Raw genomic sequence first — 144,179 nt, 5'->3', positions numbered from 1 at the left:
CATACCCTGAAAAGTAATTCTAAGCGTATTTACCAGTAACTTGTATTTCCTTCCATAGGAATACATTGTGTGGTTTTCACCAGAAAATTTTCTGTGTCCATTTTGTAAACGTACAAATATTCCTCTAAAATCAGCCGAACTACGAATTCCGATTTACTCACCTGTTATCAGAAGAGAACACAGGGCTGCATCTTTTAGCCCAGTACTGACCCTGAAAAGTAATTCTAAGCGTACTTACCAGTAACTTGTATCTCCTTTCATAGGCATCCATTGTGTGGTTTTCACCAGAAAAGTTTCTACGTGTCCATTTTTGAAACGTTCAAATATTCCACTAAAATCAGCCAAACTACGAATTCCGATTTACTCAGCTGTAATCAGGAGAGAACCCAGTGCTGCATCTTTTAGCTCAGCACAGACCCTGAAAAGTAATTCTAAGCGTACTTACCAGTAACTGGTATTTCCTTCCATAGGAATACATTGTGTGGTTTTCACCAGACAATTTAAGTGTCCATTTTTGAAATGTACAAATATTCCTCTAAAATCAGCTGAACTACGAATTCCGATTTACTCACCTGTAATTAGGAGAGAACTCAGTGCTGCATCTTTTAGCCCAGCTCAGACCCTGAAAAGTAATTCTAAGCGCACCTACAAGTAACTTTTATTTCCTGCCATAGGAATCCATTGTGTGGTTTTCACCAGAAAATTTTCTGTGTCCATTTTTGAAACGTACAAATATTCCTCTAAAATCAGCCGAACTACGAATTCCGATTTACTCACCTGTTATGAGGAGAGAACTCTGGGCTGCATCTTTTAGCCCAGCACTGACTCTGAAAAGTAATTTTAAGCGTACTTACCAGTAACTTGTATTTCCTTCCTTAGGAATCCATTGTGTGGTTTTCACCAGAAAATGTTCTAAGTGTCTAGTTTTGAAACGTACAAATATTCCTCTAAAATCAGCCAAACTACAAATTCTGATTTACTCACCTGTAATCAGGAGAGAACCAAGTGCTACATCTTTTAGCCCAGCACAGACCCTGAAAAGTAATTCTAAGCATACTTACCAGTAACTTGTATTTCCTTCTATAGGAATCCATTGTGTGGTTTTCACCAGAAAAGTTTCTATGTGTCCATTTTTGAAACGTACAAATATTCCTCTAAAATCAGCCGAACTACGAATTCGGATTTACACACCTTTTATCAGGAGAGAACCCAGGGCTGCATCTTTTAGCCCAGCACTGACCCTGAAAAGTAATTCTAAGCGTACTTACCAGTAACTTGTATTTCCTTCCATAGGAATCCATTGTGTGGTTTTCACCAGAAAATTTTCTGTGTTCATTTTTGAAACGTACAAATATTCCTCTAAAATCAGCCGAACTACGAATTCCGATTTACTAACCTGTTATCAAGAATGAACCCAGGGCTGCATTTTTTAGCCCAGCACTGACCCTGAAAAGTAATTCTAAGTGTACTTACCAGTAACTTGTATTTCCTTCCATAGGAATCCATTGTGTTGTTTTCACCAGAAAAGTTTCTACGTGTCCATTTTTGAACCGCACAAATATTCCTCTAAAATCAGCCGAACTACGAAATCTGATTTACTCACCTGTAATCAGGTGAGAACCCAGAGCTGCATCTTTTAGCCCAGCACAGACCCTGAAAAGTAATTCTAAGCGTACTTACCAGTAACTTGTATTTCCTTCCATAGGAATCCATTGTGTGGTTTTCACCAGAAAATTTTCTGTGTCCATTTTTGAAACGTACAAATATTCCTCTAAAATCAGCCGAACTACGAATTCCGATTTACTCACCTGTTATCAGGAGAGAACCCAGGGCTGCATCTTTTAGCCCAGCACTGACCCTGAAAAGTAATTCTAAGCGTACTTACCAGTAACTTGTATTTCCTTCCGTAGGAATCCATTGTGTGGTTTTCACCAGACTATTTTCTAAGTGTCCATTTTTGAAACGTACAAATATTCCTCTAAAGTCAGCCAAACTACGAATTCCGATTAACTCACCTGTAATTAGGAGAGAACCCAGTGCTGCATCTTTTAGCCCAGCACATACCCTGAAAAGTAATTCTAAGCGTATTTACCAGTAACTTGTATTTCCTTCCATAGGAATACATTGTGTGGTTTTCACCAGAAAATTTTCGGTGTCCATTTTGTAAATGTACAAATATTCCTCTAAAATCAGCCGAACTACGAATTCCGATTTACTCACCTGTTATCAGAAGAGAACACAGGGCTGCATCTTTTAGCCCAGTACTGACCCTGAAAAGTAATTCTAAGCGTACTTACCAGTAACTTGTATCTCCTTCCATAGGCATCCATTGTGTGGTTTTCACCAGAAAAGTTTCTACGTGTCCATTTTTGAAACGTTCAAATATTCCACTAAAATCAGCCAAACTACGAATTCCGATTTACTCAGCTGTAATCAGGAGAGAACCCAGTGCTGCATCTTTTAGCTCAGCACAGACCCTGAAAAGTAATTCTAAGCGTACTTACCAGTAACTGGTATTTCCTTCCATAGGAATACATTGTGTGGTTTTCACCAGACAATTTAAGTGTCCATTTTTGAAACGTACAAATATTCCTCTAAAATCAGCCGAACTACGAATTCCGATTTACTCACCTGTAATCAGGAGAGAACCCAGTGCTGCATCTTTTAGCCAAGCACAGACCCTGAAAAGTAATTCTAAGCGTACTTACCAGTAACTTGTATTTCCTTCCATAGGAATCCATTGTGTGGTTTTCACCATACAATTTTCTAAGTGTCCATTTTTGAAACGTACAAATATTCCTCTAAAATCAGCCAAACTACGAATCCCGATTTACTCACCTCTTATCAGGAGAGAACCCAGTGCTGCATCTTTTAGCCCAGCACAGACCCTGAAAAATAATTCTAAGCGTACTTACCAGTAACTTGTATTTCCTTCCATAGGAATCCATTGTGTTGTTTTCACCAGAAAATGTTCTACGTGTCCATTTTTGAAACGTACAAATATTCCTCTAAAATCAGCCGAACTACGAATTCCGATTAATTGACCTGTAATCAGGAGAGAACCCAGAGCTGCATCTTTTAGCCCAGCACAGACCCTGAAAAGTAATTCTAAGCGTACTTACCAGTAACTTGTATTTCCTTCCATAGGAATCCATTGTGTGGTTTTCACCAGAAAATTTTCTGTGTCCATTTTTGAAACGTACACATATTCCTCTAAGATCAGTCAAACTACGAATTCCGATTTACTCACCTGTTATCAGGAGAGAACCCAGGGCTGCATCTTTTAGCCCAGCACAGACCCTGAAAAGTAATTCTAAGCGTACTTACCAGTAACTTGGATTTCCTTCCATAGGAATACATTGTGTGGTTTTCACCAGACAATTTTCTAAGTGTCCATTTTTGAAACTTACAAATATTCCTCTAAAATCAGCTGAACTACGAATTCCGATTTACTCACCTGTAATTAGGAGAGAACACAGTGCTGCATCTTTTAGCCCAGCACAGACCCTGAAAAGTAATTCTAAGTGTACCTACCAGTAACTTGTATTTCCTTCCATAGGAATCCATTGTGTGGTTTTCACAGAACATTTTCTGTGTCCATTTTTGAAACGTACAAATATTCCTCTAAAATCAGCCGAACTACGAATTCCGATTTACTCACCTGTCATCAGGAGAGAACTCAGGGCTGCATCTTTTAGCCCAGCACAGACCCTGAAAAGTAATTCTAAGCGTACTTACCAGTAACTGGTATTTTCTTCTATAGGAATACATTGTGTGGTTTTCACCAGACAATTTAAGTGTCCAATTTTGAAACGTACAAATAATCCTCTAAAATCAGCCGAACTACGAATTCCGATTTACTCACCTGTAACCAGGAGAGAACCCAGTGCTGCATCTTTTAGCCAAGCACAGACCATGAAAAGTAATTCTAAGCGTACTTACCAGTAACTTGTATTTCCTTCCATAGGAATCCATTGTGTGGTTTTCACCATACAATTTTCTAAGTGTCTATTTTTGAAACGTACAAATATTCCTCTAAAATCAGCCGAACTACGAATTCCGATTTACTCACCTGTTATCAGGAGAGAACTCTGGGCTGCATCTTTTAGCCCAGCACTGACCCTGAAAAGTAATTTTAAGCGTACTTACCAGTAACTTGTATTTCCTTCCTTAGGAATCCATTGTGTGGTTTTCACCAGAAAAGTTTCTATGTGTCCATTTTTGAAACGTACAAATATTCCTCTAAAATCAGCCGAACTACGAATTCGGATTTACACACCTTTTATCAGGAGAGAACCCAGGGCTGCATCTTTTAGCCCAGCACTGACCCTGAAAAGTAATTCTAAGCGTACTTACCAGTAAATTGTATTTCCTTCCATAGGAATCCATTGTGTGGTTTTCACCAGAAAATTTTCTGTGTTCATTTTTGAAACGTACAAATATTCCTCTAAAATCAGCCGAACTACGAATTCCGATTTACTCACCTGTTATCAAGAATGAACCCAGGGCTGCATTTTTTAGCCCAGCACTGACCCTGAAAAGTAATTCTAAGTGTACTTACCAGTAACTTGAATTTCCTTCCATAGGAATCCATTGTGTTGTTTTCACCAGAAAAGTTTCTACGTGTCCATTTTTGAACCGCACTAATATTCCTCTAAAATCAGCCGAACTACGAAATCTGATTTACTCACCTGTAATCAGGTGGGAACCCAGAGCTGCATCTTTTAGCCCAGCACAGACCCTGAAAAGTAATTCTATGCGTACTTACCAGTAACTTGTATTTCCTTCCATAGGAATCCATTGTGTGGTTTTCACCAGAACATTTTCTGTGTCCATTTTTGAAACGTACAAATAGTCCTCTAAAATCAGCCGAACTACGAATTCCGATTTACTCACTTGTAATCAGGAGAGAACCTAGGGCTGCATCTTTTAGCCCAGCACTGACCCTGAAAAGTAATTCTAAGCGTACTTACCAGTAACTTGTATTTCCTTCCGTAGGAATCCATTGTGTGGTTTTCACCAGACAATTTTCTAAGTGTCCATTTTTGAAACGTACAAATATTCCTCTAAAATCAGCCAAACTACGAATTCCGATTAACTCACCTGTAATTAGGAGAGAACCCAGTGCTGCATCTTTTAGCCCAGCACATACCCTGAAAAGTAATTCTAAGCGTATTTACCAGTAACTTGTATTTCCTTCCATAGGAATACATTGTGTGGTTTTCACCAGAACATTTTCTGTGTCCATTTTGTAAACATACAAATATTCCTCTAAAATCAGCCGAACTACGAATTCCGATTTACTCACCTGTTATCAGAAGAGAACACAGGGCTGCATCTTTTAGCCCAGTACTGACCCTGAAAAGTAATTCTAAGCGTACTTACCAGTAACTTGTATTTCCTTCCATAGGCATCCATTGTGTGGTTTTCACCAGAAAAGTTTCTACGTGTCCATTTTTGAAACGTTCAAATATTCCACTAAAATCAGCCAAACTACGAATTCTGATTTACTCAGCTGTAATCAGGAGAGAACCCAGTGCTGCATCTTTTAGCTCAGCACAGACCCTGAAAAGTAATTCTAAGCGTACTTACCAGTAACTGGTATTTCCTTCCATAGGAATACATTGTGTGGTTTTCACCAGACAATTTAAGTGTCCATTTTTGAAACGTACAAATAATCCTCTAAAATCAGCCGAACTACGAATTCCGATTTACTCACCTGTAATCAGGAGAGAACCCAGTGCTGCATCTTTTAGCCAAGCACAGACCCTGAAAAGTAATTCTAAGCGTACTTACCAGTAACTTGTATTTCCTTCCATAGGAATCCATTGTGTGGTTTTCACCATACAATTTTCTAAGTGTCCATTTTTGAAACGTACAAATATTCCTCTAAAATCAGCCAAACTACGAATTCCGATTTACTCACCTCTTATCAGGAGAGAACCCAGTGCTGCATCTTTTAGCCCAGCACAGACCCTGAAAAATAATTCTAAGCGTACTTACCAGTAAATTGTATTTCCTTCCATAGGAATCCATTGTGTGGTTTTCACCAGAAAATTTTCTGTGTTCATTTTTGAAACGTACAAATATTCCTCTAAAATCAGCCGAACTACGAATTCCAATTTACTCACCTGTTATCAAGAATGAACCCAGGGCTGCATTTTTTAGCCCAGCACTGACCCTGAAAAGTAATTCTAAGTGTACTTACCAGTAACTTGTATTTCCTTCCATAGGAATCCATTGTGTTGTTTTCACCAGAAAAGTTTCTACGTGTCCATTTTTGAACCGCACTAATATTCCTCTAAAATCAGCCGAACTACGAAATCTGATTTACTCACCTGTAATCAGGTGAGAACCCAGAGCTGCATCTTTTAGCCCAGCACAGACCCTGAAAAGTAATTCTAAGCGTACTTACCAGTAACTTGTATTTCCTTCCATAGGAATCCATTGTGTGGTTTTCACCAGAACATTTTCTGTGTCCATTTTTGAAATGTACAAATAGTCCTCTAAAATCAGCCGAACTACGAATTCCGATTTACTCACCTGTAATCAGGAGAGAACCTAGGGCTGCATCTTTTAGCCCAGCACTGACCCTGAAAAGTAATTCTAAGCGTACTTACCAGTAACTTGTATTTCCTTCCGTAGGAATCCATTGTGTGGTTTTCACCAGACAATTTTCTAAGTGTCCATTTTTGAAACGTACAAATATTCCTCTAAAATCAGCCAAACTACGAATTCCGATTAACTCACCTGTAATTAGGAGAGAACCCAGTGCTGCATCTTTTAGCCCAGCACATACCCTGAAAAGTAATTCTAAGCGTATTTACCAGTAACTTGTATTTCCTTCCATAGGAATACATTGTGTGGTTTTCACCAGAACATTTTCTGTGTCCATTTTGTAAACGTACAAATATTCCTCTAAAATCAGCCGAACTACGAATTCCGATTTACTCACCTGTTATCAGAAGAGAACACAGGGCTGCATCTTTTAGCCCAGTACTGACCCTGAAAAGTAATTCTAAGCGTACTTACCAGTAACTTGTATTTCCTTCCATAGGCATCCATTGTGTGGTTTTCACCAGAAAAGTTTCTACGTGTCCATTTTTGAAACGTTCAAATATTCCACTAAAATCAGCCAAACTACGAATTCCGATTTACTCAGCTGTAATCAGGAGAGAACCCAGTGCTGCATCTTTTAGCTCAGCACAGACCCTGAAAAGTAATTCTAAGCGTACTTACCAGTAACTGGTATTTCCTTCCATAGGAATACATTGTGTGGTTTTCACCAGACAATTTAAGTGTCCATTTTTGAAACGTACAAATAATCCTCTAAAATCAGCCGAACTACGAATTCCGATTTACTCACCTGTAATCAGGAGAGAACCCAGTGCTGCATCTTTTAGCCAAGCACAGACCCTGAAAAGTAATTCTAAGCGTACTTACCAGTAACTTGTATTTCCTTCCATAGGAATCCATTGTGTGGTTTTCACCATACAATTTTCTAAGTGTCCATTTTTGAAACGTACAAATATTCCTCTAAAATCAGCCAAACTACGAATTCCGATTTACTCACCTCTTATCAGGAGAGAACCCAGTGCTGCATCTTTTAGCCCAGCACAGACCCTGAAAAATAATTCTAAGCGTACTTACCAGTAACTTGTATTTCCTTCCATAGGAATCCATTGTGTTGTTTTCACCAGAAAAGTTTCTACGTGTCCATTTTTGAAACGTTCAAATATTCCACTAAAATCAGCCAAACTACGAATTCCGATTTACTCAGCTGTAATCAGGAGAGAACCCAGTGCTGCATCTTTTAGCTCAGCACAGACCCTGAAAAGTAATTCTAAGCGTACTTACCAGTAACTGGTATTTCCTTCCATAGGAATACATTGTGTGGTTTTCACCAGACAATTTAAGTGTCCATTTTTGAAACGTACAAATATTCCTCTAAAATCAGCCGAACTACGAATTCCGATTTACTCACCTGTAATCAGGAGAGAACCCAGTGCTGCATCTTTTAGCCAAGCACAGACCCTGAAAAGTAATTCTAAGCGTACTTACCAGTAACTTGTATTTCCTTCCATAGGAATCCATTGTGTGGTTTTCACCATACAATTTTCTAAGTGTCCATTTTTGAAACGTACAAATATTCCTCTAAAATCAGCCAAACTACGAATCCCGATTTACTCACCTCTTATCAGGAGAGAACCCAGTGCTGCATCTTTTAGCCCAGCACAGACCCTGAAAAATAATTCTAAGCGTACTTACCAGTAACTTGTATTTCCTTCCATAGGAATCCATTGTGTTGTTTTCACCAGAAAATGTTCTACGTGTCCATTTTTGAAACGTACAAATATTCCTCTAAAATCAGCCGAACTACGAATTCCGATTAATTGACCTGTAATCAGGAGAGAACCCAGAGCTGCATCTTTTAGCCCAGCACAGACCCTGAAAAGTAATTCTAAGCGTACTTACCAGTAACTTGTATTTCCTTCCATAGGAATCCATTGTGTGGTTTTCACCAGAAAATTTTCTGTGTCCATTTTTGAAACGTACACATATTCCTCTAAGATCAGTCAAACTACGAATTCCGATTTACTCACCTGTTATCAGGAGAGAACCCAGGGCTGCATCTTTTAGCCCAGCACAGACCCTGAAAAGTAATTCTAAGCGTACTTACCAGTAACTTGGATTTCCTTCCATAGGAATACATTGTGTGGTTTTCACCAGACAATTTTCTAAGTGTCCATTTTTGAAACTTACAAATATTCCTCTAAAATCAGCTGAACTACGAATTCCGATTTACTCACCTGTAATTAGGAGAGAACACAGTGCTGCATCTTTTAGCCCAGCACAGACCCTGAAAAGTAATTCTAAGTGTACCTACCAGTAACTTGTATTTCCTTCCATAGGAATCCATTGTGTGGTTTTCACAGAACATTTTCTGTGTCCATTTTTGAAACGTACAAATATTCCTCTAAAATCAGCCGAACTACGAATTCCGATTTACTCACCTGTCATCAGGAGAGAACTCAGGGCTGCATCTTTTAGCCCAGCACAGACCCTGAAAAGTAATTCTAAGCGTACTTACCAGTAACTGGTATTTTCTTCTATAGGAATACATTGTGTGGTTTTCACCAGACAATTTAAGTGTCCAATTTTGAAACGTACAAATAATCCTCTAAAATCAGCCGAACTACGAATTCCGATTTACTCACCTGTAACCAGGAGAGAACCCAGTGCTGCATCTTTTAGCCAAGCACAGACCATGAAAAGTAATTCTAAGCGTACTTACCAGTAACTTGTATTTCCTTCCATAGGAATCCATTGTGTGGTTTTCACCATACAATTTTCTAAGTGTCTATTTTTGAAACGTACAAATATTCCTCTAAAATCAGCCGAACTACGAATTCCGATTTACTCACCTGTTATCAGGAGAGAACTCTGGGCTGCATCTTTTAGCCCAGCACTGACCCTGAAAAGTAATTTTAAGCGTACTTACCAGTAACTTGTATTTCCTTCCTTAGGAATCCATTGTGTGGTTTTCACCAGAAAAGTTTCTATGTGTCCATTTTTGAAACGTACAAATATTCCTCTAAAATCAGCCGAACTACGAATTCGGATTTACACACCTTTTATCAGGAGAGAACCCAGGGCTGCATCTTTTAGCCCAGCACTGACCCTGAAAAGTAATTCTAAGCGTACTTACCAGTAAATTGTATTTCCTTCCATAGGAATCCATTGTGTGGTTTTCACCAGAAAATTTTCTGTGTTCATTTTTGAAACGTACAAATATTCCTCTAAAATCAGCCGAACTACGAATTCCGATTTACTCACCTGTTATCAAGAATGAACCCAGGGCTGCATTTTTTAGCCCAGCACTGACCCTGAAAAGTAATTCTAAGTGTACTTACCAGTAACTTGAATTTCCTTCCATAGGAATCCATTGTGTTGTTTTCACCAGAAAAGTTTCTACGTGTCCATTTTTGAACCGCACTAATATTCCTCTAAAATCAGCCGAACTACGAAATCTGATTTACTCACCTGTAATCAGGTGGGAACCCAGAGCTGCATCTTTTAGCCCAGCACAGACCCTGAAAAGTAATTCTATGCGTACTTACCAGTAACTTGTATTTCCTTCCATAGGAATCCATTGTGTGGTTTTCACCAGAACATTTTCTGTGTCCATTTTTGAAACGTACAAATAGTCCTCTAAAATCAGCCGAACTACGAATTCCGATTTACTCACTTGTAATCAGGAGAGAACCTAGGGCTGCATCTTTTAGCCCAGCACTGACCCTGAAAAGTAATTCTAAGCGTACTTACCAGTAACTTGTATTTCCTTCCGTAGGAATCCATTGTGTGGTTTTCACCAGACAATTTTCTAAGTGTCCATTTTTGAAACGTACAAATATTCCTCTAAAATCAGCCAAACTACGAATTCCGATTAACTCACCTGTAATTAGGAGAGAACCCAGTGCTGCATCTTTTAGCCCAGCACATACCCTGAAAAGTAATTCTAAGCGTATTTACCAGTAACTTGTATTTCCTTCCATAGGAATACATTGTGTGGTTTTCACCAGAACATTTTCTGTGTCCATTTTGTAAACATACAAATATTCCTCTAAAATCAGCCGAACTACGAATTCCGATTTACTCACCTGTTATCAGAAGAGAACACAGGGCTGCATCTTTTAGCCCAGTACTGACCCTGAAAAGTAATTCTAAGCGTACTTACCAGTAACTTGTATTTCCTTCCATAGGCATCCATTGTGTGGTTTTCACCAGAAAAGTTTCTACGTGTCCATTTTTGAAACGTTCAAATATTCCACTAAAATCAGCCAAACTACGAATTCTGATTTACTCAGCTGTAATCAGGAGAGAACCCAGTGCTGCATCTTTTAGCTCAGCACAGACCCTGAAAAGTAATTCTAAGCGTACTTACCAGTAACTGGTATTTCCTTCCATAGGAATACATTGTGTGGTTTTCACCAGACAATTTAAGTGTCCATTTTTGAAACGTACAAATAATCCTCTAAAATCAGCCGAACTACGAATTCCGATTTACTCACCTGTAATCAGGAGAGAACCCAGTGCTGCATCTTTTAGCCAAGCACAGACCCTGAAAAGTAATTCTAAGCGTACTTACCAGTAACTTGTATTTCCTTCCATAGGAATCCATTGTGTGGTTTTCACCATACAATTTTCTAAGTGTCCATTTTTGAAACGTACAAATATTCCTCTAAAATCAGCCAAACTACGAATTCCGATTTACTCACCTCTTATCAGGAGAGAACCCAGTGCTGCATCTTTTAGCCCAGCACAGACCCTGAAAAATAATTCTAAGCGTACTTACCAGTAAATTGTATTTCCTTCCATAGGAATCCATTGTGTGGTTTTCACCAGAAAATTTTCTGTGTTCATTTTTGAAACGTACAAATATTCCTCTAAAATCAGCCGAACTACGAATTCCAATTTACTCACCTGTTATCAAGAATGAACCCAGGGCTGCATTTTTTAGCCCAGCACTGACCCTGAAAAGTAATTCTAAGTGTACTTACCAGTAACTTGTATTTCCTTCCATAGGAATCCATTGTGTTGTTTTCACCAGAAAAGTTTCTACGTGTCCATTTTTGAACCGCACTAATATTCCTCTAAAATCAGCCGAACTACGAAATCTGATTTACTCACCTGTAATCAGGTGAGAACCCAGAGCTGCATCTTTTAGCCCAGCACAGACCCTGAAAAGTAATTCTAAGCGTACTTACCAGTAACTTGTATTTCCTTCCATAGGAATCCATTGTGTGGTTTTCACCAGAACATTTTCTGTGTCCATTTTTGAAATGTACAAATAGTCCTCTAAAATCAGCCGAACTACGAATTCCGATTTACTCACCTGTAATCAGGAGAGAACCTAGGGCTGCATCTTTTAGCCCAGCACTGACCCTGAAAAGTAATTCTAAGCGTACTTACCAGTAACTTGTATTTCCTTCCGTAGGAATCCATTGTGTGGTTTTCACCAGACAATTTTCTAAGTGTCCATTTTTGAAACGTACAAATATTCCTCTAAAATCAGCCAAACTACGAATTCCGATTAACTCACCTGTAATTAGGAGAGAACCCAGTGCTGCATCTTTTAGCCCAGCACATACCCTGAAAAGTAATTCTAAGCGTATTTACCAGTAACTTGTATTTCCTTCCATAGGAATACATTGTGTGGTTTTCACCAGAACATTTTCTGTGTCCATTTTGTAAACGTACAAATATTCCTCTAAAATCAGCCGAACTACGAATTCCGATTTACTCACCTGTTATCAGAAGAGAACACAGGGCTGCATCTTTTAGCCCAGTACTGACCCTGAAAAGTAATTCTAAGCGTACTTACCAGTAACTTGTATTTCCTTCCATAGGCATCCATTGTGTGGTTTTCACCAGAAAAGTTTCTACGTGTCCATTTTTGAAACGTTCAAATATTCCACTAAAATCAGCCAAACTACGAATTCCGATTTACTCAGCTGTAATCAGGAGAGAACCCAGTGCTGCATCTTTTAGCTCAGCACAGACCCTGAAAAGTAATTCTAAGCGTACTTACCAGTAACTGGTATTTCCTTCCATAGGAATACATTGTGTGGTTTTCACCAGACAATTTAAGTGTCCATTTTTGAAACGTACAAATAATCCTCTAAAATCAGCCGAACTACGAATTCCGATTTACTCACCTGTAATCAGGAGAGAACCCAGTGCTGCATCTTTTAGCCAAGCACAGACCCTGAAAAGTAATTCTAAGCGTACTTACCAGTAACTTGTATTTCCTTCCATAGGAATCCATTGTGTGGTTTTCACCATACAATTTTCTAAGTGTCCATTTTTGAAACGTACAAATATTCCTCTAAAATCAGCCAAACTACGAATTCCGATTTACTCACCTCTTATCAGGAGAGAACCCAGTGCTGCATCTTTTAGCCCAGCACAGACCCTGAAAAATAATTCTAAGCGTACTTACCAGTAACTTGTATTTCCTTCCATAGGAATCCATTGTGTTGTTTTCACCAGAAAATGTTCTACGTGTCCATTTTTGAAACGTACAAATATTCCTCTAAAATCAGCCGAACTACGAATTCCGATTTACTGACCTGTAATCAGGAGAGAACCCAGAGCTGCATCTTTTAGCCCAGCACAGACCCTGAAAAGTAATTCTAAGCGTACTTACCAGTAACTTGTATTTCCTTCCATAGGAATCCACTGTGTGGTTTTCACCAGAAAATTTTCTGTGTCCATTTTTGAAACGTACAAATATTCCTCTAAGATCAGCCGAACTACGAATTCCGATTTACTCACCTGTTATCAGGAGAGAACCCAGGGCTGCATCTTTTAGCCCAGCACAGACCCTGAAAAGTAATTCTAAGCGTACTTACCAGTAACTTGGATTTCCTTCCATAGGAATACATTGTGTGGTTTTCACCAGACAATTTTCTAAGTGTCCATTTTTGAAACTTACAAATATTCCTCTAAAATCAGCTGAACTACGAATTCCGATTTACTCACCTCTTATCAGGAGAGAACCCAGTGCTGCATCTTTTAGCCCAGCACAGACCCTGAAAAATAATTCTAAGCGTACTTACCAGTAACTTGTATTTCCTTCCATAGGAATCCATTGTGTTGTTTTCACCAGAAAATGTTCTACGTGTCCATTTTTGAAACGTACAAATATTCCTCTAAAATCAGCCGAACTACGAATTCCGATTTACTGACCTGTAATCAGGAGAGAACCCAGAGCTGCATCTTTTAGCCCAGCACAGACCCTGAAAAGTAATTCTAAGCGTACTTACCAGTAACTTGTATTTCCTTCCATAGGAATCCACTGTGTGGTTTTCACCAGAAAATTGTCTGTGTCCATTTTTGAAACATACAAATATTCCTCTAAGATCAGCCGAACTACGAATTCCGATTTACTCACCTGTTATCAGGAGAGAACCCAGGGCTGCATCTTTTAGCCCAGCACAGACCCTGAAAAGTAATTCTAAGCGTACTTACCAGTAACTTGTATTTCCTTCCATAGGAATCCATTGTGTGGTTTTCACCAGACAATTTTCTAAGTGTCCATTTTTGAAACGTACATATATTCCTCTAAAATCAGCCGAACTACGAATTCCGATTTACTCACCTGTCATCAGGAGAGAACTCAGGGCTGCATCTTTTAGCCCAGCACAGACCCTGAAAAGTAATTCTAAGCGTACTTACCAGTAACTTGGATTTCCTTCCATAGGAATACATTGTGTGGTTTTCACCAGACAATTTTGTAAGTGTCCATTTTTGAAATGTACAAATATTCCTCTAAAATCAGCTGAACTACGAATTCCGATTTACTCACCTGTAATTAGGAGAGAACTCAGTGCTGCATCTTTTAGCCCAGCACAGACCCTGAAAAGTAATTCTAAGCGCACCTACAAGTAACTTTTATTTCTTGCCATAGGAATCCATTGTGTGGTTTTCACCAGAAAATTTTCTGTGTCCATTTTTGAAACATACAAATATTCCTCTAAAATCAGCCGAACTACGAATTCCGATTTACTCACCTGTTATCAGGAGAGAACTCTGGGCTGCATCTTTTAGCCCAGCACTGACCCTGAAAAGTAATTTTAAGCGTACTTACCAGTAACTTGTATTTCCTTCCTTAGGAATCCATTGTGTGGTTTTCACCAGAAAAGTTTCTATGTGTCCATTTTTGAAACGTACAAATATTCCTCTAAAATCAGCCGAACTACGAATTCGGATTTACACACCTTTTATCAGGAGAGAACCCAGGGCTGCATCTTTTAGCCCAGCACTGACCCTGAAAAGTAATTCTAAGCGTACTTACCAGTAACTTGTATTTCCTTCCATAGGAATCCATTGTGTGGTTTTCACCAGAAAATTTTCTGTGTTCATTTTTGAAACGTACAAATATTCCTCTAAAATCAGCCGAACTACGAATTCCGATTTACTCACCTGTAATCAGGAGAGAACCCAGTGCTGCATCTTTTAGCCCAGCACAGACCCTGAAAAGTAATTCTAAGCGTACTGACCAGTAACTTGTAATTCCTTCCATAGGAATCCATTGTGTGGTTTTCACCAGACAATTTTCTAAGTGTCCATTTTTAAAACGTACAAATATTCCTCTAAAATCAGCTGAACTACGAATTCCGGTTTACTCACCTGTAATCAGGAGAGAACCCAGTGTTGCATCTTTTAGCCCAGCACAGACACTGAAAAGTAATTCTAAGGGTACTTACCAGTAACTTGTATTTCCTTCCATAGGAATCCATTGTGTGGTTTTCACCATACAATTTTCTAAGTGTCCATTTTTGAAACTTACAAATATTCCTCTGAAGTCAGCTGAACTACGAATTCCGATTTACTCACCTGTAATTAGGAGAGAACCCAGTGCTGCATATTTTAGCCCAGCACAGACCCTGAAAAGTATTTCTAAGCGTCCTTACCAGTAACTTGTATTTCCTTCCATAAGAATCCATTGTGTTGTTTTCACCAGAAAAATTTCTGTGTCCATTTTTGAAACGTACAAATATTCCTCTAAAATCAGCCGAACTTCGAATTCCAATTTACTCACTTGTAATCAGGAGAGAACCCAGTGCTGCATCTTTTAGCCCAGCACAGACCCTGAAAAGTAATTCTAAGCGTACTTACCAGTAACTTGTATTTCCTTCCATAGGAATACATTTTGTGGTTTTCACCAGACAATTTTCTAAGGGTCCATTTTTGAAAAGAACAAATATTCCTCTAAAATCAGCAGAACTACGAATTCCGGTTTACTCACCTGTAATCAGGAGAGAACCCAGTGCTGCATCTTTTAGCTCAGCACAGACCCTGAAAAGTAATTCTAAGCGTACTTACCAGTAACTGGTATTTCCTTCCATAGGAATACATTGTGTGGTTTTCACCAGACAATTTAAGTGTCCATTTTTGAAATGTACAAATAATCCTCTAAAATCAGCCGAACTACGAATTCCGATTTACTCACCTGTAATCAGGAGAGAACCCAGTGCTGCATCTTTTAGCCAAGCACAGACCCTGAAAAGTAATTCTAAGCGTACTTACCAGTAACTTGTATTTCCTTCCATAGGAATCCATTGTGTGGTTTTCACCATACAATTTTCTAAGTGTCCATTTTTGAAACGTACAAATATTCCTCTAAAATCAGCCAAACTACGAATTCCGATTTACTCACCTCTTATCAGGAGAGAACCCAGTGCTGCATCTTTTAGCCCAGCACAGACCCTGAAAAATAATTCTAAGCGTACTTACCAGTAACTTGTATTTCCTTCCATAGGAATCCATTGTGTTGTTTTCACCAGAAAATGTTCTACATGTCCATTTTTGAAACGTACAAATATTCCTCTAAAATCAGCCGAACTACGAATTCCGATTTACTGACCTGTAATCAGGAGAGAACCCAGAGCTGCATCTTTTAGCCCAGCACAGACCCTGAAAAGTAATTCTAAGCGTACTTACCAGTAACTTGTATTTCCTTCCATAGGAATCCACTGTGTGGTTTTCACCAGAAAATTGTCTGTGTCCATTTTTGAAACGTACAAATATTCCTCTAAGATCAGCCGAACTACGAATTCCGATTTACTCACCTGTTATCAGGAGAGAACCCAGGGCTGCATCTTTTAGCCCAGCACAGACCCTGAAAAGTAATTCTAAGCATACTTACCAGTAACTTGTATTTCCTTCCATAGGAATCCATTGTGTGGTTTTCACCAGACAATTTTCTAAGTGTCCATTTTTGAAACGTACATATATTCCTCTAAAATCAGCCGAACTACGAATTCCGATTTACTCACCTGTCATCAGGAGAGAACTCAGGGCTGCATCTTTTAGCCCAGCAGACCCTGAAAAGTAATTCTAAGCGTACTTACCAGTAACTTGGATTTCCTTCCATAGGAATACATTGTGTGGTTTTCACCAGACAATTTTGTAAGTGTCCATTTTTGAAATGTACAAATATTCCTCTAAAATCAGCTGAACTACGAATTCCGATTTACTCACCTGTAATTAGGAGAGAACTCAGTGCTGCATCTTTTAGCCCAGCACAGACCCTGAAAAGTAATTCTAAGCGCACCTACAAGTAACTTTTATTTCTTGCCATAGGAATCCATTGTGTGGTTTTCACCAGAAAATTTTCTGTGTCCATTTTTGAAACATACAAATATTCCTCTAAAATCAGCCGAACTACGAATTCCGATTTACTCACCTGTTATCAGGAGAGAACTCTGGGCTGCATCTTTTAGCCCAGCACTGACCCTGAAAAGTAATTTTAAGCGTACTTACCAGTAACTTGTATTTCCTTCCTTAGGAATCCATTGTGTGGTTTTCACCAGAAAAGTTTCTATGTGTCCATTTTTGAAACGTACAAATATTCCTCTAAAATCAGCCGAACTACGAATTCGGATTTACACACCTTTTATCAGGAGAGAACCCAGGGCTGCATCTTTTAGCCCAGCACTGACCCTGAAAAGTAATTCTAAGCGTACTTACCAGTAACTTGTATTTCCTTCCATAGGAATCCATTGTGTGGTTTTCACCAGAAAATTTTCTGTGTTCATTTTTGAAACGTACAAATATTCCTCTAAAATCAGCCGAACTACGAATTCCGATTTACTCACCTGTAATCAGGAGAGAACCCAGTGCTGCATCTTTTAGCCCAGCACAGACCCTGAAAAGTAATTCTAAGCGTACTGACCAGTAACTTGTAATTCCTTCCATAGGAATCCATTGTGTGGTTTTCACCAGACAATTTTCTAAGTGTCCATTTTTAAAACGTACAAATATTCCTCTAAAATCAGCTGAACTACGAATTCCGGTTTACTCACCTGTAATCAGGAGAGAACCCAGTGTTGCATCTTTTAGCCCAGCACAGACACTGAAAAGTAATTCTAAGGGTACTTACCAGTAACTTGTATTTCCTTCCATAGGAATCCATTGTGTGGTTTTCACCATACAATTTTCTAAGTGTCCATTTTTGAAACTTACAAATATTCCTCTGAAGTCAGCTGAACTACGAATTCCGATTTACTCACCTGTAATTAGGAGAGAACCCAGTGCTGCATATTTTAGCCCAGCACAGACCCTGAAAAGTATTTCTAAGCGTCCTTACCAGTAACTTGTATTTCCTTCCATAAGAATCCATTGTGTTGTTTTCACCAGAAAAATTTCTGTGTCCATTTTTGAAACGTACAAATATTCCTCTAAAATCAGCCGAACTTCGAATTCCAATTTACTCACTTGTAATCAGGAGAGAACCCAGTGCTGCATCTTTTAGCCCAGCACAGACCCTGAAAAGTAATTCTAAGCGTACTTACCAGTAACTTGTATTTCCTTCCATAGGAATACATTTTGTGGTTTTCACCAGACAATTTTCTAAGGGTCCATTTTTGAAAAGAACAAATATTCCTCTAAAATCAGCAGAACTACGAATTCCGGTTTACTCACCTGTAATCAGGAGAGAACCCAGTGCTGCATCTTTTAGCTCAGCACAGACCCTGAAAAGTAATTCTAAGCGTACTTACCAGTAACTGGTATTTCCTTCCATAGGAATACATTGTGTGGTTTTCACCAGACAATTTAAGTGTCCATTTTTGAAACGTACAAATAATCCTCTAAAATCAGCCGAACTACGAATTCCGATTTACTCACCTGTAATCAGGAGAGAACCCAGTGCTGCATCTTTTAGCCAAGCACAGACCCTGAAAAGTAATTCTAAGCGTACTTACCAGTAACTTGTATTTCCTTCCATAGGAATCCATTGTGTGGTTTTCACCATACAATTTTCTAAGTGTCCATTTTTGAAACGTACAAATATTCCTCTAAAATCAGCCAAACTACGAATTCCGATTTACTCACCTCTTATCAGGAGAGAACCCAGTGCTGCATCTTTTAGCCCAGCACAGACCCTGAAAAATAATTCTAAGCGTACTTACCAGTAACTTGTATTTCCTTCCATAGGAATCCATTGTGTTGTTTTCACCAGAAAATGTTCTACGTGTCCATTTTTGAAACGTACAAATATTCCTCTAAAATCAGCCGAGCTACGAATTCCGATTTACTGACCTGTAATCAGGAGAGAACCCAGAGCTGCATCTTTTAGCCCAGCACAGACCCTGAAAAGTAATTCTAAGCGTACTTACCAGTAACTTGTATTTCCTTCCATAGGAATACATTGTGTGGTTTTCACCAGACAATTTTATAAGTGTCCATTTTTGAAACTTACAAATATTCCTCTAAAATCAGCTGAACTACGAATTCCGATTTACTCACCTGTAATTAGGAGAGAACCCAGTGCTGCATCTTTTAGCCCAGCACAGACCCTGAAAAGTAATTCTAAGTGTACCTACCAGTAACTTGTATTTCCTTCCATAGGAATCCATTGTGTGGTTTTCACCAGAACATTTTCTGTGTCCATTTTTGAAACGTACAAATATTCCTCTAAAATCAGCCGAACTACGAATTCCGATTTACTCACCTGTTATCAGGAGAGAACCCAGGGCTGCATCTTTTAGCCCAGCACTGACCCTGAAAAGTAATTCTAAGCGTACTTACCAGTAACTTGTATTTCCTTCCATAGGAATCCATTGTGTGGTTTTCACCAGAAAATTTTCTAAGTGTCCATTTTTGAAACGTACAAATATTCCTCTAAAATCAGCCAAACTACGAATTCCGATTTACTCACCTCTTATTAGGAGAGAACCCAGGGCTGCATCTTTTAGCCCAGCACTGACCCTGAAAAGTAATTCTAAGCGTACTTACCAGTAACTTGTATTTCCTTCCATAGGAATCCATTGTGTGGTTTTCACCAGACAATTTTCTAAGTGTCCATTTTTGAAACGTACATAAATTCCTCTAAAATCAGCCGAACTACGAATTCCGATTTACTCACCTGTCATCAGGAGAGAACTCAGGGCTGCATCTTTTAGCCCAGCACAGACCCTGAAAAGTAATTCTAAGCGTACTTACCAGTAACTTGGATTTCCTTCCATAGGAATACATTGTGTGGTTTTCACCAGACAATTTTGTAAGTGTCCATTTTTGAAATGTACAAATATTCCTCTAAAATCAGCTGAACTACGAATTCCGATTTACTCACCTGTAATTAGGAGAGAACTCAGTGCTGCATCTTTTAGCCCAGCACAGACCCTGAAAAGTAATTCTAAGCGCACCTACAAGTAACTTTTATTTCCTGCCATAGGAATCCATTGTGTGGTTTTCACCAGAAAATTTTCTGTGTCCATTTTTGAAACGTACAAATATTCCTCTAAAATCAGCCGAACTACGAATTCCGATTTACTCACCTGTTATCAGGAGAGAACTCTGGGCTGCATCTTTTAGCCCAGCACTGACCCTGAAAAGTAATTTTAAGCGTACTTACCAGTAACTTGTATTTCCTTCCTTAGGAAAACATTGTGTGGTTTTCACCAGAAAAGTTTCTATGTGTCCATTTTTGAAACGTACAAATATTCCTCTAAAATCAGCCGAACTACGAATTCGGATTTACACACCTTTTATCAGGAGAGAACCCAGGGTTGCATCTTTTAGCCCAGCACTGACCCTGAAAAGTAATTCTAAGCGTACTTACCAGTAACTTGTATTTCCTTCCATAGGAATCCATTGTGTGGTTTTCACCAGAAAATTTTCTGTGTTCATTTTTGAAACGTACAAATATTCCTCTAAAATCAGCCGAACTACGAATTCCGATTTACTCACCTGTAATCAGGAGAGAACCCAGTGCTGCATCTTTTAGCCCAGCACAGACCCTGAAAAGTAATTCTAAGCGTACTGACCAGTAACTTGTAATTCCTTCCATAGGAATCCATTGTGTGGTTTTCACCAGACAATTTTCTAAGTGTCCATTTTTAAAACGTACAAATATTCCTCTAAAATCAGCTGAACTACGAATTCCGGTTTACTCACCTGTAATCAGGAGAGAACCCAGTGCTGCATCTTTTAGCCCAGCACAGACCCTGAAAAGTAATTCTAAGCGTACTTACCAGTAACTTGTATTTCCTTCCATAGGAATCCATTGTGTGGTTTTCACCATACAATTTTCTAAGTGTCCATTTTTGAAACTTACAAATATTCCTCTGAAGTCAGCTGAACTACGAATTCCGAATTACTCACCTGTAATTAGGAGAGAACCCAGTGCTGCATCTTTTAGCCCAGCACAGACCCTGAAAAGTATTTCTAAGCGTCCTTACCAGTAACTTGTATTTCCTTCCATAAGAATCCATTGTGTTGTTTTCACCAGAAAAATTTCTGTGTCCATTTTTGAAACGTACAAATATTCCTCTAAAATCAGCCGAACTTCGAATTCCAATTTACTCACTTGTAATCAGGAGAGAACCCAGTGCTGCATCTTTTAGCCCAGCACAGACCCTGAAAAGTAATTCTAAGCGTACTTACCAGTAACTTGTATTTCCTTCCATAGGAATACATTTTGTGGTTTTCACCAGACAATTTTCTAAGGGTCCATTTTTGAAAAGAACAAATATTCCTCTAAAATCAGCCGAACTACGAATTCCGGTTTACTCACCTGTAATCAGGAGAGAACCCAGTGCTGCATCTTTGAGCCCAGCACAGACCCTGAAAAGTAATTCTAAGCGTACTTACCAGTAACTTGTATTTCCTTCCATAGGAATCCATTGTGTGGTTTTCACCAGAAAATGTTCTACGTGTTCATTTTTGAAACGTACAAATATTCCTCTAAAATCAGCCGATCTACGAATTCCGATTTACTCACTTGTAATCAGGAGAGAACCCAGTGCTGCATTTTTTAACCCAGCACAGACCCTGAAAAGTAATTCTAAGCGTACTTACCAGTAACTTGTATTTCCTTCTATAGGAATACATTGTGTGGTTTTCACCAGACAATTTTGTAAGTGTCCATTTTTGAAATGTACAAATATTCCTTTAAAATCAGCCGAACTACGAATTCCGATTTACTCACATGTAATTAGGAGAGAACCCAGTGCTGCATCTTTTAGCCCAGCACTGACCCTGAAAAGTAATTCTAAGCGCACTTACCAGTAACTTCTACTTCCTTCCATAGGAATCCATTGTGTGGTTTTCACCAGAAAAGTTTCTACGTGTCCATTTTTGAAACGTACAAATATTCCTCTAAAATCAGCCGAACTACGAATTCCGATTTACTCACCTGTAATCAGGAGAGAAATCAGAGCTGCATCTTTTAGCCCAGCACAGACCCTGAAAAGTAATTCTAAGCGTACTTACCAGTAACTTATATTTCCTTCTATAGGAATCCATTGTGTGATTTTCACCAGAAAATTTTCTGTGTCCATTTTTGAAATGTACAAATATTCCTCCAAAATCAGCCGAACTATGAATTCCAATTTACTCACCTGTTATCAGGAGAGAACCCAGGGCTGCATCTTTTAGCCCAGCACTGACCCTGAAAAGTAATTCTAAGTGTACTTACCAGTAACTTCTACTTCCTTCCATAGGAATCCATTGTGTGGTTTTCACCAGAAAAGTTTCTACGTGTCCATTTTTGAAACGTACAAATATTCCTCTAAAATCAGCCGAACTACGAATTCCGATTTACTCACCTGTTATCAAGAGAGAACCCAGGGCTGCATCTTTTAGCCCAGCACTGACCCTGAAAAGTAATTCTAAGCGTACTTACCAGTAACTTGTATTTCCTTCCATAGGAATCCATTGTGTGGTTTTCACCAGAAAAGTTTCGACGTGTCAATTATTGAAACGCACAAATATTCCTCTAAAATCAGCCGAACTACGAATTCCGATTTACTCACCTGTTATCAAGAATGAACCCAGGGCTGCATTTTTTAGCCCAGCACTGACCCTGAAAAGTAATTCTAAGTGTACTTACCAGTAACTTGTATTTCCTTCCATAGGAATCCATTGTGTGGTTTTCACCAGAACATTTTCTGTGTCCATTTTTGAAACGTACAAATATTCCTCTAAAATCAGCCGAACTACGAATTCCGATTTACTCACCTGTTATCAGGAGAGAACCCAGGGCTGCATCTTTTAGCCCAGCACTGACCCTGAAAAGTAATTCTAAGCGTACTTACCAGTAACTTGTATTTCCTTCCATAGGAATCCATTGTGTGGGTTTTCACCAGAAAAGTTTCTACGTGTCCATTTTTGAAACGTACATATATTCCTCTAAAATCAGCCGAACTACGAATTCCGATTTACTCACCTGTCATCAGGAGAGAACTCACGGCTGCATCTTTTAGTCCAGCATTGACCCTAAAAAGTAATTCTAAGCGTACTTACCAGTAACTTGGATTTCCTTCCATAGGAATACATTGTGTGGTTTTCACCAGACAATTTTCTAAGTGTCCATTTTTGAAACGTACAAATATTCCTCTAAAATCAGCCGAACTACGAATTCCGATTTACTCACCTGTAATTAGGAGAGAACCCAGTGCTGCATCTTTTAGCCCAGCACAGACCCTGAAAAGTAATTCTAAGTGTATTTACCAGTAACTTGTAATACCTTCCATAGGAATACATTGTGTGGTTTTCACCAGAAAATTTTCTGTGTCCATTTTTTAAACGTACAAATATTCCTCTAAAATCAGCTGAACTACGAATTCCGATTTACTCACCTGTTATCAGGAGAGAAACCAGAGCTGCATCTTTTAGCCAAGCACTGACCCTGAAAAGTAATTCTAAGCGTACTTACCAGTAACTTGTATTTCCTTCCATAGGAATCCATTGTGTGGTTTTCACCAGAAAAGTTTCTACGTGTCTATTTTTGAAACGCACAAATATTCCTCTAAAATCAGCCGAACTACGAATTCCGATTTACTCACCTGTTATCAAGAATGAATCCAGGGCTACATTTTTTCGCCCAGCACTGACCCTGAAAAGTAATTCTAAGTGTACTTACCAGTAACTTGTATTCCCTTCCATAGGAATCCATTGTGTGGATTTCACCAGAAAATTTTCTGTGTCCATTTTTGAAACGTACAAATATTCCTCTAAAATCAGCCGAACTACTAATTCCGATTTACTCACCTGTTATCAGGAGAGAACCCAGGGCTGCATCTTTTAGCCCAGCACTGACCCTGAAAAGTAATTCTAAGCGTACTTACCAGTAACTTGTATTTCCTTCCATAGGAATCCATTGTGTGGGTTTTCACCAGAAAAGTTTCTACGTGTCCATTTTTGAAACGCACAAATATTCCTCTAAAATCAGCCGAATAACGAATTCCTATTTACTCACCTGTAATCAGGAGAGAACCCAGAGCTGCATCTTTTTGCCCAGCACAGACCCTGAAAAGTAATTCTAAGCGTACTTACCAGTAACTTGTATTTCCTTCCATAGGAATCCATTGTGTGGTTTTCCCAGAAAAGTTTCTACGTGTCCATTTTTGAAACGTACAAATATTCCTCTAAAATCAGCCGAACTACGAATTCCGATTTACTCACCTGTAATCAGGAGAGAAATCAGAGCTGCATCTTTTAGCCCAGCACAGACCCTGAAAAGTTATTCTAAGCGTACTTACCAGTAACTTGTATTTCCTTCTATAGGAATCCATTGTGTGGTTTTCACCAGAAAATTTTCTGTGTCCATTTTTGAAACGTACAAATATTCCTCCAAAATCAGCCGAACTACGAATTCCAATTTACTCACCTGTTATCAGGAGAGAACCCAGGGCTGCATCTTTTAGCCCAGCACTGACCCTGAAAAGTAATTCTAAGCGTACTTACCAGTAACTTGTATTTCCTTCCATAGGAATCCATTGTGTGGTTTTCACCAGAAAATTTTCTGTGTCCATTTTTGAAACGTACAAATATTCCTCTAAAATCAGCCGAACTACGAATTCCGATTTACTCACCTGTTATCAGGAGAGAGCCCAGGGCTGCATCTTTTAGCCCAGCACTGACCCTGAAAAGTAATTCTAAGAGTACTTACCAGTAACTTGTATTTCCTTCTTTGGAATCCATTGTGTGGTTTTCACCAGAAAATTTTCTAAGTGTCCATTTTTGAAACGTACAAATATTCCTCTAAAATCAGCCGAACTACGACTTCCGATTAACTCACCTGTAATCAGGAGAGAACCCAGGGCTGCATCTTTTGGCCCAGCACTGACCCTGAAAAGTAATTCTAAGCGTACTTACCAGTAACTTGTATTTCCTTCCATAGGAATCCATTGTGTGGTTTTCACCAGTAAATTTTCTGTGTCCATTTTTGAAACGTACAAATGTTCCTCTAAAATCAGCCGAACTACGAATTCCGATTTACTCACCTGTTATCAAGAGAGAACCCAGTGCTGCATCTTTTAGCCCAGCACAGACCCTGAAAAGTAATTCTAAGCGTATTTACCAGTAACTTGTATTTCCTTCCATAGGAATACATTGTGTGGTTTTCACCAGAAAATTTTCTGTGTCCATTTTTTAAACGTACAAATATTCCTCTAAAATCAGCCGAACTACGGATTCCGATTTACTCACCTGTTATCAGGAGAGAACACAGGGCTGCATCTTTTAGCCCAGTACTGACCCTGAAAAGTTATTCTAAGAGTACTTACCAGTAACTTGTATTTCCTTCCATAGGAATCCATTGTGTGGTTTTCACCAGAAAAGTTTCTACGTGTCCATTTTTGAAACGTACAAATATTCCTCTAAAATCAGCCGAACTACGAATTCCGATTTACTCACCTTTTATCAGGAGAGAACCCAGGGCTGCATCTTTTAGCCCAGCACTGACCCTGAAAAGTAATTCTAAGCGTACTTACCAGTAACTTGTATTTCCTTCCATAGGAATCCATTGTGTGGTTTTCACCAGAAAATTTTCTGTGTTCATTTTTGTAACGTACAAATATTCCTCTAAAATCAGCCGAACTACGAATTCCGATTTACTCACCTGTTATCAAGAATGAACCCAGGGCTGCATTTTTTAGCCCAGCACTGACCCTGAAAAGTAATTCTAAGTGTACTTACCAGTAACTTGTATTTCCTTCCGTAGGAATCCATTGTGTGGTTTTCACCAGAAAAGTTTCTACGTGTCATTTTTGAAACCTACAAATATTCCTCTAAAATCAGCCGAACTACGAATTCCGATTTACTCACCTGTAATCAGGAGAGAACCCAGTGCTGCATCTTTTAGCCCAGCACAGACCCTGAAAAGTTATTCTAAGCGTACTTACCAGTAACTTGTAATTCCTTCCATAGGAATCCATTGTGTGGTTTTCAGCAGACAGTTTTCTAAGTGTCCATTTTTGAAACGCACAAATATTCCTCTAAAATCAGCTGAACTACGAATTCCGATTTACTCGCCTGTAATCAGGAGAGAACCCAGAGCTGCATCTTTTAGCCCAGCACAGACCCTGAAAATTAATTCTAAGCGTACTTACCAGTAACTTGTATTTCCTTCCATAGGATTCCATTGTGTGGTTTTCACCAGACAATTTTCTAAGTGTCCATTTTTGAAACGTACAAATATTACTCTAAAATCAGCCGAACTACGAATTCTGATTTACTCACCTGTCATCAGGAGAGAACTCACGGCTGCATCTTTTAGCCCAGCACAGACCCTAAAAAGTAATTCTAAGCGTACTTACCAGTAACTTGGATTTCCTTCTATAGGAATACATTGTGTGGTTTTCACCAGACAATTTTCTAAGTGTCCATTTTTGAAACGTACAAATATTCCTCTAAAATCAGCCGAACTACGAATTCCGATTTACTCACCTGTTATCAAGAATGAACCCAGGGCTGCATTTTTTAGCCCAGCACTGACCCTGAAAAGTAATTCTAAGTGTACTTACCAGTAACTTGTATTTCCTTCCGTAGGAATCCATTGTGTGGTTTTCACCAGAAAAGTTTCTACGTGTCATTTTTTAAACCTACAAATATTCCTCTAAAATCAGCCGAACTACGAATTCCGATTTACTCACCTGTAATCAGGAGAGAACCCAGTGCTGCATCTTTTAGCCCAGCACAGACCCTGAAAAGTTATTCTAAGCGTACTTACCAGTAACTTGTAATTCCTTCCATAGGAATCCATTGTGTGGTTTTCAGCAGACAGTTTTCTAAGTGTCCATTTTTGAAACGCACAAATATTCCTCTAAAATCAGCTGAACTACGAATTCCGATTTACTCGCCTGTAATCAGGAGAGAACCCAGAGCTGCATCTTTTAGCCCAGCACAGACCCTGAAAATTAATTCTAAGCGTACTTACCAGTAACTTGTATTTCCTTCCATAGGATTCCATTGTGTGGTTTTCACCAGACAATTTTCTAAGTGTCCATTTTTGAAACGTACAAATATTACTCTAAAATCAGCCGAACTACGAATTCTGATTTACTCACCTGTCATCAGGAGAGAACTCACGGCTGCATCTTTTAGCCCAGCACAGACCCTAAAAAGTAATTCTAAGCGTACTTACCAGTAACTTGGATTTCCTTCTATAGGAATACATTGTGTGGTTTTCACCAGACAATTTTCTAAGTGTCCATTTTTGAAACGTACAAATATTCCTCTAAAATCAGCCGAACTACGAATTCCGATTTACTCACCTGTAATTAGGAGAGAACCCAGTGCTGCATCTTTTAGCCCAGCACAGACCCTGAAAAGTAATTCTAAGTGTATTTACCAGTAACTTGTAATACCTTCCATAGGAATACATTGTGTGGTTTTCACCAGAAAATTTTCTGTGTCCATTTTTTAAACATACAAATATTCCTCTAAAATCAGCCGAACTACGAATTCCGATTTACTCACCTGTAATCAGGAGAGAACCCAGAGCTGCATCTTTTAGCCCAGCACAGACCCTGAAAAGTAATTCTAAGCGTACTTACCAGTAACTTGTATTTCCTTCCGTAGGAATCCATTGTGTGGTTTTCACCAGACAATTTTCTAAGTGTCCATTTTTGAAACGTACAAATATTCCTCTAAAATCGGAAAAACTACGAATTCCAATTTACTCACCTGTTATCAGGAGAGAACCCAGGGCTGCATCTTTTTGCCCAGCACTGACCCTGAAAAGTAATTCTAAGCGTACTTACCAGTAACTTGTATTTCCTTCCATAGGAATCCATTGTGTGGTTTTCACCAGAACATTTTCTGTGTCCATTTTTGAAATGTACAAATATTCCTCTAAAATCAGCCGAACTACGAATTCCGATTTACTCACCTGTAATCAGGAGAGAACCCAGGGCTGCATCTTTTAGCCAAGCACTGACCCTGAAAAGTAATTCTAAGCGTACTTACCAGTAACTTGTATTTCTTTCCATAGGAATCCATTGTGTGGTTTTCACCAGAAAAGTTTCTACGTGTCCATTTTTGAAACGCACAAATATTCCTCTAAAATCAGCCGAACTACGAATTCCGATTTACTCACCTGTTATCAAGAATGAATCCAGGGCTGCATTTTTTAGCCCAGCACTGACCCTGAAAAGTAATTCTAAGTGTACTTACCAGTAACTTGTATTCCCTTCCATAGGAATCCATTGTGTGGTTTTCACCAGAAAATTTTCTGTGTCCATTTTTGAAACGTACAAATATTCCTCTAAAATCAGCCGAACTACTAATTCCGATTTACTCACCTGTTATCAGGAGAGAACCCAGGGCTGCATCTTTTAGCCCAGCACTGACCCTGAAAAGTAATTCTAAGCGTACTTACCAGTAACTTGTATTTCCTTCCATAGGAATCCATTGTGTGGGTTTTCACCAGAAAAGTTTCTACGTGTCCATTTTTGAAACGCACAAATATTCCTCTAAAATCAGCCGAATAACGAATTCCTATTTACTCACCTGTAATCAGGAGAGAACCCAGAGCTGCATCTTTTAGCCCAGCACAGACCCTGAAAAGTAATTCTAAGCGTACTTACCAGTAACTTGTATTTCCTTCCATAGGAATCCATTGTGTGGTTTTCACCAGAAAAGTTTCTACGTGTCCATTTTTGAAACGTACAAATATTCCTCTAAAATCAGCCGAACTACGAATTCCGATTTACTCACCTGTAATCAGGAGAGAAATCAGAGCTGCATCTTTTAGCCCAGCACAGACCCTGAAAAGTAATTCTAAGCGTACTTACCAGTAACTTGTATTTCCTTCTATAGGAATCCATTGTGTGGTTTTCACCAGAAAATTTTCTGTGTCCATTTTTGAAACGTACAAATATTCCTCCAAAATCAGCCGAACTACGAATTCCAATTTACTCACCTGTTATCAGGAGAGAACCCAGGGCTGCATCTTTTAGCCCAGCACTGACCCTGAAAAGTAATTCTAAGCGTACTTACCAGTAACTTGTATTTCCTTCCATAGGAATCCATTGTGTGGTTTTCACCAGAAAATTTTCTGTGTCCATTTTTGAAACGTACAAATATTCCTCTAAAATCAGCCGAACTACGAATTCCGATTTACTCACCTGTTATCAGGAGAGAACCCAGGGCTGCATCTTTTAGCCCAGCACTGACCCTGAAAAGTAATTCTAAGCGTACTTACCAGTAACTTGTATTTCCTTCTTTGGAATCCATTGTGTGGTTTTCACCAGAACATTTTCTAAGTGTCCATTTTTGAAACGTACAAATATTCCTCTAAAATCAGCCGAACTACGACTTCCGATTAACTCACCTGTAATCAGGAGAGAACCCAGGGCTGCATCTTTTGGCCCAGCACTGACCCTGAAAAGTAATTCTAAGCGTACTTACCAGTAACTTGTATTTCCTTCCATAGGAATCCATTGTGTGGTTTTCACCAGAAAATTTTCTGTGTCCATTTTTGAAACGTACAAATATTCCTCTAAAATCAGCCGAACTACGAATTCCGATTTACTCACCTGTTATCAAGAATGAATCCAGGGCTGCATTTTTTAGCCCAGCACTGACCCTGAAAAGTAATTCTAAGTGTACTTACCAGTAACTTGTATTCCCTTCCATAGGAATCCATTGTGTGGTTTTCACCAGAAAATTTTCTGTGTCCATTTTTGAAACGTACAAATATTCCTCTAAAATCAGCCGAACTACTAATTCCAATTTACTCACCTGTTATCAGGAGAGAACCCAGGGCTGCATCTTTTAGCCCAGCACTGACCCTGAAAAGTAATTCTAAGCGTACTTACCAGTAACTTGTATTTCCTTCCATAGGAATCCATTGTGTGGGTTTTCACCAGAAAAGTTTCTACGTGTCCATTTTTGAAACGCACAAATATTCCTCTAAAATCAGCCGAATAACGAATTCCTATTTACTCACCTGTAATCAGGAGAGAACCCAGAGCTGCATCTTTTAGCCCAGCACAGACCCTGAAAAGTAATTCTAAGCGTACTTACCAGTAACTTGTATTTCCTTCCATAGGAATCCATTGTGTGGTTTTCACCAGAAAAGTTTCTATGTGTCCATTTTTGAAACGTACAAATATTCCTCTAAAATCAGCCGAACTACGAATTCCGATTTACTCACCTGTAATCAGGAGAGAAATCAGAGCTGCATCTTTTAGCCCAGCACAGACCCTGAAAAGTAATTCTAAGCGTACTTACCAGTAACTTGTATTTCCTTCTATAGGAATCCATTGTGTGGTTTTCACCAGAAAATTTTCTGTGTCCATTTTTGAAACGTACAAATATTCCTCCAAAATCAGCCGAACTACGAATTCCAATTTACTCACCTGTTATCAGGAGAGAACCCAGGGCTGCATCTTTTAGCCCAGCACTGACCCTGAAAAGTAATTCTAAGCGTACTTACCAATAACTTGGATTTCCTTCCATAGGAATACATTGTGTGGTTTTCACCAGACAATTTTCTAAGTGTCCATTTTTGAAACGTACAAATATTCCTCTAAAATCAGCTGAATTACGAATTCTGATTGACTCACCTGTAATTAGGAGAGAACGCAGTGCTGCATCTTTTTGCCCAGCACAGACAATGAAAAGTAATTCTAAGCGTACCTACCAGTAACTTTTATTTCCTGCCATAGGAATCCATTGTGTGGTTTTCACCAGAAAATGTTCTGTGTCCATATTTGAAACGTACAAATATTCCTCTAAAATCAGCCGAACTACGAATTCTGATTTACTCACCTGTTATCAGGAGAGAACCCAGGGCTGCATCTTTTAGCCCAGCACTGACCCTGAAAAGTAATTCTAAGCGTACTTACCAGTAACTTGTATTTCCTTCCATAGGAATCCATTGTGTGGTTTTCACCAGAAAAGTTTCTACGTGTCCATTTTTGAAATGCACAAATATTCCTCTAAAATCAGCCGAACTACGAATTCCGATTTACTCACCTGTTATCAAGAATGAACCCAGGGCTGCATTTTTTAGCCCAGCACTGACCCTGAAAAGTAATTCTAAGTGTACTTACCAGTAACTTGTATTTCCTTCCATAGGAATCCATTGTGTGGTTTTCACCAGAAAATTTTCAGTGTCCATTTTTGAAACGTACAAATATTCCTCTAAAATCAGCCGAACTACGAATTCCGATTTACTCACCTGTTATCAGGAGAGAACCCAGGGCTGCATCTTTTAGCCCAGCACTGACCCTGAAAAGTAATTCTAAGCGTACTTACCAGTAACTTGTATTTCCTTCCATAGGAATCCATTGTGTGGGTTTTCACCAGAAAAGTTTCTACGTGTCCATTTTTGAAACGTACATATATTCCTCTAAAATCAGCCGAACTACGAATTCCGATTTACTCACCTGTCATCAGGAGAGAACTCAGGGCTGCATCTTTTAGCCCAGCACAGACCCTGAAAAGTAATTCTAAGCGTACTTACCAGTAACTTGGATTTCCTTCCATAGGAATACATTGTGTGGTTTTCACCAGACAATTTTCTAAGTGTCCATTTTTGAAACGTACAAATCTTCCTCTAAAATCAGCTGAACTATGAATTCCGATTTACTCACCTGTAATTAGGAGAGAACCCAGTGCTGCATCTTTTAGCCCAGCACAGACCCTGAAAAGTAATTCTAAGCGTACCTTCCAGTAACTTTTATTTCCTGCCATAGGAATCCATTGTGTGGTTTTCACCAGAAAATTTTCTGTGTCCATTTTTGAAACGTACAAATATTCCTCTAAAATCAGCCGAACTACGAATTCTGATTTACTCACCTGTAATCAGGAGAGAACCCAGTGCTGCATCTTTTAGCCCAGCACAGACCCTGAAAAGTTATTCTAAGCGTACTTACCAGTAACTTGTAATTCCTTCCATAGGAATCCATTGTGTGGTTTTCAGCAGACAATTTTCTAAGTGTCCATTTTTGAAACGTACAAATATTCCTCTAAAATCGGCCAAACTACGAATTCCAATTTACTCACCTGTTATCAGGAGAGAATCCAGGGCTGCATCTTTTTGCCCAGCACTGACCCTGAAAACTAATTCTAAGCGTACTTACCAGTAACTTGTATTTCCTTCCATAGGAATCCATTGTGTGGTTTTCACCAGAAAATTTTCTGTGTCCATTTTTGAAATGTACAAATATTCCTCTAAAATCAGCTGAACTACGAATTCCGATTTACTCACCTGTAATCAGGAGAGAACCCAGGGCTGCATCTTTTAGCCAAGCACTGACCCTGAAAAGTAATTCTAAGCGTACTTACCAGTAACTTGTATTTCTTTCCATAGGAATCCATTGTGTGGTTTTCACCAGAAAAGTTTCTACGTGTCCATTTTTGAAACGCACAAATATTCCTCTAAAATCAGCCGAACTACGAATTCCGATTTACTCACCTGTTATCAAGAATGAATCCAGGGCTGCATTTTTTAGCCCAGCACTGACCCTGAAAAGTAATTCTAAGTGTACTTACCAGTAACTTGTATTCCCTTCCATAGGAATCCATTGTGTGGTTTTCACCAGAAAATTTTCTGTGTCCATTTTTGAAACGTACAAATATTCCTCTAAAATCAGCCGAACTACTAATTCCGATTTACTCACCTGTTATCAGGAGAGAACCCAGGGCTGCATCTTTTAGCCCAGCACTGACCCTGAAAAGTAATTCTAAGCGTACTTACCAGTAACTTGTATTTCCTTCCATAGGAATCCATTGTGTGGGTTTTCACCAGAAAAGTTTCTACGTGTCCATTTTTGAAACGCACAAATATTCCTCTAAAATCAGCCGAATAACGAATTCCTATTTACTCACCTGTAATCAGGAGAGAACCCAGAGCTGCATCTTTTAGCCCAGCACAGACCCTGAAAAGTAATTCTAAGCGTACTTACCAGTAACTTGTATTTCCTTCCATAGGAATCCATTGTGTGGTTTTCACCAGAAAAGTTTCTACGTGTCCATTTTTGAAACGTACAAATATTCCTCTAAAATCAGCCGAACTACGAATTCCGATTTACTCACCTGTAATCAGGAGAGAAATCAGAGCTGCATCTTTTAGCCCAGCACAGACCCTGAAAAGTAATTCTAAGCGTACTTACCAGTAACTTGTATTTCCTTCTATAGGAATCCATTGTGTGGTTTTCACCAGAAAATTTTCTGTGTCCATTTTTGAAACGTACAAATATTCCTCCAAAATCAGCCGAACTACGAATTCCAATTTACTCACCTGTTATCAGGAGAGAACCCAGGGCTGCATCTTTTAGCCCAGCACTGACCCTGAAAAGTAATTCTAAGCGTACTTACCAGTAACTTGTATTTCCTTCCATAGGAATCCATTGTGTGGTTTTCACCAGAAAATTTTCTGTGTCCATTTTTGAAACGTACAAATATTCCTCTAAAATCAGCCGAACTACGAATTCCGATTTACTCACCTGTTATCAGGAGAGAACCCAGGGCTGCATCTTTTAGCCCAGCACTGACCCTGAAAAGTAATTCTAAGCGTACTTACCAGTAACTTGTATTTCCTTCTTTGGAATCCATTGTGTGGTTTTCACCAGAAAATTTTCTAAGTGTCCATTTTTGAAACGTACAAATATTCCTCTAAAATCAGCCGAACTACGACTTCCGATTAACTCTCCTGTAATCAGGAGAGAACCCAGGGCTGCATCTTTTGGCCCAGCACTGACCCTGAAAAGTAATTCTAAGCGTACTTACCAGTAACTTGTATTTCCTTCCATAGGAATCCATTGTGTGGTTTTCACCAGAAAATTTTCTGTGTCCATTTTTGAAACGTACAAATATTCCTCTAAAATCAGCCGAACTACGAATTCCGATTTACTCACCTGTTATCAAGAATGAATCCAGGGCTGCATTTTTTAGCCCAGCACTGACCCTGAAAAGTAATTCTAAGTGTACTTACCAGTAACTTGTATTCCCTTCCATAGGAATCCATTGTGTGGTTTTCACCAGAAAATTTTCTGTGTCCATTTTTGAAACGTACAAATATTCCTCTAAAATCAGCCGAACTACTAATTCCAATTTACTCACCTGTTATCAGGAGAGAACCCAGGGCTGCATCTTTTAGCCCAGCACTGACCCTGAAAAGTAATTCTAAGCGTACTTACCAGTAACTTGTATTTCCTTCCATAGGAATCCATTGTGTGGGTTTTCACCAGAAAAGTTTCTACGTGTCCATTTTTGAAACGCACAAATATTCCTCTAAAATCAGCCGAATAACGAATTCCTATTTACTCACCTGTAATCAGGAGAGAACCCAGAGCTGCATCTTTTAGCCCAGCACAGACCCTGAAAAGTAATTCTAAGCGTACTTACCAGTAACTTGTATTTCCTTCCATAGGAATCCATTGTGTGGTTTTCACCAGAAAAGTTTCTATGTGTCCATTTTTGAAACGTACAAATATTCCTCTAAAATCAGCCGAACTACGAATTCCGATTTACTCACCTGTAATCAGGAGAGAAATCAGAGCTGCATCTTTTAGCCCAGCACAGACCCTGAAAAGTAATTCTAAGCGTACTTACCAGTAACTTGTATTTCCTTCTATAGGAATCCATTATGTGGTTTTCACCAGAAAATTTTCTGTGTCCATTTTTGAAACGTACAAATATTCCTCCAAAATCAGCCGAACTACGAATTCCAATTTACTCACCTGTTATCAGGAGAGAACCCAGGGCTGCATCTTTTAGCCCAGCACTGACCCTGAAAAGTAATTCTAAGCGTACTTACCAATAACTTGGATTTCCTTCCATAGGAATACATTGTGTGGTTTTCACCAGACAATTTTCTAAGTGTCCATTTTTGAAACGTACAAATATTCCTCTAAAATCAGCTGAATTACGAATTCTGATTGACTCACCTGTAATTAGGAGAGAACGCAGTGCTGCATCTTTTTGCCCAGCACAGACAATGAAAAGTAATTCTAAGCGTACCTACCAGTAACTTTTATTTCCTGCCATAGGAATCCATTGTGTGGTTTTCACCAGAAAATGTTCTGTGTCCATATTTGAAACGTACAAATATTCCTCTAAAATCAGCCGAACTACGAATTCTGATTTACTCACCTGTTATCAGGAGAGAACCCAGGGCTGCATCTTTTAGCCCAGCACTGACCCTGAAAAGTAATTCTAAGCGTACTTACCAGTAACTTGTATTTCCTTCCATAGGAATCCATTGTGTGGTTTTCACCAGAAAAGTTTCTACGTGTCCATTTTTGAAATGCACAAATATTCCTCTAAAATCAGCCGAACTACGAATTCCGATTTACTCACCTGTTATCAAGAATGAACCCAGGGCTGCATTTTTTAGCCCAGCACTGACCCTGAAAAGTAATTCTAAGTGTACTTACCAGTAACTTGTATTTCCTTCCATAGGAATCCATTGTGTGGTTTTCACCAGAAAATTTTCTGTGTCCATTTTTGAAACGTACAAATATTCCTCTAAAATCAGCCGAACTACGAATTCCGATTTACTCACCTGTTATCAGGAGAGAACCCAGGGCTGCATCTTTTAGCCCAGCACTGACCCTGAAAAGTAATTCTAAGCGTACTTACCAGTAACTTGTATTTCCTTCCATAGGAATCCATTGTGTGGGTTTTCACCAGAAAAGTTTCTACGTGTCCATTTTTGAAACGTACATATATTCCTCTAAAATCAGCCGAACTACGAATTCCGATTTACTCACCTGTCATCAGGAGAGAACTCAGGGCTGCATCTTTTAGCCCAGCACAGACCCTGAAAAGTAATTCTAAGCGTACTTACCAGTAACTTGGATTTCCTTCCATAGGAATACATTGTGTGGTTTTCACCAGACAATTTTCTAAGTGTCCATTTTTGAAACGTACAAATCTTCCTCTAAAATCAGCTGAACTATGAATTCCGATTTACTCACCTGTAATTAGGAGAGAACCCAGTGCTGCATCTTTTAGCCCAGCACAGACCCTGAAAAGTAATTCTAAGCGTACCTTCCAGTAACTTTTATTTCCTGCCATAGGAATCCATTGTGTGGTTTTCACCAGAAAATTTTCTGTGTCCATTTTTGAAACGTACAAATATTCCTCTAAAATCAGCCGAACTACGAATTACGATTTACTCACCTGTTATCAGGAGAGAACCCAGTGCTGCATCTTTTAGCCCAGCACAGACCCTGAAAAGTAATTCTAAGCGTATTCACCAGTAACTTGTATTTCCTTCCATAGGAATACATTGTGTGGTTTTCACCAGAAAATTTTCTGTGTCCATTTTTTAAACGTACAAATATTCCTCTAAAATCAGCCGAACTGCGAATTCCGATTTACTCACCTGTTATCAGGAGAGAACACAGGGCTGCATCTTTTAGCCCAGTACTGACCCTGAAAAGTAATTCTAAGCGTACTTACCAGTAACTTGTATTACCTTCCATAGGAATCCATTGTGTGGTTTTCACCAGACAATTTTCTAAGTGTCTATTTTTGAAACGTACAAATATTCCTCTAAAATCAGCCAAACTACAAATTCTGATTTACTCACCTGTAATCAGGAGAGAACCAAGTGCTGCATCTTTTAGCCCAGCACTGACCCTGAAAAGTAATTCTAAGCGTACTTACCAGTAACTTGTATTTCCTTCCATAGGAATCCATTGTGTGGTTTTCACCAGAAAATTTTCTGTGTTCATTTTTGTAACGTACAAATATTCCTCTAAAATCAGCCGAACTACGAATTCTGATTTACTCACCTGTTATCAAGAATGAACCCAGGGATGCATTTGTTAGCCCAGCACTGACCCTGAAAAGTAATTCTAAGTGTACTTACCAGTAACTTGTATTTCCTTCCGTAGGAATCCATTGTGTGGTTTTCACCAGAAAAGTTTCTACGTGTCATTTTTGAAACGTACAAATATTCCTCTAAAATCAGCCGAACTACGAATTCTGATTTACTCACCTGTAATCAGGAGAGAACCCAGTGCTGCATCTTTTAGCCCAGCACAGACCCTGAAAAGTTATTCTAAGCGTACTTACCAGTAACTTGTAATTCCTTCCATAGGAATCCATTGTGTGGTTTTCAGCAGACAATTTTCTAAGTGTCCATTTTTGAAACGTACAAATATTCCTCTAAAATCGGCCAAACTACGAATTCCAAATTACTCACCTGTTATCAGGAGAGAATCCAGGGCTGCATCTTTTTGCCCAGCACTGACCCTGAAAACTAATTCTAAGCGTACTTACCAGTAACTTGTATTTCCTTCCATAGGAATCCATTGTGTGGTTTTCACCAGAAAATTTTCTGTGTCCATTTTTGAAATGTACAAATATTCCTCTAAAATCAGCTGAACTACGAATTCCGATTTACTCACCTGTAATCAGGAGAGAACCCAGGGCTGCATCTTTTAGCCAAGCACTGACCCTGAAAAGTAATTATAAGCGTACTTACCAGTAACTTGTATTTCCTTCCATAGGAATCCATTGTGTGGTTTTCACCAGAAAAGTTTCTACGTGTCCATTTTTGAAACGCACAAATATTCCTCTAAAATCAGCCGAACTACGAATTCCGATTTACTCACCTGTTATCAAGAATGAATCCAGGGCTGCATTTTTTAGCCCAGCACTGACCCTGAAAAGTAATTCTAAGTGTACTTACCAATAACTTGTATTCCCTTCCATAGGAATCCATTGTGTGGTTTTCACCAGAAAATTTTCTGTGTCCATTTTTGAAACGTACAAATATTCCTCTAAAATCAGCAGAACTACTAATTCCGATTTACTCACGTGTTATCAGGAGAGAACCCAGGGCTGCATCTTTTAGCCCAGCACTGACCCTGAAAAGTAATTCTAAGCGTACTTACCAGTAACTTGTATTTCCTTCCATAGGAATCCATTGTGTGGTTTTCACCAGAAAATTTTCTGTGTCTATTTTTGAAACGTACAAATATTCCTCCAAAATCAGCCGAACTACGAATTCCAATTTACTCACCTGTTATCAGGAGAGAACCCAGGGCTGCATCTTTTAGCCCAGCACTGACCCTGAAAAGTAATTCTAAGCGTACTTACCAGTAACTTGTATTTCCTTCCATAGGAATCCATTGTGTGGTTTTCACCAGAAAATTTTCTGTGTCCATTTTTGAAACGTACAAATATTCCTCTAAAACCAGCCGAACTACGAATTCCGATTTACTCACCTGTTATCAGGAGAGAACCCAGGGTTGCATCTTTTAGCCCAGCACTGACCCTGAAAAGTAATTCTAAGCGTACTTACCAGTAACTTGTATTTCCTTCTTTGGAATCCATTGTGTGGTTTTCACCAGAAAATTTTCTAAGTGTCCATTTTTGAAACGTACAAATATTCCTCTAAAATCAGCCGAACTACGACTTCCGATTAACTCACCTGTAATCAGGAGAGAACCCAGGGCTGCATCTTTTGGCCCAGCACTGACCCTGAAAAGTAATTCTAAGCGTACTTACCAGTAACTTGTATTCACTTCCATAGGAATCCATTGTGTGGTTTTCACCAGAAAATTTTCTGTGTCCATTTTTGAAACGTACAAATATTCCTCTAAAATCAGCCGAACTACGAATTCCGATTTACTCACCTGTTATCAAGAGAGAACCCAGGGCTGCATCTTTTAGCCCAGCACTGACCCTGAAAAGTAATTCTAAGCGTACTTACCAGTAACTTGTATTTCCTTCCATAGGAATCCATTGTGTGGTTTTCACCAGAAAAGTTTCTACGTGTCCATTTTTGAAACGCACAAATATTCCTCTAAAATCAGCCGAACTACGAATTCCGATTTACTCACCTGTTATCAAGAATGAACCCAGGGCTGCATTTTTTAGCCCAGCACTGACCCTGAAAAGTAATTCTAAGTGTACTTACCAGTAACTTGTATTTCCTTCCATAGGAATCTATTGTGTGGTTTTCACCAGAAAATGTTCTGTTTCCATTTTTGAAACGTACAAATATTCCTCTAAAATCAGCCGAACTACGAATTCCGATTTACTCACCTGTTATCAGGAGAGAACCCAGGGCTGCATCTTTTAGCCCAGCACTGACCCTGAAAAGTAATTCTAAGCGTACTTACCAGTAACTTGTATTTCCTTCCATAGGAATCCATTGTGTGGGTTTTCACCAGAAAAGTTTCTACGTGTCCATTTTTGAAACGTACATATATTCCTCTAAAATCAGCCGAACTACGAATTCTGATTTACTCACCTGTCATCAGGAGAGAACTCAGGGCTGCATCTTTTAGCCCAGCACAGACCCTGAAAAGTAATTCTAAGCGTACTTACCAGTAACTTGGATTTCCTTCCATAGGAATACATTGTGTGGTTTTCACCAGACAATTTTCTAAGTGTCCATTTTTGAAACGTACAAATATTCCTCTAAAATCAGCTGAACTACGAATTCCGATTTACTCACCTGTAATTAGGAGAGAGCCCAGTGCTGCATCTTTTAGCCCAGCACAGACCCTGAAAAGTAATTCTAAGCGTACCTTCCAGTAACTTTTATTTCCTGCCATAGGAATCCATTGTGTGGTTTTCACCAGAAAATTTTCTGTGTCCATTTTTGAAACGTACAAATATTCCTCTACAATCAGCCGAACTACGAATTACGATTTACTCACCTGTTATCAGGAGAGAACCCAGTGCTGCATCTTTTAGCCCAGCACAGACCCTGAAAAGTAATTCTAAGCGTATTCACCAGTAACTTGTATTTCCTTCCATAGGAATACATTGTGTGGTTTTCACCAGAAAATTTTCTGTCCATTTTTTAAACGTACAAATATTCCTCTAAAATTAGCCGAACTGCGAATTCCGATTTACTCACCTGTTATCAGGAGAGAACACAGGGCTGCATCTTTTAGCCCAGTACTGACCCTGAAAAGTAATTCTAAGCGTACTTACCAGTAACTTGTATTTCCTTCCATAGGAATCCATTGTGTGGTTTTCACCAGACAATTTTCTAAGTGTCTATTTTTGAAACGTACAAATATTCCTCTAAAATCAGCCAAACTACAAATTCTGATTTACTCACCTGTAATCAGGAGAGAACCAAGTGCTGCATCTTTTAGCCCAGCACAGACCCTGAAAAGTAATTCTAAGCATACTTACCAGTAACTTGTATTTCCTTCTATAGGAATCCATTGTGTGGTTTTCACCAGAAAAGTTTCTACGTGTCTATTTTTGAAACGTACAAATATTCCTCTAAAATCAGCCGAACTACGAATTATGATTTACTCACCTTTTATCAGGAGAGAACCCAGGGCTGCATCTTTTAGCCCAGCACTGACCCTGAAAAGTAATTCTAAGCGTACTTACCAGTAACTTGTATTTCCTTCCATAGGAATCCATTGTGTGGTTTTCACCAGAAAATTTTCTGTGTTCATTATTGTAACGTACGAATATTCCTCTAAAATCAGCCGAACTACGAATTCTGATTTACTTACCTGTTATCAAGAATGAACCCAGGGATGCATTTTTTAGCCCAGCACTGACCCTGAAAAGTAATTCTAAGTGTACTTACCAGTAACTTGTATTTCCTTCCGTAGGAATCCATTGTGTGGTTTTCACCAGAAAAGTTTCTACGTGTCCATTTTTGAAACGTACAAATATTCCTCTAAAATCAGCCGAACTACGAATTCTGATTTACTCACCTGTAATCAGGAGAGAACCCAGTGCTGCATCTTTTAGCCCAGCACAGACCCTGAAAAGGTATTCTAAGCGTACTTACCAGTAACTTGTAATTCCTTCCATAGGAATCCATTGTGTGGTTTTCAGCAGACAGTTTTCTAAGTGTCCATTTTTGAAACGCACAAATATTCCTCTAAAATCAGCTGAACTACGAATTCCGATTTACTCACCTGTAATCAGGAGAGAACCCAGAGCTGCATCTTTTAGCCCAGCACAGACCCTAAAAATTAATTCTAAGCGTACCATCCAGTAACTTGTATTTCCTTCCATAGGAATCCATTGTGTGGTTTTCACCAGACAATTTTCTAAGTGTCCATTTTTGAAACGTACAAATATTCCTCTAAAATCAGCCGAACTACGAATTCTGATTTACTCACCTGTCAACAGGAGAGAACTCACGGCTACATCTTTTAGCCCAGCACAGACCCTAAAAAGTAATTCTAAGCGTACTTAGCAGTAACTTTTATTTCCTGCCATAGGAATCCATTGTGTGGTTTTCACCAGAAAATTTTCTGTGTCCATTTTTGAAACGTACAAATATTCCTCTACAATCAGCCGAACTACGAATTACGATTTACTCACCTGTTATCAGGAGAGAACCCAGTGCTGCATCTTTTAGCCCAGCACAGACCCTGAAAAGTAATTCTAAGCGTATTCACCAGTAACTTGTATTTCCTTCCATAGGAATACATTGTGTGGTTTTCACCAGAAAATTTTCTGTCCATTTTTTAAACGTACAAATATTCCTCTAAAATCAGCCGAACTGCGAATTCCGATTTACTCACCTGTTATCAGGAGAGAACACAGGGCTGCATCTTTTAGCCCAGTACTGACCCTGAAAAGTAATTCTAAGCGTACTTACCAGTAACTTGTATTTCCTTCCATAGGAATCCATTGTGTGGTTTTCACCAGACAATTTTCTAAGTGTCTATTTTTGAAACGTACAAATATTCCTCTAAAATCAGCCAAACTACAAATTCTGATTTACTCACCTGTAATCAGGAGAGAACCAAGTGCTGCATCTTTTAGCCCAGCACAGACCCTGAAAAGTAATTCTAAGCATACTTACCAGTAACTTGTATTTCCTTCTATAGGAATCCATTGTGTGGTTTTCACCAGAAAAGTTTCTACGTGTCCATTTTTGAAACGTACAAATATTCCTCTAAAATCAGCCGAACTACGAATTACGATTTACTCACCTTTTATCAGGAGAGAACCCAGGGCTGCATCTTTTAGCCCAGCACTGACCCTGAAAAGTAATTCTAAGCGTACTTACCAGTAACTTGTATTTCCTTCCATAGGAATCCATTGTGTGGTTTTCACCAGAAAATTTTCTGTGTTCATTTTTGTAACGTACGAATATTCCTCTAAAATCAGCCGAACTACGAATTCTGATTTACTTACCTGTTATCAAGAATGAACCCAGGGATACATTTTTTAGCCCAGCACTGACCCTGAAAAGTAATTCTAAGTGTACTTACCAGTAACTTGTATTTCCTTCCGTAGGAATCCATTGTGTGGTTTTCACCAGAAAAGTTTCTACGTGTCCATTTTTGAAACGTACAAATATTCCTCTAAAATCAGCCGAACTACGAATTCTGATTTACTCACCTGTAATCAGGAGAGAACCCAGTGCTGCATCTTTTAGCCCAGCACAGACCCTGAAAAGGTATTCTAAGAGTACTTACCAGTAACTTGTAATTCCTTCCATAGGAATCCATTGTGTGGTTTTCAGCAGACAGTTTTCTAAGTGTCCATTTTTGAAACGCACAAATATTCCTCTAAAATCAGCTGAACTACGAATTCCGATGTACTCACCTGTAATCAGGAGAGAACCCAGAGCTGCATCTTTTAGCCCAGCACAGACCCTAAAAATTAATTCTAAGCGTACCATCCAGTAACTTGTATTTCCTTCCATAGGAATCCATTGTGTGGTTTTCACAAGACAATTTTCTAAGTGTCCATTTTTGAAACGTACAAATATTCCTCTAAAATCAGCCGAACTACGAATTCTGATTTACTCACCTGTCAACAGGAGAGAACTCACGGCTGCATCTTTTAGCCCAGCACAGACCCTAAAAAGTAATTCTAAGCGTACTTAGCAGTAACTTGGATTTCCTTCCATAGGAATACATTGTGTGGTTTTCACCAGACAATTTTCTAAGTGTCCATTTTTGAAACGTACAAATATTCCTCTAAAATCAGCCGAACTACGAATTCCGATTTACTCACCTGTAATTAGGAGAGAACCCAGTGCTGCATCTTTTAGCCCAGCACAGACCCTGAAAAGTAATTCTAAGCGTACTTACCAGTAACTTGTATTTCCTTCCATAGGAATCCATTGTGTGGTTTTCACCAGACAATTTTCTAAGTGTCCAGTTTTGAAACGTACAAATATTCCTCTAAAATCGGCCAAACTACGAATTCCAATTTACTCACCTGTTATCAGGAGAGAACCCAGGGCTGCATCTTTTAGCCAAGCACTGACCCTGAAAAGTAATTCTAAGCGTACTTACCAGTAACTTGTATTTCCTTCCATAGGAATCCATTGTGTGGTTTTCACCAGAAAAGTTTCTACGTGTCCATTTTTGAAACGCACATATATTCCTCTAAAATCAGCCGAACTACGAATTCCGATTTACTCACCTGTTATCAAGAATGAACCCAGGGCTGCATTTTTTAGCCCAGCACTGACCCTGAAAAGTAATTCTAAGTGTACTTACCAGTAACTTGTATTTCCTTCCATAGGAATCCATTGTGTGGTTTTCACCAGGAAATTTTCTGTGTCCATTTTTGAAACGTACAAATATTCCTCTAAAATCAGCTGAACTACGAATTACGATTTACTCACCTGTTATCAGGAGAGAACCCAGTGCTGCATCTTTTAGCACAGCACAGACCCTGAAAAGTAATTCTAAGCGTATTCACCAGTAACTTGTATTTCCTTCCATAGGAATACATTGTGTGGTTTTCACCAGAACATTTTCTGTGTCCATTTTTTAAACGTACAAATATTCCTCTAAAATCAGCCGAACTGCGAATTCCGATTTACTCACCTGTTATCAGGAGAGAACACAGGGCTGCATCTTTTAGCCCAGTACTGACCCTGAAAAGTAATTCTAAGCGTACTTACCAGTAACTTGTATTTCCTTCCATAGGAATCCATTGTGTGGTTTTCACCAGACAATTTTCTAAGTGTCTATTTTTGAAACGTACAAATATTCCTCTAAAATCAGCCAAACTACAAATTCTGATTTACTCACCTGTAATCAGGAGAGAACCAAGTGCTGCATCTTTTAGCCCAGCACAGACCCTGAAAAGTAATTCTAAGCATACTTACCAGTAATTTGTATTTCCTTCTATAGGAATCCATTGTGTGGTTTTCACCAGAAAAGTTTCTACGTGTCCATTTTTGAAATGTACAAATATTCCTCTAAAATCAGCCGAACTACAAATTCCGATTTACTCACCTTTTATCAGGAGAGAACCCAGGGCTGCATCTTTTAGCCCAGCACTGACCCTGAAAAGTAATTCTAAGCGTACTTACCAGTAACTTGTATTTCCTTCCATAGGAATCCATTGTGTGGTTTTCACCAGAAAATTTTCTGTGTTCATTTTTGTAACGTACAAATATTCCTCTAAAATCAGCCGAACTACGAATTCGGATTTACTCACCTGTTATCAAGAATGAACCCAGGGCTGCATTTTTTAGCCCAGCACTGACCCTGAAAAGTAATTCTAAGTGTACTTACCAGTAACTTGTATTTCCTTCCGTAGGAATCCATTGTGTGGTTTTCACCAGAAAAGTTTCTACGTGTCCATTTTTGAAACGTACAAATATTCCTCTAAAATCAGCCGAACTACGAATTCTGATTTACTCACCTGTAATCAGGAGAGAACCCAGTGCTGCATCTTTTAGCCCAGCATAGACCCTGAAAAGTTATTCTAAGCGTACTTACCAGTAACTTGTAATTCCTTCCATAGGAATCCATAGTGTGGTTTTCAGCAGACAGTTTTCTAAGTGTCCATTTTTGAAACGCACAAATATTCCTCTAAAATCAGCTGAACTACGAATTCCGATTTACTCACCTGTAATCAGGAGAGAACCCAGAGCTGCATCTTTTAGCCCAGCACAGACCCTGAAAATTAATTCTAAGCGTACCATCCAGTAACTTGTATTTCCTTCCATAGGAATCCATTGTGTGGTTTTCACCAGACAATTTTCTAAGTGTCAATTTTTGAAACGTACAAATATTCCTCTAAAATCAGCCAAACTACGAATTCTGATTTACTCACCTGTCATCAGGAGAGAACTCACGGCTGCATCTTTTAGCCCAGCACAGACCCTAAAAAGTAATTCTAAGCGTACTTAGCAGTAACTTGGATTTCCTTCCATAGGAATACATTGTGTGGTTTTCACCAGACAATTTTCTAAGTGTCCATTTTTGAAACGTACAAATATTCCTCTAAAATCAGCCGAACTACGAATTCCGATTTACTCACCTGTAATTAGGAGAGAACCCAGTGCTGCATCTTTTAGCCCAGCACAGACCCTGAAAAGTAATTCTAAGCGTATTTACCAGTAACTTGTAATACCTTCCATAGGAATACATTGTGTGGTTTTTACCAGAAAATTTTCTGTGTCCATTTTTTAAACGTACAAATATTCCTCTAAAATCAGCCGAACTACGAATTCCGATTTACTCACCTGTAATCAGGAGAGAACCCAGAGCTGCATCTTTTAGCCCAGCACAGACCCTGAAAAGTAATTCTAAGCGTACTTACCAGTAACTTGTATTTCCTTCCATAGGAATCCATTGTGTGGTTTTTACCAGAAAATTTTCTGTGTCCATTTTTGAAATGTACAAATATTCCTCTAAAATCAGCCGAACTACGAATTCCGATTTACTCACCTGTTATCAGGAGAGAACCCAGGGCTGCATCTTTTAGCCAAGCACTGACCCTGAAAAGTAATTCTAAGCGTACTTACCAGTAACTTGTATTTCCTTCCATAGGAATCCATTGTGTTGTTTTCACCAGAAAAGTTTCTACGTGTCCATTTTTGAAACGCAGATATATTCCTCTAAAATCAGCCGAACTACGAATTCCGATTTACTCACCTGTTATCAAGAATGAACCCAGGGCTGCATTTTTTAGATAAGCACAGACCCTAAAAAGTAATTCTAAGCGTACTTACCAGTAACTTGTATTTCCTTCCATAGGAATCCATTGTGTGGTTTTCACCAGACAATTTTCTAAGTGTCCATTTTTGAAACGTACAAATATTCCTCTAAAATCAGCCGAACTACGAATTCTGATTTACTCACCTGTCAACAGGAGAGAACTCACGGCTACATCTTTTAGCCCAGCACAGACCCTAAAAAGTAATTCTAAGCGTACTTAGCAGTAACTTGGATTTCCTTCCATAGGAATACATTGTGTGGTTTTCACCAGACAATTTTCTAAGTGTCCATTTTTGAAACGTACAAATATTCCTCTAAAATCAGCCGAACTACAAATTCCGATGTACTCACCTGTAATTAGGAGAGAACCCAATGCTGCATCTTTTAGCCCAGCACAGACCCTGAAAAGTAATTCTAAGCGTATTTACCAGTAACTTGTAATACCTTCCATAGGAATACATTGTGTGGTTTTCCCCAGAAAATTTTCTGTGTCCATTTTTTAAACGTACAAATATTCCTCTAAAATCAGCCGAACTACGAATTCCGATTTACTCACCTGTAATCAGGATAGAACCCAGAGCTGCATCTTTTAGCCCAGCACAGACCCTGAAAAGTAATTCTAAGCGTACTTACCAGTAACTTGTATTTCCTTCCATAGGAATCCATTGTGTGATTTTCACCAGACAATTTTCTAAGTGTCCAGTTTTGAAACGTACAAATATTCCTCTAAAATCGGCCAAACTACGAATTCCAATTTACTCACCTGTTATCAGGAGAGAACCCAGGGCTGCATCTTTTTGCCCAGCACTGACCCTGAAAAGTAATTCTAAGCGTACTTACCAGTAACTTGTATTTCCTTCCATAGGAATCCATTGTGTGGTTTTCACCAGAAAATTTTCTGTGTCCATTTTTGAAATGTACAAATATTCCTCTAAAATCAGCCGAACTACGAATTCCGATTTACTCACCTGTTATCAGGAGAGAACCCAGGGCTGCATCTTTTAGCCAAGCACTGACCCTGAAAAGTAATTCTAAGCGTACTTACCAGTAACTTGTATTTCCTTCCATAGGAATCCATTGTGTCGTTTTCACCAGAAAAGTTTCTACGTGTCCATTTTTGAAACGCACATATATTCCTCTAAAATCAGCCGAACTACGAATTCCGATTTACTCACCTGTTATCAAGAATGAACCCAGGGCTGCATTTTTTAGCCCAGCACTGACCCTGAAAAGTAATTCTAAGTGTACTTACCAGTAACTTGTATTTCCTTCCATAGGAATCCAATGTGTGGTTTTCACCAGAAAATTTTCTGTGTCCATTTTTGAAACGTACAAATATTCCTCTAAAATCAGCCGAACTACGAATTACGATTTACTCACCTGTTATCAGGAGAGAACCCAGTGCTGCATCTTTTAGCCCAGCACAGACCCTGAAAAGTAATTCTAAGCGTATTCACCAGTAACTTGTATTTCCTTCCATAGGAATACATTGTGTGGTTTTCACCAGAAAATTTTCTGTGTCCATTTTTTAAACGTACAAATATTCCTCTAAAATCAGCCGAACTGCGAATTCCGATTTACTCACCTGTTATCAGGAGAGAACACAGGGCTGCATCTTTTAGCCCAGTACTGACCCTGAAAAGTAATTCTAAGCGTACTTACCAGTAACTTGTATTTCCTTCCATAGGAATCCATTGTGTGGTTTTCACCAGACAATTTTCTAAGTGTCTATTTTTGAAACGTACAAATATTCCTCTAAAATCAGCCAAACTACAAATTCTGATTTACTCACCTGTAATCAGGAGAGAACCAAGTGCTGCATCTTTTAGCCCAGCACAGACCCTGAAAAGTAATTCTAAGCATACTTACCAGTAATTTGTATTTCCTTCTATAGGAATCCATTGTGTGGTTTTCACCAGAAAAGTTTCTACGTGTCCATTTTTGAAACGTACAAATATTCCTCTAAAATCAGCCGAACTACAAATTCCGATTTACTCACCTTTTATCAGGAGAGAACCCAGGGCTGCATCTTTTAGCCCAGCACTGACCCTGAAAAGTAATTCTAAGCGTACTTACCAGTAACTTGTATTTCCTTCCATAGGAATCCATTGTGTGGTTTTCACCAGAAAATTTTCTGTGTTCATTTTTGTAACGTACAAATATTCCTCTAAAATCAGCCGAACTACGAATTCGGATTTACTCACCTGTTATCAAGAATGAACCCAGGGCTGCATTTTTTAGCCCAGCACTGACCCTGAAAAGTAATTCTAAGTGTACTTACCAGTAACTTGTATTTCCTTCCGTAGGAATCCATTGTGTGGTTTTCACCAGAAAATTTTCTGTGTCCATTTTTGAAATGTACAAATATTCCTCTAAAATCAGCCGAACTACGAATTCCGATTTACTCACCTGTAATCAGGAGAGAACCCTGGGCTGCATCTTTTAGCCAAGCACTGACCCTGAAAAGTAATTCTAAGCGTACTTACCAGTAACTTGTATTTCCTTCCATAGGAATCCATTGTGTGGTTTTCACCAGAAAAGTTTCTACGTGTCCATTTTTGAAACGCACAAATATTCCTCTAAAATCAGCCGAACTACGAATTCTGATTTACTCACCTGTTATCAAGAATGAATCCAGGGCTGCATTTTTTAGCCCAGCACTGACCCTGAAAAGTAATTCTAAGTGTACTTACCAATAACTTGTATTCCCTTCCATAGGAATCCATTGTGTGGTTTTCACCAGAAAATTTTCTGTGTCCATTTTTGAAACGTACAAATATTCCTCTAAAATCAGCCGAACTACTAATTCCGATTTACTCACCTGTTATCAGGAGAGAACCCAGGGCTGCATCTTTTAGCCCAGCACTGACCCTGAAAAGTAATTCTAAGCGTACTTACCAGTAACTTGTATTTCCTTCCATAGGAATCCATTGTGTGGTTTTCACCAGAAAATTTTCTGTGTCTATTTTTGAAACGTACAAATATTCCTCCAAAATCAGCCGAACTACGAATTCCAATTTACTCACCTGTTATCAGGAGAGAACCCAGGGCTGCATCTTTTAGCCCAGCACTGACCCTGAAAAGTAATTCTAAGCGTACTTACCAGTAACTTGTATTTCCTTCCATAGGAATCCATTGTGTGGTTTTCACCAGAAAATTTTCTGTGTCCATTTTTGAAACGTACAAATATTCCTCTAAAATCAGCCGAACTACGAATTCCGATTTACTCACCTGTTATCAGGAGAGAACCCAGGGCTGCATCTTTTAGCCCAGCACTGACCCTGAAAAGTAATTCTAAGCGTACTTACCAGTAACTTGTATTTCCTTCTTTGGAATCCATTGTGTGGTTTTCACCAGAAAATTTTCTAAGTGTCCATTTTTGAAACGTACAAATATTCCTCTAAAATCAGCCGAACTACGACTTCCGATTAACTCACCTGTAATCAGGAGAGAACCCAGGGCTGCATCTTTTGGCACAGCACTGACCCTGAAAAGTAATTCTAAGCGTACTTACCAGTAACTTGTATTTCCTTCCATAGGAATCCATTGTGTGGTTTTCACCAGAAAATTTTCTGTGTCCATTTTTGAAACGTACAAATATTCCTCTAAAATCAGCCGAACTACGAATTCCGATTTACTCACCTGTTATCAAGAGAGAACACAGGGCTGCATCTTTTAGCCCAGCACTGACCCTGAAAAGTAATTCTAAGCGTACTTACCAGTAACTTGTATTTCCTTCCATAGGAATCCATTGTGTGGTTTTCACCAGAAAAGTTTCTACGTGTCCATTTTTGAAACGCACAAATATTCCTCTAAAATCAGCCGAACTACGAATTCCGATTTACTCACCTGTTATCAAGAATGAACCCAGGGCTGCATTTTTTAGCCCAGCACTGACCCTGAAAAGTAATTCTAAGTGTACTTACCAGTAACTTGTATTTCCTTCCATAGGACTCCATTGTGTGGTTTTCACCAGAAAATTTTCTGTGTCCATTTTTGAAACGTACAAATATTCCTCTAAAATCAGCCGAACTACGAATTCCGATTTACTCACCTGTTATCAGGAGAGAACCCAGGGCTGCATCTTTTAGCCCAGCACTGACCCTGAAAAGTAATTCTAAGCGTACTTACCAGTAACTTGTATTTCCTTCCATAGGAATCCATTGTGTGGGTTTTCACCAGAAAAGTTTCTACGTGTCCATTTTTGAAACGTACATATATTCCTCTAAAATCAGCCGAACTACGAATTCCGATTTACTCACCTGTCATCAGGAGAGAACTCAGGGCTGCATCTTTTAGCCTAGCACAGACCCTGAAAAGTAATTCTAAGCGTACTTACCAGTAACTTGGATTTCCTTCCATAGGAATACATTGTGTGGTTTTCACCAGACAATTTTCTAAGTGTCCATTTTTGAAACGTACAAATATTCCTCTAAAATCAGCTGAACTACGAATTCCGATTTACTCACCTGTAATTAGGAGAGAACCCAGTGCTGCATCTTTTAGCCCAGCACAGACCCTGAAAAGTAATTCTAAGCGTATTCACCAGTAACTTGTATTTCCTTCCATAGGAATACATTGTGTGGTTTTCACCAGAAAATGTTCTGTCTATTTTTTAAACGTACAAATATTCCTCTAAAATCAGCCGAACTGCGAATTCCGATTTACTCACCTGTTATCAGGAGAGAACACAGGGCTGCATCTTTTAGACCAGTACTGACCATGAAAAGTAATTCTAAGCGTACTTACCAGTAACTTGTATTTCCTTCTATAGGAATCCATTGTGTGGTTTTCACCAGAAAAGTTTCTACGTGTCCATTTTTGAAACGTACAAATATTCCTCTAAAATCAGCCGAACTACGAATTCCGATTTACTCACCTTTTATCAGGAGAGAACCCAGGGCTGCATCTTTTAGCCCAGCACTGACCCTGAAAAGTAATTCTAAGCGTACTTACCAGTAACTTGTATTTCCTTCCATAGGAATCCATTGTGTGGTTTTCACCAGAAAATTTTCTGTGTTCATTTTTGTAACGTACAAATATTCCTCTAAAATCAGCCGAACTGCGAATTCTGATTTACTCACCTGTTATCAAGAATGGACCCAGGGATGCATTTTTTAGCCCAGCACTGACCCTGAAAAGTAATTCTAAGTGTACTTACCAGTAACTTGTATTTCCTTCCGTAGGAATCCATTGTGTGGTTTTCACCAGAAAAGTTTCTACGTGTCCATTTTTGAAACGTACAAATATTCCTCTAAAATCAGCCGAACTACGAATTCTGATTTACTCACCTGTTATCAGGAGAGAACCCAGGGCTGCATCTTTTAGCCCAGCACTGACCCTGAAAAGTAATTCTAAGCGTACTTACCAGTAACTTGTATTTCCTTCCATAGGAATCTATTGTGTGGTTTTCACCAGAAAACTTTCTGTGTCTATTTTTGAAACGTACAAATATTCCTCCAAAATCAGCCGAACTACGAATTCCAATTTACTCACCTGTTATCAGGAGAGAACCCAGGGCTGCATCTTTTAGCCCAGCACTGACCCTGAAAAGTAATTCTAAGCGTACTTACCAGTAACTTGTATTTCCTTCCATAGGAATCCATTGTGTGGTTTTCACCAGAAAATTTTCTGTGTCCATTTTTGAAACGTACAAATATTCCTCTAAAATCAGCCGAACTACGAATTCCGATTTACTCACCTGTTATCAGGAGAGAACCCAGGGCTGCATCTTTTAGCCCAGCACTGACCCTGAAAAGTAATTCTAAGCGTACTTACCAGTAACTTGTATTTCCTTCTTTGGAATCCATTGTGTGGTTTTCACCAGAAAATTTTCTAAGTGTCCATTTTTGAAACGTACAAATATTCCTCTAAAATCAGCCGAACTACGACTTCCGATTAACTCACCTGTAATCAGGAGAGAACCCAGGGCTGCATCTTTTGGCACAGCACTGACCCTGAAAAGTAATTCTAAGCGTACTTACCAGTAACTTGTATTTCCTTCTATAGGAATCCATTGTGTGGTTTTCACCAGAAAATTTTCTGTGTCCATTTTTGAAACGTACAAATATTCCTCTAAAATCAGCCGAACTACGAATTCCGATTTACTCACCTGTTATCAAGAGAGAACCCAGGGCTGCATCTTTTAGCCCAGCACTGACCCTGAAAAGTAATTCTAAGCGTACTTACCAGTAACTTGTATTTCCTTCCATAGGAATCCATTGTGTGGTTTTCACCAGAAAAGTTTCTACGTGTCCATTTTTGAAACGCACAAATATTCCTCTAAAATCAGCCGAACTACGAATTCCGATTTACTCACCTGTTATCAAGAATGAACCCAGGGCTGCATTTTTTAGCCCAGCACTGACCCTGAAAAGTAATTCTAAGTGTACTTACCAGTAACTTGTATTTCCTTCCATAGGAATCCATTGTGTGGTTTTCACCAGACAATTTTCTAAGTGTCCATTTTTGAAACGTACAAATATTCCTCTAAAATCAGCCGAACTACGAATTATGATTTACTCACCTGTTATCAGGAGAGAACCCAGTGCTGCATCTTTTAGCCCAGCACAGACCCTGAAAAGTAATTCTAAGCGTATTCACCAGTAACTTGTATTTCCTTCCATAGGAATACATTGTGTGGTTTTCACCAGAAAATTTTCTGTGTCCATTTTTTAAACGTACAAATATTCCTCTAAAATCAGCCGAACTGCGAATTCCGATTTACTCACCTGTTATCAGGAGAGAACACAGGGCTGCATCTTTTAGCCCAGTACTGACCCTGAAAAGTAATTCTAAGCGTACTTACCAGTAACTTGTATTTCCTTCCATAGGAATCCATTGTGTGGTTTTCACCAGACAATTTTCTAAGTGTCTATTTTTGAAACGTACAAATATTCCTCTAAAATCAGCCAAACTACAAATTCTGATTTACTCACCTGTAATCAGGAGAGAACCAAGTGCTGCATCTTTTAGCCCAGCACAGACCCTGAAAAGTAATTCTAAGCATACTTACCAGTAATTTGTATTTCCTTCTATAGGAATCCATTGTGTGGTTTTCACTAGAAAAGTTTCTACGTGTCCATTTTTGAAACGTACAAATATTCCTCTAAAATCAGCCGAAATACAAATTCCGATTTACTCACTTTTTATCAGGAGAGAACCCAGGGCTGCATCTTTCAGCCCAGCACTGACCCTGAAAAGTAATTCTAAGCGTACTTACCAGTAACTTGTATTTCCTTCCATAGGAATCCATTGTGTGGTTTTCACCAGAAAATTTTCTGTGTTCATTTTTGTAACGTACAAATACTCCTCAAAAATCAGCCGAACTACGAATTCGGATTTACTCACCTGTTATCAAGAATGAACCCAGGGCTGCATTTTTTAGCCCAGCACTGACCCTGAAAAGTAATTCTAAGTGTACTTACCAGTAACTTGTATTTCCTTCCGTAGGAATCCATTGTGTGGTTTTCACCAGAAAAGTTTCTACGTGTCCATTTTTGAAATGTACAAATATTCCTCTAAAATCAGCCGAACTACGAATTCTGATTTACTCACCTGTAATCAGGAGAGAACCCAGTGCTGCATCTTTTAGCCCAGCATAGACCCTGAAAAGTTATTCTAAGCGTACTTACCAGTAACTTGTAATTCCTTCCATAGGAATCCATTGTGTGGTTTTCAGCAGACAGTTTTCTAAGTGTCCATTTTTGAAACGCACAAATATTCCTCTAAAATCAGCTGAACTACGAATTCCGATTTACTCACCTGTAATCAGGAGAGAACCCAGAGCTGCATCTTTTAGCCCAGCACAGACCCTAAAAATTAATTCTAAGCGTACCATCCAGTAACTTGTATTTCCTTCCATAGGAATCCATTGTGTGGTTTTCACCAGACAATTTTCTAAGTGTCCATTTTTGAAACGTACAAATATTCCTCTAAAATCAGCCGAACTACGAATTCTGATTTACTCACCTGTCAACAGGAGAGAACTCACGGCTACATCTTTTAGCCCAGCACAGACCCTAAAAAGTAATTCTAAGCGTACTTAGCAGTAACTTTTATTTCCTGCCATAGGAATCCATTGTGTGGTTTTCACCAGAAAATTTTCTGTGTCCATTTTTGAAACGTACAAATATTCCTCTACAATCAGCCGAACTACGAATTACGATTTACTCACCTGTTATCAGGAGAGAACCCAGTGCTGCATCTTTTAGCCCAGCACAGACCCTGAAAAGTAATTCTAAGCGTATTCACCAGTAACTTGTATTTCCTTCCATAGGAATACATTGTGTGGTTTTCACCAGAAAATTTTCTGTCCATTTTTAAACGTACAAATATTCCTCTAAAATCAGCCGAACTGCGAATTCCGATTTACTCACCTGTTATCAGGAGAGAACACAGGGCTGCATCTTTTAGCCCAGTACTGACCCTGAAAAGTAATTCTAAGCGTACTTACCAGTAACTTGTATTTCCTTCCATAGGAATCCATTGTGTGGTTTTCACCAGACAATTTTCTAAGTGTCTATTTTTGAAACGTACAAATATTCCTCTAAAATCAGCCAAACTACAAATTCTGATTTACTCACCTGTAATCAGGAGAGAACCAAGTGCTGCATCTTTTAGCCCAGCACAGACCCTGAAAAGTAATTCTAAGCATACTTACCAGTAATTTGTATTTCCTTCTATAGGAATCCATTGTGTGGTTTTCACTAGAAAAGTTTCTACGTGTCCATTTTTGAAACGTACAAATATTCCTCTAAAATCAGCCGAACTACAAATTCCGATTTACTCACCTTTTATCAGGAGAGAACCCAGGGCTGCATCTTTCAGCCCAGCACTGACCCTGAAAAGTAATTCTAAGCGTACTTACCAGTAACTTGTATTTCCTTCCATAGGAATCCATTGTGTGGTTTTCACCAGAAAATTTTCTGTGTTCATTTTTGTAACGTACAAATACTCCTCTAAAATCAGCCGAACTACGAATTCGGATTTACTCACCTGTTATCAAGAATGAACCCAGGGCTGCATTTTTTAGCCCAGCACTGACCCTGAAAAGTAATTCTAAGTGTACTTACCAGTAACTTGTATTTCCTTCCGTAGGAATCCATTGTGTGGTTTTCACCAGAAAAGTTTCTACGTGTCCATTTTTGAAATGTACAAATATTCCTCTAAAATCAGCCGAACTACGAATTCTGATTTACTCACCTGTAATCAGGAGAGAACCCAGTGCTGCATCTTTTAGCCCAGCATAGACCCTGAAAAGTTATTCTAAGCGTACTTACCAGTAACTTGTAATTCCTTCCATAGGAATCCATTGTGTGGTTTTCAGCAGACAGTTTTCTAAGTGTCCATTTTTGAAACGCACAAATATTCCTCTAAAATCAGCTGAACTACGAATTCCGATTTACTCACCTGTAATCAGGAGAGAACCCAGAGCTGCATCTTTTAGCCCAGCACAGACCCTGAAAATTAATTCTAAGCGTACCATCCAGTAACTTGTATTTCCTTCCATAGGAATCCATTGTGTGGTTTTCACCAGACAATTTTCTAAGTGTCCATTTTTGAAACGTACAAATATTCCTCTAAAATCAGCCAAACTACGAATTCTGATTTACTCACCTGTCATCAGGAGAGAACTCACGGCTGCATCTTTTAGCCCAGCACAGACCCTAAAAAGTAATTCTAAGCGTACTTAGCAGTAACTTGGATTTCCTTCCATAGGAATACATTGTGTGGTTTTCACCAGACAATTTTCTAAGTGTCCATTTTTGAAACGTACAAATATTCCTCTAAAATCAGCCGAACTACGAATTCCGATTAACTCACCTGTAATCAGGAGAGAACCCAGGGCTGCATCTTTTGGCCCAGCACTGACCCTGAAAAGTAATTCTAAGCGTACTTACCAGTAACTTGTATTTCCTTCCATAGGAATCCATTGTGTGGTTTTCACCAGAAAATTTTCTGTGTCCATTTTTGAAACGTACAAATATTCCTCTAAAATCAGCCGAACTACGAATTCCGATTTACTCACCTGTTATCAAGAGAGAGAACCCAGGGCTGCATCTTTTAGCCCAGCACTGACCCTGAAAAGTAATTCTAAGCGTACTTACCAGTAACTTGTATTTCCTTCCATAGGAATCCATTGTGTGGTTTTCACCAGAAAAGTTTCTACGTGTCCATTTTTGAAATGCACAAATATTCCTCTAAAATCAGCCGAACTACGAATTCCGATTTACTCACCTGTTATCAAGAATGAACCCAGGGCTGCATTTTTTAGCCCAGCACTGACCCTGAAAAGTAATTCTAAGTGTACTTACCAGTAACTTGTATTTCCTTCCATAGGAATCCATTGTGTGGTTTTCACCAGAAAATTTTCTGTGTCCATTTTTGAAACGTACAAATATTCCTCTAAAATCAGCCGAACTACGAATTCCGATTTACTCACCTGTTATCAGGAGAGAACCCAGGGCTGCATCTTTTAGCCAAGCACTGACCCTGAAAAGTAATTCTAAGCGTACTTACCAGTAACTTGTATTTCCTTCCATAGGAATCCATTGTGTGGTTTTCACCAGAAAAGTTTCTACGTGTCCATTTTTGAAACGCACATATATTCCTCTAAAATCAGCCGAACTACGAATTCCGATTTACTCACCTGTTATCAAGAATGAACCCAGGGCTGCATTTTTTAGCCCAGCACTGACCCTGAAAAGTAATTCTAAGTGTACTTACCAGTAACTTGTATTTCCTTCCATAGGAATCCATTGTGTGGTTTTCACCAGAAAATTTTCTGTGTCCATTTTTGAAACGTACAAATATTCCTCTAAAATCAGCCGAACTACGAATTACGATTTACTCACCTGTTATCAGGAGAGAACCCAGTGCTGCATCTTTTAGCCCAGCACAGACCCTGAAAAGTAATTCTAAGCGTATTCACCAGTAACTTGTATTTCCTTCCATAGGAATACATTGTGTGGTTTTCACCAGAAAATTTTCTGTGTCCATTTTTTAAACGTACAAATATTCCTCTAAAATCAGCCGAACTGCGAATTCCGATTTACTCACCTGTTATCAGGAGAGAACACAGGGCTGCATCTTTTAGCCCAGTACTGACCCTGAAAAGTAATTCTAAGCGTACTTACCAGTAACTTGTATTTCCTTCCATAGGAATCCATTGTGTGGTTTTCACCAGACAATTTTCTAAGTGTCTATTTTTGAAACGTACAAATATTCCTCTAAAATCAGCCAAACTACAAATTCTGATTTACTCACCTGTAATCAGGAGAGAACCAAGTGCTGCATCTTTTAGCCCAGCACAGACCCTGAAAAGTAATTCTAAGCATACTTACCAGTAATTTGTATTTCCTTCTATAGGAATCCATTGTGTGGTTTTCACCAGAAAAGTTTCTACGTGTCCATTTTTGAAACGTACAAATATACCTCTAAAATCAGCCGAACTACAAATTCCGATTTACTCACCTTTTATCAGGAGAGAACCCAGGGCTGCATCTTTTAGCCCAGCACTGACCCTGAAAAGTAATTCTAAGCATACTTACCAGTAACTTGTATTTCCTTCCATAGGAATCCATTGTGTGGTTTTCACCAGAAAATTTTCTGTGTTCATTTTTGTAACGTACAAATATTCCTCTAAAATCAGCCGAACTACGAATTCGGATTTACTCACCTGTTATCAAGAATGAACCCAGGGCTGCATTTTTTAGCCCAGCACTGACCCTGAAAAGTAATTCTAAGTGTACTTACCAGTAACTTGTATTTCCTTCCGTAGGAATCCATTGTGTGGTTTTCACCAGAAAATTTTCTGTGTCCATTTTTGAAATGTACAAATATTCCTCTAAAATCAGCCGAACTACGAATTCCGATTTACTCACCTGTAATCAGGAGAGAACCCTGGGCTGCATCTTTTAGCCAAGCACTGACCCTGAAAAGTAATTCTAAGCGTACTTACCAGTAACTTGTATTTCCTTCCATAGGAATCCATTGTGTGGTTTTCACCAGAAAAGTTTCTACGTGTCCATTTTTGAAACGCACAAATATTCCTCTAAAATCAGCCGAACTACGAATTCCGATTTACTCACCTGTTATCAAGAATGAATCCAGGGCTGCATTTTTTAGCCCAGCACTGACCCTGAAAAGTAATTCTAAGTGTACTTACCAATAACTTGTATTCCCTTCCATAGGAATCCATTGTGTGGTTTTCACCAGAAAATTTTCTGTGTCCATTTTTGAAACGTACAAATATTCCTCTAAAATCAGCCGAACTACTAATTCCGATTTACTCACCTGTTATCAGGAGAGAACCCAGGGCTGCATCTTTTAGCCCAGCACTGACCCTGAAAAGTAATTCTAAGCGTACTTACCAGTAACTTGTATTTCCTTCCATAGGAATCCATTGTGTGGTTTTCACCAGAAAATTTTCTGTGTCTATTTTTGAAACGTACAAATATTCCTCCAAAATCAGCCGAACTACGAATTCCAATTTACTCACCTGTTATCAGGAGAGAACCCAGGGCTGCATCTTTTAGCCCAGCACTGACCCTGAAAAGTAATTCTAAGCGTACTTACCAGTAACTTGTATTTCCTTCCATAGGAATCCATTGTGTGGTTTTCACCAGAAAATTTTCTGTGTCCATTTTTGAAACGTACAAATATTCCTCTAAAATCAGCCGAACTACGAATTCCGATTTACTCACCTGTTATCAGGAGAGAACCCAGGGCTGCATCTTTTAGCCCAGCACTGACCCTGAAAAGTAATTCTAAGCGTACTTACCAGTAACTTGTATTTCCTTCTTTGGAATCCATTGTGTGGTTTTCACCAGAAAATTTTCTAAGTGTCCATTTTTGAAACGTACAAATATTCCTCTAAAATCAGCCGAACTACGACTTCCGATTAACTCACCTGTAATCAGGAGAGAACCCAGGGCTGCATCTTTTGGCACAGCACTGACCCTGAAAAGTAATTCTAAGCGTACTTACCAGTAACTTGTATTTCCTTCCATAGGAATCCATTGTGTGGTTTTCACCAGAAAATTTTCTGTGTCCATTTTTGAAACGTACAAATATTCCTCTAAAATCAGCCGAACTACGAATTCCGATTTACTCACCTGTTATCAAGAGAGAACCCAGGGCTGCATCTTTTAGCCCAGCACTGACCCTGAAAAGTAATTCTAAGCGTACTTACCAGTAACTTGTATTTCCTTCCATAGGAATCCATTGTGTGGTTTTCACCAGAAAAGTTTCTACGTGTCCATTTTTGAAACGCACAAATATTCCTCTAAAATCAGCCGAACTACGAATTCCGATTTACTCACCTGTTATCAAGAATGAACCCAGGGCTGCATTTTTTAGCCCAGCACTGACCCTGAAAAGTAATTCTAAGTGTACTTACCAGTAACTTGTATTTCCTTCCATAGGACTCCATTGTGTGGTTTTCACCAGAAAATTTTCTGTGTCCATTTTTGAAACGTACAAATATTCCTCTAAAATCAGCCGAACTACGAATTCCGATTTACTCACCTGTTATCAGGAGAGAACCCAGGGCTGCATCTTTTAGCCCAGCACTGACCCTGAAAAGTAATTCTAAGCGTACTTACCAGTAACTTGTATTTCCTTCCATAGGAATCCATTGTGTGGGTTTTCACCAGAAAAGTTTCTACGTGTCCATTTTTGAAACGTACATATATTCCTCTAAAATCAGCCGAACTACGAATTCCGATTTACTCACCTGTCATCAGGAGAGAACTCAGGGCTGCATCTTTTAGCCTAGCACAGACCCTGAAAAGTAATTCTAAGCGTACTTACCAGTAACTTGGATTTCCTTCCATAGGAATACATTGTGTGGTTTTCACCAGACAATTTTCTAAGTGTCCATTTTTGAAACGTACAAATATTCCTCTAAAATCAGCTGAACTACGAATTCCGATTTACTCACCTGTAATTAGGAGAGAACCCAGTGCTGCATCTTTTAGCCCAGCACAGACCCTGAAAAGTAATTCTAAGCGTATTCACCAGTAACTTGTATTTCCTTCCATAGGAATACATTGTGTGGTTTTCACCAGAACATTTTCTGTCTATTTTTTAAACGTACAAATATTCCTCTAAAATCAGCCGAACTGCGAATTCCGATTTACTCACCTGTTATCAGGAGAGAACACAGGGCTGCATCTTTTAGACCAGTACTGACCATGAAAAGTAATTCTAAGCGTACTTACCAGTAGCTTGTATTTCCTTCTATAGGAATCCATTGTGTGGTTTTCACCAGAAAAGTTTCTACGTGTCCATTTTTGAAACGTACAAATATTCCTCTAAAATCAGCCGAACTACGAATTCCGATTTACTCACCTTTTATCAGGAGAGAACCCAGGGCTGCATCTTTTAGCCCAGCACTGACCCTGAAAAGTAATTCTAAGCGTACTTACCAGTAACTTGTATTTCCTTCCATAGGAATCCATTGTGTGGTTTTCACCAGAAAATTTTCTGTGTTCATTTTTGTAACGTACAAATATTCCTCTAAAATCAGCCGAACTGCGAATTCTGATTTACTCACCTGTTATCAAGAATGGACCCAGGGATGCATTTTTTAGCCCAGCACTGACCCTGAAAAGTAATTCTAAGTGTACTTACCAGTAACTTGTATTTCCTTCCGTAGGAATCCATTGTGTGGTTTTCACCAGAAAAGTTTCTACGTGTCCATTTTTGAAACGTACAAATATCCCTCTAAAATCAGCCGAACTACGAATTCTGATTTACTCACCTGTTATCAGGAGAGAACCCAGGGCTGCATCTTTTAGCCCAGCACTGACCCTGAAAAGTAATTCTAAGCGTACTTACCAGTAACTTGTATTTCCTTCCATAGGAATCTATTGTGTGGTTTTCACCAGAAAACTTTCTGTGTCTATTTTTGAAACGTACAAATATTCCTCCAAAATCAGCCGAACTACGAATTCCAATTTACTCACCTGTTATCAGGAGAGAACCCAGGGCTGCATCTTTTAGCCCAGCACTGACCCTGAAAAGTAATTCTAAGCGTACTTACCAGTAACTTGTATTTCCTTCCATAGGAATCCATTGTGTGGTTTTCACCAGAAAATTTTCTGTGTCCATTTTTGAAACGTACAAATATTCCTCTAAAATCAGCCGAACTACGAATTCCGATTTACTCACCTGTTATCAGGAGAGAACCCAGGGCTGCATCTTTTAGCCCAGCACTGACCCTGAAAAGTAATTCTAAGCGTACTTACCAGTAACTTGTATTTCCTTCTTTGGAATCCATTGTGTGGTTTTCACCAGAAAATTTTCTAAGTGTCCATTTTTGAAACGTACAAATATTCCTCTAAAATCAGCCGAACTACGACTTCCGATTAACTCACCTGTAATCAGGAGAGAACCCAGGGCTGCATCTTTTGGCACAGCACTGACCCTGAAAAGTAATTCTAAGCGTACTTACCAGTAACTTGTATTTCCTTCCATAGGAATCCATTGTGTGGTTTTCACCAGAAAATTTTCTGTGTCCATTTTTGAAACGTACAAATATTCCTCTAAAATCAGCCGAACTACGAATTCCGATTTACTCACCTGTTATCAAGAGAGAACCCAGGGCTGCATCTTTTAGCCCAGCACTGACCCTGAAAAGTAATTCTAAGCGTACTTACCAGTAACTTGTATTTCCTTCCATAGGAATCCATTGTGTGGTTTTCACCAGAAAAGTTTCTACGTGTCCATTTTTGAAACGCACAAATATTCCTCTAAAATCAGCCGAACTACGAATTCCGATTTACTCACCTGTTATCAAGAATGAACCCAGGGCTGCATTTTTTAGCCCAGCACTGACCCTGAAAAGTAATTCTAAGTGTACTTACCAGTAACTTGTATTTCCTTCCATAGGAATCCATTGTGTGGTTTTCACCAGACAATTTTCTAAGTGTCCATTTTTGAAACGTACAAATATTCCTCTAAAATCAGCCGAACTACGAATTATGATTTACTCACCTGTTATCAGGAGAGAACCCAGTGCTGCATCTTTTAGCCCAGCACAGACCCTGAAAAGTAATTCTAAGCGTATTCACCAGTAACTTGTATTTCCTTCCATAGGAATACATTGTGTGGTTTTCACCAGAAAATTTTCTGTGTCCATTTTTTAAACGTACAAATATTCCTCTAAAATCAGCCGAACTGCGAATTCCGATTTACTCACCTGTTATCAGGAGAGAACACAGGGCTGCATCTTTTAGCCCAGTACTGACCCTGAAAAGTAATTCTAAGCGTACTTACCAGTAACTTGTATTTCCTTCCATAGGAATCCATTGTGTGGTTTTCACCAGACAATTTTCTAAGTGTCTATTTTTGAAACGTACAAATATTCCTCTAAAATCAGCCAAACTACAAATTCTGATTTACTCACCTGTAATCAGGAGAGAACCAAGTGCTGCATCTTTTAGCCCAGCACAGACCCTGAAAAGTAATTCTAAGCATACTTACCAGTAATTTGTATTTCCTTCTATAGGAATCCATTGTGTGGTTTTCACTAGAAAAGTTTCTACGTGTCCATTTTTGAAACGTACAAATATTCCTCTAAAATCAGCCGAACTACAAATTCCGATTTACTCACTTTTTATCAGGAGAGAACCCAGGGGTGCATCTTTCAGCCCAGCACTGACCCTGAAAAGTAATTCTAAGCGTACTTACCAGTAACTTGTATTTCCTTCCATAGGAATCCATTGTGTGGTTTTCACCAGAAAATTTTCTGTGTTCATTTTTGTAACGTACAAATACTCCTCTAAAATCAGCCGAACTACGAATTCGGATTTACTCACCTGTTATCAAGAATGAACCCAGGGCTGCATTTTTTAGCCCAGCACTGACCCTGAAAAGTAATTCTAAGTGTACTTACCAGTAACTTGTATTTCCTTCCGTAGGAATCCATTGTGTGGTTTTCACCAGAAAAGTTTCTACGTGTCCATTTTTGAAATGTACAAATATTCCTCTAAAATCAGCCGAACTACGAATTCTGATTTACTCACCTGTAATCAGGAGAGAACCCAGTGCTGCATCTTTTAGCCCAGCATAGACCCTGAAAAGTTATTCTAAGCGTACTTACCAGTAACTTGTAATTCCTTCCATAGGAATCCATTGTGTGGTTTTCAGCAGACAGTTTTCTAAGTGTCCATTTTTGAAATGCACAAATATTCCTCTAAAATCAGCTGAACTACGAATTCCGATTTACTCACCTGTAATCAGGAGAGAACCCAGAGCTGCATCTTTTAGCCCAGCACAGACCCTAAAAATTAATTCTAAGCGTACCATCCAGTAACTTGTATTTCCTTCCATAGGAATCCATTGTGTGGTTTTCACCAGACAATTTTCTAAGTGTCCATTTTTGAAACGTACAAATATTCCTCTAAAATCAGCCGAACTACGAATTCTGATTTACTCACCTGTCAACAGGAGAGAACTCACGGCTACATCTTTTAGCCCAGCACAGACCCTAAAAAGTAATTCTAAGCGTACTTAGCAGTAACTTTTATTTCCTGCCATAGGAATCCATTGTGTGGTTTTCACCAGAAAATTTTCTGTGTCCATTTTTGAAACGTACAAATATTCCTCTACAATCAGCCGAACTACGAATTACGATTTACTCACCTGTTATCAGGAGAGAACCCAGTGCTGCATCTTTTAGCCCAGCACAGACCCTGAAAAGTAATTCTAAGCGTATTCACCAGTAACTTGTATTTCCTTCCATAGGAATACATTGTGTGGTTTTCACCAGAAAATTTTCTGTCCATTTTTTAAACGTACAAATATTCCTCTAAAATCAGCCGAACTGCGAATTCCGATTTACTCACCTGTTATCAGGAGACAACACAGGGCTGCATCTTTTAGCCCAGTACTGACCCTGAAAAGTAATTCTAAGCGTACTTACCAGTAACTTGTATTTCCTTCCATAGGAATCCATTGTGTGGTTTTCACCAGACAATTTTCTAAGTGTCTATTTTTGAAACGTACAAATATTCCTCTAAAATCAGCCAAACTACAAATTCTGATTTACTCACCTGTAATCAGGAGAGAACCAAGTGCTGCATCTTTTAGCCCAGCACAGACCCTGAAAAGTAATTCTAAGCATACTTACCAGTAATTTGTATTTCCTTCTATAGGAATCCATTGTGTGGTTTTCACTAGAAAAGTTTCTACGTGTCCATTTTTGAAACGTACAAATATTCCTCTAAAATCAGCCGAACTACAAATTCCGATTTACTCACCTTTTATCAGGAGAGAACCCAGGGCTGCATCTTTCAGCCCAGCACTGACCCTGAAAAGTAATTCTAAGCGTACTTACCAGTAACTTGTATTTCCTTCCATAGGAATCCATTGTGTGGTTTTCACCAGAAAATTTTCTGTGTTCATTTTTGTAACGTACAAATACTCCTCTAAAATCAGCCGAACTACGAATTCGGATTTACTCACCTGTTATCAAGAATGAACCCAGGGCTGCATTTTTTAGCCCAGCACTGACCCTGAAAAGTAATTCTAAGTGTACTTACCAGTAACTTGTATTTCCTTCCGTAGGAATCCATTGTGTGGTTTTCACCAGAAAAGTTTCTACGTGTCCATTTTTGAAATGTACAAATATTCCTCTAAAATCAGCCGAACTACGAATTCTGATTTACTCACCTGTAATCAGGAGAGAACCCAGTGCTGCATCTTTTAGCCCAGCATAGACCCTGAAAAGTTATTCTAAGCGTACTTACCAGTAACTTGTAATTCCTTCCATAGGAATCCATTGTGTGGTTTTCAGCAGACAGTTTTCTAAGTGTCCATTTTTGAAACGCACAAATATTCCTCTAAAATCAGCTGAACTACGAATTCCGATTTACTCACCTGTAATCAGGAGAGAACCCAGAGCTGCATCTTTTAGCCCAGCACAGACCCTGAAAATTAATTCTAAGCGTACCATCCAGTAACTTGTATTTCCTTCCATAGGAATCCATTGTGTGGTTTTCACCAGACAATTTTCTAAGTGTCCATTTTTGAAACGTACAAATATTCCTCTAAAATCAGCCAAACTACGAATTCTGATTTACTCACCTGTCATCAGGAGAGAACTCACGGCTGCATCTTTTAGCCCAGCACAGACCCTAAAAAGTAATTCTAAGCGTACTTAGCAGTAACTTGGATTTCCTTCCATAGGAATACATTGTGTGGTTTTCACCAGACAATTTTCTAAGTGTCCATTTTTGAAACGTACAAATATTCCTCTAAAATCAGCCGAACTACGAATTCCGATTAACTCACCTGTAATCAGGAGAGAACCCAGGGCTGCATCTTTTGGCCCAGCACTGACCCTGAAAAGTAATTCTAAGCGTACTTACCAGTAACTTGTATTTCCTTCCATAGGAATCCATTGTGTGGTTTTCACCAGAAAATTTTCTGTGTCCATTTTTGAAACGTACAAATATTCCTCTAAAATCAGCCGAACTACGAATTCCGATTTACTCACCTGTTATCAAGAGAGAGAACCCAGGGCTGCATCTTTTAGCCCAGCACTGACCCTGAAAAGTAATTCTAAGCGTACTTACCAGTAACTTGTATTTCCTTCCATAGGAATCCATTGTGTGGTTTTCACCAGAAAAGTTTCTACGTGTCCATTTTTGAAATGCACAAATATTCCTCTAAAATCAGCCGAACTACGAATTCCGATTTACTCACCTGTTATCAAGAATGAACCCAGGGCTGCATTTTTTAGCCCAGCACTGACCCTGAAAAGTAATTCTAAGTGTACTTACCAGTAACTTGTATTTCCTTCCATAGGAATCCATTGTGTGGTTTTCACCAGAAAATTTTCTGTGTCCATTTTTGAAACGTACAAATATTCCTCTAAAATCAGCCGAACTACGAATTCCGATTTACTCACCTGTTATCAGGAGAGAACCCAGGGCTGCATCTTTTAGCCAAGCACTGACCCTGAAAAGTAATTCTAAGCGTACTTACCAGTAACTTGTATTTCCTTCCATAGGAATCCATTGTGTGGTTTTCACCAGAAAAGTTTCTACGTGTCCATTTTTGAAACGCACATATATTCCTCTAAAATCAGCCGAACTACGAATTCCGATTTACTCACCTGTTATCAAGAATGAACCCAGGGCTGCATTTTTTAGCCCAGCACTGACCCTGAAAAGTAATTCTAAGTGTACTTACCAGTAACTTGTATTTCCTTCCATAGGAATCCATTGTGTGGTTTTCACCAGAAAATTTTCTGTGTCCATTTTTGAAACGTACAAATATTCCTCTAAAATCAGCCGAACTACGAATTACGATTTACTCACCTGTTATCAGGAGAGAACCCAGTGCTGCATCTTTTAGCCCAGCACAGACCCTGAAAAGTAATTCTAAGCGTATTCACCAGTAACTTGTATTTCCTTCCATAGGAATACATTGTGTGGTTTTCACCAGAAAATTTTCTGTGTCCATTTTTTAAACGTACAAATATTCCTCTAAAATCAGCCGAACTGCGAATTCCGATTTACTCACCTGTTATCAGGAGAGAACACAGGGCTGCATCTTTTAGCCCAGTACTGACCCTGAAAAGTAATTCTAAGCGTACTTACCAGTAACTTGTATTTCCTTCCATAGGAATCCATTGTGTGGTTTTCACCAGACAATTTTCTAAGTGTCTATTTTTGAAACGTACAAATATTCCTCTAAAATCAGCCAAACTACAAATTCTGATTTACTCACCTGTAATCAGGAGAGAACCAAGTGCTGCATCTTTTAGCCCAGCACAGACCCTGAAAAGTAATTCTAAGCATACTTACCAGTAATTTGTATTTCCTTCTATAGGAATCCATTGTGTGGTTTTCACCAGAAAAGTTTCTACGTGTCCATTTTTGAAACGTACAAATATACCTATAAAATCAGCCGAACTACAAATTCCGATTTACTCACCTTTTATCAGGAGAGAACCCAGGGCTGCATCTTTTAGCCCAGCACTGACCCTGAAAAGTAATTCTAAGCATACTTACCAGTAACTTGTATTTCCTTCCATAGGAATCCATTGTGTGGTTTTCACCAGAAAATTTTCTGTGTTCATTTTTGTAACGTACAAATATTCCTCTAAAATCAGCCGAACTACGAATTCGGATTTACTCACCTGTTATCAAGAATGAACCCAGGGCTGCATTTTTTAGCCCAGCACTGACCCTGAAAAGTAATTCTAAGTGTACTTACCAGTAACTTGTATTTCCTTCCGTAGGAATCCATTGTGTGGTTTTCACCAGAAAAGTTTCTACGTGTCCATTTTTGAAACGTACAAATATTCCTCTAAAATCAGCCGAACTACGAATTCTGATTTACTCACCTGTAATCAGGAGAGAACCCAGTGCTGCATCTTTTAGCCCAGCATAGACCCTGAAAAGTTATTCTAAGCATACTTACCAGTAACTTGTAATTCCTTCCATAGGAATCCATTGTGTGGTTTTCAGCAGACAGTTTTCTAAGTGTCCATTTTTGAAACGCACAAATATTCCTCTAAAATCAGCTGAACTACGAATTCCGATTTACTCACCTGTAATCAGGAGAGAACCCAGAGCTGCATCTTTTAGCCCAGCACAGACCCTGAAAATTAATTCTAAGCGTACCATCCAGTAACTTGTATTTCCTTCCATAGGAATCCATTGTGTGGTTTTCACCAGACAATTTTCTAAGTGTCCATTTTTGAAACGTACAAATATTCCTCTAAAATCAGCCAAACTACGAATTCTGATTTACTCACCTGTCATCAGGAGAGAACTCACGGCTGCATCTTTTAGCCCAGCACAGACCCTAAAAAGTAATTCTAAGCGTACTTAGCAGTAACTTGGATTTCCTTCCATAGGAATACATTGTGTGGTTTTCACCAGACAATTTTCTAAGTGTCCATTTTTGAAACGTACAAATATTCCTCTAAAATCAGCCGAACTACGAATTCCGATTAACTCACCTGTAATCAGGAGAGAACCCAGGGCTGCATCTTTTGGCCCAGCACTGACCCTGAAAAGTAATTCTAAGCGTACTTACCAGTAACTTGTATTTCCTTCCATAGGAATCCATTGTGTGGTTTTCACCAGAAAATTTTCTGTGTCCATTTTTGAAACGTACAAATATTCCTCTAAAATCAGCCGAACTACGAATTCCGATTTACTCACCTGTTATCAAGAGAGAGAACCCAGGGCTGCATCTTTTAGCCCAGCACTGACCCTGAAAAGTAATTCTAAGTGTACTTACCAGTAACTTGTATTTCCTTCCATAGGAATCCATTGTGTGGTTTTCACCAGAAAAGTTTCTACGTGTCCATTTTTGAAACGTACAAATCTTCCTCTAAAATCAGCTGAACTATGAATTCCGATTTACTCACCTGTAATTAGGAGAGAACCCAGTGCTGCATCTTTTAGCCCAGCACAGACCCTGAAAAGTAATTCTAAGCGTACCTTCCAGTAACTTGTATTTCCTGCCATAGGAATCCATTGTGTGGTTTTCACCAGAAAATTTTCTGTGTCCATTTTTGAAACGTACAAATATTCCTCTAAAATCAGCCGAACTACGAATTCCAATTTACTCACCTGTTATCAGGAGAGAACCCAGTGCTGCATCTTTTAGCCCAGCACTGACCCTGAAAAGTAATTCTAAGCGTACTTACCAGTAACTTGTATTTCCTTCCATAGGAATCCATTGTGTGGTTTTCACCAGAAAATTTTCTGTGTTCATTTTTGTAACGTACAAATATACCTCTAAAATCAGCCGAACTACGAATTCTGATTTACTCACCTGTTATCAAGAATGAACCCAGGGATGCATTTGTTAGCCCAGCACTGACCCTGAAAAGTAATTCTAAGTGTACTTACCAGTAACTTGTATTTCCTTCCGTAGGAATCCATTGTGTGGTTTTCACCAGAAAAGTTTCTACGTGTCATTTTTGAAACGTACAAATATTCCTCTAAAATCAGCCGAACTACGAATTCTGATTTACTCACCTGTAATCAGGAGAGAACCCAGTGCTGCATCTTTTAGCCCAGCACAGACCCTGAAAAGTTATTCTAAGCGTACTTACCAGTAACTTGTAATTCCTTCCATAGGAATCCATTGTGTGGTTGTCAGCAGACAGTTTTCTAAGTGTCCATTTTTGAAACGCACAAATATTCCTCTAAAATCAGCTGAACTACGAATTCCGATTTACTCGCCTGTAATCAGGAGAGAACCCAGAGCTGCATCTTTTAGCCCAGCACAGACCCTGAAAATTAATTCTAAGCGTACTTACCAGTAACTTGTATTTCCTTCCATAGGATTCCATTGTGTGGTTTTCACCAGACAATTTTCTAAGTGTCCATTTTTGAAACGTACAAATATTACTCTAAAATCAGCCGAACTCCGAATTCTGATTTACTCACCTGTCATCAGGAGAGAACTCACGGCTGCATCTTTTAGCCCAGCACAGACCCTAAAAAGTAATTCTAAGCGTACTTACCAGTAACTTGGATTTCCTTCCATAGGAATACATTGTGTGGTTTTCACCAGACAATTTTCTAAGTGTCCATTTTTGAAACGTACAAATATTCCTCTAAAATCAGCCGAACTACGAATTCCAATTTACTCACCTGTAATTAGGAGAGAACCCAGTGCTGCATCTTTTAGCCCAGCACAGACCCTGAAAAGTAATTCTAAGTGTATTTACCAGTAACTTGTAATACCTTCCATAGGAATACATTGTGTGGTTTTCACCAGAAAATTTTCTGTGTCCATTTTTTAAACGTACAAATATTCCTCTAAAATCAGCCGAACTACGAATTCCGATTTACTCACCTGTAATCAGGAGAGAACCCAGAGCTGCATCTTTTAGCCCAGCACAGACCCTGAAAAGTAATTCTAAGCGTACTTACCAGTAACTTGTATTTCCTTCCATAGGAATCCATTGTGTGGTTTTCACCAGACAATTTTCCAAGTGTCCATTTTTGAAACGTACAAATATTCCTCTAAAATCGGCCAAACTACGAATTCCAATTTACTCACCTGTTATCAGGAGAGAACCCAGGGCTGCATCTTTTTGCCCAGCACTGACCCTGAAAAGTAATTCTAAGCGTACTTACCAGTAACTTGTATTTCCTTCCATAGGAATCCATTGTGTGGTTTTCACCAGAAAATTTTCTGTGTCCATTTTTGAAATGTACAAATATTCCTCTAAAATCAGCCGAACTACGAATTCCGATTTACTCACCTGTTATCAAGAATGAATCCAGGGCTGCATTTTTTAGCCCAGCACTGACCCTGAAAAGTAATTCTAAGTGTACTTACCAATAACTTGTATTCTCTTCCATAGGAATCCATTGTGTGGTTTTCACCAGAAAATTTTCTGTGTCCATTTTTGAAACGTACAAATATTCCTCTAAAATCAGCCGAACTACTAATTCCGATTTACTCACCTGTTATCAGGAGAGAACCCAGGGCTGCATCTTTTAGCCCAGCACTGACCCTGAAAAGTAATTCTAAGCGTACTTACCAGTAACTTGTATTTCCTTCCATAGGAATCCATTGTGTGGTTTTCACCAGAAAATTTTCTGTGTCTATTTTTGAAACGTACAAATATTCCTCCAAAATCAGCCGAACTACGAATTCCAATTTACTCACCTGTTATCAGGAGAGAACCCAGGGCTGCATCTTTTAGCCCAGCACTGACCCTGAAAAGTAATTCTAAGCGTACTTACCAGTAACTTGTATTTCCTTCCATAGGAATCCATTGTGTGGTTTTGCCCAGAAAATTTTCTGTGTCCATTTTTGAAACGTACAAATATTCCTCTAAAATCAGCCGAACTACGAATTCCGATTTACTCACCTGTTATCAGGAGAGAACCCAGGGCTGCATCTTTTAGCCCAGCACTGACCCTGAAAAGTAATTCTAAGCGTACTTACCAGTAACTTGTATTTCCTTCTTTGGAATCCATTGTGTGGTTTTCACCAGAAAATTTTCTAAGTGTCCATTTTTGAAACGTACAAATATTCCTCTAAAATCAGCCGAACTACGACTTCCGATTAACTCACCTGTAATCAGGAGAGAACCCAGGGCTGCATCTTTTGGCCCAGCACTGACCCTGAAAAGTAATTCTAAGCGTACTTACCAGTAACTTGTATTTCCTTCCATAGGAATCCATTGTGTGGTTTTCACCAGAAAATTTTCTGTGTCCATTTTTGAAACGTACAAATATTCCTCTAAAATCAGCCGAACTACGAATTCCGATTTACTCACCTGTTATCAAGAGAGAACCCAGGGCTGCATCTTTTAGCCCAGCACTGACCCTGAAAAGTAATTCTAAGCGTACTTACCAGTAACTTGTATTTCCTTCCATAGGAATCCATTGTGTGGTTTTCACCAGAAAAGTTTCTACGTGTCCATTTTTGAAACGCACAAATATTCCTCTAAAATCAGCCGAACTACGAATTCCGATTTACTCACCTGTTATCAAGAATGAACCCAGGGCTGCATTTTTTAGCCCAGCACTGACCCTGAAAAGTAATTCTAAGTGTACTTACCAGTAACTTGTATTTCCTTCCATAGGAATCCATTGTGTGGTTTTCACCAGAAAATTTTCTGTGTCCATTTTTGAAACGTACAAATATTCCTCTAAAATCAGCCGAACTACGAATTCCGATTTACTCACCTGTTATCAGGAGAGAACCCAGGGCTGCATCTTTTAGCCCAGCACTGACCCTGAAAAGTAATTCTAAGCGTACTTACCAGTAACTTGTATTTCCTTCCATAGGAATCCATTGTGTGGGTTTTCACCAGAAAAGTTTCTACGTGTCCATTTTTGAAACGTACATATATTCCTCTAAAATCAGCCGAACTACGAATTCCGATTTACTCACCTGTCATCAGGAGAGAACTCAGGGCTGCATCTTTTAGCCCAGCACAGACCCTGAAAAGTAATTCTAAGCGTACTTACCAGTAACTTGGATTTCCTTCCATAGGAATACATTGTGTGGTTTTCACCAGACAATTTTCTAAGTGTCCATTTTTGAAACGTACAAATATTCCTCTAAAATCAGCTGAACTACGAATTCCGATTTACTCACCTGTAATTAGGAGAGAACCCAGTGCTGCATCTTTTAGCCCAGCACAGACCCTGAAAAGTAATTCTAAGCGTACCTTCCAGTAACTTTTATTTCCTGCCATAGGAATCCATTGTGTGGTTTTCACCAGAAAATTTTCTGTGTCCATTTTTGAAACGTACAAATATTCCTCTAAAATCAGCCGAACTACGAATTACGATTTACTCACCTGTTATCAGGAGAGAACCCAGAGCTGCATCTTTTAGCCCAGCACAGACCCTGAAAAGTAATTCTAAGCGTATTCACCAGTAACTTGTATTTCCTTCCATAGGAATACATTGTGTGGTTTTCACCAGAAAATTTTCTGTCCATTTTTTAAACGTACAAATATTCCTCTAAAATCAGCCGAACTGCGAATTCCGATTTACTCACCTGTTATCAGGAGAGAACACAGGGCTGCATCTTTTAGCCCAGTACTGACCCTGAAAAGTAATTCTAAGCGTACTTACCAGTAACTTGTATTACCTTCCATAGGAATCCATTGTGTGGTTTTCACCAGACAATTTTCTAAGTGTCTATTTTTGAAACGTACAAATATTCCTCTAAAATCAGCCAAACTACAAATTCTGATTTACTCACCTGTAATCAGGAGAGAACCAAGTGCTGCATCTTTTAGCCCAGCACAGACCCTGAAAAGTAATTCTAAGCATACTTACCAGTAACTTGTATTTCCTTCTTTAGGAATCCATTGTGTGGTTTTCACCAGAAAAGTTTCTACGTGTCCATTTTTGAAACGTACAAATATTCCTCTAAAATCAGCCGAACTACGAATTCCAATTTACTCACCTTTTATCAGGAGAGAACCCAGGGCTGCATCTTTTAGCCCAGCACTGACCCTGAAAAGTAATTCTAAGCGTACTTACCAGTAACTTGTATTTCCTTCCATAGGAATCCATTGTGTGGTTTTCACCAGAAAATTTTCTGTGTTCATTTTTGTAACGTACAAATATTCCTCTAAAATCAGCCGAACTACGAATTCTGATTTACTCACCTGTTATCAAGAATGAACCCAGGGATGCATTTGTTAGCCCAGCACTGACCCTGAAAAGTAATTCTAAGTGTACTTACCAGTAACTTGTATTTCCTTCCATAGGAATCCATTGTGTGGTTTTCACCAGAAAAGTTTCTACGTGTCATTTTTGAAACGTACAAATATTCCTCTAAAATCAGCCGAACTACGAATTCTGATTTACTCACCTGTAATCAGGAGAGAACCCAGTGCTGCATCTTTTAGCCCAGCACAGACCCTGAAAAGTTATTCTAAGCGTACTTACCAGTAACTTGTAATTCCTTCCATAGGAATCCATTGTGTGGTTTTCAGCAGACAGTTTTCTAAGTGTCCATTTTTGAAACGCACAAATATTCCTCTAAAATCAGCTGAACTACGAATTCCGATTTACTCGCCTGTAATCAGGAGAGAACCCAGAGCTGCATCTTTTAGCCCAGCACAGACCCTGAAAATTAATTCTAAGCGTACTTACCAGTAACTTGTATTTCCTTCCATAGGATTCCATTGTGTGGTTTTCAGCAGACAATTTTCTAAGTGTCCATTTTTGAAACGTACAAATATTACTCTAAAATCAGCCGAACTACGAATTCTGATTTACTCACCTGTCATCAGGAGAGAACTCACGGCTGCATCTTTTAGCCCAGCACAGACCCTAAAAAGTAATTCTAAGCGTACTTACCAGTAACTTGGATTTCCTTCCATAGGAATACATTGTGTGGTTTTCACCAGACAATTTTCTAAGTGTCCATTTTTGAAACGTACAAATATTCCTCTAAAATCAGCCGAACTACGAATTCCGATTTACTCACCTGTAATTAGGAGAGAACCCAGTGCTGCATCTTTTAGCCCAGCACAGACCCTGAAAAGTAATTCTAAGTGTATTTACCAGTAACTTGTAATACCTTCCATAGGAATACATTGTGTGGTTTTCACCAGAAAATTTTCTGTGTCCATTTTTTAAACGTACAAATATTCCTCTAAAATCAGCCGAACTACGAATTCCGATTTACTCACCTGTAATCAGGAGAGAACCCAGAGCTGCATCTTTTAGCCCAGCACAGACCCTGAAAAGTAATTCTAAGCGTACTTACCAGTAACTTGTATTTCCTTCCATAGGAATCCATTGTGTGGTTTTCACCAGACAATTTTCTAAGTGTCCAGTTTTGAAACGTACAAATATTCCTCTAAAATCGGCCAAACTACGAATTCCAATTTACTCACCTGTTATCAGGAGAGAACCCAGGGCTGCATCTTTTTGCCCAGCACTGACCCTGAAAAGTAATTCTAAGCGTACTTACCAGTAACTTGTATTTCCTTCCATAGGAATCCATTGTGTGGTTTTCACCAGACAATTTTCTAAGTGTCCATTTTTGAAACGTACAAATATTCCTCTACAATCGGCCAAACTACGAATTCCAATTTACTCACCTGTTATCAGGAGAGAACCCAGGGCTGCATCTTTTTGCCCAGCACTGACCCTGAAAAGTAATTCTAAGCGTACTTACCAGTAACTTGTATTTCCTTCCATAGGAATCCATTGTGTGGTTTTCACCAGAAAATTTTCTGTGTCCATTTTTGAAATGTACAAATATTCCTCTAAAATCAGCCGAACTACGAATTCTGATTTACTCACCTGTAATCAGGAGAGAACCCAGGGCTGCATCTTTTAGCCAAGCACTGACCCTGAAAAGTAATTCTAAGCGTACTTACCAGTAACTTGTATTTCCTTCCATAGGAATCCATTGCGTGGTTTTCACCAGAAAAGTTTCTACGTGTCCATTTTTGAAACGCACAAATATTCCTCTAAAATCAGCCGAACTACGAATTCCGATTTACTCATCTGTTATCAAGAATGAATCCAGGGCTGCATTTTTTAGCCCAGCACTGACCCTGAAAAGTAATTCTAAGTGTACTTACCAATAACTTGTATTCCCTTCCATAGGAATCCATTGTGTGGTTTTCACCAGAAAATTTTCTGTGTCCATTTTTGAAACGTACAAATATTCCTCTAAAATCAGCCGAACTACTAATTCCGATTTACTCACCTGTTATCAGGAGAGAACCCAGGGCTGCATCTTTTAGCCCAGCACTGACCCTGAAAAGTAATTCTAAGCGTACTTACCAGTAACTTGTATTTCCTTCCATAGGAATCCATTGTGTGGTTTTCACCAGAAAATTTTCTGTGTCTATTTTTGAAACGTACAAATATTCCTCCAAAATCAGCCGAACTACGAATTCCAATTTACTCACCTGTTATCAGGAGAGACCCCAGGGCTGCATCTTTTAGCCCAGCACTGACCCTGAAAAGTAATTCTAAGCGTACTTACCAGTAACTTGTATTTCCTTCCATAGGAATCCATTGTGTGGTTTTCACCAGAAAATTTTCTGTGTCCATTTTTGAAACGTACAAATAGTCCTCTAAAATCAGCCGAACTACAAATTCCGATTTACTCACCTGTTATCAGGAGAGAACCCAGGGCTGCATCTTTTAGCCCAGCACTGACCCTGAAAAGTAATTCTAAGCGTACTTACCAGTAACTTGTATTTCCTTCTTTGGAGTCCATTGTGTGGTTTTCACCAGAAAATTTTCTAAGTGTCCATTTTTGAAACGTACAAATATTCCTCTAAAATCAGCCGAACTACGACTTCCGATTAACTCACCTGTAATCAGGAGAGAACCCAGGGCTGCATCTTTTGGCCCAGCACTGACCCTGAAAAGTAATTCTAAGCGTACTTACCAGTAACTTGTATTTCCTTCCATAGGAATCCATTGTGTGGTTTTCACCAGAAAATTTTCTGTGTCCATTTTTGAAACGTACAAATATTCCTCTAAAATCAGCCGAACTACGAATTCCGATTTACTCACCTGTTATCAAGAGAGAACCCAGGGCTGCATCTTTTAGCCCAGCACTGACCCTGAAAAGTAATTCTAAGCGTACTTACCAGTAACTTGTATTTCCTTCCATAGGAATCCATTGTGTGGTTTTCACCAGAAAAGTTTCTACGTGTCCATTTTTGAAACGCACAAATATTCCTCTAAAATCAGCCGAACTACGAATTCCGATTTACTCACCTGTTATCAAGAATGAACCCAGGGCTGCATTTTTTAGCCCAGCACTGACCCTGAAAAGTAATTCTAAGTGTACTTACCAGTAACTTGTATTTCCTTCCATAGGAATCCATTGTGTGGTTTTCACCAGAAAATTTTCTGTGTCCATTTTTGAAACGTACAAATATTCCTCTAAAATCAGCCGAACTACGAATTCCGATTTACTCACCTGTTATCAGGAGAGAACCCAGGGCTGCATCTTTTAGCCCAGCACTGACCCTGAAAAGTAATTCTAAGCGTACTTACCAGTAACTTGTATTTCCTTCCATAGGAATCCATTGTGTGGGTTTTCACCAGAAAAGTTTCTACGTGTCCATTTTTGAAACGTACATATATTCCTCTAAAATCAGCTGAACTACGAATTCCGATTTACTCACCTGTAATTAGGAGAGAACCCAGTGCTGCATCTTTTAGCCCAGCACAGACCCTGAAAAGTAATTCTAAGCGTACCTTCCAGTAACTTTTATTTCCTGCCATAGGAATCCATTGTGTGGTTTTCACCAGAAAATTTTTTGTGTCCATTTTTGAAACGTACAAATATTCCTCTAAAATCAGCCGAACTACGAATTACGATTTACTCACCTGTTATCAGGAGAGAACCCAGTGCTGCATCTTTTAGCCCAGCACAGACCCTGAAAAGTAATTCTAAGCGTATTCACCAGTAACTTGTATTTCCTTCCATAGGAATACATTGTGTGGTTTTCACCAGAAAATTTTCTGTCCATTTTTTAAACGTACAAATATTCCTCTAAAATCAGCCGAACTGCGAATTCCGATTTACTCACCTGTTATCAGGAGAGAACACAGGGCTGCATCTTTTAGCCCAGTACTGACCCTGAAAAGTAATTCTAAGCGTACTTACCAGTAACTTGTATTTCCTTCCATAGGAATCCATTGTGTGGTTTTCACCAGACAATTTTCTAAGTGTCTATTTTTGAAACGTACAAATATTCCTCTAAAATCAGCCAAACTACAAATTCTGATTTACTCACCTGTAATCAGGAGAGAACCAAGTGCTGCATCTTTTAGCCCAGCACAGACCCTGAAAAGTAATTCTAAGCATACTTACTAGTAACTTGTATTTCCTTCTATAGGAATCCATTGTGTGGTTTTCACCAGAAAAGTTTCTACGTGTCCATTTTTGAAACGTACAAATATTCCTCTAAAATCAGCCGAACTACGAATTCTGATTTACTCACCTGTAATCAGGAGAGACCCCAGTGCTGCATCTTTTAGCCCAGCACAGACCCTGAAAAGGTATTCTAAGCGTCCTTACCAGTAACTTGTAATTCCTTCCATAGGAATCCATTGTGTGGTTTTCAGCAGACAGTTTTCTAAGTGTCCATTTTTGAAACGCACAAATATTCCTCTAAAATCAGCTGAACTACGAATTCCGATTTACTCACCTGTAATCAGGAGAGAACCCAGAGCTGCATCTTTTAGCCCAGCACAGACCCTAAAAATTAATTCTAAGCGTACCATCCAGTAACTTGTATTTCCTTCCATAGGAATCCATTGTGTGGTTTTCACCAGACAATTTTCTAAGTGTCCATTTTTGAAACGTACAAATATTCCTCTAAAATCAGCCGAACTACGAATTCTGATTTACTCACCTGTCAACAGGAGAGAACTCACGGCTGCATCTTTTAGCCCAGCACAGACCCTAAAAAGTAATTCTAAGCGTACTTAGCAGTAACTTGGATTTCCTTCCATAGGAATACATTGTGTGGTTTTCACCAGACAAATTTCTAAGTGTCCATTTTTGAAACGTACAAATATTCCTCTAAAATCAGCCGAACTACGAATTCCGATTTACTCACCTGTAATTAGGAGAGAACCCAGTGCTGCATCTTTTAGCCCAGCACAGACCCTGAAAAGTAATTCTAAGCGTATTTACCAGTAACTTGTAATACCTTCCATAGGAATACATTGTGTGGTTTTCACCAGAAAATTTTCTGTGTCCATTTTTTAAACGTACAAATATTCCTCTAAAATCAGCCGAACTACGAATTCCGATTTACTCACCTGTAATTAGGAGAGAACCCAGTGCTGCATCTTTTAGCCCAGCACAGACCCTGAAAAGTAATTCTAAGCGTATTTACCAGTAACTTGTAATACCTTCCATAGGAATACATTGTGTGGTTTTCACCAGAAAATTTTCTGTGTCCATTTTTGAAACGTACAAATATTCCTCTAAAATCAGCCGAACTACGAATTCCGATTTACTCACCTTTTATCAGGAGAGAACCCAGGGCTGCATCTTTTAGCCCAGCACTGACCCTGAAAAGTAATTCTAAGCGTACTTACCAGTAACTTGTATTTCCTTCCATAGGAATCCATTGTGTGGTTTTCACCAGAAAATTTTCTGTGTTCATTTTTGTAACGTACAAATATTCCTCTAAAATCAGCCGAACTACGAATTCTGATTTACTCACCTGTTATCAAGAATGAACCCAGGGATGCATTTTTTAGCCCAGCACTGACCCTGAAAAGTAATTCTAAGTGTACTTACCAGTAACTTGTATTTCCTTCCGTAGGAATCCATTGTGTGGTTTTCACCAGAAAAGTTTCTACGTGTCCATTTTTGAAACGTACAAATATTCCTCTAAAATCAGCCGAACTACGAATTCTGATTTACTCACCTGTAATCAGGAGAGAACCCAGTGCTGCATCTTTTAGCCCAGCACAGACCCTGAAAAGGTATTCTAAGCGTCCTTACCAGTAACTTGTAATTCCTTCCATAGGAATCCATTGTGTGGTTTTCAGCAGACAGTTTTCTAAGTGTCCATTTTTGAAACGCACAAATATTCCTCTAAAATCAGCTGAAGTACGAATTCCGATTTACTCACCTGTAATCAGGAGAGAACCCAGAGCTGCATCTTTTAGCCCAGCACAGACCCTAAAAATTAATTCTAAGCGTACCATCCAGTAACTTGTATTTCCTTCCATAGGAATCCATTGTGTGGTTTTCACAAGACAATTTTCTAAGTGTCCATTTTTGAAACGTACAAATATTCCTCTAAAATCAGCCGAACTACGAATTCTGATTTACTCACCTGTCAACAGGAGAGAACTCACGGCTGCATCTTTTAGCCCAGCACAGACCCTAAAAAGTAATTCTAAGCGTACTTAGCAGTAACTTGGATTTCCTTCCATAGGAATACATTGTGTGGTTTTCACCAGACAATTTTCTAAGTGTCCATTTTTGAAACGTACAAATATTCCTCTAAAATCAGCCGAACTACGAATTCCGATTTACTCACCTGTAATTAGGAGAGAACCCAGTGCTGCATCTTTTAGCCCAGCACAGACCCTGAAAAGTAATTCTAAGCGTACTTACCAGTAACTTGTATTTCCTTCCATAGGAATCCATTGTGTGGTTTTCACCAGACAATTTTCTAAGTGTCCAGTTTTGAAACGTACAAATATTCCTCTAAAATCGGCCAAACTACGAATTCCAATTTACTCACCTGTTATCAGGAGAGAACCCAGGGCTGCATCTTTTAGCCAAGCACTGACCCTGAAAAGTAATTCTAAGCGTACTTACCAGTAACTTGTATTTCCTTCCATAGGAATCCATTGTGTGGTTTTCACCAGAAAAGTTTCTACGTGTCCATTTTTGAAACGCACATATATTCCTCTAAAATCAGCCGAACTACGAATTCCGATTTACTCACCTGTTATCAAGAATGAACCCAGGGCTGCATTTTTTAGCCCAGCACTGACCCTGAAAAGTAATTCTAAGTGTACTTACCAGTAACTTGTATTTCCTTCCATAGGAATCCATTGTGTGGTTTTCACCAGGAAATTTTCTGTGTCCATTTTTGAAACGTACAAATATTCCTCTAAAATCAGCCGAACTACGAATTACGATTTACTCACCTGTTATCAGGAGAGAACCCAGTGCTGCATCTTTTAGCACAGCACAGACCCTGAAAAGTAATTCTAAGCGTATTCACCAGTAACTTGTATTTCCTTCCATAGGAATACATTGTGTGGTTTTCACCAGAACATTTTCTGTGTCCATTTTTTAAACGTACAAATATTCCTCTAAAATCAGCCGAACTGCGAATTCCGATTTACTCACCTGTTATCAGGAGAGAACACAGGGCTGCATCTTTTAGCCCAGTACTGACCCTGAAAAGTAATTCTAAGCGTACTTACCAGTAACTTGTATTTCCTTCCATAGGAATCCATTGTGTGGTTTTCACCAGACAATTTTCTAAGTGTCTATTTTTGAAACGTACAAATATTCCTCTAAAATCAGCCAAACTACAAATTCTGATTTACTCACCTGTAATCAGGAGAGAACCAAGTGCTGCATCTTTTAGCCCAGCACAGACCCTGAAAAGTAATTCTAAGCATACTTACCAGTAATTTGTATTTCCTTCTATAGGAATCCATTGTGTGGTTTTCACCAGAAAAGTTTCTACGTGTCCATTTTTGAAATGTACAAATATTCCTCTAAAATCAGCCGAACTACAAATTCCGATTTACTCACCTTTTATCAGGAGAGAACCCAGGGCTGCATCTTTTAGCCCAGCACTGACCCTGAAAAGTAATTCTAAGCGTACTTACCAGTAACTTGTATTTCCTTCCATAGGAATCCATTGTGTGGTTTTCACCAGAAAATTTTCTGTGTTCATTTTTGTAACGTACAAATATTCCTCTAAAATCAGCCGAACTACGAATTCGGATTTACTCACCTGTTATCAAGAATGAACCCAGGGCTGCATTTTTTAGCCCAGCACTGACCCTGAAAAGTAATTCTAAGTGTACTTACCAGTAACTTGTATTTCCTTCCGTAGGAATCCATTGTGTGGTTTTCACCAGAAAAGTTTCTACGTGTCCATTTTTGAAACGTACAAATATTCCTCTAAAATCAGCCGAACTACGAATTCTGATTTACTCACCTGTAATCAGGAGAGAACCCAGTGCTGCATCTTTTAGCCCAGCATAGACCCTGAAAAGTTATTCTAAGCGTACTTACCAGTAACTTGTAATTCCTTCCATAGGAATCCATAGTGTGGTTTTCAGCAGACAGTTTTCTAAGTGTCCATTTTTGAAACGCACAAATATTCCTCTAAAATCAGCTGAACTACGAATTCCGATTTACTCACCTGTAATCAGGAGAGAACCCAGAGCTGCATCTTTTAGCCCAGCACAGACCCTGAAAATTAATTCTAAGCGTACCATCCAGTAACTTGTATTTCCTTCCATAGGAATCCATTGTGTGGTTTTCACCAGACAATTTTCTAAGTGTCAATTTTTGAAACGTACAAATATTCCTCTAAAATCAGCCAAACTACGAATTCTGATTTACTCACCTGTCATCAGGAGAGAACTCACGGCTGCATCTTTTAGCCCAGCACAGACCCTAAAAAGTAATTCTAAGCGTACTTAGCAGTAACTTGGATTTCCTTCCATAGGAATACATTGTGTGGTTTTCACCAGACAATTTTCTAAGTGTCCATTTTTGAAACGTACAAATATTCCTCTAAAATCAGCCGAACTACGAATTCCGATTTACTCACCTGTAATTAGGAGAGAACCCAGTGCTGCATCTTTTAGCCCAGCACAGACCCTGAAAAGTAATTCTAAGCGTATTTACCAGTAACTTGTAATACCTTCCATAGGAATACATTGTGTGGTTTTTACCAGAAAATTTTCTGTGTCCATTTTTTAAACGTACAAATATTCCTCTAAAATCAGCCGAACTACGAATTCCGATTTACTCACCTGTAATCAGGAGAGAACCCAGAGCTGCATCTTTTAGCCCAGCACAGACCCTGAAAAGTAATTCTAAGCGTACTTACCAGTAACTTGTATTTCCTTCCATAGGAATCCATTGTGTGGTTTTTACCAGAAAATTTTCTGTGTCCATTTTTGAAATGTACAAATATTCCTCTAAAATCAGCCGAACTACGAATTCCGATTTACTCACCTGTTATCAGGAGAGAACCCAGGGCTGCATCTTTTAGCCAAGCACTGACCCTGAAAAGTAATTCTAAGCGTACTTACCAGTAACTTGTATTTCCTTCCATAGGAATCCATTGTGTGGTTTTCACCAGAAAAGTTTCTACGTGTCCATTTTTGAAACGCAGATATATTCCTCTAAAATCAGCCGAACTACGAATTCCGATTTACTCACCTGTTATCAAGAATGAACCCAGGGCTGCATTTTTTAGATAAGCACTGACCCTGAAAAGTAATTCTAAGCGTACTTACCAGTAACTTGTATTTCCTTCCATAGGAATCCATTGTGTGGGTTTTCACCAGAAAAGTTTCTACGTGTCCATTTTTGAAACGTACATATATTCCTCTAAAATCAGCCGAACTACGAATTCCGATTTACTCACCTGTCATCAGGAGAGAACTCAGGGCTGCATCTTTTAGCCCAGCACAGACCCTGAAAAGTAATTCTAAGCGTACTTACCAGTAACTTGGATTTCCTTCCATAGGAATACATTGTGTGGTTTTCACCAGACAATTTTCTAAGTGTCCATTTTTGAAACGTACAAATATTCCTCTAAAATCAGCTGAACTACGAATTCCGATTTACTCACCTGTAATTAGGAGAGAACCCAGTGCTGCATCTTTTAGCCCAGCACAGACCCTGAAAAGTAATTCTAAGCGTACCTTCCAGTAACTTTTATTTCCTGCCATAGGAATCCATTGTGTGGTTTTCACCAGAAAATTTTCTGTGTCCATTTTTGAAACGTACAAATATTCCTCTAAAATCAGCCGAACTACGAATTACGATTTACTCACCTGTTATCAGGAGAGAACCCAGTGCTGCATCTTTTAGCCCAGCACAGACCCTGAAAAGTAATTCTAAGCGTATTCACCAGTAACTTGTATTTCCTTCCATAGGAATACATTGTGTGGTTTTCACCAGAAAATTTTCTGTGTCCAGTTTTTTAAACGTACAAATATTCCTCTAAAATCAGCCGAACTGCGAATTCCGATTTACTCACCTGTTATCAGGAGAGAACACAGGGCTGCATCTTTTAGCCCAGTACTGACCCTGAAAAGTAATTCTAAGCGTACTTACCAGTAACTTGTATTTCCTTCCATAGGAATCCATTGTGTGGTTTTCACCAGACAATTTTCTAAGTGTCTATTTTTGAAACGTACAAATATTTCTCTAAAATCAGCCAAACTACAAATTCTGATTTACTCACCTGTAATCAGGAGAGAACCAAGTGCTGCATCTTTTAGCCCAGCACAGACCCTGAAAAGTAATTCTAAGCATACTTACCAGTAACTTGTATTTCCTTCTATAGGAATCCATTGTGTGGTTTTCACCAGAAAAGTTTCTACGTGTCCATTTTTGAAACGTACAAATATTCCTCTAAAATCAGCCGAACTACGAATTCCGATTTACTCACCTTTTATCAGGAGAGAACCCAGGGCTGCATCTTTTAGCCCAGCACTGACCCTGAAAAGTAATTCTAAGCGTACTTACCAGTAACTTGTATTTCCTTCCATAGGAATCCATTGTGTGGTTTTCACCAGAAAATTTTCTGTGTTCATTTTTGTAACGTACAAATATTCCTCTAAAATCAGCTGAACTACGAATTCTGATTTACTCACCTGTTATCAAGAATGAACCCAGGGATGCATTTTTTAGCCCAGCACTGACCCTGAAAAGTAATTCTAAGTGTACTTACCAGTAACTTGTATTTCCTTCCGTAGGAATCCATTGTGTGGTTTTCACCAGAAAAGTGTCTACGTGTCCATTTTTTAAACGTACAAATATTCCTTTAAAATCAGCCGAACTACGAATTCCGGTTTACTCACCTGTTATCAGGAGAGAACCCAGGGCTGCATCTTTTAGCCCAGCATAGACCCTGAAAAGTAATTCTAAGTGTACTTACCAGTAACTTGTATTTCCTTCCGTAGGAATCCATTGTGTGGTTTTCACCAGAAAAGTGTCTACGTGTCCATTTTTGAAACGCACAAATATTCCTCTAAAATCAGCTGAACTACGAATTCCGATTTACTCACCTGTAATCAGGAGAGAACCCAGAGCTGCATCTTTTAGCCCAGCACAGACCCTAAAAATTAATTCTAAGCGTACCATCCAGTAACTTGTATTTCCTTCCATAGGAATCCATTGTGTGGTTTTCACCAGACAATTTTCTAAGTGTCCATTTTTGAAACGTACAAATATTCCTCTAAAATCAGCCGAACTACGAATTCTGATTTACTCACCTGTCAACAGGAGAGAACTCACGGCTGCATCTTTTAGCCCAGCACAGACACTAAAAAGTAATTCTAAGCGTACTTAGCAGTAACTTGGATTTCCTTCCATAGGAATACATTGTGTGGTTTTCACCAGACAATTTTCTAAGTGTCCATTTTTGAAACGTACAAATATTCCTCTAAAATCAGCCGAACTACGAATTCCGATTTACTCATCTGTAATTAGGAGAGAACCCAGTGCTGCATCTTTTAGCCCAGCACAGACCCTGAAAAGTAATTCTAAGCGTATTTACCAGTAACTTGTAATACCTTCCATAGAAATACATTGTGTGGTTTTCACCAGAAAATTTTCTGTGTCCATTTTTTAAACGTACAAATATTCCTCTAAAATCAGCCGAACTACGAATTCCGATTTACTCACCTGTAATCAGGATAGAACCCAGAGCTGCATCTTTTAGCCCAGCACAGACCCTGAAAAGTAATTCTAAGCGTACTTACCAGTAACTTGTATTTCCTTCCATAGGAATCCATTGTGTGGTTTTCACCAGACAATTTTCTAAGTGTCCAGTTTTGAAACGTACAAATATTCCTCTAAAATCGGCCAAACTACGAATTCCAATTTACTCACCTGTTATCAGGAGAGAACCCAGGGCTGCATCTTTTTGCCCAGCACTGACCCTGAAAAGTAATTCTAAGCGTACTTACCAGTAACTTGTATTTCCTTCCATAGGAATCCATTGTGTGGTTTTCACCAGAAAATTTTCTGTGTCCATTTTTGAAATGTACAAATATTCCTCTAAAATCAGCCGAACTACGAATTCCGATTTACTCACCTGTTATCAGGAGAGAACCCAGGGCTGCATCTTTTAGCCAAGCACTGACCCTGAAAAGTAATTCTAAGCGTACTTACCAGTAACTTGTATTTCCTTCCATAGGAATCCATTGTGTGGTTTTCACCAGAAAAGTTTCTACGTGTCCATTTTTGAAACGCACATATATTCCTCTAAAATCAGCCGAACTACGAATTCCGATTTACTCACCTGTTATCAAGAATGAACCCAGGGCTGCATTTTTTAGCCCAGCACTGACCCTGAAAAGTAATTCTAAGTGTACTTACCAGTAACTTGTATTTCCTTCCATAGGAATCCATTGTGTGGTTTTCACCAGAAAATTTTCTGTCCATTTTTGAAACGTCCAAATATTCCTCTAAAATCAGCCGAACTACTAATTCCGATTTACTCACCTGTTATCAGGAGAGAACCCAGGGCTGCATCTTTTAGCCCAGCACTGACCCTGAAAAGTAATTCTAAGCGTACCTTCCAGTAACTTTTATCTCCTGCCATAGGAATCCATTGTGTGGTTTTCACCAGAAAATTTTCTGTGTCCATTTTTGAAACGTACAAATATTCCTCTAAAATCAGCCGAACTACGAATTACGATTTACTCACCTGTTATCAGGAGAGAACCCAGTGCTGCATCTTTTAGCCCAGCACAGACCCTGAAAAGTAATTCTAAGCGTATTCACCAGTAACTTGTATTTCCTTCCATAGGAATACATTGTGTGGTTTTCACCAGAAAATTTTCTGTGTCCATTTTTTAAACGTACAAATATTCCTCTAAAATCAGCCGAACTGCGAATTCCGATTTACTCACCTGTTATCAGGAGAGAACACAGGGCTGCATCTTTTAGCCCAGTACTGACCCTGAAAAGTAATTCTAAGCGTACTTACCAGTAACTTGTATTTCCTTCCATAGGAATCCATTGTGTGGTTTTCACCAGACAATTTTCTAAGTGTCTATTTTTGAAACGTACAAATATTCCTCTAAAATCAGCCAAACTACAAATTCTGATTTACTCACCTGTAATCAGGAGAGAACCAAGTGCTGCATCTTTTAGCCCAGCACAGACCCTGAAAAGTAATTCTAAGCATACTTACCAGTAATTTGTATTTCCTTCTATAGGAATCCATTGTGTGGTTTTCACCAGAAAAGTTTCTACGTGTCCATTTTTGAAACGTACAAATATTCCTCTAAAATCAGCCGAACTACGAATTCCGATTTACTCACCTTTTATCAGGAGAGAACCCAGGGCTGCATCTTTTAGCCCAGCACTGACCCTGAAAAGTAATTCTAAGCGTACTTACCAGTAACTTGTATTTCCTTCCATAGGAATCCATTGTGTGGTTTTCACCAGAAAATTTTCTGTGTTCATTTTTGTAACGTACAAATATTCCTCTAAAATCAGCCGAACTACGAATTCGGATTTTCTCACCTGTTATCAAGAATGAACCCAGGGCTGCATTTTTTAGCCCAGCACTGACCCTGAAAAGTAATTCTAAGTGTACTTACCAGTAACTTGTATTTCCTTCCATAGGAATCCATTGTGTGGTTTTCACCAGAAAAGTTTCTGTGTCCATTTTTGAAACATACAAATATTCCTCTAAAATCAGCCAAACTACTAATTCCGATTTACTCACCTGTTATCAGGAGAGAACCCAGGGCTGCATCTTTTAGCCCAGCACTGACCCTGAAAAGTAATTCTAAGCGTACCTTCCAGTAACTTTTATTTCCTGCCATAGGAATCCATTGTGTGGTTTTCACCAGAAAATTTTCTGTGTCCATTTTTGAAATGTACAAATATTCCTCTAAAATCAGCCGAACTACGAATTACGATTTACTCACCTGTTATCAGGAGAGAACCCAGTGCTGCATCTTTTAGCCCAGCACAGACCCTGAAAAGTAATTCTAAGCGTATTCACCAGTAACTTGTATTTCCTTCCATAGGAATACATTGTGTGGTTTTCACCAGAAAATTTTCTGTGTCCATTTTTTAAACGTACAAATATTCCTCTAAAATCAGCCGAACTGCGAATTCCGATTTACTCACCTGTTATCAGGAGAGAACCCAGGGCTGCATCTTTTAGCCCAGCACTGACCCTGAAAAGTAATTCTAAGCGTACTTACCAGTAACTTGTATTTCCTTCCATAGGAATCCATTGTGTGGTTTTCACCAGACAATTTTCTAAGTGTCTATTTTTGAAACGTACAAATATTCCTCTAAAATCAGCCAAACTACAAATTCTGATTTACTCACCTGTAATCAGGAGAGAACCAAGTGCTGCATCTTTTAGCCCAGCACAGACCCTGAAAAGTAATTCTAAGCATACTTACCAGTAATTTGTATTTCCTTCTATAGGAATCCATTGTGTGGTTTTCACCAGAAAAGTTTCTACGTGTTCATTTTTGAAACGTACAAATATTCCTCTAAAGTTAGCCGAACTACGAATTCCGATTTACTCACCTTTTATCAGGAGAGAACCCAGGGCTGCATCTTTTAGCCCAGCACTGACCCTGAAAAGTAATTCTAAGCGTACTTACCAGTAACTTGTATTTCCTTCCATAGGAATCCATTGTGTGGTTTTCACCAGAAAATTTTCTGTTCATTTTTGTAACGTACAAATATTCCTCTAAAATCAGCCGAACTACGAATTCGGATTTACTCACCTGTCAACAGGAGAGAACTCACGGCTGCATCTTTTAGCCCAGCACAGACCCTAAAAAGTAATTCTAAGCGTACTTAGCAGTAACTTGGATTTCCTTCCATAGGAATACATTGTGTGGTTTTCACCAGACAATTTTCTAAGTGTCCATTTTTGAAACGTACAAATATTCCTCTAAAATCAGCCGAACTACGAATTCCGATTTACTCATCTGTAATTAGGAGAGAACCCAGTGCTGCATCTTTTAGCCCAGCACAGACCCTGAAAAGTAATTCTAAGCGTATTTACCAGTAACTTGTAATACCTTCCATAGAAATACATTGTGTGGTTTTCACCAGAAATTTTTCTGTGTCCATTTTTTAAACGTACAAATATTCCTCTAAAATCAGCCGAACTACGAATTCCAATTTACTCACCTGTTATCAGGAGAGAACCCAGGGCTGCATCTTTTTGCCCAGCACTGACCCTGAAAAGTAATTCTAAGCGTACTTACCAGTAACTTGTATTTCCTTCCATAGGAATCCATTGTGTGGTTTTCACCAGAAAATTTTCTGTGTCCATTTTTGAAATGTACAAATATTCCTCTAAAATCAGCCGAACTACGAATTCCGATTTACTCACCTGTTATCAGGAGAGAACCCAGGGCTGCATCTTTTAGCCAAGCACTGACCCTGAAAAGTAATTCTAAGCGTACTTACCAGTAACTTGTATTTCCTTCCATAGGAATCCATTGTGTGGTTTTCACCAGAAAAGTTTCTACGTGTCCATTTTTGAAACGCACATATATTCCTCTAAAATCAGCCGAACTACGAATTCCGATTTACTCACCTGTTATCAAGAATGAACCCAGGGCTGCATTTTTTAGCTCAGCACTGACCCTGAAAAGTAATTCTAAGTGTACTTACCAGTAACTTGTATTTCCTTCCATAGGAATCCATTGTGTGGTTTTCACCAGAAAATTTTCTGTCCATTTTTGAAACGTACAAATATTCCTCTAAAATCAGCCGAACTACTAATTCCGATTTACTCACCTGTTATCAGGAGAGAACCCAGGGCTGCATCTTTTAGCCCAGCACTGACCCTGAAAAGTAATTCTAAGCGTACCTTCCAGTAACTTTTATCTCCTGCCATAGGAATCCATTGTGTGGTTTTCACCAGAAAATTTTCTGTGTCCATTTTTGAAACGTACAAATATTCCTCTAAAATCAGCCGAACTACGAATTACGATTTACTCACCTGTTATCAGGAGAGAACCCAGTGCTGCATCTTTTAGCCCAGCACAGACCCTGAAAAGTAATTCTAAGCGTATTCACCAGTAACTTGTATTTCCTTCCATAGGAATACATTGTGTGGTTTTCACCAGAAAATTTTCTGTGTCCATTTTTTAAACGTACAAATATTCCTCTAAAATCAGCCGAACTGCGAATTCCGATTTACTCACCTGTTATCAGGAGAGAACACAGGGCTGCATCTTTTAGCCCAGTACTGACCCTGAAAAGTAATTCTAAGCGTACTTACCAGTAACTTGTATTTCCTTCCATAGGAATCCATTGTGTGGTTTTCACCAGACAATTTTCTAAGTGTCTATTTTTGAAACGTACAAATATTCCTCTAAAATCAGCCAAACTACAAATTCTGATTTACTCACCTGTAATCAGGAGAGAACCAAGTGCTGCATCTTTTAGCTCAGCACAGACCCTGAAAAGTAATTCTAAGCATACTTACCAGTAATTTGTATTTCCTTCTATAGGAATCCATTGTGTGGTTTTCACCAGAAAAGTTTCTACGTGTCCATTTTTGAAACGTACAAATATTCCTCTAAAATCAGCCGAACTACGAATTCCGATTTACTCACCTTTTATCAGGAGAGAACCCAGGGCTGCATCTTTTAGCCCAGCACTGACCCTGAAAAGTAATTCTAAGCGTACTTACCAGTAACTTGTATTTCCTTCCATAGGAATCCATTGTGTGGTTTTCACCAGAAAATTTTCTGTGTTCATTTTTGTAACGTACAAATATTCCTCTAAAATCAGCCGAACTACGAATTCGGATTTACTCACCTGTTATCAAGAATGAACCCAGGGCTGCATTTTTTAGCCCAGCACTGACCCTGAAAAGTAATTCTAAGTGTACTTACCAGTAACTTGTATTTCCTTCCATAGGAATCCATTGTGTGGTTTTCACCAGAAAAGTTTCTGTGTCCATTTTTGAAACGTACAAATATTCCTCTAAAATCAGCCAAACTACTAATTCCGATTTACTCACCTGTTATCAGGAGAGAACCCAGGGCTGCATCTTTTAGCCCAGCACTGACCCTGAAAAGTAATTCTAAGCGTACCTTCCAGTAACTTTTATTTCCTGCCATAGGAATCCATTGTGTGGTTTTCACCAGAAAATTTTCTGTGTCCATTTTTGAAACGTACAAATATTCCTCTAAAATCAGCCGAACTACGAATTACGATTTACTCACCTGTTATCAGGAGAGAACCCAGTGCTGCATCTTTTAGCCCAGCACAGACCCTGAAAAGTAATTCTAAGCGTATTCACCAGTAACTTGTATTTCCTTCCATAGGAATACATTGTGTGGTTTTCACCAGAAAATTTTCTGTGTCCATTTTTTAAACGTACAAATATTCCTCTAAAATCAGCCGAACTGCGAATTCCGATTTACTCACCTGTTATCAGGAGAGAACCCAGGGCTGCATCTTTTAGCCCAGCACTGACCCTGAAAAGTAATTCTAAGCGTACTTACCAGTAACTTGTATTTCCTTCCATAGGAATCCATTGTGTGGTTTTCACCAGACAATTTTCTAAGTGTCTATTTTTGAAACGTACAAATATTCCTCTAAAATCAGCCAAACTACAAATTCTGATTTACTCACCTGTAATCAGGAGAGAACCAAGTGCTGCATCTTTTAGCCCAGCACAGACCCTGAAAAGTAATTCTAAGCATACTTACCAGTAATTTGTATTTCCTTCTATAGGAATCCATTGTGTGGTTTTCACCAGAAAAGTTTCTACGTGTCCATTTTTGAAACGTACAAATATTCCTCTAAAATCAGCCGAACTACGAATTCCGATTTACTCACCTTTTATCAGGAGAGAACCCAGGGCTGCATCTTTTAGCCCAGCACTGACCCTGAAAAGTAATTCTAAGCGTACTTACCAGTAACTTGTATTTCCTTCCATAGGAATCCATTGTGTGGTTTTCACCAGAAAATTTTCTGTTCATTTTTGTAACGTACAAATATTCCTCTAAAATCAGCCGAACTACGAATTCGGATTTACTCACCTGTTATCAAGAATGAACCCAGGGCTGCATTTTTTAGCCCAGCACTGACCCTGAAAAGTAATTCTAAGTGTACTTACCAGTAACTTGTATTTCCTTCCGTAGGAATCCATTGTGTGGTTTTCACCAGAAAAGTTTCTACGTGTCCATTTTTGAAACGTACAAATATTCCTCTAAAATCAGCCGAACTACGAATTCTGATTTACTCACCTGTAATCAGGAGAGAACCCAGTGCTGCATCTTTTAGCCCAGCATAGACCCTAAAAAGTAATTCTAAGCGTACTTAGCAGTAACTTGGATTTCCTTCCATAGGAATACATTGTGTGGTTTTCACCAGACAATTTTCTAAGTGTCCATTTTTGAAACGTAAAAATATTCCTCTAAAATCAGCCGAACTACGAATTCCGATTTACTCACCTGTAATCAGGAGAGAACCCAGAGCTGCATCTTTTAGCCCAGCACAGACCCTGAAAAGTAATTCTAAGCATACTTACCAGTAACTTGTATTTCCTTCCATAGGAATCCATTGTGTGGTTTTCACCAGAAAATTTTCTGTGTCCATTTTTGAAATGTACAAATATTCCTCTAAAATCAGCCGAACTACGAATTCCGATTTACTCACCTGTTATCAGGAGAGAACCCAGGGCTGCATCTTTTAGCCAAGCACTGACCCTGAAAAGTAATTCAAAGCGTACTTACCAGTAACTTGTATTTCCTTCCATAGGAATCCATTGTGTGGTTTTCACCAGAAAAGTTTCTACGTGTCCATTTTTGAAACGCACATATATTCCTCTAAAATCAGCCGAACTACGAATTCCGATTTACTCACCTGTTATCAAGAATGAACCCAGGGCTGCATTTTTTAGCCCAGCACTGACCCTGAAAAGTAATTCTAAGTGTACTTACCAGTAACTTGTATTTCCTTCCATAGGAATCCATTGTGTGGTTTTCACCAGAAAATTTTCTGTGTCCATTTTTGAAACGTACAAATATCCCTCTAAAATCAGCCGAACTACTAATTCCGATTTACTCACCTGTTATCAGGAGAGAACCCAGGGCTGCATCTTTTAGCCCAGCACTGACCCTGAAAAGTAATTCTAAGCGTACTTACCAGTAACTTGTATTTCCTTCCATAGGAATCCATTGTGTGGGTTTTCACCAGAAAAGTTTCTACGTGTCCATTTTTGAAACGCACAAATATTCCTCTAAAATCAGCCGAATAACGAATTCCTATTTACTCACCTGTAATCAGGAGAGAACCCAGAGCTGCATCTTTTAGCCCAGCACAGACCCTGAAAAGTAATTCTAAGCGTACTTACCAGTAACTTGTATTTCCTGCCATAGGAATCCATTGTGTGGTTTTCACCAGAAAATGTTCTGTGTCCATTTTATTAAAAGTACAAATATTCCTCTAAAATCAGCCGAACTACGAATTCCGATTTACTCACCTGTCATCAGGAGAGAACTCACGGCTGCATCTTTTAGCCCAGCACAGACCCTGAAAAGTAATTCTAAGCGTACTTACCAGTAACTTGTATTTCCTTCCATAGGAATCCATTGAGTGGTTTTACCAGACAATTTTCTAAGTGTCTATTTTTGAAATGTAAAAATATTCCTCTAAAATTGGCCGAATAACGAATTCCTATTTACTCACCTGTAATCAGGAGAGAACCCAGAGCTGCATCTTTTTGCCCAGCACTGACCCTGAAATGTAATTCTAAGCGTACTTACCAGTAACATGTATTTCCTTCCATAGGAATCCATTGTGTGGTTTTCACCAGAAAAGTTTCTACGTGTCCATTTTTGAAACGCACAAATATTCCTCTAAAATCAGCCGAACTACGAATTCCGATTTACTCACTTGTAATCAGGAGAGAACCCAGTGCTGCATTTTTTAACCCAGCACAGACCCTGAAAAGTAATTCTAAGCGTACTTACCAGTAACTTGTATTTCCTTCCATAGGAATACATTGTGTGGTTTTCACCAGACAATTTTGTAAGTGTCCATTTTTGAAATGTACAAATATTCCTCTAAAATCAGCCGAACTACGAATTCCGATTTACTCACATGTAATTAGGAGAGAACCCAGTGCTGCATCTTTTAGCCCAGCACTGACCCTGAAAAGTAATTCTAAGCGCACTTACCAGTAACTTCTACTTCCTTCCATAGGAATCCATTGTGTGGTTTTCACCAGAAAAGTTTCTACGTGTCCATTTTTGAAACGTACAAATATTCCTCCAAAATCAGCCGAACTACAAATTCCAATTTACTCACCTGTTATCAGGAGAGAACCCAGGGCTGCATCTTTTAGCCCAGCACTGACCCTGAAATGTAATTCTAAGCGTACTTACCAGTAACTTGTATTTCCTTCCATAGGAATCCATTGTGTGGTTTTCACCAGAAAATTTTCTGTGTCCATTTTTGAAACATACAAATATTCCTCTAAAATCAGCCGAACTACGAATTCCGATTTACTCACCTGTTATCAGGAGAGAACCCAGGGCTGCATCTTTTAGCCCAGCACTGACCCTTAAAAGTAATTCTAAGCGTACTTACCAGTAACTTGTATTTCCTTCTTTGGAATCCATTGTGTGGTTTTCACCAGAAAATTTTCTAAGTGTCCATTTTTGAAACGTACAAATATTCCTCTAAAATCAGCCGAACTACGAATTCCGATTAACTCACCTGTAATCAGGAGAGAACCCAGGGCTGCATCTTTTGGCCCAGCACTGACCCTGAAAAGTAATTCTACGTGTACTTACCAGTAACTTGTATTTCCTTCCATAGGAATCCATTGTCTGGTTTTCACCAGAAAATTTTCGGTGTCCATTTTTGAAACGTACAAATATTCCTCTAAAATCAGCCGAACTACGAATTCCGATTTACTCACCTGTTATCAAGAGAGAACCCAGGGCTGCATCTTTTAGCCCAGCACTGACCCTGAAAAGTAATTCTAAGCGTACTTACCAGTAACTTGTATTTCCTTCCATAGGAATCCATTGTGTGGTTTTCACCAGAAAAGTTTCTACGTGTCCTTTTTTGAAACGTACATATATTCCTCTAAAATCAGCCGAACTACGAATTCCGATTTACTCACCTGTCATCAGGAGAGAACTCAGGGCTGCATCTTTTAGCCCAGCACAGATCCTGAAAAGTAGTTCTAAGCGTACCTTCCAGTAACTTTTATTTCCTGCCATAGGAATCCATTGTGTGGTTTTCACCAGAAAATTTTCTGTGTCCATTTTTGAAACGTACAAATATTCCTCTAAAATCAGCCGAACTACGAATTACGATTTACTCACCTGTTATCAGGAGAGAACCCAGTGCTGCATCTTTTAGACCAGTACTGACCCTGAAAAGTAATTCTAAGCGTACTTACCAGTAACTTGTATTTCCTTCCATAGGAATCCATTGTGTGGTTTTCACCAGAAAATTTTCTGTGTCCATTTTTGAAACGTACAAATATTCCTCTAAAATCAGCCGAACTACGAATTACGATTTACTCACCTGTTATCAGGAGAGAACCAAGTGCTGCATCTTTTAGCCCAGTACTGACCCTGAAAAGTAATTCTAAGCATACTTACCAGTAACTTGTATTTCCTTCTATAGGAATCCATTGTGTGGTTTTCACCAGAAAAGTTTCTACGTGTCCATTTTTGAAACGTACAAATATTCCTCTAAAATTAGCCGAACTACGAATTCCGATTTACTCACCTTTTATCAGGAGAGAACCCAGGGCTGCATCTTTTAGCCCAGCACTGACCCTGAAAAGTAATTCTAAGCGTACTTACCAGTAACTTGTATTTCCTTCCATAGGAATCCATTGTGTGGTTTTCACCAGAACATTTTCTGTGTTCATTTTTGTAACGTACAAATATTCCTCTAAAATCAGCCGAACTACGAATTCCAATTTACTCACCTGTTATCAAGAATGAACCCAGGGCTGCATTTTTTAGCCCAGCACTGACCCTGAAAAGTAATTCTAAGTGTACTTACCAGTAACTTGTATTTCCTTCCGTAGGAATCCATTGTGTGGTTTTCACCAGAAAAGTTTCTACGTGTCCATTTTTGAAACGCACAAATATTCCTCTAAAATCAGCTGAACTACGAATTCCGATTTACTCACCTGTAATCAGGAGAGAACCCAGAGCAGCATCTTTTAGCCCAGCACTGACCCTGAAAAGTAATTCTAAGCGTACTTACCAGTAACTTGTATTTCCTTCCATAGGAATCCATTGTGTGGTTTTCACCAGACAATTTTCTAAGTGTCTATTTTTGAAACGTACAAATATTCCTCTAAAATCAGCCAAACTACAAATTCTGATTTACTCACCTGTAATCAGGAGAGAACCAAGTGCTGCATCTTTTAGCCCAGCACTGACCCTGAAAAGTAATTCTAAGCGTACTTACCAGTAACTTGTATTTCCTTCCATAGGAATCCATTGTGTGGTTTTCACCAGAAAAGTTTCTACGTGTCCTTTTTTGAAACGTACATATATTCCTCTAAAATCAGCCGAACTACGAATTCCGATTTACTCACCTGTCATCAGGAGAGAACTCAGGGCTGCATCTTTTAGCCCAGCACAGATCCTGAAAAGTAGTTCTAAGCGTACCTTCCAGTAACTTTTATTTCCTGCCATAGGAATCCATTGTGTGGTTTTCACCAGAAAATTTTCTGTGTCCATTTTTGAAACGTACAAATATTCCTCTAAAATCAGCCGAACTACGAATTACGATTTACTCACCTGTTATCAGGAGAGAACCCAGTGCTGCATCTTTTAGACCAGTACTGACCCTGAAAAGTAATTCTAAGCGTACTTACCAGTAACTTGTATTTCCTTCCATAGGAATCCATTGTGTGGTTTTCACCAGAAAATTTTCTGTGTCCATTTTTGAAACGTACAAATATTCCTCTAAAATCAGCCGAACTACGAATTACGATTTACTCACCTGTTATCAGGAGAGAACCAAGTGCTGCATCTTTTAGCCCAGTACTGACCCTGAAAAGTAATTCTAAGCATACTTACCAGTAACTTGTATTTCCTTCTATAGGAATCCATTGTGTGGTTTTCACCAGAAAAGTTTCTACGTGTCCATTTTTGAAACGTACAAATATTCCTCTAAAATTAGCCGAACTACGAATTCCGATTTACTCACCTTTTATCAGGAGAGAACCCAGGGCTGCATCTTTTAGCCCAGCACTGACCCTGAAAAGTAATTCTAAGCGTACTTACCAGTAACTTGTATTTCCTTCCATAGGAATCCATTGTGTGGTTTTCACCAGAACATTTTCTGTGTTCATTTTTGTAACGTACAAATATTCCTCTAAAATCAGCCGAACTACGAATTCCAATTTACTCACCTGTTATCAAGAATGAACCCAGGGCTGCATTTTTTAGCCCAGCACTGACCCTGAAAAGTAATTCTAAGTGTACTTACCAGTAACTTGTATTTCCTTCCGTAGGAATCCATTGTGTGGTTTTCACCAGAAAAGTTTCTACGTGTCCATTTTTGAAACGCACAAATATTCCTCTAAAATCAGCTGAACTACGAATTCCGATTTACTCACCTGTAATCAGGAGAGAACCCAGAGCAGCATCTTTTAGCCCAGCACTGACCCTGAAAAGTAATTCTAAGCGTACTTACCAGTAACTTGTATTTCCTTCCATAGGAATCCATTGTGTGGTTTTCACCAGAACATTTTCTGTGTTCATTTTTGTAACGTACAAATATTCCTCTAAAATCAGCCGAACTACGAATTCCAATTTACTCACCTGTTATCAAGAATGAACCCAGGGCTGCATTTTTTAGCCCAGCACTGACCCTGAAAAGTAATTCTAAGCGTACTTACCAGTAACTTGGATTTCCTTCCATAGGAATACATTGTGTGGTTTTCACCAGACAATTTTCTAAGTGTCCATTTTTGAAACGTACAAATATTCCTCTAAATTCAGCCTAACTACGAATTCCGATTTACTCACCTGTAATTAGGAGAGAACCCAGTGCTGCATCTTTTAGCCCAGCACAGACCCTGAAAAGTAATTCTAAGCGTATTTACCAGTAACTTGTAATACCTTCCATAGGAATACATTGTGTGGTTTTCACCAGAAAATTTTCTGTGTCCATTTTTTAAACGTACAAATATTCCTCTAAAATCAGCCGAACTACGAATTCCGATTTACTCACCTGTAATCAGGAGAGAACCCAGAGCTGCATCTTTTAGCCCAGCACAGACCCTGAAAAGTAATTCTAAGCGTACTTACCAGTAACTTGTATTTCCTTCCATAGGAATCCATTGTCTGGTTTTCACCAGAAAATTTTCGGTGTCCATTTTTGAAACGTACAAATATTCCTCTAAAATCAGCCGAACTACGAATTCCGATTTACTCACCTGTTATCAAGAGAGAACCCAGGGCTGCATCTTTTAGCCCAGCACTGACCCTGAAAAGTAATTCTAAGCGTACTTACCAGTAACTTGTATTTCCTTCCATAGGAATCCATTGTGTGGTTTTCACCAGAAAAGTTTCTACGTGTCCATTTTTGAAACGTACATATATTCCTCTAAAATCAGCCGAACTACGAATTCCGATTTACTCACCTGTCATCAGGAGAGAACTCAGGGCTGCATCTTTTAGCCCAGCACAGACCCTGAAAAGTAATTCTAAGCGTACTTACCAGTAACTTGGATTTCCTTCCATAGGAATACATTGTGTGGTTTTCACCAGACAATTTTCTAAGTGTCCATTTTTGAAACGTACAAATATTCCTCTAAAACCAGCTGAACTACGAATTCCGATTTACTCACCTGTAATTAGGAGAGAACCCAGTGCTGCATCTTTTAGCCCAGCACAGATCCTGAAAAGTAGTTCTAAGCGTACCTTCCAGTAACTTTTATTTCCTGCCATAGGAATCCATTGTGTGGTTTTCACCAGAAAATTTTCTGTGTCCATTTTTGAAACGTACAAATATTCCTCTAAAATCAGCCGAACTACGAATTACGATTTACTCACCTGTTATCAGGAGAGAACCAAGTGCTGCATCTTTTAGCCCAGTACTGACCCTGAAAAGTAATTCTAAGCATACTTACCAGTAACTTGTATTTCCTTCTATAGGAATCCATTGTGTGGTTTTCACCAGAAAAGTTTCTACGTGTCCATTTTTGAAACGTACAAATATTCCTCTAAAATTAGCCGAACTACGAATTCCGATTTACTCACCTTTTATCAGGAGAGAACCCAGGGCTGCATCTTTTAGCCCAGCACTGACCCTGAAAAGTAATTCTAAGCATACTTACCAGTAACTTGTATTTCCTTCCATAGGAATCCATTGTGTGGTTTTCACCAGAACATTTTCTGTGTTCATTTTTGTAACGTACAGATATTCCTCTAAAATCAGCCGAACTACGAATTCCAATTTACTCACCTGTTATCAAGAATGAACCCAGGGCTGCATTTTTTAGCCCAGCACTGACCCTGAAAAGTAATTCTAAGTGTACTTACCAGTAACTTGTATTTCCTTCCGTAGGAATCCATTGTGTGGTTTTCACCAGAAAAGTTTCTACGTGTCCATTTTTGAAACGCACAAATATTCCTCTAAAATCAGCTGAACTACGAATTCCGATTTACTCACCTTTTATCAGGAGAGAACCCAGGGCTGCATCTTTTAGCCCAGCACTGACCCTGAAAAGTAATTCTAAGCGTACTTACCAGTAACTTGTATTTCCTTCCATAGGAATCCATTGTGTGGTTTTCACCAGAAAATTTTCTGTGTTCATTTTTGTAACGTACAAATATTCCTCTAAAATCAGCCGAACTACGAATTCGGATTTACTCACCTGTTATCAAGAATGAACCCAGGGCTGCATTTTTTAGCCCAGCACTGACCCTGAAAAGTAATTCTAAGTGTACTTACCAGTAACTTGTATTTCCTTCCATAGGAATCCATTGTGTGGTTTTCACCAGAAAAGTTTCTGTGTCCATTTTTGAAACGTACAAATATTCCTCTAAAATCAGCCAAACTACTAATTCCGATTTACTCACCTGTTATCAGGAGAGAACCCAGGGCTGCATCTTTTAGCCCAGCACTGACCCTGAAAAGTAATTCTAAGCGTACCTTCCAGTAACTTTTATTTCCTGCCATAGGAATCCATTGTGTGGTTTTCACCAGAAAATTTTCTGTGTCCATTTTTGAAACGTACAAATATTCCTCTAAAATCAGCCGAACTACGAATTACGATTTACTCACCTGTTATCAGGAGAGAACCCAGTGCTGCATCTTTTAGCCCAGCACAGACCCTGAAAAGTAATTCTAAGCGTATTCACCAGTAACTTGTATTTCCTTCCATAGGAATACATTGTGTGGTTTTCACCAGAAAATTTTCTGTGTCCATTTTTTAAACGTACAAATATTCCTCTAAAATCAGCCGAACTGCGAATTCCGATTTACTCACCTGTTATCAGGAGAGAACCCAGGGCTGCATCTTTTAGCCCAGCACTGACCCTGAAAAGTAATTCTAAGCGTACTTACCAGTAACTTGTATTTCCTTCCATAGGAATCCATTGTGTGGTTTTCACCAGACAATTTTCTAAGTGTCTATTTTTGAAACGTACAAATATTCCTCTAAAATCAGCCAAACTACAAATTCTGATTTACTCACCTGTAATCAGGAGAGAACCAAGTGCTGCATCTTTTAGCCCAGCACAGACCCTGAAAAGTAATTCTAAGCATACTTACCAGTAATTTGTATTTCCTTCTATAGGAATCCATTGTGTGGTTTTCACCAGAAAAGTTTCTACGTGTCCATTTTTGAAACGTACAAATATTCCTCTAAAATCAGCCGAACTACGAATTCCGATTTACTCACCTTTTATCAGGAGAGAACCCAGGGCTGCATCTTTTAGCCCAGCACTGACCCTGAAAAGTAATTCTAAGCGTACTTACCAGTAACTTGTATTTCCTTCCATAGGAATCCATTGTGTGGTTTTCACCAGAAAATTTTCTGTTCATTTTTGTAACGTACAAATATTCCTCTAAAATCAGCCGAACTACGAATTCGGATTTACTCACCTGTTATCAAGAATGAACCCAGGGCTGCATTTTTTAGCCCAGCACTGACCCTGAAAAGTAATTCTAAGTGTACTTACCAGTAACTTGTATTTCCTTCCGTAGGAATCCATTGTGTGGTTTTCACCAGAAAAGTTTCTACGTGTCCATTTTTGAAACGTACAAATATTCCTCTAAAATCAGCCGAACTACGAATTCTGATTTACTCACCTGTAATCAGGAGAGAACCCAGTGCTGCATCTTTTAGCCCAGCAGACCCTGAAAAGTTATTCTAAGCGTACTTACCAGTAACTTGTAATTCCTTCCATAGGAATCCATTGTGTGGTTTTCAGCAGACAGTTTTCTAAGTGTCCATTTTTGAAACGCACAAATATTCCTATAAAATCAGCTGAACTACGAATTCTGATTTACTCACCTGTAATCAGGAGAGAACCCAGAGCTGCATCTTTTAGCCCAGCACAGACCCTGAAAATTAATTCTAAGCGTACCATCCAGTAACTTGTATTTCCTTCCATAGGAATCCATTGTGTGGTTTTCACCAGACAATTTTCTAAGTGTCCATTTTTGAAACGTACAAATATTCCTCTAAAATCAGCCAAACTACGAATTCTGATTTACTCACCTGTCATCAGGAGAGAACTCATGGCTGCATCTTTTAGCCCAGCACAGACCCTAAAAAGTAATTCTAAGCGTACTTAGCAGTAACTTGGATTTCCTTCCATAGGAATACATTGTGTGGTTTTCACCAGACAATTTTCTAAGTGTCCATTTTTGAAACGTAAAAATATTCCTCTAAAATCAGCCGAACTACGAATTCCGATTTACTCACCTGTAATCAGGAGAGAACCCAGAGCTGCATCTTTTAGCCCAGCACTGACCCTGAAAAGTAATTCTAAGCATACTTACCAGTAACTTGTATTTCCTTCCATAGGAATCCATTGTGTGGTTTTCACCAGAACATTTTCTGTGTTCATTTTTGTAACGTACAGATATTCCTCTAAAATCAGCCGAACTACGAATTCCAATTTACTCACCTGTTATCAAGAATGAACCCAGGGCTGCATTTTTTAGCCCAGCACTGACCCTGAAAAGTAATTCTAAGTGTACTTACCAGTAACTTGTATTTCCTTCCGTAGGAATCCATTGTGTGGTTTTCACCAGAAAAGTTTCTACGTGTCCATTTTTGAAACGCACAAATATTCCTCTAAAATCAGCTGAACTACGAATTCCGATTTACTCACCTTTTATCAGGAGAGAACCCAGGGCTGCATCTTTTAGCCCAGCACTGACCCTGAAAAGTAATTCTAAGCGTACTTACCAGTAACTTGTATTTCCTTCCATAGGAATCCATTGTGTGGTTTTCACCAGAAAATTTTCTGTGTTCATTTTTGTAACGTACAAATATTCCTCTAAAATCAGCCGAACTACGAATTCGGATTTACTCACCTGTTATCAAGAATGAACCCAGGGCTGCATTTTTTAGCCCAGCACTGACCCTGAAAAGTAATTCTAAGTGTACTTACCAGTAACTTGTATTTCCTTCCATAGGAATCCATTGTGTGGTTTTCACCAGAAAAGTTTCTGTGTCCATTTTTGAAACGTACAAATATTCCTCTAAAATCAGCCAAACTACTAATTCCGATTTACTCACCTGTTATCAGGAGAGAACCCAGGGCTGCATCTTTTAGCCCAGCACTGACCCTGAAAAGTAATTCTAAGCGTACCTTCCAGTAACTTTTATTTCCTGCCATAGGAATCCATTGTGTGGTTTTCACCAGAAAATTTTCTGTGTCCATTTTTGAAACGTACAAATATTCCTCTAAAATCAGCCGAACTACGAATTACGATTTACTCACCTGTTATCAGGAGAGAACCCAGTGCTGCATCTTTTAGCCCAGCACAGACCCTGAAAAGTAATTCTAAGCGTATTCACCAGTAACTTGTATTTCCTTCCATAGGAATACATTGTGTGGTTTTCACCAGAAAATTTTCTGTGTCCATTTTTTAAACGTACAAATATTCCTCTAAAATCAGCCGAACTGCGAATTCCGATTTACTCACCTGTTATCAGGAGAGAACCCAGGGCTGCATCTTTTAGCCCAGCACTGACCCTGAAAAGTAATTCTAAGCGTACTTACCAGTAACTTGTATTTCCTTCCATAGGAATCCATTGTGTGGTTTTCACCAGACAATTTTCTAAGTGTCTATTTTTGAAACGTACAAATATTCCTCTAAAATCAGCCAAACTACAAATTCTGATTTACTCACCTGTAATCAGGAGAGAACCAAGTGCTGCATCTTTTAGCCCAGCACAGACCCTGAAAAGTAATTCTAAGCATACTTACCAGTAATTTGTATTTCCTTCTATAGGAATCCATTGTGTGGTTTTCACCAGAAAAGTTTCTACGTGTCCATTTTTGAAACGTACAAATATTCCTCTAAAATCAGCCGAACTACGAATTCCGATTTACTCACCTTTTATCAGGAGAGAACCCAGGGCTGCATCTTTTAGCCCAGCACTGACCCTGAAAAGTAATTCTAAGCGTACTTACCAGTAACTTGTATTTCCTTCCATAGGAATCCATTGTGTGGTTTTCACCAGAAAATTTTCTGTTCATTTTTGTAACGTACAAATATTCCTCTAAAATCAGCCGAACTACGAATTCGGATTTACTCACCTGTTATCAAGAATGAACCCAGGGCTGCATTTTTTAGCCCAGCACTGACCCTGAAAAGTAATTCTAAGTGTACTTACCAGTAACTTGTATTTCCTTCCGTAGGAATCCATTGTGTGGTTTTCACCAGAAAAGTTTCTACGTGTCCATTTTTGAAACGTACAAATATTCCTCTAAAATCAGCCGAACTACGAATTCTGATTTACTCACCTGTAATCAGGAGAGAACCCAGTGCTGCATCTTTTAGCCCAGCAGACCCTGAAAAGTTATTCTAAGCGTACTTACCAGTAACTTGTAATTCCTTCCATAGGAATCCATTGTGTGGTTTTCAGCAGACAGTTTTCTAAGTGTCCATTTTTGAAACGCACAAATATTCCTATAAAATCAGCTGAACTACGAATTCTGATTTACTCACCTGTAATCAGGAGAGAACCCAGAGCTGCATCTTTTAGCCCAGCACAGACCCTGAAAATTAATTCTAAGCGTACCATCCAGTAACTTGTATTTCCTTCCATAGGAATCCATTGTGTGGTTTTCACCAGACAATTTTCTAAGTGTCCATTTTTGAAACGTACAAATATTCCTCTAAAATCAGCCAAACTACGAATTCTGATTTACTCACCTGTCATCAGGAGAGAACTCATGGCTGCATCTTTTAGCCCAGCACAGACCCTAAAAAGTAATTCTAAGCGTACTTAGCAGTAACTTGGATTTCCTTCCATAGGAATACATTGTGTGGTTTTCACCAGACAATTTTCTAAGTGTCCATTTTTGAAACGTAAAAATATTCCTCTAAAATCAGCCGAACTACGAATTCCGATTTACTCACCTGTAATCAGGAGAGAACCCAGAGCTGCATCTTTTAGCCCAGCACTGACCCTGAAAAGTAATTCTAAGCATACTTACCAGTAACTTGTATTTCCTTCCATAGGAATCCATTGTGTGGTTTTCACCAGAACATTTTCTGTGTTCATTTTTGTAACGTACAGATATTCCTCTAAAATCAGCCGAACTACGAATTCCAATTTACTCACCTGTTATCAAGAATGAACCCAGGGCTGCATTTTTTAGCCCAGCACTGACCCTGAAAAGTAATTCTAAGTGTACTTACCAGTAACTTGTATTTCCTTCCGTAGGAATCCATTGTGTGGTTTTCACCAGAAAAGTTTCTACGTGTCCATTTTTGAAACGCACAAATATTCCTCTAAAATCAGCTGAACTACGAATTCCGATTTACTCACCTTTTATCAGGAGAGAACCCAGGGCTGCATCTTTTAGCCCAGCACTGACCCTGAAAAGTAATTCTAAGCGTACTTACCAGTAACTTGTATTTCCTTCCATAGGAATCCATTGTGTGGTTTTCACCAGAAAATTTTCTGTGTTCATTTTTGTAACGTACAAATATTCCTCTAAAATCAGCCGAACTACGAATTCGGATTTACTCACCTGTTATCAAGAATGAACCCAGGGCTGCATTTTTTAGCCCAGCACTGACCCTGAAAAGTAATTCTAAGTGTACTTACCAGTAACTTGTATTTCCTTCCATAGGAATCCATTGTGTGGTTTTCACCAGAAAAGTTTCTGTGTCCATTTTTGAAACGTACAAATATTCCTCTAAAATCAGCCAAACTACTAATTCCGATTTACTCACCTGTTATCAGGAGAGAACCCAGGGCTGCATCTTTTAGCCCAGCACTGACCCTGAAAAGTAATTCTAAGCGTACCTTCCAGTAACTTTTATTTCCTGCCATAGGAATCCATTGTGTGGTTTTCACCAGAAAATTTTCTGTGTCCATTTTTGAAACGTACAAATATTCCTCTAAAATCAGCCGAACTACGAATTACGATTTACTCACCTGTTATCAGGAGAGAACCCAGTGCTGCATCTTTTAGCCCAGCACAGACCCTGAAAAGTAATTCTAAGCGTATTCACCAGTAACTTGTATTTCCTTCCATAGGAATACATTGTGTGGTTTTCACCAGAAAATTTTCTGTGTCCATTTTTTAAACGTACAAATATTCCTCTAAAATCAGCCGAACTGCGAATTCCGATTTACTCACCTGTTATCAGGAGAGAACCCAGGGCTGCATCTTTTAGCCCAGCACTGACCCTGAAAAGTAATTCTAAGCGTACTTACCAGTAACTTGTATTTCCTTCCATAGGAATCCATTGTGTGGTTTTCACCAGACAATTTTCTAAGTGTCTATTTTTGAAACGTACAAATATTCCTCTAAAATCAGCCAAACTACAAATTCTGATTTACTCACCTGTAATCAGGAGAGAACCAAGTGCTGCATCTTTTAGCCCAGCACAGACCCTGAAAAGTAATTCTAAGCATACTTACCAGTAATTTGTATTTCCTTCTATAGGAATCCATTGTGTGGTTTTCACCAGAAAAGTTTCTACGTGTCCATTTTTGAAACGTACAAATATTCCTCTAAAATCAGCCGAACTACGAATTCCGATTTACTCACCTTTTATCAGGAGAGAACCCAGGGCTGCATCTTTTAGCCCAGCACTGACCCTGAAAAGTAATTCTAAGCGTACTTACCAGTAACTTGTATTTCCTTCCATAGGAATCCATTGTGTGGTTTTCACCAGAAAATTTTCTGTTCATTTTTGTAACGTACAAATATTCCTCTAAAATCAGCCGAACTACGAATTCGGATTTACTCACCTGTTATCAAGAAGGAACCCAGGGCTGCATTTTTTAGCCCAGCACTGACCCTGAAAAGTAATTCTAAGTGTACTTACCAGTAACTTGTATTTCCTTCCGTAGGAATCCATTGTGTGGTTTTCACCAGAAAAGTTTCTACGTGTCCATTTTTGAAACGTACAAATATTCCTCTAAAATCAGCCGAACTACGAATTCTGATTTACTCACCTGTAATCAGGAGAGAACCCAGTGCTGCATCTTTTAGCCCAGCAGACCCTGAAAAGTTATTCTAAGCGTACTTACCAGTAACTTGTAATTCCTTCCATAGGAATCCATTGTGTGGTTTTCAGCAGACAGTTTTCTAAGTGTCCATTTTTGAAACGCACAAATATTCCTCTAAAATCAGCTGAACTACGAATTCTGATTTACTCACCTGTAATCAGGAGAGAACCCAGAGCTGCATCTTTTAGCCCAGCACAGACCCTGAAAATTAATTCTAAGCGTACCATCCAGTAACTTGTATTTCCTTCCATAGGAATCCATTGTGTGGTTTTCACCAGACAATTTTCTAAGTGTCCATTTTTGAAACGTACAAATATTCCTCTAAAATCAGCCAAACTACGAATTCTGATTTACTCACCTGTCATCAGGAGAGAACTCATGGCTGCATCTTTTAGCCCAGCACAGACCCTAAAAAGTAATTCTAAGCGTACTTAGCAGTAACTTGGATTTCCTTCCATAGGAATACATTGTGTGGTTTTCACCAGACAATTTTCTAAGTGTCCATTTTTGAAACGTAAAAATATTCCTCTAAAATCAGCCGAACTACGAATTCCGATTTACTCACCTGTAATCAGGAGAGAACCCAGAGCTGCATCTTTTAGCCCAGCACAGACCCTGAAAAGTAATTCTAAGCATACTTACCAGTAACTTGTATTTCCTTCCATAGGAATCCATTGTGTGGTTTTCACCAGAAAATTTTCTGTGTCCATTTTTGAAATGTACAAATATTCCTCTAAAATCAGCCGAACTACGAATCCCGATTTACTCACCTGTTATCAGGAGAGAACCCAGGGCTGCATCTTTTAGCCAAGCACTGACCCTGAAAAGTAATTCTAAGCGTACTTACCAGTAACTTGTATTTCCTTCCATAGGAATCCATTGTGTGGTTTTCACCCGAAAAGTTTCTACGTGTCCATTTTTGAAACGCACATATATTCCTCTAAAATCAGCCGAACTACGAATTCCGATTTACTCACCTGTTATCAAGAATGAACCCAGGGCTGCATTTTTTAGCCCAGCACTGACCCTGAAAAGTAATTCTAAGTGTACTTACCAGTAACTTGTATTTCCTTCAATAGGAATCCATTGTGTGGTTTTCACCAGAAAATTTTCTGTGTCCATTTTTGAAACGTACAAATATCCCTCTAAAATCAGCCGAACTACTAATTCCGATTTACTCACCTGTTATCAGGAGAGAACCCAGGGCTGCATCTTTTAGCCCAGCACTGACCGTGAAAAGTAATTCTAAGCGTACTTACCAGTAACTTGTATTTCCTTCCATAGGAATCCATTGTGTGTGTTTTCACCAGAAAAGTTTCTACGTGTCCATTTTTGAAACGCACAAATATTCCTCTAAAATCAGCCGAATAACGAATTCCTATTTACTCACCTGTAATCAGGAGAGAACCCAGAGCTGCATCTTTTAGCCCAGCACAGACCCTGAAAAGTAATTCTAAGCGTACTTACCAGTAACTTGTATTTCCTGCCATAGGAATCCATTGTGTGGTTTTCACCAGAAAATGTTCTGTGTCCATTTTTTAAACGTACAAATATTCCTCTAAAATCAGCCGAACTACGAATTCCGATTTACTCACCTGTCATCAGGAGAGAACTCACGGCTGCATCTTTTAGCCCAGCACAGACCCTGAAAAGTAATTCTAAGCGTACTTACCAGTAACTTGTATTTCCTTCCATAGGAATCCATTGAGTGGTTTTACCAGACAATTTTCTAAGTGTCTATTTTTGAAATGTAAAAATATTCCTCTAAAATTGGCCGAATAACGAATTCCTATTTACTCACCTGTAATCAGGAGAGAACCCAGAGCTGCATCTTTTTGCCCAGCACTGACCCTGAAATGTAATTCTAAGCGTACTTACCAGTAACATGTATTTCCTTCCATAGGAATCCATTGTGTGGTTTTCACCAGAAAAGTTTCTACGTGTCCATTTTTGAAACGCACAAATATTCCTCTAAAATCAGCCGAACTACGAATTCCGATTTACTCACTTGTAATCAGGAGAGAACCCAGTGCTGCATTTTTTAACCCAGCACAGACCCTGAAAAGTAATTCTAAGCGTACTTACCAGTAACTTGTATTTCCTTCCATAGGAATACATTGTGTGGTTTTCACCAGACAATTTTGTAAGTGTCCATTTTTGAAATGTACAAATATTCCTCTAAAATCAGCCGAACTACGAATTCCGATTTACTCACATGTAATTAGGAGAGAACCCAGTGCTGCATCTTTTAGCCCAGCACTGACCCTGAAAAGTAATTCTAAGCGCACTTACCAGTAACTTCTACTTCCTTCCATAGGAATCCATTGTGTGGTTTTCACCAGAAAAGTTTCTACGTGTCCATTTTTGAAACATAGAAATATTCCTCCAAAATCAGCCGAACTACAAATTCCAATTTACTCACCTGTAATCAGGAGAGAACCCAGGGCTGCATCTTTTGGCCCAGCACTGACCCTGAAAAGTAATTCTACGTGTACTTACCAGTAACTTGTATTTCCTTCTATAGGAATCCATTGTCTGGTTTTCACCAGAAAATTTTCGGTGTCCATTTTTGAAACGTACAAATATTCCTCTAAAATCAGCCGAACTACGAATTCCGATTTACTCACCTGTTATCAAGAGAGAACCCAGGGCTGCATCTTTTAGCCCAGCACTGACCCTGAAAAGTAATTCTAAGCGTACTTACCAGTAACTTGTATTTCCTTCCATAGGAATCCATTGTGTGGTTTTCACCAGAAAAGTTTCTACGTGTCCTTTTTTGAAACGTACATATATTCCTCTAAAATCAGCCGAACTACGAATTCCGATTTACTCACCTGTCATCAGGAGAGAACTCAGGGCTGCATCTTTTAGCCCAGCACAGATCCTGAAAAGTAGTTCTAAGCGTACCTTCCAGTAACTTTTATTTCCTGCCATAGGAATCCATTGTGTGGTTTTCACCAGAAAATTTTCTGTGTCCATTTTTGAAACGTACAAATATTCCTCTAAAATCAGCCGAACTACGAATTACGATTTACTCACCTGTTATCAGGAGAGAACCCAGTGCTGCATCTTTTAGACCAGTACTGACCCTGAAAAGTAATTCTAAGCGTACTTACCAGTAACTTGTATTTCCTTCCATAGGAATCCATTGTGTGGTTTTCACCAGAAAATTTTCTGTGTCCATTTTTGAAACGTACAAATATTCCTCTAAAATCAGCCGAACTACGAATTACGATTTACTCACCTGTTATCAGGAGAGAACCAAGTGCTGCATCTTTTAGCCCAGTACTGACCCTGAAAAGTAATTCTAAGCATACTTACCAGTAACTTGTATTTCCTTCTATAGGAATCCATTGTGTGGTTTTCACCAGAAAAGTTTCTACGTGTCCATTTTTGAAACGTACAAATATTCCTCTAAAATTAGCCGAACTACGAATTCCGATTTACTCACCTTTTATCAGGAGAGAACCCAGGGCTGCATCTTTTACCCCAGCACTGACCCTGAAAAGTAATTCTAAGCGTACTTACCAGTAACTTGTATTTCCTTCCATAGGAATCCATTGTGTGGTTTTCACCAGAACATTTTCTGTGTTCATTTTTGTAACGTACAAATATTCCTCTAAAATCAGCCGAACTACGAATTCCAATTTACTCACCTGTTATCAAGAATGAACCCAGGGCTGCATTTTTTAGCCCAGCACTGACCCTGAAAAGTAATTCTAAGTGTACTTACCAGTAACTTGTATTTCCTTCCGTAGGAATCCATTGTGTGGTTTTCACCAGAAAAGTTTCTACGTGTCCATTTTTGAAACGCACAAATATTCCTCTAAAATCAGCTGAACTACGAATTCCGATTTACTCACCTGTAATCAGGAGAGAACCCAGAGCAGCATCTTTTAGCCCAGCACAGACCCTGAAAATTAATTCTAAGCGTACTTACCAGTAACTTGGATTTCCTTCCATAGGAATACATTGTGTGGTTTTCACCAGACAATTTTCTAAGTGTCCATTTTTGAAACGTACAAATATTCCTCTAAATTCAGCCTAACTACGAATTCCGATTTACTCACCTGTAATTAGGAGAGAACCCAGTGCTGCATCTTTTAGCCCAGCACAGACCCTGAAAAGTAATTCTAAGCGTATTTACCAGTAACTTGTAATACCTTCCATAGGAATACATTGTGTGGTTTTCACCAGAAAATTTTCTGTGTCCATTTTTTAAACGTACAAATATTCCTCTAAAATCAGCCGAACTACGAATTCCGATTTACTCACCTGTAATCAGGAGAGAACCCAGAGCTGCATCTTTTAGCCCAGCACAGACCCTGAAAAGTAATTCTAAGCGTACTTACCAGTAACTTGTATTTCCTTCCATAGGAATCCATTGTCTGGTTTTCACCAGAAAATTTTCGGTGTCCATTTTTGAAACGTACAAATATTCCTCTAAAATCAGCCGAACTACGAATTCCGATTTACTCACCTGTTATCAAGAGAGAACCCAGGGCTGCATCTTTTAGCCCAGCACTGACCCTGAAAAGTAATTCTAAGCGTACTTACCAGTAACTTGTATTTCCTTCCATAGGAATCCATTGTGTGGTTTTCACCAGAAAAGTTTCTACGTGTCCATTTTTGAAACGTACATATATTCCTCTAAAATCAGCCGAACTACGAATTCCGATTTACTCACCTGTCATCAGGAGAGAACTCAGGGCTGCATCTTTTAGCCCAGCACAGACCCTGAAAAGTAATTCTAAGCGTACTTACCAGTAACTTGGATTTCCTTCCATAGGAATACATTGTGTGGTTTTCACCAGACAATTTTCTAAGTGTCCATTTTTGAAACGTACAAATATTCCTCTAAAACCAGCTGAACTACGAATTCCGATTTACTCACCTGTAATTAGGAGAGAACCCAGTGCTGCATCTTTTAGCCCAGCACAGATCCTGAAAAGTAGTTCTAAGCGTACCTTCCAGTAACTTTTATTTCCTGCCATAGGAATCCATTGTGTGGTTTTCACCAGAAAACTTTCTGTGTCCATTTTTGAAACGTACAAATATTCCTCTAAAATCAGCCGAACTACGAATTACGATTTACTCACCTGTTATCAGGAGAGAACCCAGTGCTGCATCTTTTAGCCCAGTACTGACCCTGAAAAGTAATTCTAAGCGTACTTACCAGTAACTTGTATTTCCTTCCATAGGAATCCATTGTGTGGTTTTCACCAGAAAATTTTCTGTGTCCATTTTTGAAACGTACAAATATTCCTCTAAAATCAGCCGAACTACGAATTACGATTTACTCACCTGTTATCAGGAGAGAACCAAGTGCTGCATCTTTTAGCCCAGTACTGACCCTGAAAAGTAATTCTAAGCATACTTACCAGTAACTTGTATTTCCTTCTATAGGAATCCATTGTGTGGTTTTCACCAGAAAAGTTTCTACGTGTCCATTTTTGAAACGTACAAATATTCCTCTAAAATTAGCCGAACTACGAATTCCGATTTACTCACCTTTTATCAGGAGAGAACCCAGGGCTGCATCTTTTAGCCCAGCACTGACCCTGAAAAGTAATTCTAAGCGTACTTACCAGTAACTTGTATTTCCTTCCATAGGAATCCATTGTGTGGTTTTCACCAGAACATTTTCTGTGTTCATTTTTGTAACGTACAGATATTCCTCTAAAATCAGCCGAACTACGAATTCCAATTTACTCACCTGTTATCAAGAATGAACCCAGGGCTGCATTTTTTAGCCCAGCACTGACCCTGAAAAGTAATTCTAAGTGTACTTACCAGTAACTTGTATTTCCTTCCGTAGGAATCCATTGTGTGGTTTTCACCAGAAAAGTTTCTACGTGTCCATTTTTGAAACGCACAAATATTCCTCTAAAATCAGCTGAACTACGAATTCCGATTTACTCACCTGTAATCAGGAGACAACCCAGAGCTGCATCTTTTAGCCCAGCACAGACCCTGAAAATTAATTCTAAGCGTACTTACCAGTAACTTGGATTTCCTTCCATAGGAATACATTGTGTGGTTTTCACCAGACAATTTTCTAAGTGTCCATTTTTGAAACGTACAAATATTCCTCTAAATTCAGCCTAACTACGAATTCCGATTTACTCACCTGTAATTAGGAGAGAACCCAGTGCTGCATCTTTTAGCCCAGCACAGACCCTGAAAAGTAATTCTAAGCGTATTTACCAGTAACTTGTAATACCTTCCATAGGAATACATTGTGTGGTTTTCACCAGAAAATTTTCTGTGTCCATTTTTTAAACGTACAAATATTCCTCTAAAATCAGCCGAACTACGAATTCCGATTTACTCACCTGTAATCAGGAGAGAACCCAGAGCTGCATCTTTTAGCCCAGCACAGACCCTGAAAAGTAATTCTAAGCGTATTTACCAGTAACTTGTAATACCTTCCATAGGAATACATTGTGTGGTTTTCACCAGAAAATTTTCTGTGTCCATTTTTTAAACGTACAAATATTCCTCTAAAATCAGCCGAACTACGAATTCCGATTTACTCACCTGTAATCAGGAGAGAACCCAGAGCTGCATCTTTTAGCCCAGCACAGACCCTGAAAAGTAATTCTAAGCGTACTTACCAGTAACTTGTATTTCCTTCCATAGGAATCCAATGTGTGGTTTTCACCAGAAAAGTTTCTACGTGTCCATTTTTGAACCGTACAAATATTCTTCTAAAATCAGCCGAACTACAAATTCTGATTTACTCACCTGTAATCAGGAGAGAACCCAGAGCTGCATCTTTTAGCCCAGCACAGACCCTGAAAAGTAATTCTAAGCGTACTTACCAGTAACTTGTATTTCCTTCCATAGGAATCCATTGTGTGGTTTTCACCAGAAAAGTTTCTGTGTCCATTTTTGAAACGTACAAATATTCCTCTAAAATCAGCCGAACTACGAATTCCGATTTACTCACCTGTTATCAGGAGAGAACCCAGGGCTGCATTTTTTAGCCCAGCACTGACCCAGAAAAGTAATTCTAAGCGTACTTACCAGTAACTTGTATTTCCTTCCATAGGAATCCATTGTGTCGTTTTCACCAGAAAATTTTCTTTGTCCATTTTTGAAACGTACAAATATTACTCTAAAATCAGCCGAACTACGAATTCCGATTTACTCACCTGTAATTAGGAGAGAACCCAGTGCTGTATCTTTTAGCCCAGCACAGACCCTAAAAAGTAATTCTAAGCGTACTTACCAGTAACTTGTATTTACTTCCATACGAATACATTGTGTGGTTTTCACCAGAAAATTTTCTAAGCGTCCATTTTTGAAAAGTACAAATATTCCTCTAAAATCAGCCAAACTACGAATTCCAATTTACTCACATGTAATTAGGAGAGAACCCACTGCTGCATCTTTTAGCCCAGCACTGACCCTGAAAAGTAATTCTAAGCGTACTTACCAGTAACTTGTATTTCCTTCCATAGGAATCCATTGTGTGGTTTTCACCAGAAAATTTTCTGTGTTCATTTTTGTAACGTACAAATATTCCTCTAAAATCAGCCGAACTACGAATTCGGATTTACTCACCTGTTATCAAGAATGAACCCAGGGCTGCATTTTTTAGCCCAGCACTGACCCTGAAAAGTAATTCTAAGTGTACTTACCAGTAACTTGTATTTCCTTCCATAGGAATCCATTGTGTGGTTTTCACCAGAAAAGTTTCTGTGTCCATTTTTGAAACGTACAAATATTCCTCTAAAATCAGCCAAACTACTAATTCCGATTTACTCACCTGTTATCAGGAGAGAACCCAGGGCTGCATCTTTTAGCCCAGCACTGACCCTGAAAAGTAATTCTAAGCGTACCTTCCAGTAACTTTTATTTCCTGCCATAGGAATCCATTGTGTGGTTTTCACCAGAAAATTTTCTGTGTCCATTTTTGAAACGTACAAATATTCCTCTAAAATCAGCCGAACTACGAATTACGATTTACTCACCTGTTATCAGGAGAGAACCCAGTGCTGCATCTTTTAGCCCAGCACAGACCCTGAAAAGTAATTCTAAGCGTATTCACCAGTAACTTGTATTTCCTTCCATAGGAATACATTGTGTGGTTTTCACCAGAAAATTTTCTGTGTCCATTTTTTAAATGTACAAATATTCCTCTAAAATCAGCCGAACTGCGAATTCCGATTTACTCACCTGTTATCAGGAGAGAACCCAGGGCTGCATCTTTTAGCCCAGCACTCACCCTGAAAAGTAATTCTAAGCGTACTTACCAGTAACTTGTATTTCCTTCCATAGGAATCCATTGTGTGGTTTTCACCAGACAATTTTCTAAGTGTCTATTTTTGAAACGTACAAATATTCCTCTAAAATCAGCCAAACTACAAATTCTGATTTACTCACCTGTAATCAGGAGAGAACCAAGTGCTGCATCTTTTAGCCCAGCACAGACCCTGAAAAGTAATTCTAAGCATACTTACCAGTAATTTGTATTTCCTTCTATAGGAATCCATTGTGTGGTTTTCACCAGAAAAGTTTCTACGTGTCCATTTTTGAAATGTACAAATATTCCTCTAAAATCAGCCGAACTACGAATTCCGATTTACTCACCTTTTATCAGGAGAGAACCCAGGGCTGCATCTTTTAGCCCAGCACTGACCCTGAAAAGTAATTCTAAGCGTACTTACCAGTAACTTGTATTTCCTTCCATAGGAATCCATTGTGTGGTTTTCACCAGAAAATTTTCTGTTCATTTTTGTAACGTACAAATATTCCTCTAAAATCAGCCGAACTACGAATTCGGATTTACTCACCTGTTATCAAGAATGAACCCAGGGCTGCATTTTTTAGCCCAGCACTGACCCTGAAAAGTAATTCTAAGTGTACTTACCAGTAACTTGTATTTCCTTCCGTAGGAATCCATTGTGTGGTTTTCACCAGAAAAGTTTCTACGTGTCCATTTTTGAAACGTACAAATATTCCTCTAAAATCAGCCGAACTACGAATTCTGATTTACTCACCTGTAATCAGGAGAGAACCCAGTGCTGCATCTTTTAGCCCAGCATAGACCCTGAAAAGTTATTCTAAGCGTACTTACCAGTAACTTGTAATTCCTTCCATAGGAATCCATTGTGTGGTTTTCAGCAGACAGTTTTCTAAGTGTCCATTTTTGAAACGCACAAATATTCCTCTAAAATCAGCTGAACTACGAATTCTGATTTACTCACCTGTAATCAGGAGAGAACCCAGAGCTGCATCTTTTAGCCCAGCACAGACCCTGAAAATTAATTCTAAGCGTACCATCTAGTAACTTGTATTTCCTTCCATAGGAATCCATTGTGTGGTTTTCACCAGACAATTTTCTAAGTGTCCATTTTTGAAACGTACAAATATTCCTCTAAAATCAGCCAAACTACGAATTCTGATTTACTCACCTGTCATCAGGAGAGAACTCACGGCTGCATCTTTTAGCCCAGCACAGACCCTAAAAAGTAATTCTAAGCGTACTTAGCAGTAACTTGGATTTCCTTCCATAGGAATACATTGTGTGGTTTTCACCAGACAATTTTCTAAGTGTCCATTTTTGAAACGTAAAAATATTCCTCTAAAATCAGCCGAACTACGAATTCCGATTTACTCACCTGTAATCAGGAGAGAACCCAGAGCTGCATCTTTTAGCCCAGCACAGACCCTGAAAAGTAATTCTAAGCATACTTACCAGTAACTTGTATTTCCTTCCATAGGAATCCATTGTGTGGTTTTCACCAGAACATTTTCTGTGTCCATTTTTGAAATGTACAAATATTCCTCTAAAATCAGCCGAACTACGAATTCCGATTTACTCACCTGTTATCAGGAGAGAACCCAGGGCTGCATCTTTTAGCCAAGCACTGACCCTGAAAAGTAATTCTAAGCGTACTTACCAGTAACTTGTATTTCCTTCCATAGGAATCCATTGTGTGGTTTTCACCAGAAAAGTTTCTACGTGTCCATTTTTGAAACGCACATATATTCCTCTAAAATCAGCCGAACTACGAATTCCGATTTACTCACCTGTTATCAAGAATGAACCCAGGGCTGCATTTTTTAGCCCAGCACTGACCCTGAAAAGTAATTCTAAGTGTACTTACCAGTAACTTGTATTTCCTTCCATAGGAATCCATTGTGTGGTTTTCACCAGAAAATTTTCTGTGTCCATTTTTGAAACGTACAAATATCCCTCTAAAATCAGCCGAACTACTAATTCCGATTTACTCACCTGTTATCAGGAGAGAACCCAGGGCTGCATCTTTTAGCCCAGCACTGACCCTGAAAAGTAATTCTAAGCGTACTTACCAGTAACTTGTATTTCCTTCCATAGGAATCCATTGTGTGGGTTTTCACCAGAAAAGTTTCTACGTGTCCATTTTTGAAACGCTCAAATATTCCTCTAAAATCAGCCGAATAACGAATTCCTATTTACTCACCTGTAATCAGGAGAGAACCCAGAGCTGCATCTTTTAGCCCAGCACAGACCCTGAAAAGTAATTCTAAGCGTACTTACCAGTAACTTGTATTTCCTGCCATAGGAATCCATTGTGTGGTTTTCACCAGAAAATGTTCTGTGTCCATTTTTTAAACGTACAAATATTCCTCTAAAATCAGCCGAACTACGAATTCCGATTTACTCACCTGTCATCAGGAGAGAACTCACGGCTGCATCTTTTAGCCCAGCACAGACCCTGAAAAGTAATTCTAAGCGTACTTACCAGTAACTTGTATTTCCTTCCATAGGAATCCATTGAGTGGTTTTACCAGACAATTTTCTAAGTGTCTATTTTTGAAATGTAAAAATATTCCTCTAAAATTGGCCGAATAACGAATTCCTATTTACTCACCTGTAATCAGGAGAGAACCCAGAGCTGCATCTTTTTGCCCAGCACTGACCCTGAAATGTAATTCTAAGCGTACTTACCAGTAACATGTATTTCCTTCCATAGGAATCCATTGTGTGGTTTTCACCAGAAAAGTTTCTACGTGTCCATTTTTGAAACGCACAAATATTCCTCTAAAATCAGCCGAACTACGAATTCCGATTTACTCACTTGTAATCAGGAGAGAACCCAGTGCTGCATTTTTTAACCCAGCACAGACCCTGAAAAGTAATTCTAAGCGTACTTACCAGTAACTTGTATTTCCTTCCATAGGAATACATTGTGTGGTTTTCACCAGACAATTTTGTAAGTGTCCATTTTTGAAATGTACAAATATTCCTCTAAAATCAGCCGAACTACGAATTCCGATTTACTCACATGTAATTAGGAGAGAACCCAGTGCTGCATCTTTTAGCCCAGCACTGACCCTGAAAAGTAATTCTAAGCGCACTTACCAGTAACTTCTACTTCCTTCCATAGGAATCCATTGTGTGGTTTTCACCAGAAAAGTTTCTACGTGTCCATTTTTGAAACGTACAAATATTCCTCCAAAATAAGCCGAACTACAAATTCCAATTTACTCACCTGTTATCAGGAGAGAACCCAGGGCTGCATCTTTTAGCCCAGCACTGACCCTGAAATGTAATTCTAAGCGTACTTACCAGTAACTTGTATTTCCTTCCATAGGAATCCATTGTGTGGTTTTCACCAGAAAATTTTCTGTGTCCATTTTTGAAACATACAAATATTCCTCTAAAATCAGCCGAACTACGAATTCCGATTTACTCACCTGTTATCAGGAGAGAACCCAGGGCTGCATCTTTTAGCCCAGCACTGACCCTTAAAAGTAATTCTAAGCGTACTTACCAGTAACTTGTATTTCCTTCTATAGGAATCCATTGTCTGGTTTTCACCAGAAAATTTTCGGTGTCCATTTTTGAAACGTACAAATATTCCTCTAAAATCAGCCGAACTACGAATTCCGATTTACTCACCTGTTATCAAGAGAGAACCCAGGGCTGCATCTTTTAGCCCAGCACTGACCCTGAAAAGTAATTCTAAGCGTACTTACCAGTAACTTGTATTTCCTTCCATAGGAATCCATTGTGTGGTTTTCACCAGAAAAGTTTCTACGTGTCCTTTTTTGAAACGTACATATATTCCTCTAAAATCAGCCGAACTACGAATTCCGATTTACTCACCTGTCATCAGGAGAGAACTCAGGGCTGCATCTTTTAGCCCAGCACAGATCCTGAAAAGTAGTTCTAAGCGTACCTTCCAGTAACTTTTATTTCCTGCCATAGGAATCCATTGTGTGGTTTTCACCAGAAAATTTTCTGTGTCCATTTTTGAAACGTACAAATATTCCTCTAAAATCAGCCGAACTACGAATTACGATTTACTCACCTGTTATCAGGAGAGAACCCAGTGCTGCATCTTTTAGACCAGTACTGACCCTGAAAAGTAATTCTAAGCGTACTTACCAGTAACTTGTATTTCCTTCCATAGGAATCCATTGTGTGGTTTTCACCAGAAAATTTTCTGTGTCCATTTTTGAAACGTACAAATATTCCTCTAAAATCAGCCGAACTACGAATTACGATTTACTCACCTGTTATCAGGAGAGAACCAAGTGCTGCATCTTTTAGCCCAGTACTGACCCTGAAAAGTAATTCTAAGCATACTTACCAGTAACTTGTATTTCCTTCTATAGGAATCCATTGTGTGGTTTTCACCAGAAAAGTTTCTACGTGTCCATTTTTGAAACGTACAAATATTCCTCTAAAATTAGCCGAACTACGAATTCCGATTTACTCACCTTTTATCAGGAGAGAACCCAGGGCTGCATCTTTTAGCCCAGCACTGACCCTGAAAAGTAATTCTAAGCGTACTTACCAGTAACTTGTATTTCCTTCCATAGGAATCCATTGTGTGGTTTTCACCAGAACATTTTCTGTGTTCATTTTTGTAACGTACAAATATTCCTCTAAAATCAGCCGAACTACGAATTCCAATTTACTCACCTGTTATCAAGAATGAACCCAGGGCTGCATTTTTTAGCCCAGCACTGACCCTGAAAAGTAATTCTAAGTGTACTTACCAGTAACTTGTATTTCCTTCCGTAGGAATCCATTGTGTGGTTTTCACCAGAAAAGTTTCTACGTGTCCATTTTTGAAACGCACAAATATTCCTCTAAAATCAGCTGAACTACGAATTCCGATTTACTCACCTGTAATCAGGAGAGAACCCAGAGCAGCATCTTTTAGCCCAGCACAGACCCTGAAAATTAATTCTAAGCGTACTTACCAGTAACTTGGATTTCCTTCCATAGGAATACATTGTGTGGTTTTCACCAGACAATTTTCTAAGTGTCCATTTTTGAAACGTACAAATATTCCTCTAAATTCAGCCTAACTACGAATTCCGATTTACTCACCTGTAATTAGGAGAGAACCCAGTGCTGCATCTTTTAGCCCAGCACAGACCCTGAAAAGTAATTCTAAGCGTATTTACCAGTAACTTGTAATACCTTCCATAGGAATACATTGTGTGGTTTTCACCAGAAAATTTTCTGTGTCCATTTTTTAAACGTACAAATATTCCTCTAAAATCAGCCGAACTACGAATTCCGATTTACTCACCTGGAATCAGGAGAGAACCCAGAGCTGCATCTTTTAGCCCAGCACAGACCCTGAAAAGTAATTCTAAGCGTACTTACCAGTAACTTGTATTTCCTTCCATAGGAATCCATTGTCTGGTTTTCACCAGAAAATTTTCGGTGTCCATTTTTGAAACGTACAAATATTCCTCTAAAATCAGCCGAACTACGAATTCCGATTTACTCACCTGTTATCAAGAGAGAACCCAGGGCTGCATCTTTTAGCCCAGCACTGACCCTGAAAAGTAATTCTAAGCGTACTTACCAGTAACTTGTATTTCCTTCCATAGGAATCCATTGTGTGGTTTTCACCAGAAAAGTTTCTACGTGTCCATTTTTGAAACGTACATATATTCCTCTAAAATCAGCCGAACTACGAATTCCGATTTACTCACCTGTCATCAGGAGAGAACTCAGGGCTGCATCTTTTAGCCCAGCACAGACCCTGAAAAGTAATTCTAAGCGTACTTACCAGTAACTTGGATTTCCTTCCATAGGAATACATTGTGTGGTTTTCACCAGACAATTTTCTAAGTGTCCATTTTTGAAACGTACAAATATTCCTCTAAAACCAGCTGAACTACGAATTCCGATTTACTCACCTGTAATTAGGAGAGAACCCAGTGCTGCATCTTTTAGCCCAGCACAGATCCTGAAAAGTAGTTCTAAGCGTACCTTCCAGTAACTTTTATTTCCTGCCATAGGAATCCATTGTGTGGTTTTCACTAGAAAATTTTCTGTGTCCATTTTTGAAACGTACAAATATTCCTCTAAAATCAGCCGAACTACGAATTACGATTTACTCACCTGTTATCAGGAGAGAACCAAGTGCTGCATCTTTTAGCCCAGTACTGACCCTGAAAAGTAATTCTAAGCGTACTTACCAGTAACTTGTATTTCCTTCCATAGGAATCCATTGTGTGGTTTTCACCAGAAAAGTTTCTACGTGTCCATTTTTGAAACGCACATATATTCCTCTAAAATCAGCCGAACTACGAATTCCGATTTACTCACCTGTTATCAAGAATGAACCCAGGGCTGCATTTTTTAGCCCAGCACTGACCCTGAAAAGTAATTCTAAGTGTACTTACCAGTAACTTGTATTTCCTTCCATAGGAATCCATTGTGTGGTTTTCACCAGAAAATTTTCTGTGTCCATTTTTGAAACGTACAAATATCCCTCTAAAATCAGCCGAACTACTAATTCCGATTTACTCACCTGTTATCAGGAGAGAACCCAGGGCTGCATCTTTTAGCCCAGCACTGACCCTGAAAAGTAATTCTAAGCGTACTTACCAGTAACTTGTATTTCCTTCCATAGGAATCCATTGTGTGGGTTTTCACCAGAAAAGTTTCTACGTGTCCATTTTTGAAACGCTCAAATATTCCTCTAAAATCAGCCGAATAACGAATTCCTATTTACTCACCTGTAATCAGGAGAGAACCCAGAGCTGCATCTTTTAGCCCAGCACAGACCCTGAAAAGTAATTCTAAGCGTACTTACCAGTAACTTGTATTTCCTGCCATAGGAATCCATTGTGTGGTTTTCACCAGAAAATGTTCTGTGTCCATTTTTTAAACGTACAAATATTCCTCTAAAATCAGCCGAACTACGAATTCCGATTTACTCACCTGTCATCAGGAGAGAACTCACGGCTGCATCTTTTAGCCCAGCACAGACCCTGAAAAGTAATTCTAAGCGTACTTACCAGTAACTTGTATTTCCTTCCATAGGAATCCATTGAGTGGTTTTACCAGACAATTTTCTAAGTGTCTATTTTTGAAATGTAAAAATATTCCTCTAAAATTGGCCGAATAACGAATTCCTATTTACTCACCTGTAATCAGGAGAGAACCCAGAGCTGCATCTTTTTGCCCAGCACTGACCCTGAAATGTAATTCTAAGCGTACTTACCAGTAACATGTATTTCCTTCCATAGGAATCCATTGTGTGGTTTTCACCAGAAAAGTTTCTACGTGTCCATTTTTGAAACGCACAAATATTCCTCTAAAATCAGCCGAACTACGAATTCCGATTTACTCACTTGTAATCAGGAGAGAACCCAGTGCTGCATTTTTTAACCCAGCACAGACCCTGAAAAGTAATTCTAAGCGTACTTACCAGTAACTTGTATTTCCTTCCATAGGAATACATTGTGTGGTTTTCACCAGACAATTTTGTAAGTGTCCATTTTTGAAATGTACAAATATTCCTCTAAAATCAGCCGAACTACGAATTCCGATTTACTCACATGTAATTAGGAGAGAACCCAGTGCTGCATCTTTTAGCCCAGCACTGACCCTGAAAAGTAATTCTAAGCGCACTTACCAGTAACTTCTACTTCCTTCCATAGGAATCCATTGTGTGGTTTTCACCAGAAAAGTTTCTACGTGTCCATTTTTGAAACGTACAAATATTCCTCCAAAATAAGCCGAACTACAAATTCCAATTTACTCACCTGTTATCAGGAGAGAACCCAGGGCTGCATCTTTTAGCCCAGCACTGACCCTGAAATGTAATTCTAAGCGTACTTACCAGTAACTTGTATTTCCTTCCATAGGAATCCATTGTGTGGTTTTCACCAGAAAATTTTCTGTGTCCATTTTTGAAACATACAAATATTCCTCTAAAATCAGCCGAACTACGAATTCCGATTTACTCACCTGTTATCAGGAGAGAACCCAGGGCTGCATCTTTTAGCCCAGCACTGACCCTTAAAAGTAATTCTAAGCGTACTTACCAGTAACTTGTATTTCCTTCTATAGGAATCCATTGTCTGGTTTTCACCAGAAAATTTTCGGTGTCCATTTTTGAAACGTACAAATATTCCTCTAAAATCAGCCGAACTACGAATTCCGATTTACTCACCTGTTATCAAGAGAGAACCCAGGGCTGCATCTTTTAGCCCAGCACTGACCCTGAAAAGTAATTCTAAGCGTACTTACCAGTAACTTGTATTTCCTTCCATAGGAATCCATTGTGTGGTTTTCACCAGAAAAGTTTCTACGTGTCCTTTTTTGAAACGTACATATATTCCTCTAAAATCAGCCGAACTACGAATTCCGATTTACTCACCTGTCATCAGGAGAGAACTCAGGGCTGCATCTTTTAGCCCAGCACAGATCCTGAAAAGTAGTTCTAAGCGTACCTTCCAGTAACTTTTATTTCCTGCCATAGGAATCCATTGTGTGGTTTTCACCAGAAAATTTTCTGTGTCCATTTTTGAAACGTACAAATATTCCTCTAAAATCAGCCGAACTACGAATTACGATTTACTCACCTGTTATCAGGAGAGAACCCAGTGCTGCATCTTTTAGACCAGTACTGACCCTGAAAAGTAATTCTAAGCGTACTTACCAGTAACTTGTATTTCCTTCCATAGGAATCCATTGTGTGGTTTTCACCAGAAAATTTTCTGTGTCCATTTTTGAAACGTACAAATATTCCTCTAAAATCAGCCGAACTACGAATTACGATTTACTCACCTGTTATCAGGAGAGAACCAAGTGCTGCATCTTTTAGCCCAGTACTGACCCTGAAAAGTAATTCTAAGCATACTTACCAGTAACTTGTATTTCCTTCTATAGGAATCCATTGTGTGGTTTTCACCAGAAAAGTTTCTACGTGTCCATTTTTGAAACGTACAAATATTCCTCTAAAATTAGCCGAACTACGAATTCCGATTTACTCACCTTTTATCAGGAGAGAACCCAGGGCTGCATCTTTTAGCCCAGCACTGACCCTGAAAAGTAATTCTAAGCGTACTTACCAGTAACTTGTATTTCCTTCCATAGGAATCCATTGTGTGGTTTTCACCAGAACATTTTCTGTGTTCATTTTTGTAACGTACAAATATTCCTCTAAAATCAGCCGAACTACGAATTCCAATTTACTCACCTGTTATCAAGAATGAACCCAGGGCTGCATTTTTTAGCCCAGCACTGACCCTGAAAAGTAATTCTAAGTGTACTTACCAGTAACTTGTATTTCCTTCCGTAGGAATCCATTGTGTGGTTTTCACCAGAAAAGTTTCTACGTGTCCATTTTTGAAACGCACAAATATTCCTCTAAAATCAGCTGAACTACGAATTCCGATTTACTCACCTGTAATCAGGAGAGAACCCAGAGCAGCATCTTTTAGCCCAGCACAGACCCTGAAAATTAATTCTAAGCGTACTTACCAGTAACTTGGATTTCCTTCCATAGGAATACATTGTGTGGTTTTCACCAGACAATTTTCTAAGTGTCCATTTTTGAAACGTACAAATATTCCTCTAAATTCAGCCTAACTACGAATTCCGATTTACTCACCTGTAATTAGGAGAGAACCCAGTGCTGCATCTTTTAGCCCAGCACAGACCCTGAAAAGTAATTCTAAGCGTATTTACCAGTAACTTGTAATACCTTCCATAGGAATACATTGTGTGGTTTTCACCAGAAAATTTTCTGTGTCCATTTTTTAAACGTACAAATATTCCTCTAAAATCAGCCGAACTACGAATTCCGATTTACTCACCTGGAATCAGGAGAGAACCCAGAGCTGCATCTTTTAGCCCAGCACAGACCCTGAAAAGTAATTCTAAGCGTACTTACCAGTAACTTGTATTTCCTTCCATAGGAATCCATTGTCTGGTTTTCACCAGAAAATTTTCGGTGTCCATTTTTGAAACGTACAAATATTCCTCTAAAATCAGCCGAACTACGAATTCCGATTTACTCACCTGTTATCAAGAGAGAACCCAGGGCTGCATCTTTTAGCCCAGCACTGACCCTGAAAAGTAATTCTAAGCGTACTTACCAGTAACTTGTATTTCCTTCCATAGGAATCCATTGTGTGGTTTTCACCAGAAAAGTTTCTACGTGTCCATTTTTGAAACGTACATATATTCCTCTAAAATCAGCCGAACTACGAATTCCGATTTACTCACCTGTCATCAGGAGAGAACTCAGGGCTGCATCTTTTAGCCCAGCACAGACCCTGAAAAGTAATTCTAAGCGTACTTACCAGTAACTTGGATTTCCTTCCATAGGAATACATTGTGTGGTTTTCACCAGACAATTTTCTAAGTGTCCATTTTTGAAACGTACAAATATTCCTCTAAAACCAGCTGAACTACGAATTCCGATTTACTCACCTGTAATTAGGAGAGAACCCAGTGCTGCATCTTTTAGCCCAGCACAGATCCTGAAAAGTAGTTCTAAGCGTACCTTCCAGTAACTTTTATTTCCTGCCATAGGAATCCATTGTGTGGTTTTCACTAGAAAATTTTCTGTGTCCATTTTTGAAACGTACAAATATTCCTCTAAAATCAGCCGAACTACGAATTACGATTTACTCACCTGTTATCAGGAGAGAACCAAGTGCTGCATCTTTTAGCCCAGTACTGACCCTGAAAAGTAATTCTAAGCATACTTACCAGTAACTTGTATTTCCTTCTATAGGAATCCATTGTGTGGTTTTCACCAGAAAAGTTTCTACGTGTCCATTTTTGAAACGTACAAATATTCCTCTAAAATTAGCCGAACTACGAATTCCGATTTACTCACCTTTTATCAGGAGAGAACCCAGGGCTGCATCTTTTAGCCCAGCACTGACCCTGAAAAGTAATTCTAAGCGTACTTACCAGTAACTTGTATTTCCTTCCATAGGAATCCATTGTGTGGTTTTCACCAGAACATTTTCTGTGTTCATTTTTGTAACGTACAGATATTCCTCTAAAATCAGCCAAACTACGAATTCCAATTTACTCACCTGTTATCAAGAATGAACCCAGGGCTGCATTTTTTAGCCCAGCACTGACCCTGAAAAGTAATTCTAAGTGTACTTACCAGTAACTTTTATTTCCTTCCGTAGGAATCCATTGTGTGGTTTTCACCAGAAAAGTTTCTACGTGTCCATTTTTGAAACGCACAAATATTCCTCTAAAATCAGCTGAACTACGAATTCCGATTTACTCACCTGTAATCAGGAGAGAACCCAGAGCTGCATCTTTTAGCCCAGCACAGACCCTGAAAATTAATTCTAAGCGTACTTACCAGTAACTTGGATTTCCTTCCATAGGAATACATTGTGTGGTTTTCACCAGACAATTTTCTAAGTGTCCATTTTTGAAACGTACAAATATTCCTCTAAATTCAGCCTAACTACGAATTCCGATTTACTCACCTGTAATTAGGAGAGAACCCAGTGCTGCATCTTTTAGCCCAGCACAGACCCTGAAAAGTAATTCTAAGCGTATTTACCAGTAACTTGTAATACCTTCCATAGGAATACATTGTGTGGTTTTCACCAGAAAATTTTCTGTGTCCATTTTTTAAACGTACAAATATTCCTCTAAAATCAGCCGAACTACGAATTCCGATTTACTCACCTGTAATCAGGAGAGAACCCAGAGCTGCATCTTTTAGCCCAGCACAGACCCTGAAAAGTAATTCTAAGCGTATTTACCAGTAACTTGTAATACCTTCCATAGGAATATATTGTGTGGTTTTCACCAGAAAATTTTCTGTGTCCATTTTTTAAACGTACAAATATTCCTCTAAAATCAGCCGAACTACGAATTCCGATTTACTCACCTGTAATCAGGAGAGAACCCAGAGCTGCATCTTTTAGCCCAGCACAGACCCTGAAAAGTAATTCTAAGCGTACTTACCAGTAACTTGTATTTCCTTCCGTAGGAATCCATTGTGTGGTTTTCACCAGACAATTTTCTAAGTGTCCATTTTTGAAACGTACAAATATTCCTCTAAAATCGGCCAAACTACGAATTCCAATTTACTCACCTGTTATCAGGAGAGAACCCAGGGCTGCATCTTTTTGCCCAGCACTGTCCCTGAAAAGTAATTCTAAGCATACTTACCAGTAACTTGTATTTCCTTCCATAGGAATCCATTGTGTGGTTTTCACCAGAAAATTTTCTGTGTCCATTTTTGAAATGTACAAATATTCCTCTAAAATCAGCCGAACTACGAATTCCGATTTACTCACCTGTTATCAGGAGAGAACCCAGGGCTGCATCTTTTAGCCAAGCACTGACCCTGAAAAGTAATTCTAAGCGTACTTACCAGTAACTTGTATTTCCTTCCATAGGAATCCATTGTGTGGTTTTCACCAGAAAAGTTTCTACGTGTCCATTTTTGAAACGCACAAATATTCCTCTAAAATCAGCCGAACTACGAATTCCGATTTACTCACCTGTTATCAGGAGAGATCCCAGGGCTGCATCTTTTAGCCCAGCACTGACCCTGAAAAGTAATTCTAAGCGTACTTACCAGTAACTTGTATTTCCTTCCATAGGAATCCATTGTGTGGGTTTTCACCAGAAAAGTTTCTACGTGTCCATTTTTGAAACGCACAAATATTCCTCTAAAATCAGCCGAATAACGATTTCCTATTTACTCACCTGTAATCAGGAGAGAACCCAGAGCTGCATCTTTTAGCCCAGCACAGACCCTGAAAAGTAATTCTAAGCGTACTTACCAGTAACTTGTATTTCCTTCCATAGGAATCCATTGTGTCGTTTTCACCAGAAAATTTTCTTTGTCCATTTTTGAAACGTACAAATATTACTCTAAAATCAGCCGAACTACGAATTCCGATTTACTCACCTGTAATTAGGAGAGAACCCAGTGCTGTATCTTTTAGCCCAGCACAGACCCTGAAAAGTAATTCTAAGCGTACTTACCAGTAACTTGTATTTACTTCCATACGAATACATTGTGTGGTTTTCACCAGAAAATTTTCTAAGCGTCCATTTTTGAAAAGTACAAATATTCCTCTAAAATCAGCCAAACTACGAATTCCAATTTACTCACATGTAATTAGGAGAGAACCCACTGCTGCATCTTTTAGCCCAGCACAGACCCTGAAAAGTAATTCTAAGCGTACTTACCAGTAACTTGTATTTCCTTCCATAGGAATCCATTGTGTGGTTTTCACCAGAAAATTTCCTGTATCCATTTTTTAAACATACAAATATTCCTCTAAAATCAGCCAAACTACGAATTCCGATTTACTCACCTGTTATCAGGAGAAATCCCAGGGCTGTATCTTTTAGCCCAGCACTGACCCTGAAAAGTAATTCTACGCATATTTACCAGTAACTTGTATTTCCTTCCATAGGAATCCATTGTGTGGTTTTCACCAGAAAAGTTTCTACGTGTCCATTTTTGAAACGTACAAATATTCCTCTAAAATCAGCCGAACTACGAATTCCGATTTACTCACCTGTAATCAGGTGAGAACCCAGTGCTGCATCTTTTAGCCCAGCACAGACCCTGAAAAGTAATTCTAAGCGTACTTACCAGTAACTTGTATTTCCTTCCATAGGAATCCATTGAGTGGTTTTCACCAGACAATTTTCTAAGTGTCCATTTTTTAAACGTACAAATATTCCTCTAAAATCAGCCGAACTACGAATTCCGATTTACTCACCTGTAATTAGGAGAGAACCCAGTGCTGCATCTTTTAGCCCAGCACAGACCCTGAAAAGTAATTCTAAGCGTACTTACCAGTAACTTGTATTTCCTTCCATAGGAATCCATTGTGTGCTTTTCACCAGACAAATTTCTAAGTGTCCATTTTTGAAACGTACAAATATTCCTCTAAAATCAGCCAAACTACAAATTCTGATTTACTCACCTGTAATCAGGAGAGAACCCAGAGCTGCATCTTTTAGCCCAGCACATACCCTGAAAAGTAATTCTAAGCGTACTTACCAGTAACTTGTATTTCCTTCCATAGGGATCCATTGTGTGGTTTTCACCAGAAAATTTTCTGTGTCCATTTTTGAAACGTACAAATATTCCTCTAAAATCAGCCGAACTACGAATTCCGATTTACTCACCTGTTATCAGGAGAGAACCCAGGGCTGCATCTTTTAGCCCAGCACTGACCCAGAAAAGTAATTCTAAGCGTACTTACCAGTAACTTGTATTTCCTTCCATAGGAATCCATTGTGTCGTTTTCACCAGAAAATTTTCTTTGTCCATTTTTGAAACGTACAAATATTACTCTAAAATCAGCCGAACTACGAATTCCGATTTACTCACCTGTAATTAGGAGAGAACCCAGTGCTGTATCTTGTAGCCCAGCACAGACCCTGAAAAGTAATTCTAAGCGTACTTACCAGTAACTTGTATTTACTTCCATACGAATACATTGTGTGGTTTTCACCAGAAAATTTTCTAAGCGTCCATTTTTGAAAAGTACAAATATTCCTCTAAAATCAGCCAAACTACGAATTCCAATTTACTCACATGTAATTAGGAGAGAACCCACTGCTGCATCTTTTAGCCCAGCACAGACCCTGAAAAGTAATTCTAAGCGTACTTACCAGTAACTTGTATTTCCTTCCATAGGAATCCATTGTGTGGTTTTCACCAGAAAATTTCCTGTATCCATTTTTTAAACATACAAATATTCCTCTAAAATCAGCCAAACTACGAATTCCGATTTACTCACCTGTTATCAGGAGAAATCCCAGGGCTGTATCTTTTAGCCCAGCACTGACCCTGAAAAGTAATTCTACGCATATTTACCAGTAACTTGTATTTCCTTCCATAGGAATCCATTGTGTGGTTTTCACCAGAAAAGTTTCTACGTGTCCATTTTTGAAACGTACAAATATTCCTCTAAAATCAGCCAAACTACGAATTCCGATTTACTCACCTGTAATCAGGTGAGAACCCAGTGCTGCATCTTTTAGCCCAGCACAGACCCTGAAAAGTAATTCTAAGCGTACTTACCAGTAACTTGTATTTCCTTCCATAGGAATCCATTGAGTGGTTTTCACCAGACAATTTTCTAAGTGTCCATTTTTTAAACGTACAAATATTCCTCTAAAATCAGCCGAACTACGAATTCCGATTTACTCACCTGTAATTAGGAGAGAACCCAGTGCTGCATCTTTTAGCCCAGCACAGACCCTGAAAAGTAATTCTAAGCGTACTTACCAGTAACTTGTATTTCCTTCCATAGGAATCCATTGTGTGCTTTTCACCAGAAAATTTTCTGTGTCCATTTTTGAAACTTACAAATGTTCCTCTAAAATCAGCCGAACTACGAATTACGATTTACTCACCTTTTATCAGGAGAGAACCCAGGGCTGCATATTTTAGCCCGGCACTGACCCTGAAAAGTAATTCTAAGCGTACTTACCAGTAACTTGTATTTCCTTCCATAGGAATCCATTGTGTGGTTTTCACCAGAACATTTTCTGTGTTCATTTTTGTAACGTACAAATATTCCTCTAAAATCAGCCGAACTACGAATTCCAATTTACTCACCTGTTATCAAGAATGAACCCAGGGCTGCATTTTTTAGCCCAGCACTGACCCTGAAAAGTAATTCTAAGTGTACTTACCAGTAACTTGTATTTCCTTCCGTAGGAATCCATTGTGTGGTTTTCACCAGAAAAGTTTCTACGTGTCCATTTTTGAAACGCACAAATATTCCTCTAAAATCAGCTGAACTACGAATTCCGATTTACTCACCTGTAATCAGGAGAGAACCCAGAGCTGCATCTTTTAGCCCAGCACAGACCCTGAAAATTAATTCTAAGCGTACTTACCAGTAACTTGGATTTCCTTCCATAGGAATACATTGTGTGGTTTTCACCAGACAATTTTCTAAGTGTCCATTTTTGAAACGTACAAATATTCCTCTAAATTCAGCCTAACTACGAATTCCGATTTACTCACCTGTAATTAGGAGAGAACCCAGTGCTGCATCTTTTAGCCCAGCACAGACCCTGAAAAGTAATTCTAAGCGTATTTACCAGTAACTTGTAATACCTTCCATAGGAATACATTGTGTGGTTTTCACCAGAAAATTTTCTGTGTCCATTTTTTAAACGTACAAATATTCCTCTAAAATCAGCCGAACTACGAATTCCGATTTACTCACCTGTAATCAGGAGAGAACCCAGATCTGCATCTTTTAGCCCAGCACAGACCCTGAAAAGTAATTCTAAGCGTACTTACCAGTAACTTGTATTTCCTTCCATAGGAATCCATTGTGTGGTTTTCACCAGACAATTTTCTAAGTGTCCATTTTTGAAACGTACACATATTCCTCTAAAATCGGCCAAACTACGAATTCCAATTTACTCACCTGTTATCAGGAGAGAACCCAGGGCTGCATCTTTTTGCCCAGCACTGACCCTGAAAAGTAATTCTAAGCATACTTACCAGTAACTTGTATTTCCTTCCATAGGAATCCATTGTGTGGTTTTCACCAGAAAATTTTCTGTGTCCATTTTTGAAATGTACAAATATTCCTCTAAAATCAGCCGAACTACGAATTCCGATTTACTCACCTGTTATCAGGAGAGAACCCAGGGCTGCATCTTTTAGCCAAGCACTGACCCTGAAAAGTAATTCTAAGCGTACTTACCAGTAACTTGTATTTCCTTCCATAGGAATCCATTGTGTGGTTTTCACCAGAAAAGTTTCTACGTGTCCATTTTTGAAACGCACAAATATTCCTCTAAAATCAGCCGAACTACGAATTCCGATTTACTCACCTGTTATCAGGAGAGAACCCAGGGCTGCATCTTTTAGCCCAGCACTGACCCTGAAAAGTAATTCTAAGCGTACTTACCAGTAACTTGTATTTCCTTCCATAGGAATCCATTTTGTGGGTTTTCACCAGAAAAGTTTCTACGTGTCCATTTTTGAAACGCACAAATATTCCTCTAAAATCAGCCGAATAACGATTTCCTATTTACTCACCTGTAATCAGGAGAGAACCCAGAGCTGCATCTTTTAGCCCAGCACAGACCCTGAAAAGTAATTCTAAGTGTACTTACCAGTAACTTGTATTTCCTTCCATAGGAATCCATTGTGTGGTTTTCACCAGACAATTTTCTAAGTGTCCATTTTTGAAACGTACAAATATTCCTCTAAAATCAGCCAAACTACAAATTCTGATTTACTCACCTGTAATCAGGAGAGAACCCAGAGCTGCATCTTTTAGCCCAGCACATACCCTGAAAAGTAATTCTAAGCGTACTTACCAGTAACTTGTATTTCCTTCCATAGGAATCCATTGTGTGGTTTTCACCAGAAAATTTTCTGTGTCCATTTTTTAAACGTACAAATATTCCTCTAAAATCAGCCGAACTACGAATTCCGATTTACTCACCTGTTATCAGGAGAGAACCCAGGGCTGCATCTTTTAGCCCAGCACTGACCCAGAAAAGTAATTCTAAGCGTACTTACCAGTAACTTGTATTTCCTTCCATAGGAATCCATTGTGTGGTTTTCACCAGAAAAGTTTCTACGTGTCCATTTTTGAAACGTACAAATATTCCTCTAAAATCAGCCGAACTACGAATTCCGATTTACTCACCTGTAATTAGGAGATAACCCAGTGCTGCATCTTTTAGCCCAGCACAGACCCTGAAAAGTAATTCTAAGCGTACTTACCAGTAACTTGTATCTGCTTAAATAGGAATCCATTGTGTGGTTTTCACCAGAACATTTTCTGTGTCCATTTTTGAAATTTACAAATATTCCTCTAAAATCAGCCGAACTACAAATTCCGATTTACTCACCTGTTATCAGGAGAGAACCCAGGGCTGCATCTTTTAGCCCAGCACTGACCCTGAAAAGTAATTCTATGCGTACTTACCAGTAACTTGTATTTCCTTCCATAGGAATCCATTGTGTCGTTTTCACCAGAAAATTTTCTTTGTCCATTTTTGAAACGTACAAATATTACTCTAAAATCAGCCGAACTACGAATTCCGATTTACTCACCTGTAATTAGGAGAGAACCCAGTGCTGCATCTTTTAGCCCAGCACAGACCCTGAAAAGTAATTCTAAGCGTACTTACCAGTAACTTGTATTTACTTCCATACGAATACATTGTGTGGTTTTCACCAGAAAATTTTCTAAGCGTCCATTTTTGAAAAGTACAAATATTCCTCTAAAATCAGCCAAACTACGAATTCCAATTTACTCACATGTAATTAGGAGAGAACCCACTGCTGCATCTTTTAGCCCAGCACAGACCCTGAAAAGTAATTCTAAGCGTACTTACCAGTAACTTGTATTTCCTTCCATAGGAATCCATTGTGTGGTTTTCACCAGAAAATTTCCTGTATCCATTTTTTAAACGTACAAATATTCCTCTAAAATCAGCCAAACTACGAATTCCGATTTACTCACCTGTTATCAGGAGAAATCACAGGGCTGTATCTTTTAGCCCAGCACTGACCCTGAAAAGTAATTCTACGCATATTTACCAGTAACTTGTATTTCCTTCCATAGGAATCCATTGTGTGGTTTTCACCAGAAAAGTTTCTACGTGTCCATTTTTGAAACGTACAAATATTCCTCTAAAATCAGCCAAACTACGAATTCCGATTTACTCACCTGTAATCAGGTGAGAACCCAGTGCTGCATCTTTTAGCCCAGCACAGACCCTGAAAAGTAATTCTAAGCGTACTTACCAGTAACTTGTATTTCCTTCCATAGGAATCCATTGAGTGGTTTTCACCAGACAATTTTCTAAGTGTCCATTTTTTAAACGTACAAATATTCCTCTAAAATCAGCCGAACTACGAATTCCGATTTACTCACCTGTAATTAGGAGAGAACCCAGTGCTGCATCTTTTAGCCCAGCACAGACCCTGAAAAGTAATTCTAAGCGTACTTACCAGTAACTTGTATTTCCTTCCATAGGAATCCATTGTGTGCTTTTCACCAGACAAATTTCTAAGTGTCTATTTTTGAAACGTACAAATATTCCTCTAAAATCAGCCGAACTACGAATTCCGATTTATTCACCTGTAATCAGGAGAGAACCCAGGGCTGCATCTTTGAGACAAGCACTGACCCTGAAAAGTAATTCTAAGCGTACTTACCAGTAACTTGTATTTCCTTCCATAGGAATCCATTGTGTGGTTTTCACCAGAAAATTTTCTGTGTCCATTTTTGAAACTTACAAATGTTCCTCTAAAATCAGCCGAACTACGAATTACGATTTACTCACCTTTTATCAGGAGAGAACCCAGGGCTGCATATTTTAGCCCGGCACTGACCCTGAAAAGTAATTCTAAGCGTACTTACCAGTAACTTGTATTTCCTTCCATAGGAATCCATTGTGTGGTTTTCACCAGAACATTTTCTGTGTTCATTTTTGTAACGTACAAATATTCCTCTAAAATCAGCCGAACTACGAATTCCAATTTACTCACCTGTTATCAAGAATGAACCCAGGGCTGCATTTTTTAGCCCAGCACTGACCCTGAAAAGTAATTCTAAGTGTACTTACCAGTAACTTGTATTTCCTTCCGTAGGAATCCATTGTGTGGTTTTCACCAGAAAAGTTTCTACGTGTCCATTTTTGAAACGCACAAATATTCCTCTAAAATCAGCTGAACTACGAATTCCGATTTACTCACCTGTAATCAGGAGAGAACCCAGAGCTGCATCTTTTAGCCCAGCACAGACCCTGAAAATTAATTCTAAGCGTACTTACCAGTAACTTGGATTTCCTTCCATAGGAATACATTGTGTGGTTTTCACCAGACAATTTTCTAAGTGTCCATTTTTGAAACGTACAAATATTCCTCTAAATTCAGCCTAACTACGAATTCCGATTTACTCACCTGTAATTAGGAGAGAACCCAGTGCTGCATCTTTTAGCCCAGCACAGACCCTGAAAAGTAATTCTAAGCGTATTTACCAGTAACTTGTAATACCTTCCATAGGAATACATTGTGTGGTTTTCACCAGAAAATTTTCTGTGTCCATTTTTTAAACGTACAAATATTCCTCTAAAATCAGCCGAACTACGAATTCCGATTTACTCACCTGTAATCAGGAGAGAACCCAGATCTGCATCTTTTAGCCCAGCACAGACCCTGAAAAGTAATTCTAAGCGTACTTACCAGTAACTTGTATTTCCTTCCATAGGAATCCATTGTGTGGTTTTCACCAGACAATTTTCTAAGTGTCCATTTTTGAAACGTACAAATATTCCTCTAAAATCGGCCAAACTACGAATTCCAATTTACTCACCTGTTATCAGGAGAGAACCCAGGGCTGCATCTTTTTGCCCAGCACTGACCCTGAAAAGTAATTCTAAGCATACTTACCAGTAACTTGTATTTCCTTCCATAGGAATCCATTGTGTGGTTTTCACCAGAAAATTTTCTGTGTCCATTTTTGAAATGTACAAATATTCCTCTAAAATCAGCCGAACTACGAATTCCGATTTACTCACCTGTTATCAGGAGAGAACCCAGGGCTGCATCTTTTAGCCAAGCACTGACCCTGAAAAGTAATTCTAAGCGTACTTACCAGTAACTTGTATTTCCTTCCATAGGAATCCATTGTGTGGTTTTCACCAGAAAAGTTCTACGTGTCCATTTTTGAAACGCACAAATATTCCTCTAAAATCAGCCGAACTACGAATTCCGATTTACTCACCTGTTATCAGGAGAGAACCCAGGGCTGCATCTTTTAGCCCAGCACTGACCCTGAAAAGTAATTCTAAGCGTACTTACCAGTAACTTGTATTTCCTTCCATAGGAATCCATTTTGTGGGTTTTCACCAGAAAAGTTTCTACGTGTCCATTTTTGAAACGCACAAATATTCCTCTAAAATCAGCCGAATAACGATTTCCTATTTACTCACCTGTAATCAGGAGAGAACCCAGAGCTGCATCTTTTAGCCCAGCACAGACCCTGAAAAGTAATTCTAAGTGTACTTACCAGTAACTTGTATTTCCTTCCATAGGAATCCATTGTGTGGTTTTCACCAGACAATTTTCTAAGTGTCCATTTTTGAAACGTACAAATATTCCTCTAAAATCAGCCAAACTACAAATTCTGATTTACTCACCTGTAATCAGGAGAGAACCCAGAGCTGCATCTTTTAGCCCAGCACATACCCTGAAAAGTAATTCTAAGCGTACTTACCAGTAACTTGTATTTCCTTCCATAGGAATCCATTGTGTGGTTTTCACCAGAAAATTTTCTGTGTCCATTTTTTAAACGTACAAATATTCCTCTAAAATCAGCCGAACTACGAATTCCGATTTACTCACCTGTTATCAGGAGAGAACCCAGGGCTGCATCTTTTAGCCCAGCACTGACCCAGAAAAGTAATTCTAAGCGTACTTACCAGTAACTTGTATTTCCTTCCATAGGAATCCATTGTGTGGTTTTCACCAGAAAAGTTTCTACGTGTCCATTTTTGAAACGTACAAATATTCCTCTAAAATCAGCCGAACTACGAATTCCGATTTACTCACCTGTAATTAGGAGATAACCCAGTGCTGCATCTTTTAGCCCAGCACAGACCCTGAAAAGTAATTCTAAGCGTACTTACCAGTAACTTGTATCTGCTTAAATAGGAATCCATTGTGTGGTTTTCACCAGAACATTTTCTGTGTCCATTTTTGAAATTTACAAATATTCCTCTAAAATCAGCCGAACTACAAATTCCGATTTACTCACCTGTTATCAGGAGAGAACCCAGGGCTGCATCTTTTAGCCCAGCACTGACCCTGAAAAGTAATTCTATGCGTACTTACCAGTAACTTGTATTTCCTTCCATAGGAATCCATTGTGTCGTTTTCACCAGAAAATTTTCTTTGTCCATTTTTGAAACGTACAAATATTACTCTAAAATCAGCCGAACTACGAATTCCGATTTACTCACCTGTAATTAGGAGAGAACCCAGTGCTGCATCTTTTAGCCCAGCACAGACCCTGAAAAGTAATTCTAAGCGTACTTACCAGTAACTTGTATTTACTTCCATACGAATACATTGTGTGGTTTTCACCAGAAAATTTTCTAAGCGTCCATTTTTGAAAAGTACAAATATTCCTCTAAAATCAGCCAAACTACGAATTCCAATTTACTCACATGTAATTAGGAGAGAACCCACTGCTGCATCTTTTAGCCCAGCACAGACCCTGAAAAGTAATTCTAAGCGTACTTACCAGTAACTTGTATTTCCTTCCATAGGAATCCATTGTGTGGTTTTCACCAGAAAATTTCCTGTATCCATTTTTTAAACGTACAAATATTCCTCTAAAATCAGCCAAACTACGAATTCCGATTTACTCACCTGTTATCAGGAGAAATCACAGGGCTGTATCTTTTAGCCCAGCACTGACCCTGAAAAGTAATTCTACGCATATTTACCAGTAACTTGTATTTCCTTCCATAGGAATCCATTGTGTGGTTTTCACCAGAAAAGTTTCTACGTGTCCATTTTTGAAACGTACAAATATTCCTCTAAAATCAGCCAAACTACGAATTCCGATTTACTCACCTGTAATCAGGTGAGAACCCAGTGCTGCATCTTTTAGCCCAGCACAGACCCTGAAAAGTAATTCTAAGCGTACTTACCAGTAACTTGTATTTCCTTCCATAGGAATCCATTGAGTGGTTTTCACCAGACAATTTTCTAAGTGTCCATTTTTTAAACGTACAAATATTCCTCTAAAATCAGCCGAACTACGAATTCCGATTTACTCACCTGTAATTAGGAGAGAACCCAGTGCTGCATCTTTTAGCCCAGCACAGACCCTGAAAAGTAATTCTAAGCGTACTTACCAGTAACTTGTATTTCCTTCCATAGGAATCCATTGTGTGGTTTTCACCAGACAAATTTCTAAGTGTCCATTTTTGAAACGTACAAATATTCCTCTAAAATCAGCCGAACTACGAATTCCGATTTATTCACCTGTAATCAGGAGAGAACCCAGGGCTGCATCTTTGAGACAAGCACTGACCCTGAAAAGTAATTCTAAGCGTACTTACCAGTAACTTGTATTTCCTTCCATAGGAATCCATTGTGTGGTTTTCACCAGAAAGTTTTCTGTGTCCATTTTTGAAACTTACAAATGTTCCTCTAAAATCAGCCGAACTACGAATTCCGATTTACTCACCTTTTATCAGGAGAGAACCCAGGGCTGCATATTTTAGCCCGGCACTAACCCTGAAAAGTAATTCTAAGCGTACTTACCAGTAACTTGTATTTCCTTCCATAGGAATCCATTGTGTGGTTTTCACCAGAACATTTTCTGTGTTCATTTTTGTAACGTACAAATATTCCTCTAAAATCAGCCGAACTACGAATTCCAATTTACTCACCTGTTATCAAGAATGAACCCAGGGCTGCATTTTTTAGCCCAGCACTGACCCTGAAAAGTAATTCTAAGTGTACTTACCAGTAACTTGTATTTCCTTCCGTAGGAATCCATTGTGTGGTTTTCACCAGAAAAGTTTCTACGTGTCCATTTTTGAAACGTACAAATATTCCTCTAAAATCAGCCGAACTACGAATTCTGATTTACTCACCTGTAATCAGGAGAGACCCCAGTGCTGCATCTTTTAGCCCAGCACAGACCCTGAAAAGGTATTCTAAGCGTCCTTACCAGTAACTTGTAATTCCTTCCATAGGAATCCATTGTGTGGTTTTCACCAGAAAATTTTCTGTGTCCATTTTTGAAACGTACAAATATTCCTCTAAAATCAGCCGAACTACGAATTCCGATTTACTCACCTGTTATCAGGAGAGAACCCAGGGCTGCATCTTTTAGCCCAGCACTGACCCAGAAAAGTAATTCTAAGCGTACTTACCAGTAACTTGTATTTCCTTCCATAGGAATCCATTGTGTCGTTTTCACCAGAAAATTTTCTTTGTCCATTTTTGAAACGTACAAATATTACTCTAAAATCAGCCGAACTACGAATTCCGATTTACTCACCTGTAATTAGGAGAGAACCCAGTGCTGTATCTTTTAGCCCAGCACAGACCCTGAAAAGTAATTCTAAGCGTACTTACCAGTAACTTGTATTTACTTCCATACGAATACATTGTGTGGTTTTCACCAGAAAATTTTCTAAGCGTCCATTTTTGAAAAGTACAAATATTCCTCTAAAATCAGCCAAACTACGAATTCCAATTTACTCACATGTAATTAGGAGAGAACCCACTGCTGCATCTTTTAGCCCAGCACAGACCCTGAAAAGTAATTCTAAGCGTACTTACCAGTAACTTGTATTTCCTTCCATAGGAATCCATTGTGTGGTTTTCACCAGAAAATTTCCTGTATCCATTTTTTAAACATACAAATATTCCTCTAAAATCAGCCAAACTACGAATTCCGATTTACTCACCTGTTATCAGGAGAAATCCCAGGGCTGTATCTTTTAGCCCAGCACTGACCCTGAAAAGTAATTCTACGCATATTTACCAGTAACTTGTATTTCCTTCCATAGGAATCCATTGTGTGGTTTTCACCAGAAAAGTTTCTACGTGTCCATTTTTGAAACGTACAAATATTCCTCTAAAATCAGCCGAACTACGAATTCCGATTTACTCACCTGTAATCAGGTGAGAACCCAGTGCTGCATCTTTTAGCCCAGCACAGACCCTGAAAAGTAATTCTAAGCGTACTTACCAGTAACTTGTATTTCCTTCCATAGGAATCCATTGAGTGGTTTTCACCAGACAATTTTCTAAGTGTCCATTTTTTAAACGTACAAATATTCCTCTAAAATCAGCCGAACTACGAATTCCGATTTACTCACCTGTAATTAGGAGAGAACCCAGTGCTGCATCTTTTAGCCCAGCACAGACCCTGAAAAGTAATTCTAAGCGTACTTACCAGTAACTTGTATTTCCTTCCATAGGAATCCATTGTGTGCTTTTCACCAGACAAATTTCTAAGTGTCCATTTTTGAAACGTACAAATATTCCTCTAAAATCAGCCAAACTACAAATTCTGATTTACTCACCTGTAATCAGGAGAGAACCCAGAGCTGCATCTTTTAGCCCAGCACATACCCTGAAAAGTAATTCTAAGCGTACTTACCAGTAACTTGTATTTCCTTCCATAGGGATCCATTGTGTGGTTTTCACCAGAAAATTTTCTGTGTCCATTTTTGAAATGTACAAATATTCCTCTAAAATCAGCCGAACTACGAATTCCGATTTACTCACCTGTTATCAGGAGAGAACCCAGGGCGGCATCTTTTAGCCCAGCACTGACCCAGAAAAGTAATTCTAAGCGTACTTACCAGTAACTTGTATTTCCTTCCATAGGAATCCATTGTGTCGTTTTCACCAGAAAATTTTCTTTGTCCATTTTTGAAACGTACAAATATTACTCTAAAATCAGCCGAACTACGAATTCCGATTTACTCACCTGTAATTAGGAGAGAACCCAGTGCTGTATCTTTTAGCCCAGCACAGACCCTGAAAAGTAATTCTAAGCGTACTTACCAGTAACTTGTATTTACTTCCATACGAATACATTGTGTGGTTTTCACCAGAAAATTTTCTAAGCGTCCATTTTTGAAAAGTACAAATATTCCTCTAAAATCAGCCAAACTACGAATTCCAATTTACTCACATGTAATTAGGAGAGAACCCACTGCTGCATCTTTTAGCCCAGCACAGACCCTGAAAAGTAATTCTAAGCGTACTTACCAGTAACTTGTATTTCCTTCCATAGGAATCCATTGTGTGGTTTTCACCAGAAAATTTCCTGTATCCATTTTTTAAACATACAAATATTCCTCTAAAATCAGCCAAACTACGAATTCCGATTTACTCACCTGTTATCAGGAGAAATCCCAGGGCTGTATCTTTTAGCCCAGCACTGACCCTGAAAAGTAATTCTACGCATATTTACCAGTAACTTGTATTTCCTTCCATAGGAATCCATTGTGTGGTTTTCACCAGAAAAGTTTCTACGTGTCCATTTTTGAAACGTACAAATATTCCTCTAAAATCAGCCGAACTACGAATTCCGATTTACTCACCTGTAATCAGGTGAGAACCCAGTGCTGCATCTTTTAGCCCAGCACAGACCCTGAAAAGTAATTCTAAGCGTACTTACCAGTAACTTGTATTTCCTTCCATAGGAATCCATTGAGTGGTTTTCACCAGACAATTTTCTAAGTGTCCATTTTTTAAACGTACAAATATTCCTCTAAAATCAGCCGAAATACGAATTCCGATTTACTCACCTGTAATTAGGAGAGAACCCAGTGCTGCATCTTTTAGCCCAGCACAGACCCTGAAAAGTAATTCTAAGCGTACTTACCAGTAACTTGTATTTCCTTCCATAGGAATCCATTGTGTGCTTTTCACCAGACAAATTTCTAAGTGTCTATTTTTGAAACGTACAAATATTCCTCTAAAATCAGCCGAACTACGAATTCCGATTTATTCACCTGTAATCAGGAGAGAACCCAGGGCTGCATCTTTGAGAGAAGCACTGACCCTGAAAAGTAATTCTAAGCGTACTTACCAGTAACTTGTATTTCCTTCCATAGGAATCCATTGTGTGGTTTTCACCAGAAAATTTTCTGTGTCCATTTTTGAAACTTACAAATGTTCCTCTAAAATCAGCCGAACTACGAATTACGATTTACTCACCTTTTATCAGGAGAGAACCCAGGGCTGCATATTTTAGCCCGGCACTGACCCTGAAAAGTAATTCTAAGCGTACTTACCAGTAACTTGTATTTCCTTCCATAGGAATCCATTGTGTGGTTTTCACCAGAACATTTTCTGTGTTCATTTTTGTAACGTACAAATATTCCTCTAAAATCAGCCGAACTACGAATTCCAATTTACTCACCTGTTATCAAGAATGAACCCAGGGCTGCATTTTTTAGCCCAGCACTGACCCTGAAAAGTAATTCTAAGTGTACTTACCAGTAACTTGTATTTCCTTCCGTAGGAATCCATTGTGTGGTTTTCACCAGAAAAGTTTCTACGTGTCCATTTTTGAAACGCACAAATATTCCTCTAAAATCAGCTGAACTACGAATTCCGATTTACTCACCTGTAATCAGGAGAGAACCCAGAGCTGCATCTTTTAGCCCAGCACAGACCCTGAAAATTAATTCTAAGCGTACTTACCAGTAACTTGGATTTCCTTCCATAGGAATACATTGTGTGGTTTTCACCAGACAATTTTCTAAGTGTCCATTTTTGAAACATACAAATATTCCTCTAAAATCAGCCAAACTACGAATTCCGATTTACTCACCTGTTATCAGGAGAAATCCCAGGGCTGTATCTTTTAGCCCAGCACTGACCCTGAAAAGTAATTCTACGCATATTTACCAGTAACTTGTATTTCCTTCCATAGGAATCCATTGTGTGGTTTTCACCAGAAAAGTTTCTACGTGTCCATTTTTGAAACGTACAAATATTCCTCTAAAATCAGCCGAACTACGAATTCCGATTTACTCACCTGTAATCAGGTGAGAACCCAGTGCTGCATCTTTTAGCCCAGCACAGACCCTGAAAAGTAATTCTAAGCGTACTTACCAGTAACTTGTATTTCCTTCCATAGGAATCCATTGAGTGGTTTTCACCAGACAATTTTCTAAGTGTCCATTTTTTAAACGTACAAATATTCCTCTAAAATCAGCCGAAATACGAATTCCGATTTACTCACCTGTAATTAGGAGAGAACCCAGTGCTGCATCTTTTAGCCCAGCACAGACCCTGAAAAGTAATTCTAAGCGTACTTACCAGTAACTTGTATTTCCTTCCATAGGAATCCATTGTGTGCTTTTCACCAGACAAATTTCTAAGTGTCTATTTTTGAAACGTACAAATATTCCTCTAAAATCAGCCGAACTACGAATTCCGATTTATTCACCTGTAATCAGGAGAGAACCCAGGGCTGCATCTTTGAGACAAGCACTGACCCTGAAAAGTAATTCTAAGCGTACTTACCAGTAACTTGTATTTCCTTCCATAGGAATCCATTGTGTGGTTTTCACCAGAAAATTTTCTGTGTCCATTTTTGAAACTTACAAATGTTCCTCTAAAATCAGCCGAACTACGAATTACGATTTACTCACCTTTTATCAGGAGAGAACCCAGGGCTGCATATTTTAGCCCGGCACTGACCCTGAAAAGTAATTCTAAGCGTACTTACCAGTAACTTGTATTTCCTTCCATAGGAATCCATTGTGTGGTTTTCACCAGAACATTTTCTGTGTTCATTTTTGTAACGTACAAATATTCCTCTAAAATCAGCCGAACTACGAATTCCAATTTACTCACCTGTTATCAAGAATGAACCCAGGGCTGCATTTTTTAGCCCAGCACTGACCCTGAAAAGTAATTCTAAGTGTACTTACCAGTAACTTGTATTTCCTTCCGTAGGAATCCATTGTGTGGTTTTCACCAGAAAAGTTTCTACGTGTCCATTTTTGAAACGCACAAATATTCCTCTAAAATCAGCTGAACTACGAATTCCGATTTACTCACCTGTAATCAGGAGAGAACCCAGAGCTGCATCTTTTAGCCCAGCACAGACCCTGAAAATTAATTCTAAGCGTACTTACCAGTAACTTGGATTTCCTTCCATAGGAATACATTGTGTGGTTTTCACCAGACAATTTTCTAAGTGTCCATTTTTGAAACGTACAAATATTCCTCTAAATTCAGCCTAACTACGAATTCCGATTTACTCACCTGTAATTAGGAGAGAACCCAGTGCTGCATCTTTTAGCCCAGCACAGACCCTGAAAAGTAATTCTAAGCGTATTTACCAGTAACTTGTAATACCTTCCATAGGAATACATTGTGTGGTTTTCACCAGAAAATTTTCTGTGTCCATTTTTTAAAGGTACAAATATTCCTCTAAAATCAGCCGAACTACGAATTCCGATTTACTCACCTGTAATCAGGAGAGAACCCAGATCTGCATCTTTTAGCCCAGCACAGACCCTGAAAAGTAATTCTAAGCGTACTTACCAGTAACTTGTATTTCCTTCCATAGGAATCCATTGTGTGGTTTTCACCAGACAATTTTCTATGTGTCCATTTTTGAAACGTACAAATATTCCTCTAAAATCGGCCAAACTACGAATTCCAATTTACTCACCTGTTATCAGGAGAGAACCCAGGGCTGCATCTTTTTGCCCAGCACTGACCCTGAAAAGTAATTCTAAGCATACTTACCAGTAACTTGTATTTCCTTCCATAGGAATCCATTGTGTGGTTTTCACCAGAAAATTTTCTGTGTCCATTTTTGAAATGTACAAATATTCCTCTAAAATCAGCCGAACTACGAATTCCGATTTACTCACCTGTTATCAGGAGAGAACCCAGGGCTGCATCTTTTAGCCAAGCACTGACCCTGAAAAGTAATTCTAAGCGTACTTACCAGTAACTTGTATTTCCTTCCATAGGAATCCATTGTGTGGTTTTCACCAGAAAAGTTTCTACGTGTCCATTTTTGAAACGCACAAATATTCCTCTAAAATCAGCCGAACTACGAATTCCGATTTACTCACCTGTTATCAGGAGTGAACCCAGGGCTGCATCTTTTAGCCCAGCACTGACCCTGAAAAGTAATTCTAAGCGTACTTACCAGTAACTTGTATTTCCTTCCATAGGAATCCATTTTGTGGGTTTTCACCAGAAAAGTTTCTACGTGTCCATTTTTGAAACGCACAAATATTCCTCTAAAATCAGCCGAATAACGAT

The sequence above is a fragment of the Triturus cristatus genome, chromosome 1_1 (genome assembly GCF_964204655.1).
Source record: "Triturus cristatus chromosome 1_1, aTriCri1.1, whole genome shotgun sequence".
Classification (NCBI taxonomy): domain Eukaryota; kingdom Metazoa; phylum Chordata; class Amphibia; order Caudata; family Salamandridae; genus Triturus; species Triturus cristatus.
Note: the sequence above shows the minus strand (reverse complement) of the source record.